We start from the raw sequence: 118,801 nt of genomic DNA on the forward strand, positions 1-118,801 counted from the left end.
CCAAATCCTGAGATCTGCTAGCTCCAAGAGTGTCCATCCGTCGGCCGCAAAATGAGAACTAATGAGCGCCATGGAATGAGTCCTAGGCAGACGGTGTTGGGTTTTAGCAATACAATCTTGAGAGCAAGATCCAATCAAAACTGGCTTCCAAGAAGACCTGCTGGGCCAGCTAAATTCAAGGTGGAGTGAGGAGGAGGGGCGGGTGAGAAAGATGAGTTATGAATAAACTCAAGGCAGAGATCAACTCAGAAGGTTGTGGCACCGTTCTTTGGGGAATTCCGAAAGGATAGTCTTAGATTTTCTAGGAGGAAAAAGGATGTTCCTGGGCTTAGGAAGTTTGAAGAAAATGGAACCGTTGGTGAGAGAAGAATTGGCAATGACAGCAAGCAAAGGTGTATCCTTTGTGACAATGCCGGCGCCTCCTTAGGGTCAGCTACCGCCCGGGTCGTGTCGGAAGGAAGCCGTGCCCTCCAGTCCTGGGCCAGCCCTTTCAGGTGGCTTCTCCCGGAATTCATTTGAGGAACTTTGTCAATGAGCAGGTTCTGTTTGGGTTTCCCAACGCGGCTGTTTTCACAAGGTGTCAAATTCGAGCTCAGTTCTTAGGGGGAGAGTGGAAGCAATGGAAATCCCACTTTCAGAAGGTGTGCAGGCCTTCAACAGAGGGTGCACTGAGAAAGCAGTAACTTCGCATTTGGTTCTTTTTAATAAATGGTGTCTATGACTAGCAATGCTTTTTGACTTGTACATAGTGGAAAGAAAATAACCCATCCTCCCCAGCTCTTGGAGATGACCATTGTTGTCAGGTATATATTTCTGTTATTATTCTAGTTAGATACTTCAGATAGGACCCCCTCCCCCACCGTGGCATAGTGGTTCTGTGTTGGGCTGCTAACTGCAAGGTCAGCAGTTCAAACTCACCAGCCATTCCTCGGGAGAAAGACATCGCTTTCAACTCCTATAAAGAGTTAGAGTCTTGGAAACCTGAAGGGGAAGTTTTTACTCTCTCTCAGAGTTGCTATGAGTCAGAATGGGCCCAGTGGCAGTAAGTCTGGTTTGGGGTTTATATTGAAACGGAATCCTGTGAAATGTACTCTCTGCAATTTCCTTTTTGCAGTTAACATCTCTTTGAAAGTAACCATTAAAGGGGGGGGGGGCACTGCTAAACCAGACTAGAGAAACTGCCCCTCCCCCAAGCCCTCCAGAATTGACAAAACTTCTAGCCTGGTTCCACTGTCCCCACCGCCATAGAGAACAGCTTACCTCTCTCCACTCACGCCCCCTTTCCCCCAAGAAACGTGCAGCACGGACAAACACTGCCAGAAACACCTCTGACTGACCACGCGCTTCATTTTGAATTAACCTGGTCATTGCACATTCTGAAACCTTGGACTCTTGCCAATATCCTCCCAACCCCCCAGATTGCTGTGCGACCCCCTATGGGCGCTCAGCCTGGAGGTGGAAGCTCAACCCCCCTTCTGTGCCCCCGACACCCATCCTCAGGCCCCCTGGGGAAGGCCTCCATCGTGCCAACAGACGTTAGGAACAAGTGGCCAGCAGGCAAGGCTTCACCCGGGATGCTTGTTAAACTCCTGAGATCTATAGGCACGGCCTGCTGTAGAGGCAGTACTTAGCCTGAGCTGAGTCACGGCTGCCTCTGGAGATGGGGCTGAGTTCTCCAGGCTGTCACGGTCTCCTTTCTAAGGTCCCAAAGTGGGCATCGGTCAGCCCTCAGGCTACTTCCTTGTCTCTCCCCCCCACCCCCACCCCCGCAGTGAGCATTTACGTGTGGGGCTCTCAAATGCAGGTCCAGCCTCTCCTAGAGCCTCCCAGACTGGGTCGCCTCCGAGGTGTGCTGCTCCGCCTGCCTGTCTCCATCACTGAGGGGGAAACTGCCAGGAAGTCAGACGCTTCCCTTGACCCCGCCCGCTTACCTCACTGCTGCTCTTCCATCACACAGGGCACGGGGTGCACACGTCATCGAGACCAAGCCCAGCTCTCCTGTGCGTTCTACCAAGAGACAAGCAACAAACATGACTGCACAGTGGGGGTGGGGAGGCGAGGGCAGGTGAGAATTAGGGAAATCCCAAAGCCTGGCTTTTTAGGGACTGCCCTCTCAACCACTATCCACCCCACTGCTGTTGAGTTGATTCTGGCTCCGAGACCCAGTCTTTAGCCTCTTCTGTCTCCCTCAGAGTGGCTGGTGGTCTTGAACCGCTGACCTTGAGGTTAGCCGTCCAACACTTACCCCCGACAGCGCTCCTTCGCACCCACTACACACCCTTGACTTATCTCACCTCATCTGGTGCTGGCTCCGGACAGCTCCTCCAGCAGTGGTCCAGGAGCCATTCCCAGCATTTCAGGAAGGAGAAGGAAAACCAACCAACATTCTCCACAGTGAGGTTACTGTGGGGAAGACTTTGCTTTGGGAGAGCTGGGCTTAGGGGTCCCATTGTAAGCAGCGCACTTGCCATTTCTACGCCGTGGCCTATTTGTAAAGTGGAGGGTTTGGTTTGGTCTTTAGAAGAACTTTACTGAGAGAATCCGCCCGGGCTCTGTGACGGGCCTCCTCGTGGTTTTAATCCCATGGATCAGCACTCCACTCTTTTTAAATTTTTAATAGTGTTCTATTGCATAGGTCTGCCACACTTTGTTTAAGCGTTTACAGTGCAGGGAATTACTTCATGGCCTCTACCAGAGACCCTGCAACTTCCACTCAGTTAGTACTGAGTGGAACTATGCAAATCATATGCTCATGGTCCACCAGGGAGATAACACAGTTGACTAATAGTCCAAATAAGGTTCGTGGTACCACGTGGGGCCACGTAAATCAGGTGCGTGGAATCCCTGTGGGGTGAGACCAGGCAAATAGATATGCGACCCTATTGAGGGGATTGGTCAGCTTGCCGTCCTGGCCAGCAGATGCCATCCCGAGGCAGAAGGCGGCTGGGTGCCAAGGAGACCTCACTACCACAAAAAGACATGGGAGACGAGTTTATCCCTTGGACCTGGAGTCCCTGTGCTGAAAGCCTTCTAGACCCCGGAAGCAGACCCGCCCTCCACCTCCCAAAAAACAAGCTCACCACCACCAAGTCAATGCTAGCTCACAGGAACCCTACAGGACAGGGTAGGCCTGCTCAGGTGCCTTTCTGAGACTGCAGCTCTTTACAGGAGTAGAAAGCCCCGTCTTCCTCTCGTAGAGGGGTGGTACTTTCAAACTGATGACCTTGCAGCTAACAGTCTAAGGCAGCGGTTCTCAACCTGTGGGGCGAGACCCCTTTAGGGGGTCAAACAACCCTTTCACAGCGGTCGCCCAATTCATCCCAGTAGCAAAATGACAGTGAGGAAGTAGCAGCGAAAATCATTTTATGGTTGGGGGGGTGGTCACCACCACATGAGGAACTGTATGACAGGGCTGTGGCATCAGGAAGGTTGGTCTAAAGCTTAACCACTATGCCACCCGGTCTCCTAGGAGACCGACCAGGCTGTAAGACTGGGGGGGTGGGGTGGGGGAACAACACAAGATTGCAAAAAAGCAGCCGTAGAGACAAGGCAGCAGCAGAACCTGGAGACACTGCAGTGAAACGTCCTGGCCCACCGAGGCAAGTGGGCAGGTGTGGCAACCCACTGAGTGAGAGAGCCCAGCGTCTTTGGACAGAGGCTTCCAGGAGGAGTGAGATGCCCTAAGGCGAGGCTAAAGAGCTCCGTAACACTTGCCTGAGCAGAGCAGAGGCTGGTCTGGCCCCGGGCAAAAGGATCAAGGGCTGGGAGACCAAGGGTCAAAGAGAAGCCTGACTGGGAGCACAGTGGGAAACTGTCCTGAGAGAAGCACTTCATCTTGAGTTATCTTGAGCCTTCTCTGATCCTAAAGGATAACCTGTTACCTTCCTCCAATGTGAGTGTGGTCTGAAAGGTCTGTTGAACAAATTACTGGGACCCAGAAGAAAGTGCAGCAAGGGATGGCTGCTGTCAGAACCAGTTCAAAGGCTGGCCCAGGGGTGTTCTGCTTCACAGCCATGGCCTCTGGCTGTTGATGCTCACAAAGATCCTCCTCTGTGAAGCTAGATAAGGAGGCTTGGGGGGGGGGGGCACGCAATTATCAAGCCATTTTTACGCCATTCACCCTTACTTAATGGGTATGCATTGTTTCCAGCCTCTGGGCTATTCTGAATAATGCTGGGTGGGCCTGGGTTGTCAAGTTTGGGAAGGAACCTGCCCTTGTAGTGGGTTACACGTGGGCTACTAACCACTAGATAGGTCCAGCAGTTCAAGACCCCCAGCCAATCCAATGGAGATAGATACAGTGCCCGCTCCTATAAAGGTGTATAACCCAGGGATCTCTCAGGAGCAGTTCGAACACGAGTTGGAATTAGCATTGACCCGACGGCAGTGGGCATGGAGAACCAGGCGGCCATCTGCTCCCATCCAGATATGGAGTCTTGGGAACCCAGTGCAGGGTCCCTCTCCGTTGGAATCAATTCACTGGCTCCGTGTTTTTTGAGGAACTGAACTCCCCTCCCCCCACCCTAAGCGCCTGTACCATTTTGCATTCCCACCTGCAACATGCAAGGGTCTCAAATGACGTGTGAAGTGGCTTCTCTGACCATCACTGTCATGAATGCAATGTGCCTGGCAGAGCCTAAGGGGCAGCATCACCCTACAAGGACAGAAAGAAGAAGAAGGAGATTGTACAAGTCTTCTTGGTGTGAATGAACTATTGTATGATATGTGAATTACCTGCCAATAAAACTGTTGGGAGGTGTGTGGGAGGGGGGGTACACAGAAGAAAAAGGCGCCTCCATCAGGGCGCAGTGACAGCAAAGCCGCTAGGACATGGGACAGAGCAGGCCTCTCCCGCTGAATCTGCCCCCCCCCCTTTACCAGAGCTGTGACCTTGGTCTGGTTGTCAGACAACCAGGGACATGACAATCCCAGCCCACAGGTTCATGGTGATGTCACAGGATGACGCATGTCAAGGATGCTTAGCACAGAGCTTGGTCCACTCATTCAGTGGGGGTGTGTTGGTGTTATCAACCGTAACTGAGCCGCTAAGAAACAAAGCCCCTGCTCCTTCTGAGAAGTCATAGGATGAGTCAGAATTGAAGGGGAGACATATGTGGGGGGTGGGGGGAGTGGGTCACAGATATGAATTTTATTTTTTAGGACAGTTTAAGATTTCCAGGGAAAAATATGGACTTAGTATAGAGAGGTCCCGGAGATCCAGGTTCCCATTTTATTAGCATCTTACATGGCTGTGTGGTTGGGTGTGGTCAAGGCAGTTTTATCTCAGGAGCCTGAATAGAATAGAGCTCAGCCCCCCACCTCAGGGGTTCTGCCCCGTCCTCACAACTGGGGGCACGTTTGAGCTCTTGTTGCAACCACTGTGTCTATCCGTCTTCTCGGTGGTCTTCCCCTTTTGGGGGGCTGACCCTCTATTTAATCAAACACTGGTCCAAAGCATGTGAGAGAAAATCTTGCGAGCCTGCCCTTTTGGCTGTATTTCTTTCCAGACAGATTTGCTTGTTCTGGTCGACCTGGGTGTTTGCAATCATCTTGGCCGATGGCATTGTGTTAGACAGGGTTCTCTAGAGAGACAAACCAGATTGCTAGTAATTATGTCTAACACATTTCGTGCACCAGTATCCCACACCCTTAGAAACCATTCCCAGGGATATTCTCCAGGCTTTTGCTTGTACGTATTTGAGAACTCGAGCAGGTCTTTATGTGTGTGGCGCGCTTCTTCTTGGATAATCCTCTCAACCTCACCTTTAGGAGGTTTCTGAGACTTCATTTTAGTGACAGGTCTAGCAGAAATAATGGGTGGTGAGGGTGTTTCCTGGGTGCTCTCAGCAATATCTTGCGAGGCATCTTCCTCAGGTAATGCTACTGATGCAGCCCCACCTGGCATATCAACTTGAATCGTTTGACTAATCTGCTCAGGTGTTTGTAAGGGCTCAATATCCTCTTCTTCTGGATCATCAGCCCATATGTTCCCATGCCATGTTTCAGGGTCCCAACTTTTCCCAATGAATGCCCTTACTTTGGTTTCAGACACTACTCTAGATCTGCAATTCAGCTGCCGTTGTAATTCAGCCACTCGTATAATGAGACTCTGGACCTGGTTCTCAGCAATGTCAGCTCATTTACTAGAGGAGAGAAGGCTCTCCTTTGTAGCACAGATGGAAGTTTTCAAATCTGTTAGTCTGCACCCGAGGCGTGCTTTTGAGGCTCTGAGATCATCCCTCTCCTTAATCACACTTTCCATTGTGTGAAGGACCAGCCACCAGCTTCCCTGTACTTGTCATCATCAGCCATCATTCAGACGCTTCAATTCCTCATTCATGTTCCAGCTTCGATATGCATATGAGGCCATTGAAAATACCATAGCGTTTAAGAACTAGAGGAAAGCTGCGTGTTTCATCGATGCTACACTGCACCCTGACTGACTCGTCTCCTCCCCGCTACCCCTCTGCAAAGGGATGTCCAGTAGCCTGCATGCTCCCAGTTCTACCTTACAAACCTGGCTAGACCGGAGGATGCACATTGGAACAGATAGGAACTAGAAACACAGGGAATCCAGGACAGATGACCCCCTCAGGACCAGTGGTGAGAGTGGTGATAGCAGAAGGGTGAAGGGAAGGTGGGGTAGAAAGAGGGAACTGATTACAAGGATCTACATATAACCCCCTCCCTGGGGGATGGACAACAGAAAAGTGGGTGAAGGGAGACATTGGACAGTGTAAGATATGACAAAATAATAATAATTTATGAATTATGAAGGGTTCATGAGGGAGAGGGAGCAGGTAGGGAGGGGGAAAATGAGGAGCTGATGCCAGGAGCTTAAGTGGAGAGCAGATGTTTTGAGAATGATGAGGGCACAAATGTACAAAAGTGCTTATTTTTGACACAGTGGATAAATGTGTGGATTGTGATAGTTGCTGTATGAGCCCCCGTAAAATTATTTTTAAAAAATAAGAAAATACCATAGCTTGGAGCAAGCACACCTTGGTCCTTAAAGAGACTTCTTTGCTTTCTAATACTTTACAGAAGTCTTCTTCCAAAGACTTACCCCATGCAAGATGCCATTTGATGCCATCGTACATTCCTCGATGCATTTTTTAGAATCAGTAAACCAATAGTCACTCGCTATTATTGACTAAATTCCCTCTTTTCTTCAGATTCCCTTCGTTTTTACCTATGGTTGCGTTTGGTCCCTGAACCCCATCAAGGATGGTACGCAAGGGGAACCGATCAAGAGACTCTACCCATAAACTGCCCCCCCACTCCCCAGGGGGACGAACAACAGAATCTTCAGGGAAAGGAGACCGCAGTCGTGTCAGCTACGAAAATAATTATAATTTATCTAGAGGCCACGAGGGTTGGTGGAGGAGGGAAGAGGGGGGAAAAAGAGGAGCTGATACCAAGGGCTCAATAGAAAATAAAAGTCTAGAAAATAATGATGGTCACATATGTACAAATGTGCTTGATACAGTAGATGTATGGATTGATACAAGAGCTGTAAGAGCCCTGAACAAAATGTTTGTGTGTGTGTTTTTTAAAGATGACATGTAGATGTAATTGTCACGTTTCCTTAGGCTCTTCTTGACCGGGTTTCTTGGGCCTCCTTTGACTTTGACTTGACAGTCCTGAGGCAGACGGGCCATTTCTTTATTAGGTGAATGTGGTTGTCTTAGTGTAAGGCGTGCTTCCCGTCTCTTGAAATAAGAAGGACCACGGAAGGGAGGAAAAGGAGGTGAGGAAGAGAGATGACAAGACACAGGAAGCTCTCCAAGGAACCAAGACTTTGTCAGACACAACAGGACAATGTCATCTTGTAGCCAGTGCCCTGAACTGAGGTTTCCAGCCTCCTGACCCGTGAGAAGATAATGTGTGGTGTTTTTGTTCATAACAGCACTACTTGCTAAGACATCCATCAGTAGACATTCGCTTACACCCTTCCAGTCTTTGACTAGAACCTGAAGTGTCCCGGGAAATACCCACAGTTTGCGCACGTGTATGTATGTTGTTGTTGCTGTTAGGTAGCATGGAGTCAGCCCATAGCAGCCTTGCGCCCAACAGAGCAGAGCCTGGAACCGCAGGTACCTTCCTCACAATTGTTCCCCTGCTGGAGCCCATTGCTGCAGCCACAGTCCAGCGCCCTGAGGGCTTTCCTCTCCCTTGCTGCCCCTTTTCTTTATAAAGCATGACATCCTTCTCCAGGGACTGGTCTCCCTGACAACACGTCCACAGGGCATGAGATGAAGTCTCGCCATCTTTGCCTCTAAGGAGCCCTCTGGCCCTCCTTCCTCCAAGACCAAACAGCTTGTCCTTTCAATATTCTTTTCCAGCACCCCAATTTAAATGCACCTGTTCTCCCATGGTCTTCCTTAGTCGAGGTCCAGCATTCCCGTGCATCTGAAGCTTGGGTCAGGTGCACCTTCGTCCTCAAAGTAGCATCCTTGCTTTTCAAGACTCTAAAGAGGTTTCCCCAATGCCACATGTCGTGATCTCTTGACTGCTGATTCCATGAGCATTGATTGTTGCGAGACCAAGCAAGACAAAAATCCTCGACAGCATCAACCTTTTCTCCAGGCATCATGAAGTGACCTGTCGGTCCAGTGGTGAGGATTTGGGTCTTCTTTCCATTGAGTCGCCATCCACGGCCAAGGCTGCAACCCGCAATCTTCCTCAGCAAGATCTGCCTGTCCTCCTCCCTTTCATCCGGCAAGGTGGTTTCATCTGCATATCGCAGGTTGCTCATAAGCCTTCCTCCATTCCTGAAGCCACATTCTTCTCCTGCAGATAAGCCGGTTTCTCTACTCATGTGCCCAGCACACGGATCGAACAACTATGGTCACCCTTGCTGATTGGAACCCGGCAGGATTCCCTTGTTTCCTGCATGCAAATGCCTCTTGGTCCCTGGACCACGACTGCGTGCGCGCAATGACGTGCTCTGGAATTCCCATTCTTCCCAAGGTGAGCCATCGTTTGTTATGATCGACACAGTCGAATGCCTTGGCATCGCCCATGACACACAAGGAAGGGCCTTTCTGGCCTTCTGTGCTGTCAGCCAAGTTCCATCTGACCTTGGCGGTGGTACCCCTTCCACACCTGTATAACTCTAGGATCCATCGCCAGGTATGCAACTGCTGAGCCAAAGAAGACGTGAGCTTGAAAAATAGATAGATGCTGCCGAATTGCCTTTTACAAATCTTTTACCGATTTTCACTCTCACCATCAGTCTGCGTCCTCACGCCCTTGCTGAGACTGAGAGTTGATGGACTTTCTGATCTTTGCCAATCTGACAGGTGCAACCCACGGTGACTGTGTTCTCCTTTGCGCTTTTCTTTAATTGTGTTGCGAGAGAATGGGCAGCTTTGCTTACGTTTGAAGCGTGTTTTCTGTCTCTGTGACTTGGCCCGACAGGTCATCTGCCCTTTTTTTGTTTTGTGGTTGTTTGTAGTTGTTGTTTTTTAAACCACCCCATCCACCCCCCTTTGGATTGTTTGTAACCTTTTTTTTTTTTAATGTCATAGGTAGCCATGTCGGAAGTTACTCATTCATTTCACCCATCCCCAAACGCGTGCTGCTCCGCTGTGGTGTGGTCAGACTGTTTCAGCAAGATGGCAGCGCAGCGCGCCAAACAGAGGGGTTTTCTCCCGGAGATTCCGTTTTACAGCCGGGAGAGTCAAGAAGTGAGTACAGGTCACTTGGCAGTAGCGGTGAAGGAAAGGTGGTGTGTGGGGGGGTGGTAGAACATCCTCAACTATTATTTTGTATGGAGGGGGTCAGAGAAACTGTCTCTGAAAAGATGTCCACTTGAGCAGAAGTAAGAATGAAGGGAGGGGAATAACATGGAATCTCCAGGAATGCCTTGGGCAGAAGAAGCAATAGTGCAAAGTCCCTGAGGTGGAATGCGCCCAGGGGCTGCAGAACGGCCTCCAGGAGGTCCGTGCTGACCCAGCAGAGGGGGAGCTGGGAGTTGGCTGTGAGGTGAAGTCCCAGAGCCAGAGAAGGTCGGATCCAGCCTTGGTGGCCTTTGTAAAGTCTTGTGTTTCTACTCTGAGCGAGATGCTAGTCATTGCAGGGTCAGTGTATTGATTCTCTCTCTCTCTCTCTCTCTCTCTCTCTCTCTCTCTCTCTCTCTCTCTCTCTCTCTCTCAGAGTTTTGGGATAGAGGTCAGTTGTAAAAGGATCAGGTTGCAAGACAGTCCGTGACTTGAGGTATATAATGATATATGCAAGAGTACGACGCCTTCACCATGAATCTGGTCTAACTGGAAAATGTAGGTGACTGGCTGACCTGCTGTAAGCAAATCCTATGAGCGACGGAAGACGACTCCATGTGTTTGGATTACAGTGCTGGCGAAGAATATTGACAGTCCCTCAGACTGTGGAGGGGGGTGGGGTGGAAAGGGGGGAACCGATTACAGGGACCTACATCTAATCTCCTCCCTGGGGAACGGACAACAGAAAAGTGGGTGAAGGGAGACATTGGACAGTCTAAGACAAAACAAAATAATAATTTATAAATTATCAGGGGCTCATGAGAGAGGGGGAGCGGGGAGGGAGGGGGGAAATGAGGAGCTGATGTCAGGGGCTTAAGTGGAGAGCAAATGTTTTGAGAATGATGAGGGCAATGAATGCACAAAGGAGCTTTACACAATTGATGTCTGTATGGACTATGATAATTGTTGTATGAGCCCCCAATAAACGGATTTAAAGAAAACGAAGTCCCACAGATGGCAGAAAAACAGACTAATCTGGTGAGAAGGACAGCCAGAATGTTCCTTAGAGGTAAGGACGGCGAGCCTTTATCTCACGCACACTTTGGACACGTTGTGAAGACTTTATCTCGCATACTTTGGGGGGACATCTTGTCAGGAGGGACCAGCCCCTGGACATCTTGGCAGGAAGGATGCCATGCTCAGTAAAGGAGAAAAAACAAAAACCAAACTCACTGACCTGGAGTCCATGCCGACTGAGAGCGACCCTAGAGGACAGGGTCAAGGATGACCCTGGTGAATTTCCAAGACTGAAACGGCTTATGGGCAGAGAGAAACGGCCCTGGCTTTCTCCCTGGCAGAGGGATGGCCACAGGGGCTGCAACAATGGCTCAAACATCACAGCAATTGTGAGACTGACAAAGGGCCGGGCCGTGTTTTCTTCTGTCGCCCACGGAGCTGGTACCAACTGACGGCCTCGCAGGACACCCACCTGTGACGCTCCAGCTGGACCAAGGTCCTCACGGTCATGGCCGGATGCTCAAGGTGACCCCTGCACCTCTTGGGTGGGGACTTGCATTGGTGCATCCCCTCGTTTATCCGAAGGGATCATCCCACCCAGCTCCACCTCTAGAAAGACCTGCTGTGAACACACCCAACAAACCCAAACCAGGCTCCCTGCCCTCGAGTAGCTGCTGACTCAGCAACCCTGTGGGGCAGCGGGGAACTGCCCTCTGAGTTCCCGGGATGGCCATTCTTTGTGGGAGTCCAATGCCCGGTCTTTCTCCCGGCACATTTATGCAAAGCCATGAAAGAATGTGTCCAAGAATATTCCCAAGGAGAGGGGTGAGAGTAGAGGGGGACAGGGAACCCGAGTGGGTGGAAACACAGCAGCCAGAGGAGAAATCATGAGTGTGCCACGCCTGATGGACAAGGGCCCCAGTGGTCCTAAGAGCTGGTGTGGAAATGGTTGAATGAGGCCCTCAATGGCCCTGGATACCCTCACCAAAAGCACCAGTTAGTTTTTTTTTTCTTTTTTAATCATTGTATTGGGGACTCATACAACTCTTATCACAATCCATCCATCCATCCATTGTGTCAAGCACAGCTGTGTGTACATGTGTTGCCGTCATCCTCAAAGCATTTGCTCTCCACTTAAGTCCTTGGTCTCAGCTCCTCATTTCCCCCCTCCCTCATGAACCCTTGATAATTTATAAATTATTATTTTGTCATTTTTACACTGATATCTCCCTTCACCCACTTTTCTGTTGTCCGTCCCCCAGGGAGGAGGTTATATGTAGATTCCTGTAATCAGTTCCCCCTTTCCAACCCACCCTCCTGGTATCGCCACTCACATCACTGGTCCTGAAGGGATCATCCGACCTGGATTCCCTGTGTTTCCAGTTCCTATCTGTACCAGTGTACATCCTCTGGTCTAGCCAGATTTGTAAAGTAGAATTGGGATCATGATAGTGGGGGGTGGGAGTGGACGAAGCATTTAGGAACTAGAGTTGTATGTTTCATCATTGCTACACTGCACCCTGACTGACTCGTCTCCTCCCCGCAACCCTTCCATAAAGGGATGTCCAGGTGCCTACAGATGGGCTTTGGGTCTCCACTCTGCACTCCCCCTCATTCACAATGATAGGATTTTTTGTTCTTTTATGCCTGATACTTAATCCTATGGACACCTCTTGATCACACAAGCCGACGTGCTTCTTCCATGTGGGCTTTGTTGCTTCTCAGCTAGGTGGCCACTTGTTTACCCACTTAATTTTTTCCCGAAAGAATGCCCCTAACATTAGACAGTGGTGGTGGTTGTACAACGTGTGGATAGACTGAAAACCACTGACTTGTATACTCTCAAAGGCTGTACGCTGTGGTAGGTGAATTTCACCTCAAGAGTAATATTTAAAAAGAAAAAGAACCACCCTCGTGGCCAAAGACTGGAAACAACCCACATGTCTGCCCACGGGGCTCTGGTTCGGCCCACTTGGTGCAAGCCATGCAGGGAGAAGCACCAGGAAGCCATCGGAAAGAATGAGCTGTGCCTGCCTTTGCTGATGTGGAAGATAGGCAGCGCTGTTGTGGTGTCCTGTTGAAAGCAATTTAAGGTGAAGGATTTTAAGTGCCATTTGTTTCCATTTGTCTTTATAAAGATATTTTTAAAAATTAAAAAATTAAAAAACAAACAAACAAACCCCAACGCCCTGGCAAGGAGTCCATGCTGATAGACTGACCGTGACCCGCTGCGGGTTTCAGAGACTGGAACTACTGTGTAGGGGAGGGAAAGCCCGGTCTTTCTCCCTCGGAACTGCTGGCCATTCAGAGCACAGCCCGACGCGTGACCAGTCCACTGCCAGGGCTCCTGGTACAGACACATGCCTGCAGGGGATCTCCTAAGAGGCATTTTGATGGAGTGGCGAAAGGGGAGTTTCTCTTTTGCTAAAACCTTCTTTACTTCATTTCGGTGTTTTTTTACATATAAAACTTTCCAAATGAAAATGCAGTTTTTTCACCAAGCAAGCAACGTCTTCAAGGATAGAAATGAAGCTCTGAAGGGAGTCCTGCAGCCACCTGGCCCCGTCACGTGTCCTCTCTCCCCTGAGGCCAGCTAGGTGTCGACGTCTGAATGGCCACCAGGTGAGGACTGCAGGGACCCTCTTGCTGCCGTCTCAGCCAGACGGGGACCCGTGGTTCTGGTGCCGACAGCGTCTTCGTGGCTGAGGGCTGTGATTGACCAGGATGGGAACTCAATGACGTCAGACGAGAGGACACCCAGGCCACTCTTTGGGAGCGTGTGCAGCGAGATGGGACACTGTCAGCCTTCCCGGGAGCTGATGGTGCGGAAGCAGTGTGGGGCTGTTGGTGAGGACTCTGGAAGCCCTGGGCAGTGTGGTGAGCCTCTCGGGGCACCAGGCTGTGTGCCTGCCCCTCACGGAGGGTATCCAGGTGACCAGGCTGTAACCAGGGATGAGAAGATGTTTGACGAAGCCACGAAGCTGGGAGGACTGAGCTTCATGAGCAACTGGGAGGGACAGAAGCTTCTAGCACATGTCAGGCCCCGTGTCTCCCACGTTTTCCCACGCCATGGCCCCACTGAGCACAGGGACCCTGCTGGAGGCAAGGACTCAGCCTTCTGCTCCATTGCCAGCCTGTCCTCAGCCAGGTCAACATCATGCTGATCGGTCTTCCAAGGCCTGGTCCGGCAGGAGCTATGCTGACTGTGCAAGGTAATTCCAAACTTGCGAGTAAAAGTCCCTTCCCCAAGGAGAGGCAGGTAGGAGCCCTGGTGGCGTAGTGTGTTATACAGGGCATAGATACCGCCGCTCCGCAGGAGAAAGAGGAGGCGTTCGACCCCCATAAAGATGTTCAGCCTGGCAGACTCACAGGGGCCCTTCTGCTCTGTCCTAGAGGGTCCGTAAGGGTGCTTGGCACCTTAGGGAGGTTTAGCATTCAGAGCCTTGTCATCCCTGGGGCTGTGAGGTTCACCCCTGGGGCCTGGAAGGCTGGAAGCTGCTTGGCAAGTTTTGCAGCTCCTTTGGGGTCTTTCCCGTGCAGGTGTTCAATGACGTCCCTGGCTCGGACGTCACCTCTGGGGCCCACACAGCACTCAGGACCATCTGCACAAGCCGCCGTGACACCCAGCAGTCAGCAGCAGGCCCAAAAAGCTCGCCACCGAACTCTGCCCCCCAGTCAATTGAAACCCACTGCGATGGGATGGAGCGTGGAGGAGGACGGGGTAGACCGGCCCCTGCGACTTCCAAGACTGTCACCATTGACAGCAAGCCTCCTCTTTCTCCCAAGCAGCGTCGGAGGGATCCAAACTGCTGACCTGGAAGTTAGTAGCCCGACACGCCGGCCACCAGGGCTCTCCAGGGAGGCTGGCCTTTATCATGGAGACAGCGGGGGGGGGGCGGGGGGGGCTGCCCTGGCTGCAGGCAGAACTGACAGCTGGGCACAGCTGACTCTCCTCCTCGGAGCCCTCACCCTCGGCTGGCATCCCGTGCAAACACCTGCGGACAGGGGCCTGGAGTTCAGGAGCGGGAAGGGCAGTGAGAAGGATACCACCTGTCCTGGGAGGGGTGGGGCGAAGAGCCGGGCACCTTCCCTAACTGGGGGCATGTGTGTGGCCGCCTGCAGCACGCCAACTCCCTCTGTCAGGCAGTGTGCCGCTCAGGTGGGAGTCAAGGCTGGGAAGCAGATGTCCAGGAAAATCCAGCAGGGTCGTCTTCCCTGGGCGGGCGAGGTCTTGGCTAACATTCCAGACTCAGGCTGAGCCTGAGAAGGCGTAGGAGGGCCCTGGTCCTTCGACCAGTCGCAGGGCTGGAGGCCCACTGGGACAGGGGCCACTGCAGCCTCGAGGAACCGCGGTGGCTGAACATCTTCGCCAGCTTGACGGGTGGGGGGGTAGAGGAGCTCAAGGCTCACCCCGCTGTCCAGGGCTTATCAGTGGGAAGCAGTCGGGGTGGCGCTCTTAGAATGGAAAGGGGTGGGTGATGTAATGACGTCGGTTCACCCTGGGTGGATGCTAGTCTGTGATGGCTCATCATGTTGTCCCTTCTTTCTGTCGCCGCAGCCAGCTGTGGTCAGCTCTGGCCCTGGCGCAGGGGCAGAGGGCGGGGAGCAGGAGCTTCCTTGAGGTAGAATGTCTGTGCCTCCTACCCCACCCCGGCTTTGACTGTCAGGAGACTGATCTCTCGTGTCACGGCTAGAGTTCAGTTACTTGGTGAGAATGTTCCTTAAAAAAAACAAAACACAAGCTTCCTCTAGGACCAATAACGAGAGTAGCGATTCCAGGAGGGTAAGGAGAAGTCGGGGGCAGGGGAGAGTAAAGGGGAACCGATGGCAACGATCAGCAGATAACTCCTTCCCAGGGGGACGAACAACAGAAGAGCGGATGAAGGGAGACAGCGGTCGGTATAAGACATGAAAAAAAAACCGATAAATTATCAAGGGTTCATGGGGAGCGGGGGTCGGGGGAATGAGATGATCCCAAGGGCTCAAGTAGAAAGGACATGTTTTGAAAATGACAATGACAACAAATGTACAAATGTGCTTGACACAATGGATGGATGGTGGAAAGAGCGCTCAAGAAAATGGCTTTTTAAGTGAGATAAAGAGAAACCTTCTTAACAATCAGGTAATATTTAATTGCACCCGGTGATGAGAGGCAGCAGAGAACGAGCTTGTGTTCATGAGGACCTGCCAGTCCACTGCTTCTCTCCTCATAGGAAACTAGATAGCTCTGTCCTGCTCCCTCTGAGAGCCTCTCGGTGTGGTAACCCCCACAATTCACCCCATGTAACCATAATGTAGCAGTTCACGCAGAAGTAGCCATTTTAACAAGATAACCCCCTGGTATGAATTAGCCCGAGTGTAGCCATTTTGTATTGACCACGCTGGCCACTTTGTAACTGCGGTAATTCCTTTTGTAACTTCTGTACCGGTTGACCCCTTGCCTTTATTTTTGAAATTGCTGATGTTGCTTGTAAACCCTGTTTTATTTTTATAAGTTCTCATTTTTCCATATAGCATGACGCCACCTGCCCTTGTGCCTCATTTACTCCACAGAATAAAAACTCCCCTCGTTAAACACCCGGGATCAAGGGAGAATTAGGCTCTAGCCACCTCTTGACCACCGACTAATAAAGGCTTATCAACTTTTTAAAAAATGATTTTTAATTTTGTCAATAATGTTTTACTGTGATTTAATTTTTCCAAAAGAATAAAATTATATGCATAAAAATTTAGGTATCAGAAAAGACTCAGAAGGCTGTTTTTCACTCTGTTCAAATTTTGTTTCCAGGCATTAAGTGAAAAATGATTAAAAAAATAAGCTTACTCAATCAATGTCGAGGGGGTGGGTGTAGGAGGCCTGATAGGGCTTGATCAAGGGCAATGTAATGGAGAGGAATTACTGAAACCCAAATGAAGACTGAGCATGACAGTGGGACAAGAGGAAAGTCAAAGGAAATAGAGGAAAGAGCTAGGAGGCAAAGGGCATTTATAGAGGTCTAAATAAAGGCATGCACATATGTAAATATATTTATATATGATGGTGGAAATAGATCTATGTGCATATCTTTATAGGTTTAGTATTAAGGTAGCAGATGGACATTGGGTCTCCACTCAAGTACTCCCTCAATGCAAGAGCACTTTCTTCTGTTAAACATTCCATGATGCTCACCTTCCAGACATGATCACTGAAGACAAAGCGGGTGCATAAGCAAGTGTGGTGAAGAAAGTTGATGGTGCCCAGCTAGCAAAAGATATAGTGTCTGGGGTCTTAAAGGATTGAAGGTAAACAAGTGGCCAGCTAGCTCAGAAGCAAAAAGCTCACATGGAAGAAGCACACCAGCCTGTGTGATCATGAAGTACTGAAGGGATCAGGTATCAGGCATCCAAGAACAAAAAATCATATCATTGTGAATGAGGGGGAGTGCGGAGTGGGGACCCAAAGCCCATCTGTAGACAACTGGACATCCCCTTACGGAAGGGTCGTGGGAGGAGACGAGCCAGTCAGGGTACAGTGTAGTAACGATCAAACATACAACTTTCCTCTAGTTCTTAAATGCTTCCTCCCCTTGACCCGCCCCCCACTATCATGATCCCAATTCTACCTTACAAATCCAGTTATACCAGAGCGTGTACACTGGTGCAGATAAGAGCTGGAAACACAGGGAATCCAAGACTGATAAACCCCTCAGGACCATTAATGAGATTATCAATACCAGGAGGGGAAGGAAAAGGTGGGGAAGAAAGGGAGAACTGATCATAATGATCTACCTATAATGATCCACCTGGTGAATGGACAACAGAAAAGTGGACAGTAAAATACATGACAAAATAATAATAATTTATAAATTATCAAGGACTCATGAGGGAGGGGGAGCAGGGAGGGGGGAAATGAGGAGCTGATACCAAGGGCTCAAGTAGAAAAAATATTTTGAAAATGATAATGGCAAAAAATGTACAAATGTGCTTGACACAATGGATGGATGGATGGATGGACTGTGATAAGAGTTATATCAGCCACCAATAAAATGATTTTAAAAATAAGCTTAATAAAAAATAAATAAATAAAAAATAAAAAGAAGCTTCCTCTATTTATTTGTGAGAACAAAGTTGTTCTGCTGCCTTTCCTCCAGTGGCTGACTGAAACCACACTAAGAAATGCCAGCATGGAGAGAGGCAGTCTCCGGCCAAGGAAAGCATGTGCAAAGGCCCTGAGGTGAGCGCCCAAGGCAGGACCAGTCTGGAGCGGGCTATCCATCAGAGGATAGGTTGTGAGGGGGTTCATTGAGTCCTTCCTAGGACCAAGCATTTGGGGAGGCTCGGAGGGTGGAGTGGGCATAAGACCAAGGACTGTCTTCATTAGGGCACCACATGGGCCTTGCAGAATGTCCTCTCTCACCCACCTCTCCCGCTGCTGGCAGCCCCTTCTAAACTCCATTGCAGCCTCTTTTTTTTTTTTTTTGGTAAAGCATTCTTTTTTTAAAATTCATTTTATTGGGGGCTCGTACAACTCCTATCACAATCCATCCATTGATCCATCATGTCAAGCACATTTGGACATTTGTTGCCATCATCATTTTCAAAACATTTTCTTTCTACTTGAGCCCTTGGTATCAACTCCTCATTTTTTCCTCCCTTCCCTACCCTCCCTCCCTCACGAACCCTTTATAATCTATATATTTTTTTCATGTCTTACACTGTCTGATGTCTCTTTTTATCCACTTTTCTGTTGTCTGTCCCCCAGGAAAAGGGTTCTATATAGATCATTGTATTCGGTTCCCCCTTTCTCCCCCACCTTCCCCTTCCCCTCCTGATATCCCTACTACTCTCATTAGTGGTCCTGGGGGGTTTATCTGTCCTGAATTCCCTGTGTTTCCAGTTCCTATCTGTACCAGTGTACATCCTCTAGTGTAGCCGGATTTGTAAGGTGGAATTGGGACCATGATAGTGGTGGGAAGGAAGCATTAAAGAACTAGACACAGGCATCCTCAAATCACGGCCCGCGGGCCACATGTGGCCCGGATTTATCTGGCCCGTCGGGGTGTTTTTGCCCCATTGTTTTTTTACTTCAAAATAAGATATGTCCAGTGTGCATAGGAATTTGTTCATAGTTTGTTTAAAAAAACAAACAAACCTATAGTCCAGCCCTTCAACGGGTCTGAGGGACAGTGAACTGGCTTCCTGTTTAAACAGTTTGAGGACCCCTGAACTAGAGGAAAGTTGTATGTTTCATTGGTGCTCCACTGCACCCTGACTGGTTCCTCTCCTCCCCACAACCCTTCTGTAAGGGGATGTCCAGTTGCTTACAGATGGGCTTTGAGTCCCCACTCTGTACTTCCCCTCATGCACCCCCCATTGCAGTCTTTGAGGTAAATCCCTGAGGAGTAAGAGAATCGCTGGGTCAGAGCAGATGTGCATTTAAGACTTTGATGCCCATCAGGGGCACTGCCATGGGATCCAACACATAGCCACCTTAGAGGAAAAGTCGAGCTGCCCCCGGAGGACTGCCAAGGCTGCCGTCTGCACCGAAGCTGCCTGTCACATCCTTCTCCCCATGATGGTTGGTGGCTAACTGTTACCCTCTCTTTAGCGGTTAGCCAAGTGCTTGACTTGTGTTCCCAAAGCTCAGCTGTCTGTCACAGAGTCTGTCCCGACACTTGGTGACCCTATAGGACAGGGCAGACTGCCCCTCTGGGTTTCTGAGACTGTCCATCATTCCCAGTGGAGACAGCCTGCTCTTTCTCTGGGCATCACCGCTCCAGGAACCATCAAACCCAGAGCAGGCACAGACCTTGACCCTAGGCAGCTGCCGAGTGATTGGCCTTACCCAAATGATATCACCTCTTTGAGCCTGTTTCCTCATTTGAATACTAGTCATAACCCGCCCCCCTAAATGGAGTTGTTGAGGATGACTGGTGTTTCATAAAGGGGAACAATTATTACTGATATTAGTCTAGCCCAGTGGTTCTCAACCTTCCTCAGGCCGAGACCCTTTAAGATAGTTCCTCATGCTGTGGTGGTCACCCAAACATAAAATTATTTTCATTGCTACTTCATAACTGTCATTTTGCTACTGTTATGAATCATCATGTATTTTCTTTGTAAAAAATGTTTCTTTCAAATCATTTTATTGGGGGCTCATACAACTCTTATCACAATCCATCCATCCATCCATTGTGTCAAGCACATCTGTACATTAATTGCCCTCACCATTTTCAAAACATTTGCTCTCCACTTAAGCCCTTGGCATCAACTCAATTCTCCCTCCCTCCCTGCTCCCCTCCTTCATGAGCCCTTGATAATTAATAAATTATTGTTTTGTCATATCGTGCACTGTCCGATGTCTCCCTTCACCCACTTTTCTGTTGTCTGTCCCCCAGGGAGGAGGTTATATGTAGATCCTTGTAATCGGTTCCCATTTTCCACCCCACCCTCCCTCCACCCTCCCAGTATCACCACTCTCACCACTCTATGTCTAATGACAAATACATGACATTTTGTCTGGAAGCATGGTGCAGCCTGGGGAACAGTCTTCATGCCGGGTGCTCATAGGTGGGCATGTCTGCATGTGGGCAGACCTGCCTGGAGATGGATAGAGGAGCGGTGTCTCGGCTCCTAAGACCATGGGAAAGATGTGTTTTCCTATGGTATTAGGTGACCCCTGTGAAAGGGGTCATGACCCGCAGGTTGAGAACCGCTGGTCTAGCCCAAGCACAGACGTCTTTGGGTTTATTTAATGGGAAGACTAGAAGGCTCACAATTCTTCGATGAGGAAGACAGACTTGACAGGCTCATCTCCATTTCATCTATGAGTATCCTGGAACCCAGACTGAAAAATGCTTCCCATCTGTGAGAAGATTTGGGGGTAGAGAGCGGGACCTCGAGATGGGCAGAGTTTGGGGGTGGGGGGGACGGGACCAATAGAGGCTTCTGTCATCTGCTTTTGCTCTGTGAGTTTCAGTTAGTCTCTGAGCCTGAGAGTTAACCTGAGAGGGATGGACGAGGCCTTGGACCTTACAGACCTGGGAAGAATGGTCTGTGCGTAGTAGTTGTTGAGCAGAGTAGGTATTCGGGTGATTGATTATGCAGCAAATGCTCTGAGTGACAGCAACCAGTAACATTTATGAAACTATGTGTCCGACCCTAAGTTAGATGCCCAGCTAGGATGAACAAAAGAGACCCGGTCTTCTGGTCTCTAACTCTGCCTCTCAGAGCAGCTTCCGCTGCCCAAAACCCTACCCCAAAGGAGCAGGAGGGGGCTTCCGTGATGCAAATGAATGTTAACTTTCTATTAACAAAACAATAAGGTCGTTGCTGTGTGGGATGGGAACTTTGAAAGGAAGAGAGACTAGTTAACCAGCCTTTAAGGTGGCCTCGCCCTGCAACTCCATTTGGTTTAAAGCATTATGATGTTAATGATCCTAAGCATTATCATTTAAAATCAATCCACATTATAATTGGAAGGTAGACTCACACTGCTCTATTTGATAATAAACGTTTCCCAAGGCCTGCTGGGTCACCGGGAGTCACACTGGATGATCCTGAGGAGTTGACTTTGGTTTTGGGTTTTGGAGGTCTGCTGGGCTAGCCCCAGGTTGGAACCCAGTCTCACTTTCTAACCTGCGGTGTGAACTGGGGCGCGGGACTCTGCCTTGGCTGAACACAGTCGCGAGGCTGACCTCCCTGTGGGTGGGAAGCTTCAGTGAAATGTGTCTGGGTCAGGACACTCACCAGACCAGGAGCAACTCTTCCGATCTGGGAAACGCTCCTGAGAGGTCAAGTTGGCCAGAATTCAGCTCTCCTAGGTGGGACGTGTTATCCGGGGAGACCGGGTCCCGCAAAATGACCTCATGCTCTCCGGAAATTCGAGGGGCAACCAAAGAGAACACCTTTGAAGGGATCAATGGGCACTGTGGCGGCAACAATGGGCTCAGACAGGAATGACTGAGCCTGGCACGAGGTTGGGCGGTGTGCTGTTCTGTTGCGCACAGGGTCGGAAGTCAGAACCGACTCCACGGAACCTAACAGTCATGTAAATCCGTGTGCTTCTCTCCAGCCCACCATCCTAGGGAAGGAGGAGCCACTAGCGATTCCTCTAGAATAGATCCTTAGCCTCAATCCTGGGAGCGCAGAACTGGGATAAGGACTGAAGGCGGCCCAGAGCAATCTTGCTGGGGCATAAGAAATGAATTAAGGAAGCAACAGAGTTTGGGTTTTGTTATTTTAAATATCTTTCATAACAAAACCATACTGCCTTCAGGTCAAGTCCAACTCATAGGGGCCCTATTCTGATTCCCAAGAATACAAATATTTACAGAGCACACAGCCTCCTCTTTCTCCCAGACAGCGGCTGGCAGTTTTGACCTGCTGACCTTGCCATTGGCAGCCCAGTGCCTAACTGATGGCACCACACACAGGGGCTCCTTTTGCTTACAAGGGGGCTTACAATATTCACAACAAGGATATCCACTAAAGACTCCATTATTTGCCCAAAGATTGGATGTTCGAACCTGCCCAGAGGCACCTTGAAGACCAGCCTGTCTATTTGCTCAGGAAAACCCTATGGTGCAGTTCAACTCCGCACACAACAATAGTGAGTGGAAACAGCGGAAATGTTCAGAATGGAGAATCCTTTAAATAAATCACTTGGCAATGGATTTTGCAGAAGTGCAGATTTCCAGAACAAGAAATCGATCCCAACGTGCAGACCTGGCAGAATCTTCAAGACACAGTCTCAATAAATTGAGACATAGCCTGTTCATGGATAGAAAACTTTTTTATATTTAGGAAAATTTGATTGCTCAAAATATCCACTTGGTTGGACTTGCTCATGCATCTTCATGGGCTGCTGGGGCGTCTCGGCCCCTGGTGGTCCTGGTGTCCATGATCTGTGCTCTGTGTTGTGAAACCAGCTTGCGACTTCCTTTAATGAGCAGCTCCTACAGGGCTGACCTGCCCAGGAAACCGGGAGTCTGCAGTCGCTCAGAGAGGACAGCTGGAGTGATAAGCTTATAGTTGAGAACTTCTTTCTTTTAAAAAAATCATTTTATTGGGGGCTCATACAGCTCTCATCACAATCCATCCATCCATCCATGGTGTCAAGCACATCTGTACAGATGTTGCCATCATCATTTTCAAAACATTTGCTTTCTATTGAGCCCTTGGTATCAGCTCCTTGTCCCCCCTCCCCCTCCCCCTCCCTCCCTCATGAACCCTTGATAATTTATTTAAAAATTTTTTTCATGTCTTACACTGACTGCTGTCTCCTTTTACTCACTTTTCTATTGTCCATCCCCCTGGGAAGGTTTTTTTTGTGGATCATTGTGGTCGGTTCCCCCTTCCTCTCCCACCTTCCCCTTCCCCTCCTAGGAGAACTTCTTTACAGAGCTTGCTGTGTGTGGCTTTGTCAGACTTGTCCTGAACTTTGCCTTTGGGCCACTTCTTTTCCTTGCTCCCAGGTGGGCTCCCTGGGTCTTTGTCTTTGTTGGCCAACTTTCTCACACCTTCCTGCTTGTCCTCAGGCGCTGTCTGGAAGCTCAGAGATCAGCTGTTGCTGCAGGAGTCTGACAAAGAGCAGATCTGGGGACATCACACTTACAGGGCTGCTCCTTTGGAAACAAGCCTTTAAGACCCCAGACACGATTTTATCTGACAGCCAGACACCACCTAAATTCTTCACCACATTTTGCTGCAGCACCCGCATCTTCTGGAAGAAGCACGCCATCACCAGTGACTGGAGGATTGGAATCCGTAGAATCCAAAGTCAAAGGCGGGACCAGCGTCAGAGCCTAACTTGTGAGAACCTGGTGTGCAGAAGGCGATGGGTGACAGTGGGAGCCCAGGATTCATGGGAGGATCCACCCAGGGAATAAGCCTCCGGAGAACTCCCCCCGCCCCCGTCTGAAATCGAGGGGTGGGAGGGAAGCGGTCACTAAACAGAGTGCTTGGGAGAGAGGAGATAGAAGATCAAAGCATAAATCTGACCTGAGCAGTTAAAACTTTGTTAGTAGACTCCCCTATGATGTGGGCTGGACCTGATCTGGTTTCCATTTTTCCCTGCATTGTTACCTTCAGTCTTTGTGCGATCATAGTAGAGTGTACCTCAGAAGTGTCATGCCAGTGGAGGTCACCCTCCTGAAGCTGTGTTACACGCTTTTCCATTTTTCGGTAGATAAACTCAGGACGGATGAACCTGTAGGGACAGCTAGGAGAAGAAGGGGTTCAGGGAGAGGGGGCTCCAGTGAGGGGGGGATAAAAGGGAGATGATGCCAAGGAGTCCATGTAGAAAAACAATGTTTGGAAACTGATTGTAGGAGCAACCCTACAATTCTATTTGACGTGATTGAAATATGGAATGATATTAAATCCCAACTAATAAACAAAATAGATGGGAAACTTTATTGTCGCAGGTATCAATCCTGCCAATGATCAGAGCCAAACGATGATTAGTAAACATCACCACTTTTCCACGGAAGTTAACAGGCTAATTAAAAGTGTGGGAAGGAAGAAGATCTAAGGACACGTAATGAGGAGAGCGCTGGTCACTGGACTCGCTCAAGGTCACACAGTGATGGCAATGAAGACACTGTGGTGTTGACCACCCAGGAGGAAAAACAAACACACCCTTTGCCTTCCAGTCGATTGATAATTGCAGTGTCCTCATAGGCGAGGACAGAACTGCTCCACAGGGTTTGAGATCCTTGTAATGTCAATGTTATGGGAGCCACGTCTTTCTCCTGTGGGGCAGCTGGTGGATTTGAGTTACTGGCCTTTTGGTTAGCGGCCAAGTACTTCATCAGTGTGCTCCCAGTGGTCCCAGTAGTGTCGACCCCAAACTTGCTGCCATCGAGTTGATTCCAACTCGCATTGACCCATAGGGAAGAACTACCTCTGTGGGTAGTTTTTTTTTTTAAGTGGGGGAAAAGAAAACCTTTTAAAAAATAATAAAATTATTTTATCTGAAAAAAAAAAAAAGTAGACAGCCTCTTCTTTCTCCCGTGGAGCAGCTGGTGGGTTCGAAGGGCTGACCATGTGGTCAGTAACCCAACATGTACTCACTCCACCACTGGTGGTCTCTGGTAATGTTGAGAGGGAAAGGAAATTCACCACAATAAACTCTTGAATATATGAAACATCGATAAATGGGCAGAGGACAGACTACTTCATTGGCAGAGCTGGAAAAGAACGTTATCCATAAGGGGGGTGCGGGGAATGAAGCGCGGTCATTGCCTCTCACCATACACACACACCCACACACACACACAAATCAAGTCCAGATTTAAGTATCAACAGCAAAGCTTTAAAACTTTTAGTAGAAAATGTAAGGGACAAGCAGCCATGCAGTGCAGAGTCAACTAAGTCCACACAGACGAAGCACGCCAGCTTGTGTGACCCAAAGACGACAATAACAAAACTCAAGTATGACGAAGGGAAAGTATCAGAGCTAAAGTGAGAACACCCAATTGGTAGAAGACAATGGAGGGCAAAACCCATCTGCAGAGTAAGTTCGGCCGTTAGATGTAAGCCACTGGCAGTCCCCACTGGCTACAGGCAAGGGTCTCGGACAGCCTTCCTATCAGACAGAGCACGTTGTAATCTTGATGATGCTGGATCGGACTTGATACTTGCTCAGCTCACCTGCCTATTGACCAACCCGACTTTGTGCTAGGTGCAAGTGTTCCGTGTGGCGAAAATGTCTTCCCCGGCTTTTTAAATATTGAAGATGGCCTTTTCTTGCTTGCTCGACAGTTGTATTTTTATCTTTATATCATTGTTATTTCTATTTTGTTTGTTTTTCCATTGGATTTCTCAGTTTGCGAAGCACAGAAGGAGTGGATGCATGGATGTAGGAGATGTAGGGGTGGAAGGTGGGATAGGGCAGGTGAGGGGATTTCTTCGGGAGTCCGCAATGAAGGTAGTGTGGGAGGGAGTACCAGAACTGACTGTTGTTCCCCAACTCATTATAAAGGTGATAGAACCACGGGCTGGAAGTTCTAAAACCCATTGTGGAGAAGATTATACAATTCTTCTTAATGTGATTGAACTATTGAATTGTACCGATAAAAATGGAAAACAGCAAAACAAAAGGAAAATATAGGGACTCTCTTCCTGCCCTTGGAGCCAGGAAGAATTTCTTATGTCTTAGGCAAAACATAAAAGGTTAGTTTATCCAAGAAATTGTTAATATAAATCTAAAAACTATCCTGTAACATCAACAGCTAAAATCAAGAACTTCCGTTCATGGAAAGATACCTTACATGAAATTACATTATCAACTACATGTTTGAAGGAACCAAAGCCCAAACCCATTATCTTTGAGCCCATTACAACTGATAGCAACCCTGTACAAGGTTCTGACATTTGACAAAGTCTGGCTGGGGCAGAGAACCTCACCTTTCCCCTTAGAGTGGGAGGGTTGAACTTCCTAGTTTGCAGTTAGCAGGTCAACCCTTACCCAACAAGGCCCCTGGGGTATCTTTATGTGCCAAGCACATATTATGAGCTCTGGTAGAATTGGGCTACTCATGCTCCAAAGAGTTATAGCAAGATGATCAAAATACTTTCTACAAACCAATAAAGAACAACAGCCCCAGAGGACAGCGGACAAGAGACTTAAGCATGTATTTCAAGGATGAGGAAGCATAACTAACGCAAAACTTAAGAAGAAGCCTCACTCTCATGAGTAATGAGGGAAATGCAAATCAAGGTCTGTCATGAGATCTCATTTTTGACTCGGTCTTTTTTTAAAAAACATTTTACTAGGGGCTCATACAACTCTTATCACAATCCATGCATATACATACATCAATTGTATAAAGCACATCCGTACATTCTTTGCCCTAATCACTCTCAAAGCATTTGCTCTCCACTTAAGCCCTCTGCATCAGGTCCTCTTTTTTTTTCCCTCCCTCCCCTCTCCCCCCATCCCTCGTGAGCCCTTGATAATCCACAGATTGTTATTTTGTCATATCTTGCCCTATCCGGAGTCTCCCTTCCCCCCCTTCTCTGCCGTCCATCTCCCAGGGAGGAGGTCACATGTGGATCCTTGTAATCGGTTCCCCCTTTCCAACCCACTCACCCTCCACTCTCCCAACATCGCCCCTCACACCCCAGGTCCTGAAGGTATCGTCCACCCTGGATTCCCTGTGCCTCCAGCTCCCATATGCACCAGTGTACAATCTCTACCCTATCCAGTCCTGCAAGGTAGAATTTGGATCATGGTAGTTGGGGGGAGGAATCATCCAGGATCTGGGGGAAAGCTGTGTTCTTCATCGGTACTACCTCGCACCCTAATTAACCCATCTCCTCTCCTAAACCCCTCTATGAGGGGATCTCCATTGGCCAACACTTGGGCCTTGGGTCTCCACTCTGCACTTCCCCCTTCATTTAATATGGTATGTATGTATGTGTATATATATCGGTCTTAATAAAGAAGTCAGATAATGCCAAACCTTCGAGAAGATCCATCGGTCCCCTCCCCATTGCTGGTAGGAGACCTGGGGGCATCATGGGTCTGTGTTGGGCTGCTCACGACAAGGTCAGCAGTTTGAAACCACAGGCAGCTCCATGGGATAAGACACAAGGCATTCTACTCCCACCAAGTGCTCACCATCTGGAAAGCCCACAGGAGCAGTCCCTCCTGTCCTGCGGGGCCACTGTGAACGTCATGGCCGTGGGCTTGTTTTTGTTGTTTTGTTTTGTTTGGGGACACGGATGGTGGGAGAGTGTAGCTCAGTATGGTTTTGGGAATTTTTTTTTCCTTCTCATACAATTGAACACAGGCTTTTCTTAAAGCCCGGCAGTTCTGCTCTTGGGCAAATCCAGAAGCAAGCCTTGTACGCGTGCTCCTGAAGATTGGCACAGAAGGTTTCACAGCAGCAGTGGGCACAGGGCAAGAAGCCGACAGAATCCCAAATGCCTTTGCGCGGGACGATGAATAAATAAATCAAGGTATCTTGACAAACTGAAATCTCACTTAGGGACAAAATTTGAAATGATTACAGCCCCTCATACAATACGAATGATCCTTATGAATATAATATTGAGGTGGAGAAAATGCAAACCCTGAAGACTGCATACGCCATGATGGCTTTTTAATGAAGTTCAAACACGAGTGAAACTGCACAAAAAGATGCCTAGTCGTCAAATTGACTACACAACTGAAGACCAAGAAACCACACTCCCTGCCGTCGAGTCCACGCCAACTCATAGCAAGCCTGTAGACAGGTGGTGCTGCCCCTGTGGGCTTCCCAGCCTACAACTCTTCACGGGAGCAGACAGTCTCGTCTTTCTCCCAAACTAAAGACAAGGAGTTAATAAACATAGAGTCCAAGACAGGGGTCTCTTCTTACGGAGAAGCTCGAGGGGGATAGAAGTAGAGCTCATGGGAAGATGTTAATTACTGCTAGCATGATGGGAATGTAAACAACGAAATGGATATACATTAACAAATAAACCCATCAAAAGCTAATTTAAAAACCAATGAATCAAAGAGAGTCACATACTGAACATGAAATGTGTACCACGAATAAAAGATATTCATAAATCCAAGTGTTTGTACCGAAGTAGTGGACTTTGTTTTCCTTTTAAAAAGAGTGGGCACAAGATGCTAATATTTTTGTAGAAGAAGGCATCTGTGGGGGCGTGAGGGAGGAAGATGGCTGCAGTTTGAACCCACCAGCCACTCCACGGGAGCAACTCGTGGCATTCTGCTTCTGTCAAGAGTACAAGTTTGGGAGATGGCAGGGAGCAGCGCTGCTCTGTCCTGTGGGGCTGTTACCTGTAAAACTTCACTCTGTGGCAATGGGCTTGGGGCTCCATAAGATAAAAATCTTACATGCATATACTCTTTGACCCAGAGATTCTGTTTCCCTTTAGGACGTCAACTCATAGACTTTCTTGCATAACACAAGATATAAGTTTACACAACCATTCAGCATAGAGTAGCACAAAGTCAGCCACAAGCATAGGACAACAACACCATGGACAATTGGGGAGCTATTTAAAAGGATGAGGTAAAAACAAACAAACAAAAAATAAAAGGATGAGGGATGGATGGATGGATGGATGGTGATAAGAGTTGTATGAGGAAGAAGCACACCAGCCTGTGCGATCACGAGGTGCCAAAGGGACCAGGTATAAGGCATCGTGCAAAAAAAAGAATATATATGTGTGTGTGTGTGTGTGTGTGTGTGTGTATATATATATATATATATATATATATATATATATATATATATATATATATACCATAGTGAATGAGGGGGGAAGTGCAGAGTGGAGACCCGAGGTCCAAGTGTCGACCACTGGAGATCCCCTCACAGAGGGGTTTAGGAGAGGAGACGGGTCAGTCAGGGTGCAATGTAGTACCGACGAAGAACACAGCTTTCCCCCAGATCCTGGATGCTTCCTCCCCCCAACTACCATGATCCGAATTCTACCTTGCAGGACTGGATAGGGTAGAGATTGTACACTGGTGCATATGGGAGCTGGAGGCACAGGGAATCCAGGGTGGACGATACCTTCAGGACCAGGGGTGTGAGGGGCGATGCTGGGAGAGTGTAGGGTGAGTGGGTTGGAAAGGGGGAACTGATTACAAGGATCCACATGTGACCTCCTCCCTGGGAGATGGACGGCAGAGAAGGGGGTAAGGGAGACTCCAGATAGGGCAAGATATGACAAAATAACAATCTGTGGATTATCAAGGGCTCACGAGGGATGGGGGGAGAGGGGAGGGAGGGAAAAAAAAAAGAGGACCTGATGCAGAGGGCTTAAGTGGAGAGCAAATGCTTTGAGAGTGATTAGGGCAAAGAATGTACGGATGTGCTTTATACAATTGATGTATGTATATGTGTGGATTGTGATAAGAGTTGTATGGGCCCCTAATAAAATGTTTTGAAAAAAAAGTTGTATGAGCCCCCAATAAAATGATTTATAAAAAATAGGAGGTAAGTCTATTATATGCATTGACCTAGAAAAACCATAAATTATATATATATATAATATGGGACAAAAAATAAGATGCAGGATAATATCTAAATAGTTTGATACCATTGGGTCAATCTGCTGCACAAGACCTCGTTGGTGTTGAAAACGGGCATGTTACTTTGAGGACTAAGGTGTGTCTGACCCAAGCCATGGTATGTCCAGTCACCTCCTATGCCTGTGAAAGTTGGACATTGAATAAGCAAGACAGAAGCAGAATCGCTGCAGAGAAAGACTATGGCAAAGTACCACAGCCCGCTAAAAGGACAAACCCATCTCGGATGAAGTCTTGGAAGCCTTGCCAGAAGTCTGGCCTGCGTGCTCCTGAGCGGCAGGGAGGGCGAGACTCTGTCTTACCTAGTTTGGAGCCCTGTCCCTGGAGAAGGACATCCTGCTGCGTAAAGCAGACGGGCAGCCAAAAATAAGTAGGGCCTGGAGGAGATGGCGTGACATCAGATGGCGAGGCATCGTGGCGGCCACAATGGGCTCCAACAGAGACACAGTCGGGACGGTGACGCAGACCTGGCAGGGTTTCGGTCTGTCTTGGCACAGGGTCGCTATGAATTGGAAGCGACTTGGCCCCATCGCGTCGCAACAACAAAACAACATGACGCCATTTTTAAAGATACTTATTCCTGGAAATGTTCCCAGAGGAAGCACAAGCCACTGCTGGCACTGGTTACTTCTGAGGAGGGAGGGGAAGGGGAAGGAAGGATAGATACTTTGGGGTGGCTAACTCATAAGGTTAGATTCTACTTTTTTATACAGAGCGAGTGCTTAGGACCGCTACAATGAACAAACCTCAATTTTCAAAATCCAAACATTGAAAAAAAAATGCAGGCTCGCTTCCGAGTTTTATTTTTCATGTGAGAACACAAAGGAAACAAAATCCCATGTTTTGCCTCCGCACCTTTAACATTGAACTGTTTGGGAGCTGGTGTTTTCAATGGCCTCACGCACACACTAAAGCTGGGTGGTAAACAAGGCAGGCCAGAGAATCCGTTCCTTTGAAGTACGGTGCTGGTGTCAGGTATGGGAAACAACACGGACTGCCAGAATGGAAAGGTCTGTCCTGGAAGAAGTGGCTATAGCTCGAATGTTCCTTGGAAGTGAGGACAGTGAGACTCAACTCGAGAAGATGGTCACCTCCACGCGAGGTCAGGGAAGTGTAGGGATGCTGGCGCGGTCATGTCACAAATTCCCATAAAGTTCCTTAAGCATTCTGTACCCTCATGATGCATGTCAGTGTCCAGATTCTCGTGGCTGGGGGTCATGGGATCAGGAAGGACGAGGCCCTGGAGGACAGGATGGTTGATGAAGGGTCAGTAGAACAGAGACAGACCCACAAAGAGATGGGTTGACCCAGTGGCTGCAACAACGGACTCAAGTAAAGCTCCACAAGGCAGCGCTGGACACGGTCTCATTCTATTGTCCGCGGGTCACTATGAGTTGGAACTGAGTGGATGGCCCCTCACCCCAACCGTTTAAACTTTAAACGGTTCCATCCATGTGTTCCATCCACTAAGACTGGTAAACAGAACATTGCCCGGCCTCTGGAAACATTAGTAGTAGTAGCATTACGATGCTGGAAACATGTTTTAGTTGTTTACAGGTTTACAAAACTAGGAGAGTGTGGCAAACATCTGCGTTCCACTCTCCAAGATTGAACACATTCACATTCTGACTGTTTTTGGGGGACTTTGGTTCGCATTTTGTTGTTGCTCTTTGCTCACAAGATTCAAGAAAATAAAACCTAGCTTGGTGTATTCACCTTCTTTCGAATACAACACTTTTCTAGCCCCTCGTCTGTGAATCATTTAGTGGATTGAACTCAGCCAACGTCCCCCACGCCCACCCCGAGGCTTACATGGCTTTCAGTTTTAGGTGCCTGTATCCTGCAGACAAAACTTCCTTCATCTTTGAATGCTTCCTGGCTTTCCAGCTCAAGGCTTTTAAAACTCATCCTGTATGGGAGCTTAGCCCCTTCTAAAGTGTCTATGCTTCAGAAGCTAGAATCTGGGCCCCGCAGGATGAGGGCACAGGAATCCTGAAGGAAATTAATATAAGCTGACAGATAAAGGAAAACCCTGTTGGCCCTGTAAAATGACCATGTCATCATCATCATCCCCGCACGTCCTTGTTCTCTCGTGGTGATGGCCAGCTTAGTGCTGGTCATTCGCGTTCTCCTGTGTCCCAGCGACTTCATCATACCCTGTCCATGTTCCTGTCGTGTCATTTTAAAAACTTTATAAACAGTGCTGTGATCCAGATCTTTCTACATACATATTGTCTCAATTATCTGATTCATTCCTTAAGACCGTTTTGTAAAAGGGGACTCTCTGGGGTCAGGGACATGCATTTTAAATTTGGAGTGGACCAAGGGCTCAAGTAGAAAGCAAATGTTTTGAGAATGATGAGGGCAACAAATGTACAAACGTGCTTGACATACAATAGATGGATGGATGGATTGTGATAAGAGTTGTAGGAGTCCCCAATAAAATGATTTAAAAATTTTTTTGGAGTGGAGGGTGTGTCTTTATCAGAAGCAATCTTTAAAGATCCAAACTTGAAGAAAAAAGTACAACAGCACAAAGACGCATAACCCAATCACAAAATGAGTCAAGGAGAACCGATATTTCACCAAAGACAGTATTCAAATGACCACCAGATACATGCAAAGCTGCTCAATGTCATTAGCCATCAGGGAGGCGAAAGTCAAAGCCACGGTCACTCCCACGAGGATGGCTAGGAGCCCTGGTGGGTGTCGTGGTTAGGGTGGGGCTGCTAACCACAAGGTCAGCAGGTCAAAGCCTCCACCTGCTCCTCTACTCTCAGCAAGACGAGGCTTTCTACTCTCAGGAAGAGTGAGTTCCACTTGCCTTATAGGTTCATTATGAGGCACAGAGTTGACTCGATGGCAGTGAGTTTGGAGTTTGACGATGGCTAAGATGAAAGCCAATGCAAACACAACCCACGCCGTCACGTGTTGGCAAGGATTGTGGGGAAACCCCACGGCTGCTAGTGGGAATGCAGAGTGGTACAGTTCTTGTGGGAAATGGTGCGGCAGTTCCTCAAAAAAACCTAAAAATAACACCATCCTATGACCTAGCGCTTCTACTCCTAGGTACACACCAGGAAGACTGCAATCAGTGTTCGTTGTAGCACTGTTCACAATACACAAACGCCCACAACGGAATTCCCATCCACAGATGAATGTCCAAACAGAATGTTGTACATACATCCAAAGGTCCGCTGCTCGACCAGCAGTAACAAAGTCTGGCTGCATGCTACAAGATGGATGGAGCCTGTAGACATAATGCTGAGTGAAATAAGTTAACCACAAAAGAACAAATATTGTATGACTTCGCTTACATCAAAAGACAAGAAAAGATGGATGTATAAAGACCAAAGCTTATTAGTGGTTACAGGGGGAAAGGGGAGGGTAAGAGTGATGAGAAAATCGCATACATTAAGGGTGGGCCCACACAGCTGGGTATTGTAATTGCTGTCAACCACTTGTCCGCCTATAAAAAGTTGAACTGATGATAGCGTTTGGGTGATACCCCACCACCCCAACCAAAAAAGTAGTTACTGAGGTTGCTTGTGTACAACCAGAGACCCCAAGGGATCTGGTTCCTTGGTTTGGAGTCTGAGGGTCATTCATGGTTTCATGGGACATCCAGGCATTATTTAAAGACATGCTCTATGACAGCGGGTTTTGTTTCAATCTTTCTGTTCTACTTTCTAGATTGTTGAGTAATGGCTAGTGTCTTACAGGCTTGCCAGAGGCCATCAAAGGCATAACCATTGGCCTCTATTTGCCTGAAGGCGCATGAGGACTAGGAGGACGATGTGGATGTGGGATGAATGAACAACTGCCTCCTTTGCCACGAGACCAGAACTGTCTAGTCTCCAGCAACCAGCACTGAACATCTGGGTGAAAACTTCTATAACACGATCTAGATCAACAGAGAGAGCTTGCAGAACATAATCTCAAATTATCCTAGACTTCGGACTTTCTGGAGCTCAGGGGACTGGATACAGACAGCTCTGTAACAATTGCCCTGGGAGCATCGTGAAACTTTAAACCCAAAATATCCCTGAAGTCTGAAAACCAAACAACAGTTTAGCAGAACTGGTTAAAAAAACAAAACAAACAGATCTGCCTCAAGCATGAGCATTATGTTCTTTTCAGAACTGCCTACGTGCGATCAAATGGACAGACAGCGAGCGAGCGGAGAGATGAGATAAGGGCCTCTGTGAGGTTTTGTGACTGGGGTGGAGTAGAGGGTGGGGCCCCAGAGGCGATTCAGAAAAGGAGGCGGAGAATGGTTTCACAACTGGACTGTCATTGGTGTCACTGGGCTGTGCATGGAGACAATTGAATTGGGGCATATTCAGCAGCTGTGTATCATTGAGGACACGCCCCCCCATGTGAGTTCCTGTCTTCCAACACCCTTCCTGGACTGGGGTGTCATCATTTTGGGTTCCTTCATTGAGGGCTTGATTTGTGTGCATTTGCCCTGTGAACTCCACATTGGACTATGCTCTAAAAATTCCTCCATTCTCCCAGAGGAGAATAAGAGCAATTCACCCTCTTTTTCTCTGCTCCCCCCACCCCCCAGGGCCTTCAGTCACGCTATGGTTGCCTTCTGTGGCCTTCTCCTAGAGGTCCCAGGAAGAGGAAGAGTGAGTTGCTCAACCTGGCTGCTCTATTCCCAGGATCCCATTCTTCTTAAGATCGCAGTCCCCAGGGCCTTTCACCTGGAACTGTACTAATCGCTTTCTCATCTCTCCCTCCTACAGGCTGTATTGTGAAGCAGTTAAAGGGCCACAAAACAAAACAAAAACAAACAGGTCACTGCCACCGAGTTCATGCTGACTCATAGCAACCTTACAGGACAGGGTAGGACGGCCCTGGTGACTTTTGGAGACTGTAACTCTTTACAGAAGTTGAAAGTCTGGTCTTTCTCCCAAGGAGTGGCTGGTGGTTTTGAATTGGAGTCCTGTGGTTAGCAGCTCAATGTGTCTCCAGCACGCCACCAGAGGGCCTTGAAGGGCACACATGCAGGTTCAAATCCCCGTGTCTCTGAGGATGAGTTACTGAACGATCCTCTTGACCGTGTTCAATGGGGATGATCATCTACTTCAGAGGGTTCTTGTGAGAAGCGAGTGAGTGGATTCCTGCAGAACCATAGGGCGAGCCTCGGTGCCTGTCATTATGAAGGTTTTGGAATGAATTGAACACATATGGGCTAGGACTCTCAGCATGCATGCAGACTTCAGAGACTATAGACATTTACGTCGTGCCTGCTAAGCAATTGCTCAGACCATGGGTACAGACACGAGCACTCACCTACAAGAGGGGGACCAGGCATGAGAAAGTCCAGAAAGCCAATGAAGAGACACCAGGGGGAAGACCAGGATGGAGGACTGGGAGGGGAAAGGAGTCTGGAGACTTGGGCAGGGGCTCACCTCGCAGGGCTCTGTGGACCTCAGAAAGAAGTTTCAGGGGGGACCTGAAAGGACTTGATTCAGGGGAGGGACTGTCAGAAATGGCTTTCCAGACTATTCTGTGGAGAAACCTCCAGTCACCTCACCAGAGACCACCTTGTCTACAGTCCCCCCTGAGCCTCACCTCTAAGCTCATCTACCTGCTGCACTACCTTCTTAGGTCTTATCCGTCCCTGACGTTCTGTCACACCCTCACGTGTTGGTGCGCTGTCTCTCGCACAAGAGCTGCAGGAGGAGCAGCGAGGAGGCTGGAGGAGACTGCCAAGGCTCCAGAAGTTCACTCAAGTGGAGGGCTCGGGGAATCTTACGGGAGGCTTCATTTGCATAGCCTTTCCAGGCATGCCTCATTTTATTTCATTTGGCTTTAAAGCACTTTGCAGATAATTTTTTTTACTTTTTTTGTCATTGTGTTTCTGTGTCGTGTTTGGATGATTCTTTACAATAGTGGTTCTCCACCTTCCTCATGCCACCACCCTTCCATACAGTTCCTCATGTGGTGGTGAGCCTCCAACCATAACATGATTTTCGTTGCTACTTCATCACTGTCATTTTGCTACTGTAATGAATCGGGCGACCCCTGTGAAAGGGTCGTTCGACCCTCAAAGGGGTTTCAACCCACAGGTTGAGAACCACTGCTTCACAACATTTCCATTTTTTTTCCCATAATGCTATTGCACATTTAACAGACTGCAGGATGATGTATGTGTAACTTTTATGATGCACTGGGAAACCAAACCCAAAAAATCCACAACAGTGTGACATGCTTCACTACCATCGAGTCATGCCAGCTCAGAGCCACCTAGGGGGTAGGGCAGGACAGCCCTGTGACTGGGACTGTCGTGGGCAACAGGAGTAGAAAGCCCCATCTTTCTCCTTTGGAGGAGTGTGGTTGGTAGTTTCGAACTGCTGACCTTTTGCATCCCAGGTGACTCATCATTCCCACCCCACCAGCACTCCCCGGCAAGTGCAAGACTTCCTTGGTTGTCACGGTCTCGAACCAAACCTGCTCGATCTCTGAGGTAGGCCTGCCTGTCCGTAAGACCCAGACAACGTTAAGCACCCAGATCCAAGAATGGGAAGGGGAGGCTGTGGGAAGTAGTATGTGGAGGGGGTGGGGCTCTGAGGTCCCACCCAGCCACCTCTTGATGCTGTCACATGAATGGCAACATGTGGAGTTACTAGGGGTACAAAGCTCAGGGCAAGGGTTGGGTGTGGGGCTGCAGAGAAACGAGGATGCAGTGGATGAAACCTGGTGGCAGACTGGGATACAGAACGGAGAGGGCACCTGACGCCTATAGTTTTAGCTGGAGCGACTGGGTGGGTGGCGATGTCAGCTCTCGGCACAGTGGGGAGGAAGAGCAGGTTTGGGGGCTCAGATCATGTGTTCAGGTTTGAGCAGACCAGTTACCTGAGGGCCACCATCGTGGGTGGGGAATCAAAGAGTTAAATAAGTAAAGGGGAGCCCAAGTTCTAAGCCAGGGGTAGTCCTTGAGAGTTCTTGGCCGAAGATAAAATGGCTACTTACAAACGTGCTCGACACCACGGATGCATGGATGGCTTGTGGTAAGAGTTGCACGAGCCACCCCCCCCCCGAAATGATTTTTTTAAAAGGAGATGGATTGAGAAAAAGAGCACACACAGACACTATTTTGTATTATTAGTAGTAAAACTAAATCATGTCATTTTAAAAAGAGAGATGCTGGCTACTGTAAATCTATAGAGACAGTGTCTGGGTGGATGGCTTCTTGTAGGTCTGTCAGGGGAAGTGGGGGGAGGGGGAATGGGGAGCTAAGGACAAAGAATGTAACAAAGAAGTGATGTCCTAAACTTGATTGTGGTGATGAGTGTACAATTCTTTTTGTTTATTTCTACATTTTAGATTCTTTTTGTGTGTGTGTGAGATGACCTTTAAAAATTGGTTAACAGTTTTATGATGACGTAATCCACATCTACAAGTCAAGAATTCAGGCCTGTGGAGAAGAGTGGTACAAGGGACATCTTCCTCTGTCTTGAGCTCCTTGTTAGTAGCTCCCTGGACAACGCTACTTGACCTGATTGAACCACTGAGTTGTATTGCATGTTAGTTATATGCCAATAAAACTATGAAAAAAGATCAAGAATATAGGTGAGATGCATGGCAAAATGGTAATCACAGAGATCTTTCTTCTGAGCTCTCCGGAGGCAAACTACCAGAGAGCAAGCTACCATCCCTACCGGATCTGGATAGTTCTAGAACCCCTAGCACTTTCCAGCGACCCCAGGGGTCCAAACAAGGCAAAGCTTCTGAAGCTTAAGCTTCATTGGCTCCGGGGTATCTGCTCTGTCTGTCTGAGAGAAGGCAGCTGAGGGGAGAATCCTGAGGCGCCCCAACATTTGGAGACTGTCAAGCGTTAGGGCAGTTAGGGGGCAAAGAAGACTTGAGGAAGGCTGACCTCCCAGAAGGCAAGAGGAACTGGCGTTTGAAAGATTATCGTCATTAGCAGTCAACTGTCAAGTTCTGCTAATTCTTTTTGTGTCTCTCCTCCCCTCTCCACTGCCACCTTCTGGGCAGTGGCCCCCATTACACCTGTGCTTTGTAAAGCGGAGTCCAGCTCACGCCAGTCCCTGCTTATCAACTTTCAATAGCTCCCTGTCACCTCGGAAGGAATGCCCTACCACCTCGTGTGGCATGCTGGGCATTTGGCCACCTGGCTGTCCTAGAGAGGTGATCTCTCCAACCTTGTCTCAACCTGCTCCCTCAAAAGGAAGTCAATCAAACGAGTCACTGTCCGTCAATGCTCAGCCTTGCTCAGACCATGCCATCTGCTTGGAATGTTTTAAATGTGCCCAAACCGGGCTCAAATAGCACCTTCTTTAGGAAGCCCACCCTAATATCCTGCTGCATTTGACCTGATCCTTGGTAAATTACTCGGTCACCGTTCTCCAGACACAGCAAAGCATTCTGCGGTGATGGTTTCTACCAAGCTCATGGTTCATTCCTCAAACCCAAATCATAGCCATACAAAGTGGCTGCCGGGAAGTCCATCCGACACATAACAAGCCTGCAGGGCAGGGTAGAACTGCCCCGGGGAGGTTCCCAGACTGTAACTCTTTCTAGGGGTAGAAAGCCGCCTCTTCCTAGGTGCAAGCCGACCTTGTGGGTAGCAGACATTTAAGCCACTCAGGGTTCCTTGGCCATTCCTCCCAGGGAGGCAGATGAACTTCTTAAAATATTATGTCATCTTCCCTCTTCTTTCCCACTGTACCCGGCACACCTCCCGGCAAAGGACATGCAGGCCAGGTGGAAGGACTCGCTGCCATCTGTGTGTCTGCACAAGCAATCACAATCTCAGCGGGCTACAGGAGCCAGAAAGCCAGGACACATGTGTGAAGTCACTCAATGCAGGACAACAGAAAGCGGAGGGCCTGTGGCAAGTTGGAAACTTCATTCTCCTTACTAAAAGCACTTTGAAGAAAATCCTACAAACCACAACACTCTACAGAGGACATCTGACAGGTAAACTTGACCTCAAGATCACGCATTTGAGATTCGGAAATATGGGACCCAAATATATCCTTGAAATATTGGTTCCCAGATACATCCCTGTTTAAATGTATTTTAAAACTCACTGAAGCAATTTTATATCAGCAACTCTGTCCCCATCTTACAGATGAGGAAGTTGAGGCCCAGAGAGGTGAAATGAATTACTCAAGGTCACACCAAACCCAAACCAAACTCCCTGGCATGGAGTCAATGCGGACTCATAATGACCCTTTAGAAGCCGGGTAGCACTACCCCTGTGTGTTTCTGAGACTGCAACTTTGTCTTATTCCCACAAACTGCTGACCTTGCAGTCAGCAGCCCAATCGTAACCAGGCGCTCCTGTCAAGGTCACACGGCAAGGTAGTAATAGTGTAAGGTGAGGTTCAATCCATTCAGACGGTGGCCTGGAAATGACAGATCGCACTCAGTTTCATTTGAACTAGAACTTCATTTGTAGAGTAGGAAAAAGCACCCCCTTTTGACAAGGTTCTTTGAGAACATGTTTATTTGTTCAACGGCGATCAAGAGAATCATGTGACAATCCCGATGTCAAGGAGTCTGCCTTTTCACAGGAAGCGGGCAATGCACACACACACCATTCATATACTACCATCACTGCAGTTAACTCTTTTATTTTTTCTTAACAAAGGCCAAGAGAAAGTTCTTTAAGCAACTTTATAAGTTTACACCTTGTGATTATTGATACATTTGGGTCTCCATACATTATCTTTTTTTCATCATTAAAAGAAATCATTTTATTGGGGGCTTGTACAACTCTTAGCACAAGCCACACATTCATCCATTGTGTGTCAAGCACATTTGTACATTTGTTGCCATCATCATTCTCAAAACACCTGCCCTCTCCCCGAGCCCTTGGCATCAGCTCCCCATCCTTTCCCCTTCCTCCCTGCTGCCCACTCACACAGGTAAGTCTTGTGAAGACAATGTGCTAGAGAATGCTGGGCAGAGATCCATCAGGGAACTTCTAGGAGGAGGCAATGTTTAAGCTGGGATTTCCTTGGGAAGAGGGAGCCAGCAAGAAGACAAGAACTCCAGACAGAAGGAGTCACAGGAGATGAAGACTCTCGAAGCAGAAACAAACTTGATGGACGGTCTGGAGACTAGAAAGGATCTGATGGCTGAAGCAGTGAGCCAGCCATCGATGCAGCAGGAAACCAGGTGGGCAGGGAGGTTACGCTGGAGGGGTGGGAGGGGGGAAGTGTTCAATTGTGATAAAACATATACAACACCAAATCGTCCTTGGGATCACTTTCAAGTGTACAATTCCATGGCATTCACTTACACTCATCATTTACATTCACCACACACAGTTGTGTAACCATCACCATTTTGTTCAAAACTTTCTCATCACCCTGTACAGAAACTTTGTATCCATTAAGCTTTGTATCCATAAAGCGACCCTTTCCTGTCTCTCTCTCTGTTTGCCCTAGTAACGGCCAATATACTCGGGGGTCCCAATTTGCCTAGAGGCTGCATTGAAGCAGAGTCAAACAATAGATGTCCTTCAATGCTTTTTATTTGTTGCTTATTTCATTCAGCATTGTTTTGAAGTCCACGGGCGGCCCAGCATGCATCGGAAGTTCATGCCTGTGCTAGGCCTGAGTCCGACCCCACGGTTTGGGTACCCACATTTTGTATATTCATTCCTCTGTGGATGGACCTTCCCGCAAACCCTACCCCACCCCTTGGGGGCTGTAGTGAACCAGTGGGCGTATCCAGTCCCTGCTTTCAATTCTCTTGGAGGGAAACCTCAGCGTGGATGGGTGGGTCATGTATTTTCTTTCCCTTGGCTTAGAGTAATTGTGTCTAATTTGATGAGGAACCACGTAACTGTTTTCCACGATGGCAGTACCATTGGACATGCCATCGGCAATGCGCAGGCGCCTCGATTCTTCCACGGTCCTCCCTTTTGAAAAACAGACAGGACTTTTTTGCCTTTCAAATGTTGCTCTGGAGTCAGCTCCAACGCCTAGTGACCCCACGCGTCTCAGCTAGCGCTCTGCGCCCAGGCTGCTCTTTCTTTACTGTATTATTAATTGGGGGTTAATCCCTATATCGTATCTTTCCATCGTTTGCTCTTTCTTTTGATGAGAAAAAAAGCTTTATTGGCACATAATCCACATATCACACAATTCCATAGTTCAATCATATTGGGAAGAGCTGTACAATCAGCTTCAGAACATTCCTTCCTTCTTGTCCTCCTTGCTAGTAGAGCCCCACTTCCCCTCCACTTCCCTGCCGTACCTCCAAGTAACCACGTACCCAGTTATCCTCTATCAATTTACCTATCCTGGATTTCATAAACAGATAACAAAGTAAGACAGAGAAAAACTTGAATAGAAGAGAAAGTAGGAAATACGAAAAACTAGAATCTTGGGGATTATTTCTTCTACGTATAGGCAGCAAAGCATGCATCGACTCAACAATTTTTACAGGTACAATTTAGTGACATCCATATTTTTCCAGTTGTACAATCGTTCTCAGCCTCCTTCCCAAAATGAGTCTGCTTCCATTTCTCCTGGGCTAACCAGGCCCTCAGCTTCCTAGATGAGCTATTTTTCAACGTAATCCCATACAGGGGTTCTTCGAAATAGCACGGTGCTGTTCTTGTCGTTGCAGAATTCATTTCATTGTCATTGCTGCGAACATTCACAGCAAACCAGTCCACACTTGAAATTCATGACACTGATGACCCTTCTCACTGCCCCTCTCTGAGTTGCCTCTCCCCCATGAACGTCCACTCACCGACTCCTAAAACCCCTATCTAAACGTTCAGGTTGTCGTCCATGACATCTTAAAACAGCATCATGCTCAAGGCAGACACTTGTCACAAGGAAAGTTCAACACTTGGTTTTTCAGGAGTCTTCAGGAGAATTGTCTGGTTTAAGGCTTTAAGATGATTTCCTGGCAATAGCTTTGGGAGGGAGGTCATCTAAACTCCGTGGCTTCAAAAGTCTGGATTCTATTAAAATGTTAAGTTCGGGTCTATGTTTTGGCCCTCCTGATAAGTATTCCTCTACAGAATCTTTTATCAAAATCTCCAGTCCCGGTAACTTGGCGCCATCTAGCTTCCTTGGTTTCATGGAGACCTTTATGTACATACTTCCTCCTCCGAGAGTTCTCACTCTTCATTCTCTGCTGCTCCAGGTGCAGACAGAACAATTGTTGTGCCTTGTGGGGTTGCTGACAATCTTCTGAGATGGGGGCGTATGGAATAAGCTATGTGGTATAAGTACTTCCTATATTGGATGCCCCTACATGGGCTTTTCAAAGGCTAATTTTTGGGAAGTAGGTTGTCAGGCCTTTCTTCTGAGATGTATCTAGGTCTCATGCATCTCACCTTTCGGTTAGTCATCAGGCACATGGACTACTTGCATCACCCAGAGGCTCCAACAGCCATCCTAGTGTATGGAAAGTTGTATCTCCATATAAATATATACATGAGTGTAAGACTTACATGAACAGTTGTATATTTTTACATCTGAATATACTTATGGACGTGACCTTATTCAAACCCAGATGCAAGAACAGGAGTTGAAAATTTTGTTTTGTAAAGCCAACAGAAACGAGTTTAGAATTTATGGACCATGTGGTGTCTGTTACAACAAATTGGTTTTGCTGTTATTGTACAAAACCAGCCATAGACAATATATAACAGATGGATATGGTTGTGTTCCAGTGACACTGTTGTGAAACTTGAATTACAAATTATTTTCACATATTACAAAACTTCTTTTTCTCTTAGTATTTTTTTCCTCTCGACCATCTGAAGCTGTAAAAAACATTCTTAGCTTTTGGGCAACATAGCAACACGAGGTGGGTAGGATTTGGCCTGCAGCTTCCCAATCTCTGATCAAGAACATGTCTAATATTCTAGAAGATTCTCTTCTGCCTCTTTGGAGTTGCAGTTCCTCTTTGTCATTAGTGTTTTGATATTTATCTCCCTCAATTAATTTTACTCTTGCTCTTGAACTTTGTAAGAAATGGAATCCTCTAGGTTGGACTCTTCTGGGTCTGGCTTCTTAAATTCAGCCTGTCAGTCCTATAGAGATTTAGTCGTTTTATTGTAATACATCATTTGAGTTTCTTTGCGTTTTTTAAGAGAATGATGACATGTTCTGATGTATAGGAAAGTGGTACACCTGTTGCTGTGTGAAAAATGGGTTAACAGCAAGCAGAAGTGGAGGACAAAGTACACTGCAATTTAGAGTGAAGGAAACAAGACGTGAGGGTGGGAGAGTGCGGGCACCCTTCTTTTACTCTCTGTTTTAGGGAGGTAGTGTGGCTCAGATTACTTGCATGAGTCTTGGCTTTGGGCTCTGCCACCTTGGTTGGCCTCTCATCTGCAAAATGGGTCAAACGAGATTAACAACGGAGCACCCAGTAGAATGTTGCTGTCCTTATCTTCCATTTGGGGTACGATTTCTAAAGGGGCTCCTAACCTAGAAATTTGTGAACAGGATGGGGAGGGGGGTTCTATTAAAACGACACAGCTTTATCTATGGGGGCTGCCCTGGGGAGAAGGAGGTCCAGGCTCCTCATCGTGCTTAAAGTACCTGACAAATCGTTTCAGCTAATCAGGTGAGCCATTTAAGAGGAAAACAAAAACAAAAAAACTGGCCCGACCAGACGCGCCGCAATGCAGCCTCGGCGGTACCTTGCACGATGGTGGGTGGGCGGGCGGTTAGCGGCTCCGGGACAAGCGCGGGGCCTCTGGGCTGACTACACTTCCCAGCAGGCCTTGCGCGCCGGGCGGCGCCCTCGGCCAGCACACGGGCCTGGCTCGCTCCTGCTCCCGCCCCCTCCCCTCTCCGCCTTAGGTTCTGCGTCTCGCGAGAGGACGGGCCGCGCCGGCGCTAGCGATAGAGAGCTGTGGCGGCGGTGGCGGCGGTCGAGGCGGCGGCGGCCATTTTGGCAAGGCCTCGGGAGCGGTTCGCTGGGAGTAGCGTCTCCCTTTTTCCCCACCCACTCCCCGCATCTGTGCCGTGAGCGGAGGCGGTGGCGGCAAGGCAGCGGCAGCCACCGCGGCCCTCAGGGGGATTAAAAGGCCACGAAAGCAGCGGCCACGAAGGGACCCTCCCCCCTCCTGGTCGGGAGGGGGGTGGTGTGCACGCCCCCGAGGACGCAGGTAAGGAGAGGGAAGACAAGATGGCGGACGCCCCATGCTCCCCCCCCTCCCCTAACGGGTGCCTGCGCGCGCATCCTTCCCCCGCCGCCTCCCCTCCCACCTTCCCGGGGTGCTGCGCGCGCACCTCAGGCCGGGGCCCCGGGGCCGGTGCGCAGGGCTGTCGGCGCGCGCCCCCAGACACACAGAGCAGGGCCAGGCCGGCCGTCGCTGGGCCCCGGCGCGCCTCCCCTTCCCTCCCGCCCTTGCGCGCACGCGTGCCCGAGCCAGCGAGCGAGCCAGCCCAGGGAGGACGGACCCAGGTGCGCTCCTGCCCGCCCACCACCCCAGCCCTCCCCCTCAGGGGCGCGCGGGAAGAGGCAGGGGGGCGTGTGGCGAGCCGGGGGCGCGCGCCCAGCGTGTCCAGTCAGGGATCCGGAGCCGGTGGCCCGCGCCCTCCCGGTTCCCAGCTCGTCTGCGGCCTGGTGAGGCGGGGGGCGCCCCGGGGCAGGGGGCGCGGCTTCCCCTCCCCGCGACCCCTGCGTGCGTGGGTCTGGGTTCTGGCGGGAGCCCACCGGCCGGCCGTGCGCGCTGCCGGCTCGCCCCGCCTCCGGCCGCGCACGCGCGGGCCCTGCGCCTCCCCCTCCCCCCGGCCGGCCGGCCGGCGCGCGCGAGGGGTGGGGTGGGAATCTAGGAAGGGGCGGGCTCGGGGGCGGGCTGGCGGCGACTTAGGGCAAGGGGCAGGGGTCACACCGGGTCAGCCAGCTGGGGAGGGGTCGGTAGCCGGCCCCGCTGACGGAGGTCAAGAGTTGAAGCTTCTCGGGGCGCGGATTCGCTCCGGTCCTGGGAATTCCGAGAAGGGAGTGACTCCAAGGCGGCACCTGGCGAAGGAGTTTCCTTAAACACTGGGAAGCACTTCCGGGCCCTCGGGAGGTTAATGACCCCCGCTTCCGGTGCCCGGTTGTGTGCTTTGGGGCCGCGCTCACGGCTGAGGAGGGCCCCGCTGACCGCTGTCCGCCGCCGCCGTCCTGGAGATGGGAGCAGGGGCGCGGTTCCCAGGGCCCCGCCGAGGAAGGGTGGCCTTGGACTTGGCGGTGACCCACAGGCGTGGTGTCGCCGGCCGCCTTGCGCCTCGTCCTGACGGCTGAAGAGGAGCTTTTGGAGATGGATAAGGCCGTGTGGCTGTTAGGCTCTGACGCTAAGGACGCTGGCCCTGAGGCTTTCAAGACTTTTTTTGCCCCACTTCTTGGTCCCGTCTCCACAGCTTCCATCCTTGGGGGATTCTGTTTTCACGCAACATGATTTCTCTGCACGTTTTCTCCCCCACCCCCGCCGGAGCCTCCTTTCCAGGCTTTGAACAGTTTACGAAACAAACACCACAACACTTCCAACCGAGAATTCATTTGTCATTGAGTTGCTTCCTACTCACGGCTCCCTGGAGAGAGAGAACAGACCTGAGACTCCGAGCGCTTCCGGAGCGCTTCTCCCAGGGAGTGGCTGGTGGGCTGGAAGCACCCACCCGACCCTCGCGTTAACCACTGTATCACCAGGGCTGAACCGAGCTAGAAATATGTAAACAATTCTAAAACCTGAGGTAGAAACTGGGCTCAGTGCAAATCTGTCTCAAAGCTGCCTTCCTGCCCTGTTTGTTGTAGGCGAGATTCCTCCAATTCCCCTCAGTACGGCGGCACCGTGGAAGTTCAGACTTTCACAGGGAGTGTGGTCTCAGCTCACACAGGTGAGGGTTCAGGTATCTGAGGGTGTGTGTGTCTGTCCTCGAGTGCTAGTGGGAGAAATGGATGAGGGTGCTTCTGGATACTTGCCATGGAGAACTACGGGAATATCTGTCATCTCTGGAGAATTTGATGGTAGCTGTGACAGTAGAACTGGGGCTGGGGCTAGAAGACCTGGTCACCCTGGCTCTATCAAGAAGAATTACAACAGGTTTGGGGATCAGACCACCTGGGTTTGAGCCATGCTTTCACCACTTTCCAACTGTGTGGTCTTGTGGAAGTAATTTGATCATCCTGTGCACTGATTTTGTGCTCCGAAAACTAGCGCAGGGATCTTTTCTATGATTCTTATCAGGGTTAAGCTTTGGATTTTTTCCCATCTCATCACAAAGGTAGCCCTTAGAAACGGGCAGCATAATTGGACATAGAGATTGTGATTGGAAGAAAAAATAATTAAAAACTCAGAATCCTAAGAACCTATGGACAGTGGAACTGCCCCCAGGGGTTTCTAGGCTGTAATGTTCACAGTGGCAGATTGCCAGGTCTGGCATGTGATAGAAACTAGATAAACATTTGCAATGGAATGAAAAGCCCTAGGATCCTAGAAATGTCGCCCAAGTGTTGAATGACATGTAAGAAGTGCTCAAAACATGTAAACTTTCATCATTGTTTTTGCCGTTAGTTTGAACATTTCTGGTTTTCCTTAATTTTAAATATTCTTTAATCCTATTTTTACCTCTTTTTTTTTAAACCTTACCTTAGGTGCTCCAGAGACCGGTGAACCTGAGCGGAGGCTGGGACGCCCTGGTGGGCCCCGGGCCCTGGAAGGTGGGTCCCGGTGGCCGGTGGCCCAGAATGAGGCCAGTTCCCAGCATGCCCTGCAGCCGGACGCCAGCCCCTCGGCCAGCAGCAGTGGTGACGACCCAGTCAGTCTTCAGGCATCCACAGAGGAGCCTGAGAGTGGGACCATGCAGAGCAGCCCCTCCTCTGCCCACCCTCAGCTCCCAATCCTGCAGACACAGGTTTGCAAGTGGGCATGGGCAACAGAAATGGTCCAGGTGCTAGCCAGTGTCCACAGCTCCAGCTGCCCAAGTAGCTGAGGCAGGAGAGTCTTTTGTGCTCTGTGTACATCAGCAAGTTGGAGATTAGATATTTCTGATCTCCAAGAGTGTGTGGAAGCCCCAACTACCTGAAGACGGTTAAATTAGGCTAGGTCAGAGAGACGTGTTGGGGAGGTGTGTTTCTCAGACTATGCTCTTTGATGATAGTAGTATCACTCCTTTTGGAATTGGAACAGGATAAATCTTCTGAATGGTGTATTGTTTTGGAATTGGCTAGGCTAGGCTTATGGATTTGATATTTATAATTTTCTTGAACGGCGGGGAATTCTGTAACATGCATACTTCTGTCATGGTAGGACTTTGAGAGGCACAGGTATGTTGTGAGCGTGGCAGGAATTTTGAGTCCCCTCTGTTCATGTTTCAGTAGGACTCTGCTCTGTTTCTTGCATGTGTAAGGTGAAGTGCAGGTGTTTAGTTTACAAATAGGGACTTTTCCTTCCTGTGTAAATGAAACTGCCAAGATTGGTGAGAAAAAATGGTTTTGTGGTCTTGGTATTATTATTGGCCTATTCAATTTGGTGGTTAAAATGGGTGTTGCCTTTGAGTTGATTGTGACTCATGGCGACTCCATTTGCGTTAGAGGAGAACTAGACTCCATAGGATTTTTAGGGGCTGGTTCTTCTGAAGTAGCTCTCTAGGCTGTTTTTCCAAAGCCCCTCTGGGTCTACTCTGATCCTCAGTCTTCCACTTAGGAGTGAATAGGTTACCGTTTGCATTACCAGGGACCCCTGAATTTGGTGGTAGGGCCAGTAGATGACATGATCAACAGAACAGATTGATGATGCTGAGGATTTAATTTTGTTTGGAATCACATTGCATTGGGAGGTCCACTGCACAAGGTCACTTTAAAGTGTAGAAGAACACGGTTGTCATTTTGAGGACTGAGGTGTGCTTGACCCCAGCCATGAGTAAGTAGCACCTCGTGTGTGTGTAAAACATGAAGGAAGAACCAGCGCATTTGAATTACGGTGCTGGCAAAGAATATTGAAAGTACCATGGACTGCCAGAAGAACAATTAAGTTTGTCCTGGAAGAAGTTCAGCCAGAATGTGTCTTAGAAGCAAGGCTAACGAGACTTCCATCTTTGACAAGACTTTAATCATGCTCTCAGGAGAGACCGGTCTCTAAAAGGACGTCACGCTTGGTGAAGAAGAGGGGCAGTGAAAAAGAAGGAGACCCTTGACAAGATGGACTGACACAGTGGCTGCCACTCTGGGCCCAAGTACAAGAATTGTCAGGCTGATGCACGTGCAGGCGGTGTTTCATTCTGTTGAGTATTAGGGTCGGTGTGAGTCAGAAGTGAAGCAACAACAGAATGCTTACTTTGTAGGCAAGTCTGTTACCCTTGGTGTGAAAACGAGGGGACAGCGGGACATTGCTTGTCAGAGAGAAGTCATTGAGGCTTCGAAAAGTGGAATACAATTTAAAGTCATAGGCTATAGAGGTGGTCTGAATTCGGGAGATGGAAATCTCCAGACATAATTTGCTTGTATGTCAACTATAAACTTGACTTTGCCATGTTGAGCACTTTAGTAAAACTTTTCATCCCAGATGTCTGTGTTTGTGACAATAGGATTGATTCTTTATTCCAATGTGTTAGGAAGATGAAGTAAAGCACTCAGAAACCACTGGGCTGCGCTAAGCACGCGTCTTCTCCATTTCTAGATGGTGTCGGACGGCATGACAGGCAGCAACCCAGTGTCCCCTGCTTCATCTAGTTCCGCAGCCTCTAGTGGGGCAGGCGGCATCTCTCCCCAGCACTCAGCTCAAGATTCTTCTCTGGATGGACCTCCAGGCCCCCCAGATGGCCCCACGGTCTCCCTGGAGGGGTTCAACTTACCCCAAGCTGCTGACCTGGCTAACAAGGGCCCAAAGTGGGAGAAGAGCCATGCTGAAATCGCTGAGCAGGCTAAGCATGTATGTTTTGGGAAGCTTATGTTGGGAACCTCCCCCGAATGTCCATTTCCCATGGGTATTTTATATACATACATATATTGGCCATGGATTTGGGGGCGTAGTCTTTGCCTTGGTTTGTATGGTTTTGAGCATGTTACATGAACTCTTGATTCTCATTTTCCTTTTCCTTGTAACCCACTGTAGAGTCCAGTTCAGCTGAAAGACAGCCCTGTGTAGGGTTTCTGAGTCTTTGTAGCACTGTCTGGAAGCAGATCGCCTCCGCTTTTCCCCTCAGTATAGCCGGTGGGTTTGAACCCAGGCCTTGGACTTAACGGTCCAACACTTATCTCACAGAACCACCAACACTTTTTCACTATAACAATGACATACAATCTAGGCTGTTAGAGCTTTAAACTGAATTTGATAATGGACATGAAAATGCTTTTCCTTAACCATTTTTTAAAATTATAAATGAGAAAAAAATTATAAATGAGGTGGAAGTTTACATTTTCAGATAATCAGTTTTGCATCCAACAGTCCCAGCTCTTATGAAAATGTACACTGAGACTTAAGACTGGTTTCCACTTCTGATTTCTCTCCTGCCTCTGTTAGACGCAGGTAACGCAGGAGTATGTGTGTTGGAGTAGTAGTGTAAGCATGGCTGTTAGTTGGCTGGAAGTGGCCATGCAGAAACTTGAAGTGGGCCCAGCAGTCTGTTCTAAGGAGCCTTCCGTAGGATTCAGGCAGACTTAATGCTGGAAAGCCACTGGATTGCTCCTTGCATTTTCCTGGTGTTGCCTTCACTGTCAGCTCACGTGCTTCCCTGTCTCATCTCAGGCTGTCATTGCCTCTGTCTTAGAGTACTCATGCTGAATTTTTAAGTTGGTTGTTTAAAAGAAATTCAAGTGCTTTAGTGTTTTCTTAATGTAAAAGTGATCAGATGAAAGTGTTGTTGATGGACTGTCTAGGCTCACGTCAAGCCCCTGTATAGAGAGTAAAACTTCCACAGGGCTTGGGAGGCTGTGACTTTTAAGAAGCAGGTTGCCTGACCAAGAAAGACGTCTTCTCAGGCTAACAGTTCATCTCTTGGCTTGTAGTCAGGGGCCCAACTGTTAGTGCCCAGTTAGGGACTCCTACAATCAAAATAGAATTTTGTTTAATTTTTTTTTGCTATAGCTAAGCATCGACACTTAGAAGTCTAACTTCAGTGCATTCCTTAAAAGAATATGTTTTAATAAAAGTAGCATTTCCCTGAACATCTTTGTCAATTGAGCTTTATCGCGTGTTTCTCTGCTTCATGTGCCATGCACATCCTCTGGGTCATGGGAACTCTGTGGTGATAGCACCTCGTGCCCTGATGTAGGGTCGAGACAGAAACAGATGCCCTGTTCTCCCCACCTCCTGACGGCATCCGTCATGCCTGCACATTGTTAGCCTAAAGAATACAAAATTGGTATCAAGAGTTAATAGACGTACTTTGGATTCCCAGCTTGTATCATTTCCTCTGAACTTTCTCAAGTCACTTAATTTTTGTAACCTTCCCCCCCCCCCCCGCATTTGAAGAATGCATTATTCCTACTGATAGGACTGGTATTGAGCACTAACCAAGGCCATAAGCTTAAGAGAGCCTAGGTGGTGGCTGACGTGGCCCTTGCTCAGTAGTTCAGCTGCTAAAGTGGAGTTGGTGTCCAGGAACTCTTCACCTACCCAGCCTTCCCCTATTAGGAGGCTGAGATTGAGACCCGGATTGCTGAGCTCCGGAGGGAGGGTTTCTGGTCACTGAGGAGGCTGCCTAAGGTGCCAGAGCCCCCCCGCCCCAAAGGCCATTGGGACTATCTGTGTGAGGAAATGCAGTGGCTCTCTGCTGACTTTGCTCAGGAGCGTCGGTGGAAACGGGGTGTGGCCCGTAAGGTACGTCCTCAGCTAGACCCACCTTCTTCCCTCTCTGTTTGCCTTCCCTGGGTGGGAGGGGTTGGGTAGGAGGGAACTGCGTTGTCTCAGAGAAGCAAGCCCTGTCCTCGCAGGTCTTGTGACTTTGACTTAGAGGGGTTCTGCCCTGTAAGTGTTTCAGCTTGGGGGGCCTCGTTCCCACAGGTGGTGCGCATGGTGATCCGGCACCACGAAGAGCAACGACAGAAGGAAGAGCGAGCCCGGAGGGAGGAGCAGGCCAAGCTGCGCCGAATTGCCTCTGCCATGGCCAAGGATGTCAGGCAGTTCTGGAGCAACGTGGAGAAGGTAGGCGGCTGGGGCTGAGAAAGGGCAAGGGCCTTGGTGTAGGTTGGTGGGTGGCAGGGATAGCCTCTCGCAGCTCTAAGCGTACGTCGTCTGTTGGATCATAACATTGAATACCTGGAGGAGGAGAAAAGGCTGTAGGAGAAGTGTGGGCCCTGCCTCCAGGGTCAATTGGTGCTCTTCTGGAGCTCTTGAAGGCCACTGTCCTTTCTGCACGTCTTCTAACACTGGTCTGTATGTCTGCCAGCTGCTTACATGCCGTAATTGCCTCCGTTGCACTTATGGCTGGTGCCTCTTCTTTCACTCCACACACACTCCTTCCTTACATCCCTGTCCATTTACAAATGTCCGTACTGCTCCTGGCATGACGTCCTCCTCTCTGCCACTTAGGGAACATCTGCTCCCTGAGACCTGGCCCCGGATACATTTGCAAATGTTTCCCTGCTGCTTGGTTGGGTGGGTGGGGCAGCTGGTTCTTCGCTCCTTGTGCGCTTGTGTGTTCCCCAGGAAAACCCCAACACTTTTAAAATGAGGGGCCTATTAAGTTCACTTAGTGCATCCCTCTGGAAAGGCCAGTACAAGCCTTTGTGAAAGCACATGTATCTAAATTTTGTGGTGCTGCTGTAACAATGCTGGAAGGGGTGCCTTTGTCAAGCAAATTTTCAGAAAGCTTAAGTCTGGAATCCGGGTACTAATTCTAGGGGAAGGCTTCCTGTAAACTTTGAGGGAGTGCACTGTTCGTAACCTGTTATCCGATTTACTGCTGACGGGTTCCATTCCAGTGCTACAGAAAGTCCCAGAGTAATACAAGACTGACAAAACTTGTCTGTCTGATTTTATATTTGGGAGACAAGGGGGAAAAAAGAAAGAAAGAAAAAACTTTGAGGGGAGTCTTGGCTGGTCCCCTGGAGAGGCCATACGAATGGACATCTGTCTGCCCCACCTCTAGTTTCATTTCCTCATCTCAAGGCACACCCTGTGTTAATCATGCCTCAGTAACAAAAAGTCAAGTCCCTTTCCTTACAAGATGATGACCACAAACATAGAAATTGGGATTTATAATGTGTATTTTGGAGGGGCATAATCCAGTCCATAAGAGTATATAAATTAGTCGGTATCTAGCATCCTTTCTCGTTTTGACAGGTGGTACAATTCAAGCAACAGTCGCGGCTCGAAGAAAAACGCAAAAAAGCTCTGGATCTGCACCTGGACTTCATTGTGGGGCAGACTGAGAAGTACTCGGACCTTCTGTCACAGAGCCTCAATCAGCCACTTGCCTGCAGCAAAGCTGGCTCCTCCCCTTGCCTTGGCTCTTCCCACACGGGCTCAGCTGCCTCCAGCCCTCCACCTGTTGCTTCCAGGGTAGATGATGAAGGTGTGCATTCTTTTTGGCGTTTTATTCTTTTCTCTCTGCCCTTCCCAGAGCTGAAAACCCACCCTGTGGCTTGCAGGGCCCCGTGGACTTTGTGACCTTGTTCTCCTGCTATAGATGGGGACTTCCAGCCCCAAGAGGAGGAAGAGGATGATGAGGAGACGATTGAGGTTGAAGAGCAGCAGGAAGGCAATGATGCGGAGACGCAGAGGCGCGAGATTGAACTGCTTCAGCGTGAGGGAGAACTGCCCCTGGAAGAGCTGCTCCGCTCTCTGCCCCCTCAGCTGCTAGAAGGGCCTGCCAGCCCCGCGCACACGCTGGGGTCTCACGGGAGTGACACCCGAGATGAGCCTGAAGACGGTGCTGAAGAAGAACCTGCCCAGGTGTTGAAGGTACAGGCAGGGCTCAGTGTGGGAACAGAGAGAGAGGTTCAGGGCCTGGCTTCTGGGCTCTGAGCTTCATTTGGAGTTTTTGGCAGTTCTCTGTGATTAAGGGTTTGGGACAAGTTGCCGTTGTGGATAGGCAGAGGTTCCAGTGCTGGGGCGGAAGAGTATGCTCTGCTCTGCTCTGCTCTTAGCATTGATGTGTGATCTCTCTGGTCCTGACGGCCACTTAGGTGAAACCGTCCTGTTTCCTCATGAACTCGTGGGTGGGAGCTGGAACGGTAACTCACCTTGAAGTCTCTTCAGAGCATAAGCTGAAAGAGTGTCCTCCCCAGGCTGTGGGGCAGGGTCTAGTAGCTGCATCCTTCCCTTGGGACTGTGCCAGTGGCAGTGGTCAGCTAATGGGACAGAGACAGTTCTGTGACATTTTATTCAACCCCGGGGCCGCCTTTCCTGCGATTCTAACCTCAGAGCCTTTCCCTCCTTTACCTTATAGAGGAAGCCCCCTCTCTCTTCAGCCGCACAGCACAACAGCCAGCCTTGGCATCCAGATGAAGATGATGAAGAGTTTACTGCCAATGAGGATGAAGGTCAGGCCTGTTCATTTCATCCTCTTACTCCTGACCTCTTGAGTTGTCTGGCTTCAGCTTTTCAGACTGCCTCACCTCCTCTTGTGGGCTCGTGTCCGTGCTCCTAGGCCCACTAATCCTGCTTCATTCTCTTTCCTAGCGGAGGATGAGGAGGACACCATCGCAGCAGAGGAACAGTTGGCAGGGGAAGTGGATCACGCCATGGAGCTGAGCGAGTTGGCTCGAGAAGGTGACATTCACCAGCCATTTGCTGAGCTTCTGCATGGTGTCTGTCCTGGGCCGAGCCGAGCACTGAGACTGGAGGGGTGAATGACATTGCTAAACAACGAGGGGAGATTGCTGAGTGAGCAGTTAGAAGTCGGATGTGATGGATGTTTACGGTGGGGATTTAGTTGATCATAAATTGGCTGCTCAGTGGCAAATGGTGGTATTGGCCACCCTTGACCTGATGAACTCTGACCGTGAAGTTCATTTGTTAGACGGTGTTCTTCAGAGCTGGGCCAGGCTGTGGGCTTGCTTTTGGTAGCTGGTGCTGGAAGTTAGCACTTTGTCTCCCCTCAGATAAGGATCTAGTTTAATGTCTGCAAAGCTTCACTAAAATGAGACCTACATGTCCACCTTCCTCTTCTCCTTGAAGTAACTAAAGCCTAGCCTTCATTTTCTACCAGGTGAGCTGTCTGTGGAGGAGCTACTCCAGCAGTATCCTGGGGCGTATGGTTCTGACACCTCAGCGCCAGGCTCCGCGAGCAGTGAGGAGGAGGAGGAGGAGGTCGAGGCTAACAGCTCTGAGTCGGAACCGGAGGAGGGCACAGAAGCTGAAGAAGCTGCTCAGGAGGATAGTAGCAGCCAGTCAGGTGAGTAGTCGTCAGGAAGGGCGGACACTGAAGAAGACGTATGGTCCACTGCAAACCCCCGTCTCCTGCTTCAGACTCGCCTGAGGAGCAGAGTGAGGATGAGGAAGATGAACATTCAGAGGAGGAGGGAACAAGTGGAAGCTCGGACTCGCAGGCCTCGGAGTCCGAGGAGTCTGAGGTGGCCCAGTCACAGAGCCAAGAGGAGGATGAGGACGAGGAAGATGAGGACTTTGGAGTGGAGTACTTGCTCGCCCGAGATGAAGAACACAGTGAGCCAGATGGGGGCAGTGGGCCCCCCACACCAGGCCCTAAGAAGGAAATTACCGACATTGCTGCGGCTGCTGAAAGCCTCCAGCCCAAGGGTTACACCTTGGCCACTACCCAGGTACCCCAGGCAGGCCCCGCTTCCTGTTCTTCGCGGTTCACTAGCCTATCTGCCAATGGCAGAAACCTCCGGTCCCTCGTGACACCGCTTTTCATTCCCACCAGGTGAAGACGCCGATCCCTCTGCTGCTTCGGGGCCAGCTCCGGGAGTATCAACATATCGGCCTGGACTGGCTGGTTACCATGTACGAGAAGAAGCTTAATGGCATTCTTGCCGATGAGATGGGCCTGGGCAAGACGATCCAGACCATCTCCCTGCTGGCCCACTTGGCCTGTGAGAAAGGTAACTCACCAGGGCATGTCCTTGTGAGCCCCTGGCTACCTCCCTGGGGCGCTTGTGTAGCAGGATGGTGAACTACTCACTCTTTCCTGCCCTCCTAGCTAGCAGCTTCCCTGACTGAGCAGGAGCCAGCCAGTATAGGTGTTAGGATTCTGGAGAAGGCCATTAGGAGGTCAGGGTTGGGTTATAGGTCAGGAACCAGATCGCAAAATGTCTCTTACTTTTTCTCATTCTTTTGCTGAACAGGTAACTGGGGGCCCCACTTGATCATTGTCCCCACCAGTGTGATGTTGAATTGGGAGATGGAGTTAAAACGCTGGTGCCCCAGCTTTAAAATCCTCACCTACTACGGAGCCCAGAAAGAGAGGAAACTCAAGCGGCAGGTTTGGTCTTTCATATGGTCACTCCCCCCCAGTAACCCTTCCTCTTCTTTTTCAAAGGGGTCCTGGTGGCCCTGTGAGTAGGCGTTGGGCTGCTAACCTCAAGGGGGGATTTCACACCCACCAGGCCACTCCACTGGAGAAAGAGACTGGTTGTCCCTTAAAGATCGCCAGTTGTGGAAACCCTGTGTGGCAGGAGTGGGTGCCTGGACCTTCCTGGCATTCACAGTCCACCTAGCTACCAGCTGGAAAAGGAGCCAGCTGTATTTAATCACGGATTCTTTCAACTCACCCCAATACGATGGCTGCCGTGGCTTCTCTTTGGGGTGGGGGTGGATGTCAGCTGGTATTGATGACGATGTGGCCCTTGTGTGGCCCCTGGACCAGACGTTCCCCACCCCTGCTGTCTAGGGTCTCTGTGAGTCAAAATTGACTCAATGGCTGTGGTTTGGTTGTGGGGTTTGATACCTCTTAGGCCCTCAGATGAGTTCCTTTCCCTCTTTCTGTTGCTTCATTCTCCTGGGACTTCGTCCTTTCTCCTAAGGCGATTCCTGTCTCTTGAGGACCTTGGAGTGATTTCTGTGCTCTTGTTTTTGACCCTACAATCTGCTGCTTTCTCTGTGGTCTCAGGGGTGGACCAAACCCAACGCCTTCCATGTGTGTATCACATCTTACAAGCTGGTGCTGCAGGACCACCAGGCCTTCCGCCGCAAGAACTGGCGCTATCTCATTCTGGATGAGGCGCAGAACATCAAGAACTTCAAGTCACAGCGCTGGCAGTCACTGCTCAATTTCAACAGGTGGGCATGGGAATTTGTGGGAGGGTTGCCTTGGCCTAAGCAGTAGGCTGCCTGGGCGAGTGGCGAGTATCAGGGATGGTGAGCAGATTGGAATGTTGCTGTCTTTCCACTAATTCGCTGCTGTCTCTTTGCAGCCAGAGACGCCTGCTCCTGACGGGGACGCCCTTGCAGAACAGCCTCATGGAGCTGTGGTCCTTGATGCACTTTTTGATGCCTCATGTCTTCCAGTCTCACCGCGAGTTCAAGGAGTGGTTCTCTAACCCCCTAACTGGCATGATTGAGGGCAGCCAAGAATATAACGAAGGACTAGTCAAGCGGCTCCATAAGGTAGGCGCTGTCCTGACGAGGCCAGCCCTTGGACTGGAGGCTACAGAGCAGCACATACCCGGACTCAGAAAACCCCCTTCCTCTAAGCTCTGCCCCACGCTTCTTAGCGAATCTTCCGAGTCCCTGTCCTTAATTCAGGCTTATTGGTCCAAACCAGAGCTAAGGGCAGTATTCAGAAGGCCTTTGGGGACGGGACAGGGAAGCAACCCCAGGCTGAACTCAGCCTGCTGTCAAGCGCATTTCCAGATGGAGTGCCCTCATCGTATTCGTCCTCATAGCGCGCTCTTTCCTGGTGACATTTAGAGGACTATCACCCATCAGCCCCTGGTGGGGTTTTCTGTACTTGGGTTTCCTCGCCCTCATTCCCTTGACGGTCTGGTTCTGTGTGTGTCCGCTGTGGTGTGATAACCTCCAGCTCCTCCTGCCCGCTCCGCTTTAAATGACAATGTCTCTTAGGACTCTGCTTATGTCTGATTGTGCTCCCCCTCGGCACGCCTTCCACCTCCAATTCTGACCTGATTACGTCAATCATTTCTTTTAAACCTACCATCTCTGGCCTTCTGAACTGTGATTTCAGCCCCACCTTGGTCAGTCAAATTGTTACTCTGGTCAGCCCAGCTAGACAACAGCCCTTCTTATTCTTAACTGTTCCCCTCCCCCCTCGATGTTCTCCGCATTCTCTCCCTTTTTCCACTGTGTTCACAGATTGTACCTCTTAAGGCTTCAAATTTGCCCTTGGTTTTCCACTCCATCCCTGCCCCAACTGTTGTCCTCCACTCCTTCTGGACACTCCTCTGCTCTTTTAACCTTCTCGTGCTCCGAAGCGCAGTTCCGCTCGGGCCTCTGGTGGGGCGTGCCTGTTCACAGGGCCTTGCCCAGCCTGCCCTCTCATTCCTGTGTGTGTGTGGCTGGGCTGACGGACGACATGAGCGTGGCTGCCGGCTCGGCCAGCGCTCCTCTCACTCGCTCAGATTGCGTTGCGTCTAGGTTCTGCGGCCCTTCCTGCTGCGCCGAGTGAAGGTGGATGTTGAGAAGCAGATGCCCAAGAAGTACGAGCACGTGATCCGCTGCCGGCTCTCCAAGCGCCAACGCTGTCTCTATGATGACTTCATGGCCCAGACCACGTAAGGGGGGCTTAGCGTGTGCCCGGGGCCCAGGTGGGGGGGTGGGGCTGCTTGTCCGAAAGGCTGATTTGTTTCTCCTCTTTCTGTAGAACTAAGGAGACCCTGGCTACTGGCCATTTCATGAGCGTCATCAACATTTTGATGCAGCTTCGGAAAGTCTGCAATCACCCGAACTTGTTTGACCCTCGGCCCGTTACCTCCCCTTTCATCACCCCGGGCATCTGCTTCAGCACTGCCTCCCTGGTGCTGCGGGCCACAGATGTCCACCCTCTCCAGGTAAGTGTTGCCCTCCAGGTCATCGGTACTTCTCTTTCTTCTCTTTTCAGGCCAAAAACTGACCTCTTCCCCTTATCTCAAGCCCTCGGCACCACTCGCTCAGCTTCATCCTTTCCTAGTCTCGAGACTTTGTGCTAGGTGATGACTAACCACTGACCTTAGATTTCCTTGCCTTTAAAAATGAGTGTGAGGCCTGTTTCTGCAGTGTGCTTGTGATAACTCATACTTGGGTATGCCGAGGTCTGTACCTGGCTTGTTGTCAGGTCTTAACGGTGACTTTGTTTACAACTGTGTTTGATCCCCTTTCTCTGTGTTCCTTCTGTGGCAGCGGATAGATATGGGTCGGTTTGACCTTATTGGCCTGGAGGGTCGTGTGTCTCGATATGAGGCTGACACCTTTCTGCCCCGGCACCGTCTCTCCCACCGGATACTGCTAGAAGTGGCTACTGCTCCGGATCCCCCACCCCGGCCCAAGCCAGTCAAAATGAAGGTCAACAGGTACCAGGGCCGAAGAAGAAGGGGATGGGGGGACTGAGTTAGCCTGCCCGGCAGGGGTTGACATAGAAAAAGTTGGAGGCTAGGCTTAAGTGGTGCACAGAGAGAGTGCACATATTGCAGTAGGATGGGAGGGAGCGAGGGGCTAGAAGAGGGTCCTGGGCCCTTGACTTTCTGAAAGCTGCCTTTGGCGTCTCTTTCTCTTTCTCCTTTTGTTTTTCCAGTTGCTCTCTGCTTCATCTGGCCTTTTCTCTTCTCTCTTTCTCTTTCCTGTTCTGCTTTTTCCTTCCATCTTTCATTGACTTGTTTTTCCCCTTACAGGATGCTGCAGCCGGTGCCCAAGCAAGAAGGCCGGACAGTGGTGGTGGTGAACAGCCCACGGACTCCCGTGGGTCCTGTCCCAGTGCGACCTCCAGGCCCTGAACTCTCAGCCCCACTTCCCCCTGGCTCAGTCCCTCCAGCACTGCCAGCACCACTGGTGGTGTCAGCCTCGACCTCTGGGCCCCCACTTCTTCCAGCATCCCGGCCCCCTGGCCCTGTTCTTTTGCCCCCGATGCAGCCAAACAGTGGTCCTCTCCCCCAAGGTGAGTTGCAAGGGAGCTAAGAGGCTGGGATAGTTGAGGGACCTTATTCAGGTCGCAGAGAGGAGTAATGAGGGGAGGAGAGGGTTTAAGGAGCTGGCTTGGGGTGGGGGGCGCAGCTGTGGTGGGTGAGAGCAGGGAAGATTGTAGGCGGGCTGTGTGCGTCTCACAGGTACTCTTTGTGTCTGCAGCGTTGCCATCATCCCCCTTGGGAGTCCTCGGTGGGACCACACGGCCTCCCATGCCAACCCTCTCCCTGAAACCAGCTCCACCCGCCCCAGTTCGGCTCAGCCCCGCCCCACCCCCAGGCTCCTCCAGTCTGTTGAAGCCCCTGACAGTGCCACCAGGCTACACCTTCCCTCCCGCTGCTGCTGCCCCCACAGCCACCTCTGCCACTGCAGCCCCTGTCGCCACCACTGCAGTGTCAGCTCCAACACCTGCTCCACAGCGCCTCATCCTGACCCCTGACATGCAGGCTCGCCTGCCCTGTAAGTCCTGGGACCTCGCTGTCAGGAGCTTGGGCTGGCACGCTTAACTGCCAGGGAGCCTGAGAGCAAACGCCTAGTAGCATTGAGTATCAGATGTTAAGCAGCTAGCAGTTATTTTGCCAGAAAGGAGCAATTCATCAAGTCAGGGGCCTCAAAGAGCAGGGAGGTGAAAACGTCAGTGTAGTGGTATGGTGGTTGCAAATGATTTGGGCTCTTGATGGGGGGCTGTGCTGGTCATTGGGTTATTCTGGTCATTGGCCACTAGAGGGTGTGGAGGAGTTGGAAAGCAGTGCTGTGTGGATGGAAGGGCTGGAGGAGGTTCCGGGGAGAGGAGGGTGTGTGCTTTGTGAGGACTTGAGAAGTGGTGTTGAAGAGCGCCGTGCACAAAATGCCCTTTCTCTGTTTACAGCAGGAGAAGTGGTCAGCATCGGACAGTTGGCCTCCCTGGCACAGCGTCCAATGGCTAGCGCAGGGGGAAGCAAACCTCTCACCTTCCAGATCCAGGGCAACAAGCTGACTTTGACTGGTGCCCAGGTGCGCCAGCTTGCTGTGGGGCAGCCCCGCCCGCTGCAAAGTAGGTAAAACCCACCCCCTGTCCTGCCTTCTTGCTCCTCGCCCCTGTTCCCTTGTTTCTGTGGCTCTTCCTCCTTAGATGTCAGCCTCTATGTTTACTTCACCAGCGTGGGCCGGGTGGTTGGAGAGGGGTCTTTTGTCCTTCTGGAGGAGAAGTGCGTCCCTCTGTTCGCCTTTCCCTCTCCCCGTCCCTGGCTGATAGCTGCTTCTCTCTCTCTTTCTCTCTCCCCTTGACCCAGGGAATGTGGTGCACCTGGTGTCGGCAGGGGGGCAGCACCACCTCATCAGCCAGCCTGCCCATGTGGCCCTCATCCAGGCCGTGGCCCCGACCCCTGGCCCTTCCCCTGTCTCTGTGCTGCCTTCTTCGACCCCCAGCACCACCCCTGCCCCCACTGGTCTCAGCCTTCCACTTGCTGCTAACCAGGGTGAGGCTCTCAGCCTTCTTCCTCCTCAGCCCTTGCTGGCCTTGGTTCTTTCCAGGCATTTCCTGGGCTGTCTGTCCTGCCTTCCTTCAGTGTTGCTTCCTCCTGCCAGTATCACTGATGTCTGTCTGTCTGGCCCCCATTCCTGCCCCTGGACTTCTTCCATCCTTTGGGTCTCCTGTTTCTTTTCTGCCTTTCCCTCAATGTAGCTTCCTCTTGCAGTGCCACCAACCATGGTGAATAACACGGGCGTGGTGAAGATTGTAGTGAGACAGGCCCCCCGGGATGGACTGACTGCTGTGCCTCCGCTGGCCCCAGCGCCCCGGCCCCCAAGCTCTGGGCTGCCAGCTGTGTTGTCTCCACGCCCCACGTTGACCCCTGGCCGGTTACCCACACCTACTTTGGGTCCTTCCCGGGCTCCTCTACCCACGCCCACTCTGGTGAGGCCCCTTCTCAAGCTGGTCCACAGTCCTTCGCCCGAAGTCAGTGGTAAGTCCAGGTGGCTGAGGCCAGACGTTTCTGTTACGAGTGGAGGTGCAGTGGCCTTGAGGCTTTACTCTTATCCCAGTAGATCCCTTACGGACATACTGCCTTGATTGGCAGTGGGCCCCAAGTACCGGTCTAATTCCAGGATACGTTTACTGGGATTGCCTTGTGGCTTTGATGTCATGGGGGGTGGGGGGAGAGGTGGGACGTTGTCTGGGAAACAGATGGAGCTTGGGGCTAGGGAAGAGGGCAGGGAGGGGCAGGGTACCAAGTAGAAAGAGCAGGGAAAGAAGTCTTGGGCTAATGCATCCTCTGTTTCCACAGCTTCGGCACCTGGAGCTGCTCCCTTGACCATCTCTTCTCCTATTCCTGGGCCAGCCTCACTCCCTGGACCAGCCTCCTCTCCGATGTCAGTGCCCAACTCCTCTCCCCTGGCTAGTCCTGTGTCCTCTGCAGTCCCATCCTCGGTCTCCTCTTCACTCCCCATTTCCATCTCTACCACATTTTCTGCCCCAGCCTCGGCTCCACTCACCATTCCTATCTCGGCCCCCTTACCTGTTTCTGCTCCGGGCCCAGCCCTCTTGACCACTGTGACTCCTGCATTGGCACCAGTTGGCTCGGCAGTTCCTGGACCTCCCTCTTTGGCACCAGCTGGGGCTTCTGCAGCAGCATCAGCTTTGACTCTGGGTTTGGCAACAACTCCATCGCTGTCCTCATCTCAGGCACCTGGGCATCCTCTGTTGTTGGCTCCTGCTTCTTCACATGTTCCAGGGTTGAACTCGGCCATGGCTTCAGCATGCTCACCCGTCCTGGTGCCAGCTTCAGCTCTGGCCAGTCCTTTCCCGGCAACGCCAAGTCCAGCTCCAGCTCAGCCTTCCCTTCTGGCTCCAGCATCTTCTGCATCTCAGGCTCTGGCCACCTCTCTGGCTCCCATGGTGGCTCCACAGACAGCAGTCCTGGCTCCTTCCCCAGCTCCCTCTCTGGCTCCTCTTCCTGTCCTGGCTCCGTCACCGACTGCAGTTCCCATCCTGGCTCCGTCGCCGACTTCAGGATCCCCTATAGTTCCCACTGCTTCTCTGGCTCCAGTCCCATCGCCTGCATTGGCTCCACCGTCGACTCTGACTGTGGTCCCAGCACCGGTGCCGTCACCTCTCCCGAGCCTGGCTTCCACACCGACACTGGCCCCGGCTGTAGCACCCGCTCTCGGCAGCTCGTCTTCATCACAGACACTCTCCCTAGGAACAGGGAACCCCCAGGGCTCCTTCCCAGCTCAGACATTATCATTGACTCCAGCATCGTCCCTTGTACCAGCTCCAGCCCAGACACTCTCTTTGGCACCAGGGCCACCACTGGGTCCAACTCAGACACTGTCCTTGGCTCCAGCACCCCCTCTGACTCCAGCTTCTCCGATGGGCCCATCCTCGTCACACACACTGACTCTGGCTCCAGCAGCAGCATCTTCACTCCTGGCCCCAGCTTCTGTGCAAACGCTCACCTTGAGCCCCACCCCGCTTCCCGTGCCGACCTTGGACCCTGCTGCAGCCTCAACACAGGCACCGGCTTTCCAGCCATCTCCCCTTGTGGCGCCGGCATCTGGCTCTGCTCCCTTGCCTGTTACCATGGCATCCCGGCTGTCTGTCCCTAAGGATGAGCCTGAGGCGCTGACTCTGCGATCTGGTCCCCCCAGCCCGCCCTCCACCACTACCTCCTTCAGTGGCCCTCGACCTCGACGCCAGCCTCCACCACCACCGCGTTCCCCTTTCTATCTGGTAAGGTGTCCTTTTTCAGGGAACAGCAACGGGGCTTTATGTTTTGTTGAGTAGGGGTCAGAATCGGGTCACTTAGAATCTTTCAAAGTCTAGTTTTGTGAGCTTACATATTTGAATGACGCTGGGCAAGTCCTTTCTCTTCCCTCGACCTTTCGTCTCTACATTAGCCCTTTCTCAGAGGGCTAACTCCGGACCATGGCTGGTCTGTACGCGATCCTCTCCTGACCGGTGGCTGCTGTTTTGAGTCAGCATGACATGTCATGGCCTTCTCACTGCCGTCAGGGCAGGACTGACTCGAGCCCTGTGCAGCTTGAGGATGGTTGCTAACTGTTGGCGGGAGTAGAAAGCACCCAGTCTTTCTCCTGCGGAGCAGCTGGCTGGTGGTTTGAAACTGCCAACCATGAGGTTCCAGCTTAACGCGTAACCATTACACCACCAGAGCTCCTTGTAATTGCCTTATTAACTGATCAGCGGCATCACACAATCAGGACGCAGCCATTGCTTTTTCCTCCTCCCCACTAGAGAGAATGACTTTCTTGGGTTGCTAAAACCATCCCCCTCACTGAGCAGTAGACTCTACAAGGAAACATTAATGCCCCAGGAGAAAAGCAAGAGCAAGCATTGCCCTCCAGCTGTTGGTAGAGCTTCCCCTCCCCCCATGGGGTTGTCACCTGCCTACGAAAGCAGGCTGCCACTCTCAAAAGTCACAGGTTCAACTCTCCAGGCTTCTGCTAAACCTGCCATGGTGCTCCCCCATCACAGGGTCCAGTCCCCTAGAGAGCATGGGCCTCTCCTACTACCTACTATCTCACCTCTGGTGATCCAGAGCAAAATGAGAAACTGCCCCCATCCCTTGGCAAGTTTTTGACAACCCGTGGGCCCCCCCCCCCAATTCTTTTATTTTGGTCCATTTCTTTTCAGTCCAGATTGCAATAAATAATCCCAGAACTGGTGAAGGCCTGTCTGATGAATCTCTCTGGAACTTGCCTTCTTTCTTGTTATCAAGACGGTGCCTCCCATCCCTGACCCTCGACACACACGCATCATAAATTCCGGTCTCTGTCCTGGTTTGCTGAAAGTAGCAGCAGCCTAAAGCCTAACCCTGGAACCAGGGATCAGTACGCCATGCCCATTGATCTGCAGGCCAAGTGAATTTTTTTGTCACAGATTTTTTTTCTTTCCATTTTTGAGATGTCTGTTAAGCAACATTTAAAAGCGTACATCTCACAGTTGTGCAGTTGCTGGCTGGCATCGTGTTGGCCCCTCAGCCCCTGATGAGTCCATGCACAGTGGGATTAGACCATTACAATTCATAATTTTCATGGACTTTTGGAAGTAGACCTGTGCGAGACTGTTCCGCATCATAGCAACATGCAAGCCTCCACTGACAGGTGCTAGCTGTGTATGAGGTGCATTGGCCAGGTATGGAATCTGGGTGTCCTTCACGAATGGCCAGAATTTTGCTACTGAGCCACCACCGGCCTCTGCAATCGGCGCCACGAACATCTTTAAGGGCATCTTTGTCATCCCATCAGCAGTCATCTTTGTCTACCTTACCCTGGAGGCGGCCACCAGTCCACTCGGAGCCCCTGCATGTAGGCTTGCCGATCCAGGCATCATCGACTTAGGGTGGTCGCATGTGACGTGATCTTTTCTTCCAGCAGTAGCTGTGGGGCTGCCACAAGTCAGCATGAACACAGCAGTAACTCCTAACAGCCCGCCGTGTTTTAGCTTGTTTCTGTACTTTGTTCCTTATCAAGACCCAGTAGTATTCCCGCGTTCTGTTGATCTAGTCATCAGCGGACACAGACGTTTGTATTTTTGTTGTTTGCACGTCTTGATTCATGGTTAGTGTGGCTGTGAGCACTCCAGTGTGAGTTTCGGGCTGGATCTGCGATTTCAGGTTCTCTTGGGGTCTGTCCCAGGGTCAGGTAGCGATCTGTGTTTAACCACTTGAGGGACTGAACTCCAAAGTAGGCTTTACATCCCACATCCTCGCCAGCACTCGGTGTTGTCCTACAGATAGGTGTGTCACTGTGGCTGTTGTACCGTCAGATCAGGTGTGGCGCTCCCAGTGCGCTGGGGCGGTCTTTCCTCAAGTCGTCACACAAATGTAAAACTGCATGGGTCACAGGAGCCATGGGACTATAGAGGCGCAGATGTGGGAAAGGATTGACTCAGCACCATACAGGCTTCCTGACAGCCGAGTGCTCCCCCTCTTCTCTAGGGGGCGAGCCCCCATGTCCGGCTAGCTGTGCCTGTCCCAACCCACCCCTTTCTGGCCTTGGCAGAAATCTGCGCAGTCTGATGGACCCCTCTGTTGGTGGTTCAGTTATTTGGGCGACTCTTCCAGTAATTACTGTGGACCCATCCCAACAAGGGGAATTACCTTTGATGCTCTGGAGCCGAAGGGTTGCGTAGGATGATTCTGGCAGATGGTCCGTTTTCCAAGCTCGTTGCAGATACAGGCCTGAACCTTAGTTTCAGCACTGTGAGACGGAGGACGATACTCACTGTAGATAGCTTGGACAGTCGAGAGTGCGCTTACTGTAAAATTGTCATGGTTTTCAAAGTTGCCTGTCTGAGGAATTGTCTGGTTTTTTCCTCAGCCGTAGGTGTGGGCCTTGTGGGGATTGATGGTTTTCTCGGTGTTTTTTCCTCTAATCCCCAGGATTCTCTGGAGGAGAAGCGGAAGCGGCAGCGATCTGAACGTCTGGAGCGGATTTTCCAACTTAGCGAGGCTCATGGGGCCCTGGCGCCTGTGTATGGAACAGAAGTCCTGGATTTCTGTACCCTGCCCCCGCCTGTTGCCAGCCCCACCGGCCCTCGTGCTCCTGGCCCCAGCCACCCCACCTTTTGGACTTTTACCGAGGCTGCCCGCAGGGCTGTACTGTTGCCCCAGCAACGACTAGACCAGCTGTCAGCAATCATTGAGAGGTTGGCAGGGCTAAGTGCTCATGGAAAGTGGGTCTTGGGGCCTCACAGTGGATGTCGTGGTTGAGTCTGGTGAAGGTGGTAGTTTTTGGGACCTACCAGAGTTCCATCTTTTATACCACTTACCTTCTTCCTTCCACAGGTTCATCTTTGTCATGCCTCCTGTGGAGGCGCCTGCCCCTTCCCTACATGCCTGCCACCCACCTCCTTGGCTAGCCCCACGCCAGGCAGCCTTCCGGGAGCAATTGGCCTGTGAGCTCTGGCCCCGGGCCCGTCCTTTACACCGCATTGTGTGTAACATGCGCACCCAGTTTCCTGACTTGAGGCTCATCCAGTATGATTGTGGTGAGTTCACTGGCCAGTAGTAAGACTGTGATAGGAGGTGCTCTCATTACATGGGTTTCAGGTTCGGTTGATGGGTAAGAATGAGATAAGGCTTTATGAAGGATTCTTGGCATTTTGTGGGCTTAACTTTAGTGACAGTTGAAGATGTGTGTGGCTCATTCACTTACCCATCGTGTGATTACTTTGTGACCGACCATGTTAGGTTCTTGTTAACGATCAGGATACAGTGACGGCAAGACGGCACAGCATAGTGTTTTCACATCGATGAGGCCAGTTGTAAACAATCTTTCATTTGGGGAGAAGCAAGGATCTGTGTATCAATTCGGATGCATTTGGTTGCAAACAAAAATCCCCAACTAGCATTGACTTTAAACCAAAAGGCTACCTTTTATCTATGAGAAGGCTGGGCTGCTTCAGCAGCTTGTTGGGGTCTTTGTTCCCGGCTGATACTTATTTTCCCTTCATCTTCAAGATGACTGCTGTGGCTCACCCCACCCTACGGTCCCCAGCAGGAAGTGAGAGGTTGTGAGGATTCTCCTGACCCCAGCAAGTGTCTTTCTGTCTGGGAAGGAGCATCCTCTCGGCACACTTGGCTGCAGGCTCATCAGATGGGGGTGTGGCAAGGAGGCACTGAGCTGCGTTACGACCATCTTGATTCTCTTCTGGGACTTGGATAGGGTCTACCGTCTCCGTAACCAGTGACCTTCACCAGCTACCCTGTGGGACAGGGACGCGTAGTTTATGCCACAAATCCTGCCCAGCATTTCTATAGGAGCATGTGTTAGGATTGCCTAAAGGGATTTAAGAAAAATAAGAATTTAGATACATATTTTCATTTAAAATCTTATTAGAAACTTTTCAAAGTATGACGAGCTACCTGGTATAGCATTGAGCATACAATGGAGCACCCCACTAAAAATCCAGAATTGCGCTGGGCGGGACGAAGCTTCTTCTTAGGTATCTGCCCCCAGGCCAGCAACGCCCTCTGAGTGAGGGCACCCAGTGGCGCCACCTGGGAAGGTTCTCTCTGGTCTCAGTGAAGATTTTCATAAAAGCAGTTTAGCTTGAACCTTGCGTTTCGTGATGGCTGACTTAGGGAACAGCGTGCCTGTGACATTTTGTTTCGGGCTTTTGGGGGTGGGGAGGTGGGGGCGGTGCCGCAGAAACTTTTGATGTTGAACACATCTTACAAGGACAACACCGTAAGAAAAACTCAAGTGTGTATGAGTGGTTGTCTTGTTTCAAAAAATGCTGATTGATGACAAACCTCATTGTGGTGTCTGTCAACTTCCCGAATGGATGGGTGACATTGTCGACTCGTAGTGCAGTTGGCATTCGTTCCACCAGGTCAGACTATTAATCAAGCTTTCAATGTAGAGGTTCTGAAAAGATTGTACAACAGCGAGCAACAAAAAAGGCCTCATTTGTGGCAGACTGGACTGGGTTTGCCACCATGACAGTGCACCTGCGCGTGCAGCCCTCTCAGTGCACCAGTTGTTGGCAAAAAACTGTTTGGGGCTTGTCTCTCTTTGCCCATGCACTTTACTCACCTGCGCTTGCTCCATGGGACTTCTCTTTGTTTCCGTGAATAAAGAGGGACGTGAAAGGACAGCAATTTGACGTTGTAAAAGAGGTGAAGAAAAAAAAGGGGGGGGCTGCTGTCAGCCATTCAAATAGATGAGTTTGAACAATATTCCCAAGAATGGAATCGCAGAGTTGACAAATGTATGAAGTGTAATGGAGGGTGGGTACTCTGAAGGTGATAAGGTTGTTTAGTTAAAAAATAAAAAATTAATACATAGCTTCAGGAATGGGGGGTTCTGTTTTTGGGGGGTATTACTCCCTCGTGTGTTAAAGACATCCAAACCCATCCATCAGATCATGAAGTTGTCTCTGTTTGGTGGCAAGCTTGAGCTCTATAACCTCCTAGAATCTGGCTGACTGGATCTGGTCTGTGACGGGGTCTCTGTGACTCTGTGACTCTCCCTCCATCAGCTCTGGACACAATTCCGCTCTCCGTTTCTGCGACTCGCAGTGCGTGAAGATCGCTGTGCAGACAGCACTGAGGACCCGTTGCCCCCACTCCCTCGCTTCCCCAGGGCTGCTAGGAGCTGGAATGACCTTGATGGCAACGCGTTTTGAGTTGGAGGGTCACTATTCCCTCCCCCTAGTTCCACTCCGAGAACTCTCCCCAGCCAGGAGCACGCTGAAAGAGGGGAGCCGTTAAGGGAAGAGACCACATGGAATTATGTAGTTTTGGTCCTCTAGACTCGCTGAAGGAGGCCTGGTGGTGCAGTAGTGGGTTGAACATTGGGCCTTGCTGCCTACAAGGTTGGTGGTTTCAGTCCACCAGCTGCTCCATGGGAGAAAGATGAGGCTGTGTGCTTCTGTGAGTCTTTAGTCTCAGAAGTCCTCCGGAGCAGTCCCGTAGAGTTGCTGTGATCTGGAGTCAACTTGATAGCTGTAGATATTTGGGGGGCCGGGACGGGTAGAATGGGGCAGTAGGGAGGAGACTTAACTGAAACTCTGGCCCAAAGTCTTGGTTACCTTTCAGTCATAGCCATCAGTGCTGAGAGTTCTCCGTGTCCCCTCCTCTCCTCAGGCAAGTTGCAAACCTTGGCGGTGCTGCTGAGACAGCTCAAGGCAGAGGGCCACCGGGTGCTCATTTTCACTCAGATGACCCGAATGCTTGATGTGTTGGAGCAGTTTCTCACCTACCATGGCCACCTCTACTCACGCCTGGATGGCTCTACCCGAGTTGAACAGAGACAGGTAACCCGGGCATCCAAAGCCCTTGATGTCCACCCCACCTCCTGCTTTCTCTTTCTGGACCGCAAGTACCCAGAAGGGGCCCCCTCCGCTTTTTCTGTAAGGGTCTGTTGCTGGGCCTCTATCTTCCACTACCTGGTTTTCTCCCTTTCCCTCTAGGCCCTGATGGAACGGTTCAATGCAGATAAACGCATATTCTGCTTCATCCTTTCTACTCGGAGTGGTGGTGTGGGTGTAAATCTGACAGGAGCAGACACTGTTGTCTTTTATGACAGCGACTGGAATCCCACCATGGATGCTCAGGCCCAAGATCGCTGTCACCGAATTGGGCAGACCCGAGACGTCCACATCTATAGGTATTGCCTCGTCCCTGGTCTCCCTTCACCTGACTTCATTGCTGGGGGAGGAGGGAGCTTCCTGGGTGGCTGTGGCTGTGTGCACATGTACAGGGGCCTCTGTCACTCCCTAGGCTTATCAGTGAAAGGACGGTGGAGGAGAACATCCTTAAGAAGGCAAATCAGAAGAGAATGTTGGGAGATATGGCCATTGAGGGCGGCAACTTCACGACCGCCTATTTTAAACAGGTACTGAGAGCCTTTGGGGGGCCACATGACCTCGCTGGTTCTGTGGGCTGCTGACCAAAGGGCCAGTCAGCAGTTTGAACCCATCGCCGTGCCTTGAAGAGCAGTGCGGCCGTCTGTCTCCGTGCAGGTCACCGCTTTGAACTGCTTTATGGCAGGGAGTTTGGTCTTGTTTTACCACAAACTTCCCGCCTCTGCAGAAGAGAACCACTCTGCCGATAGTGTTGCTTCTGCTTACTAAACAGTTGCTGCGCTGGCCCCCGTGGACCAGCCGTGTCACTGTTGGCACCTGTGATGCCTCCAAGAGTGGTCATTTTCCTAGAAGTAGACGTGGGCCCTGGGTCTGAAGCTCTTCCCTCTGATCTTTCCAATAGCAAACCATCCGAGAGCTGTTTGATATGCCCTTGGAGGAGCCGTCTAACGCCCCTGACGACGAGGAAGAGGCCATGGCTAGCAAGCCGACTCATCTCCTGGAGCAGGTGAAAGAAGGGTGGGCCTGTCCTTAGTGGTCAGCCTGTGGAGGAGAACGCAGCTGCTCCTGCTGCTAACCAGATTATCGTAGATTGATTGCTCATGGGTTCACAGGATTTAGTAGGGGTAAGAAAAGTTCTAGGTTTTCATTTTAACCATCTAAATTCTGTTAAGTTCATGCCTCTTCCACCTCTTTCACGTGCTCGTGAGAAAGAGGTAGCTGAGGAGGAAGTGGTGAAACGGGAAAGCACGGCATTTCTGAAACTTGGATGCTAGAAGTACTTGGGAAGCTTTTCAGAATAGTGCCTCCTGGACTCCACCTCAGAAGGTGCTTCACCCTAAGGTCTGGGTGGCTTCCCCCACAAGCTCCCTCTTGTATGAAGCGCATGGGGATTTTTTCCCTGCCTCCTGCTTGGGGCTGGCCTTGCCTGAGGCCACTGGCCTTGGTGACGTCAGTGCACGCTAGGGTGTCACCGCAAGGGGGAGAGCAGACAGGCTGTGTTGGATGAAGAGAGTTGTGCCCATTAGGTACACGAGAGGATTGTTGGCTTTTTGATTGATATTCAGGATTTTCTGTGATGGCTCTTTTTCTAGAGCATGAGAGGTGGCTCAAAGGAAAGGAAGGTTTTTTTCCTTTTCGGGGATCCTGGTCAAGTCAGTTCCATCGTCAGTGTGAACCACAGGGTTGGGTTAGTAATTCTCAGGACCCTTAAGGGAGTGGCTTTATATTTTTGCCAAAATCAAATCCTAGGATGTAAAGTTCTTGTGGACAGGTGTAATGTTTCTCACCCTGCCCCCCACCAGGCATTGTGTCGGGCAGAGGATGAAGAGGATATCCGTGCAGCCACTCAGGCCAAGGCTGAGCAGGTGGCTGAGCTTGCAGAATTCAATGAGAATGAAGGGTTTCCTGCTGGCGAGGGGGAAGAGGCCAGCCGGCCCGGGGCGGAGGATGAGGAGATGTCTCGGGCAGAGCAGGAAATTGCTGCCCTGGTAGAGCAGGTCAGTACTGGGCCCTCTAGTTCTCACCCTACCCAGCTCCCATCCTCAGACTCTGTGGCCCTCCTGCTTTGCTTGAAAATCACAGAGGAGACGGGCCCTGCGTACCTGGTCTCCGTAGTCATCATACCTCCTCCCCACAGCTGACCCCCATTGAGCGCTATGCCATGAAATTCCTGGAGGCCTCGCTGGAAGAAGTGAGCCGGGAGGAGCTCAAGCAGGCGGAAGTGAGTGTGTCTCGGTTGGGGGAGCCACAGGGGGGAGGCTGCTGATCTGTGCCCATGCCTCCTCCATAGACGCCTCCTCCCACTGATCTTCCCTTGGACTCGGTTGTTGGTAGGAGCAAGTGGAAGCTGCCCGAAAGGACCTGGACCAAGCCAAGGAAGAGGTGTTCCGCCTGCCCCAAGAGGAGGAGGGGCCGGGGGCTGGCGATGAGGTTTCCTGTGGAACCGGTGGAGGCAGCCACCGGCGCAGTAAGAAAGTCAAGGCTCCCGAGAGGCCAGGGACTCGAGTCAGTGAGCGTCTTCGTGGAGCCCGTGCCGAAACTCAAGGCGCAAACCACACTCCCGTGATACCTATCCAACATCCTCGCAGTACTGCCACGCCCCCCCGCTGCAACCCTGCCAGGGAGCGAGCTCCCCGGCCAGCACCCAGACCTCGGCCCACTCCAGCTCCTCCTCCCCCAGTCTCTGCCCCGATCCCCATTTCACCCCCAAGTCCAATAGCCATTCTTCCTGTCCAAGTCCTACCACCACCGCCTCTTCCTTCTCAGATCCTCCCCCACTCTTGTTCTTCTCCTGCCTGTACCCCTCCTCCTGCTAGTACCCCCCCACCAGCTCAGCCTCCCCCAGCTGCTCAGACCCCCCCACCAGCTCAGACCCCTTTTCCTCTCACTCCCTCTCCCTCTCTGCTCCTTGGTCCAGCTCCTGTGCCTCTGTCCCCTGTAGGCACCAATCTCCCCTTGGGCTTGGGCCCTGAGGTGGAGCTGTGCGCACCAATGGTGGCATCTCCGGAGCCCCTGGAGCTCACTGGCATGGACAGTTCTGAGACTTGCCCGCTCGCTTGTAGGTCCCCTAAGGACCTGTTGCCAGTTGCTGTGGAAGTCCGGTCTGTACCAGAGAAGGGCCCGTCTCTCACTCCGACACTAAGCCCAACCCCAGAGGCTAGTGGCCACCTCCACGGTCAAGAGCAGGAGGTGCCAGCACCTGCCCAGGAGGCAGTTGTCAGACTGCTGCCCGATGGTGAGGCGGTGCCCATGTGTCTGAATGAGCACAGTGGGGTGATGCGCCCAGCCTCGGCAGCCTCCGACAAGCCACTGCAGGAGCCAGTGGAGGGTGCCAGGACCTCTGAAGAGCTGCTGGAGGCCCGGACTCCAACCTCTAGTCCAGAGAAATTACCAGAACCTGTTCCAGCGCCGTCAGCATCGTCCTCTGCCTCCTCCTCACCCGAAAGCCCTTCACCTGCCCGCCCCCCTCGGCGTCGCACCAGCGCCGATGTAGAAATTCGCGGTCAGGGAACTGGTCAGCCGGGGCAGCCTCCAGGCCCAAAAGTGCTTCGCAAGTTGCCTGGACGGCTTGTGACCGTGGTAGAAGAGAAGGAGTTGGTGAGACGACGACGACAGCAGCGAGCAAGTGCAGCTGCCAACACGGCAGCACCCGAGGGCTCTGAGATGGGTGCCAGCCTGGGGAGTCCATCCAGCCACAGCACGACCGGGCAAGAGTCTCCTAGTGGGCACTGCGAAGCTGCTCCCCTCTCCACGCTGCCCACCCAAACCCAGCAGCCTTTCATTGCCCGCCGTCACATCGAGTTGGGGGTGACCAGTGGAGGCAGCCCAGAGAATGGAGAGGAGGCACTGCTTGCCATCACCCCACCTGCTGTGAAGCGCCGGCGAGGACGGCCCCCTAAAAAGACCAGGTCTCCGGCCGATGCTGGGCCGGGAGTGGATGAGGCCCCCTCCGCCACCTCTAAAGGAAAGCCCAATGGGGCCACCCCAGTGCCCGAGGCTGAGCGCCTTACGGCCACAGACCCTGCTGGAGGACCCCCATCAGTTCCCACACCCGCACCCATCGTCTTGTCACCTGTGGAGAAAAGGCGGCGTGGGCGGCCACCCAAAGCGCGAGATTTGCCCATCCCTGGGACTGTTTCTTCTCCAGGGGATGGCAATTTAGAGAGCCGGACACCGCCACCCCCGCTACCACTGCCCCTGCCATCCTTCCCACCTCTTGTAGCCTCTCCCACCGTTACTGTCGCCAACACTGTCACCACCGTCACCATTTCCACATCCCCTCCCAAGCGCAAGCGGGGTCGACCTCCCAAGAACCCACCATCACCTCGTCCCAGCCAGCTCCCTGCCCTGGACCATGAAAGCTCGTCCGTCCTTGAGAGCTGCGGGCCCCAGGGCCAGGACGACGGTGAGGGCAGCTCTGATGAAGATGGAGGCCGGCCCCTTACCCGCTTGGCCCGCCTGCGACTGGAAGCGGAGGGAACGCGGGGCCGTAAGAGCGAAGGGTCCATGGTGGTGGCTGTCGTTCAGGAGGACTTGGATTTAGTGGAGAGGGGGCCAGGTGGCGGGCTGGAGTTGTCAGCCCCCATGGTCTCCTTAGCCCCAAAACTGCGCTCAACCCGGTTGCGTCCGGGATCTCTAGTCCCTCCACTAGAGACAGAGAAGGTGCCCCGCAAACGGGCAGGGCCACCAGCTGGTGGGGGGTCCGGCACTTCAAAGCGGGGCCGCCTTCAGCCTCCAAGCCCCCTGGGGCCTGAGGGTTCTGTAGAAGAGTCTGAGGCCGAAGCCTCAGGTGAAGAGCAGGAAGGGGACGGGACCCCCCGCCGCAAGCCTGGCCCCCGCCGCCCTGGGGGTGCCGACCACGGGGACCAACGCATCCTTCGCAGCACTGCCCCGCCCTACCTGGTTGGCCCCACCATTAGTCACAGAGGCCGCAAGGCTAAGACGTGAGTGGGCTGCCCCTCCACCTAGGTCCCACCGTGGCCCCTCTCCCCTTCCTCCCACCCCACAACCAGGCCTGACTCTTAACCACTACTTGAAGCCTTTGGGTGGGTGGCAGGGAAGCCTCCAGGGGACATAAGGGCCTTCCTCCTTTCCACCAAAGTTAGGGGGTAGGCAGTTGGTCGTCGTAGAAATGTGGCTCTTCACCCTCCCCTCCCACCCCACATGGCTGGGCAGTGTTAAGGGTGGCGAGTTAGTCTGTCCCCACCCCTTGTACCTGATTTTCCAGCTGTCTTTCACGGCCCACCGCCGGAAGGGGAAGGGGGAGGGGCATCTCCACCATGAGGTGGGGTGGTTTTTGTTTTTATTTTTTTTTGTTTTGTTTTTTTAAAAAAAATAATAAACTTAGTTTCTGTACAAGCATCCGAGTAAGGAGGCTTCTGATTTTCTGCCTTGATGGTGGGTTGGGTGGGGACTTGGGCATTGTTGCTCTGAGCCCTGTAATTCTTAGCAAGACGTTCCCCAGCCTGATCTCTAACCCTGGATTACATACGCTTTTGAATCAAAAGTCTCCACCCGAGAAGGAAGGCTGGCAAACCCAGTCTGGGAGGGTACCGATTGTCATTCGAGCTGTGCACCTTTCGCTGCCTTCTTGTCCGGGGTTCTTGGGCTTTCCCCTGGGACTGCCCATGCCGCCTCCCCCAAAGGCTGGCATCCTGCCTCCAGTTGCTCCATCATTGCTTTCCCCTTCCTCCCTCCCTCCCTCCATCCAGCTGAACTGGTTTGAGTCAGCCACACTACCTTCCCGGCTCTTAGGGCTCCCACGTTGTGGGGTAGCCACTGTAACCCCACCCCTGGGCTTGGCTTAAGAGACCTTGAGTCAGCCCATCCTGCACCCCAGCCAAATCGAATCTGAAGCAGGAGCTGAGCAAAACTCCGTTCCTCAGGGCCAGTCGCCAGGTAAGAGCCCCGTTTGTTCTGACTCCAGCTCCCTGGTCCTTGCCTTCTGGCTGAGTGTGTGTGTCTGACCCAAGTCCCTGGTCCTGTGGCTGTGTGTATCTTACCCAATTTCTCTCTCTACCCTACAGCTTAGTGCCCCATGTCATCTGTTCTCTGCGTACTGTGCCCTTTGCACACTTATCCGTGGTCACGTTTGGGGGGGGGGGGGAGGCGGGTACACACGGTCATGGTTGGAGATTCGAGGGCAAAGGACCTACCTCGAGCCCTCGGAGGTTTCTGGGTGGGCCCTGCTGGTCTAATTGGAGAGGAGGTGGGAGACACCACGGCAGAGGAGGTTGCCACTGAGTCATTCTGGTCAGAGTTGTGGTTTCTCGGCAGTACATCTAACGGCACAAGAGGGAACCCGGGTCCTCCGCCTGCTCCAGCCATGTTTTCACTTGGAGCGCCGTAGAGGACCTAGGGCCCCGTGCTCTGGTGCGGCCCCTGGGGAACTTGAGGGAACCCTGCGACCCATAGATGGTCTCAGATTCCTAAGCTGGTGTGGAATCCTGTGCTTCCCTCCTCAGGCGCACCTGTCACTGTCCCTCGTGCTCGTCACCAAGTGGCCCAGAGAGTGCTTTCCTACTGGCTTGTCCTCTTAAAACGGAGGGCAGATTGCAACCACTCCGGCTACATGAGTCAATAGAGGAATTCCTGAGAACTGAGCTAGGCAGCATTCCTAGGAGCGGGGGGGCCAGGGCAGTGGGAGAGGGGTGAAGTCTGAGCAAGCCCGGCCAGCAGCTCCCCTCGGGGCTCACATGGACCTTGACGTTCTCCACAGGTGATGGAGGACGCAGAGAAGGCGATGGAGACCTTGGTGAGCCCCGGGGAGCCTGCTCCTACTCCTCCCCCCCTCCGCTGCTGCTGGCTCCGCCTCCGGTACTGGGCGGCCACAAGCATTCTCTGTGGTTGTTCGTGCCTGGGAGTGGTGGCCCTTGTGTTTGCCGTCAAGGTGAGAAATGCCCTCCTACTGGCAGCAGGTGGGTGGGTGGGTGGATGTAAGGCAATGGTTTCTTATCTGGTCTAGCTATATCGATCAAAGTCCTAGACCCGCCAGGGCCAGGAAAAAGTGAATAAAAACTGGTTCCTGCTATCGGAGAGTACACTTTAATGAAGGAGATGGCAGGAGAGCGGATCAAGTAAATAGAATGCAGTTCATCAGTGTCCTAACAGGGACCACAGCCTTATGGAAGCCAGGGAGGATAGGCGGAGACTGAATGATGGGTAGAGACCAAGGTGGGTGGGCGGAGGGGAGGCAGCGAGAAAATCTCTTTACAGGGTGAGTAAGGAAAGGGGAAGAAGTTAAAGAGAAAATCTCTTTACAGGGGGAGTAAGTAAAGGGGGAGAGGTTAAAGAGAAGAGACTTAGTTCGGCGTGGCCAGATGAAAGGTGGGGCATAGTGAGAGAGGACCCAGATTCTCCAGGGTGTCAGATGCTGCACTTGGGCCTTTGGCTCGACCTTGAATGTACTGTTGGAGGCTTTCATGGGGGAAGGGGGCCTTGGTCAGAGACCCACACCCCAGGCCTGCCCAGAGGGTGAATTGGAGACGCTGAGCAGTGATGAGAGCAATCTCTAGGACAGCGGTTCGCACCCTTCCTGATGCTGCCACCCTTTCATGCAGTTCCTCATGCTGGGTGACCCCAACCAGAACATTATTTTCTTTGCTACTTCATAACTCATTTTGCTACTCTTATGAATCATAATGCAAATATCTGATAAGCAGAATGTATTCTCATTGTTACAAATTGAACAGAGGCAATTAAATATAGTTACAGCACAGTGATGAATCACAAAACAATATGTAATTACATATTGTGAAATGTTTGCGTTTTCTGATGGTCTTAGACAACCCCTGTGAAAGGGTCGTTCAACCCCACCCCGAGGGGTCAAGACCCACAGGTTGAGAACCGCTGCTCTGGGATCTGGTGAGTAACACCAGGATCATGGAGAGGATTCACCTTCACCGCTCCACAAGCCTCACAGAAGCTGCGTGTGGGGTTTGCATTACTTAAGCCTTTTCCTGACCATTCTGGGATTTTCTCAATGCGTTCTGGCAACCCTAGTTTGCATTTTTACCCAGTAGACCTTGTTTCTATAATCGTACGGATTTGGGGGTTTCAATGGGATAAAATCAAGAGACCCCCTTAATGGTGGAAAGCATAGAGCCTTTGGGGGACGTAAGAACGGGATCTGTTTAGAGTGGAGACAGATGAAACTCCACACCAGCGCTTCTCAACCTGTGGGCCTTGACCCTTTATGGGTTGTCTGATTCATGACAGTAGCAATGACAATAATGTCATGGTTGGGGGGTTACCACCACATGAGGAACTGCATGAAAGGGTCGCGACATTAGGAAGGTGGAGAACCACTGCTCTACATCAAGCTCCACGGGTTCCTGCCAAGAATTCCAACTTGGGAATGACTGTGGGGTGGGTGGGAAAACCTGGGCAATCAGGATTTACAATCTCAGGCGCTGTCCTTGGCCCCCTTGGAGCCAGCCAGGCAGTGGGACAAGGCACCCAGACAAGCTGGAGCTGGAGGGTTATTGAATTGTGGGAGCACTTTGAGGGGGCGTGGCTGAGGGGTGGAGAGCAATGGGGCAACAGGCACCTCGAGCAGAAGCAGGGGGAGAATCTAACCAAAGACCCGCCCCCACAGGCAGAAGAGCGACATAAAGCAGGCCGGTCTGAGGAGGCGGTGCACTGGAGGGCCCGGGCGCGGAGGCTCATCCTGGCCAGCTTCATTGTCTGGCTCACGGTCCTTGCTTTGGGTCCCCTGCTACTGTGGCTGCTCTCCTACGCCATCGCCCAGGCTGAGTGACCCTGGGGGCCCCTGCGGAGGACCAGCTGAGACTTCGTGGACGCTGCAGTGCCCTGTGCTTGGGACCCGGTCCAACAGCAGGTCCCATCTGGCTGGAAGGACGGTGTCTGCCTCGGGTAGCTTGGAGAAGAACTCAGAGGAGGCAACAGTGGAGACTGAGGAGAGGGGCTTAGCCCGCTCTATCCTTCCAGCCCCACCGCCCCATCTGCAGGGCCTCCACCTGGACATGGGGCTGGAGACCAAGCCTGACCTTCGGTGCCAGTTGTGTTATAATAAAACTCTGGTGAAAAGCTCTGGGCTCAGTACACCTCCCCCTCAGGGAGAGCCTGGTCACGCCTCCCCCAGAGCTCTTTCTGGGAAGTTCCTGCCCTTGGGAAGACCCTCCCCTTTTACACAGCGACAAAGACCCTCAGGCCAGGGAGGCCGAGCAGCCCCAGATCCAGACTCTGCTTTCAGTTCATAGATAGGAACAGCCCGCCGGGCGGGGTCTCCAAGGCTGCTCACTAGTTAGAGGAGCTGCCGGCCTTGCGTTTGGCCTCTCTTTGTTACCATCTTCCAGACTGCGTTGCATGCACTTGATATCTCTTAACTGCTTCAGTTCTCACAGTCACAACGTTCAGTCAGGAAACTGAGCACCACCAGCCCCCCAAACACCCCTCGTGTCCCGTGTCCCTTCCAGTCACGACGGCTACCTTTCTTCCCATGGGGCCCTGCCATTCTGACTTCCAACCACATTGTATCATTCCGCCTACATGTCAAGTCTATAACTGGAACCAGGCGTGTTCTGGTGGTGTGGTTTCTTTCCTGAAACATGGTCTGGACTGACTTACTCTGTGTGGCTGGGGTTCCCAGGGCTGCAATCACAGGCCATGTTATGAATTCACGTACGTTAGATTGGCCCCTTGGCGGGGCTGGTCTTTTGAGGTGTTTTCTATTTGGGGTTCTTATGACTCATGTGGCTGTAGGTGTTCTTGTAATGCCTGTTGGTGCACTTAGACCTCGGGGATGGAGTTTCCGGGTTCCCTCACCTGGTCCAGAGTCCACAGAGCACCTGAAGAAATGGGAGGAGAAACAGAGGCAGTCTTCCCTGTGTGGGACGGCAGAGGGTGACTCCAGCGATTTAAATTATGACAATGAGGAGAAGCCATTTATAGAACGGTGCTGCTTTTGACTACCCGAGGAGCCTCTGGAATACTCGGGCTTGGGCTTGCCGGGAGCGGGGTGTGCTGCCGGGACAACTGGATTTTTCTCTTACCGATGCTAGTGCTCCATTGTCCGTGAGCCAGTACTCTCCACATAAGACTTGGTTGTGTTCACTACTAATTCCTGAATCGGGCATACTAATTCCTAAGGAAAGGAAGCAAATTACAAACCTCAGGCTAGGTGTATGTCGGTTTACCAGCAGAAACTATTCCATTCGTTCCCCTAAACACCGATGAGCTTGAACCGGCTGTGAGTGCCTGTGCATGGGGACCTAATTCTGACACGCCACCATATGAGGGAGCATTCAAAAATGGAGCTAAAGGGCAGTGGGATTTCCCCACAAGCTTTTTGAAGCCCCCCTCACCCCCATACTTGCTTTGCATTTCTCTAGCTGCATATGTCAGTGCTGAGCTGTGAAGTGAAGGGGGGCTCTGGAGGTGTGGAAACCCAGGCTGCAACCCACATGGTCAGTATTTCGAACCCCCTGTCGTGCCTGGGGAGGAAAACAGGCTTTCTGCTCCCCTAAAGAGGGACAGTCTCAGAAGCCCACAGGGGCAGCTGTGAGAGCATGGACTCGTTGGCAGGGAGTCTTTGAGTTTCACTTAAATCATCGCTGCTTGTTTCGTGCCTGCCCAGTGGCGTGGCCTATCTGCCTTCCTCTCACTTCGGCACGGCGGAGAATCAGCCTCAGCATCGACAGCACCAGCTGTTGCTCCTCTCCGCACTTGGTCCGTCTCCCCGGGCCCAGTCGTTCATCGTCGGTACACAGAACTCTCAGACCATACTCGTGAATTTGTAAAGAAGGCGGGATCAGGAGCATGTCGGGATTCAGTTCTTTGATCAGGACAGTTTCTCGGCCATGCCACCATCAGGCCTCGCTCTGACACGTGGCCTGGCAACTGCCTGCTCTGGCAACTGTTACCGAGGCGCTCTAACTCTGCCCTGTCAGTGCCTAGCGGGACTCCACTTTGCCAGGAAGCCTCTCCATGGTCGCCGCCCATCACTGCTACCGCTCACAGGCCACCTTGTTCTGCTACCTCCACTTGCTATCAGGTACCATCTTCAGTGTTTAGCTTTGTCTTTGTCTCTGGGTTTAGGAGTCTCAGTACAGGGACCCCAGGTCCAAAAGGCACACTCTAATCCTGTCTCTGGTGGTAGCTAGCTCCCCTGTCCACCTCTGAGATTACTCCTTCAAAGCCAGCAGACGGAAAAAGGGACCAATCCCTTCTCTAGGGCTCTGCACACGTTTTCTTGGCCCATGCATTTTATTTGTGTTATTCATAAGTTATCTATTCTTGGGGGGCCATAAATACCTTATTTGCATACCACCCCACCCCCTAGTTATTTGCTAAGAGTTACAAGACCTGCGTGAGAAAGGCCATATGAAAGTGATTTGGGGGGGCCCCGGCCAGCGCTCTGTGTGGCCATGGCCACTAAGCCTCAGCCGCCCGGCTAGGTCCGGGGTGGCTGTAGCCCAGGGCAGCCCGCGGAGGGCTGGGCCCAGCTCTTGGCTCCGTTCTCAGGCCGGAGGGCGGCCGCTCACCATGCCCGGCAGCACCAGCACTTCCAGGAACCCGAGGTAGGTCGGCTGCTGCAGGAGATACTTCCTGTTTGGCTTCAACATTGTCTTGGGTGCTGGGATCCCTGTTCCTGGCCATTGGCCTCTGGGCCTGGGGGAGAAGGGCGTGCTCTCCGACATCTCAGCGCTGACGGGTCTCGGGGGCTTGGACCCCATGTGGCTGTTCGTGGTGGTCGGAGGCGTCATGTCGGTGCTGGGCTTTGCCGGCTGCATCGGGCCCTGCTGCGAAAGAACACCTTCCCGCTCAAGTTTTTCTCTGGGTTCCTTGGCCTCATATTCTTCCTGGAGCTGGCCACACGCATCTTCGCCTTCGTCTTCAAGGACGGGATTCGAGACCAGCTCAACCTCTTCATCAACAACAACGTCAAGGCCTACCGGGATGACGTGGACCTCCAGAACCTCACTGACTTTGCTCAGGAATACTGGTCTTGCTGCGGAGCCCGAGGGCCCAACAACTGGAACCTCAATATCTACTACAACGGCACTGACTTGAACCCGAGCCGGGAGCGCTGTGGGGTGCCCTCCTGCTGCGTCAGAGACCCTGCGGAGGATGTTCTCAACACCCAGTGTGGATGTGACGTCCGGCTCAAACGAGCTGGGGCAGCAGGGATCCATCCACACCAGAGGCTGCGTGAGCCAGTTTGAGAAGTGGCTGCAGGACAACCTGATCGTTGGCCGGCGTCTTTGTGGACATTGCCCTTCTCCAGATCTTTGGCATCTACCTGGCCCAGAACCTTGTGAGCGACATCAAGGCAGTGAAGGCCAACTGGTGAGGCCGCCACACTGGCCATAACCACTCTGCCTCGCCCGGGCCTAGGGTGGGGACTCTCCAGGTCCCCAATACTGTGCCTGGATGGGCAAGGCTGCAAGAGATGTTTCTGCTGCCACTCGGACTCCCCGTGGGGCCTGTGGCTGCAGGGCGCTGATGGCCCTCAGAGGAAGCTGCCTTGGCTGCACCCGATGGGTGGCCTGCAGCTGTGTGTGCATGAGCGGTGGGGGCAGGTGTGCACAGGGGAGCCCCCCATGGGATGGGCTCTCCGGGTCTAGGTAGGGCACAACTATGAGGGCTCAGGCCTGGTGAGTAGAGGTCTTCCTGGGTCCCCCCAACCTGAGCAGGACCGCCTCTTGTGCATGGCTATGGGGGGTCGGCTTGAGGGGTGGGTGGGTGCTGTTGCCAGGGGACCAGCCTCATGCTCTTCTCTCCTGGCTGTGACCTGGGGCCAGCCAATGCCCGCTGTAGCTTCACTGTCCCAGACTCTAAAATCGGTCCAAGAGACTTCTCTCCCTTGCTTGCCTCTCAGGATCAAACGCGATGCTGGCTACAAACTGCTCAAATAAAACTTTGAAAACCAAAAGAAAAAAGAGAGAAAGTGATTTGTCAGCTTGGCGGCAGTGGCAATATTGTGGCCAGTGAGGTTTTTCAATTATTGGTAACTGAAAAACAGATTTGTCACTCGGAATTCAGAACAAGGGTATGTTCTCACATACCTGCCATTGTTCTTAAGTCCCGCTCAACCCGCAGCAACCCTCTGGGAGGCACAATGGAACACGCTGGTCCTGTGTCCCCACACCGTTCTGCCTGCGTTTGAGCCTAACATTCTAGCCACCGAGTTAGCTCATCTTAAGAAGGCTGGTCCCCCGGATCCGCTAAGGAGCCTACTCCAGGAATTGGTTCCTTTGGATAACGTTCAGAAGATGCACGGCACAGTCGGGACCGTCCTTGCTTCTGAAGAACACTTGGGCTGCGCTTCTTCCCAGCAGCCCATGGTGTATTTCTTGTTCTTCACCAACACCACCATCAAAGGCATCTTTGAAACAATTCCGAGAAGTTACCACTGATGTGACGTTGTCTACTGGTATCCTTTGTGGTGATGTCTTGTCCGTTTTAGGGCCGGGTGCAGAAACTCTTTTGGCCTGTCATTGTCGTCTCTCGTGAGTCTCCTTCCGTTTAGAAGCGTGTTCCATCCCTTGTCTCGTGGCATTTTGGAAGTGAGGGCAGTAGCGATGGGATGTTACTCAATGAGATTCATAGGCAATTTTTGGCAGGCACACCATATCAGGGATGTGTTAGCACAACAGAGGGTGTTAGTGGTGGAGGTAACACGGACAACTTGGCTGAAGGAGTGCCTTTTCAAAATAATGTGTATCTATAAAAGATAATTTGCATAAATTCCATAGTGCCCGGCACATTTCTTGTTTAAACAGTTCTATGGGCATCTCATTCACATATCGTACAATTCAATAGTTCAATTGCATCATCACCTCAGGTAGCTGTAGAACATTTCTTCATTCTTGCACTTATCATTGGTTATTAGCTCCCCATCCCCCCAACCTCCCCTGCCGTGTCCCTAAGGAACCATTAATCCAGTGACTGTCCCCATAGATTTCTCTCCCCTGGATCTCATACACACAAAAAACATAAAAATTAAACAATAAAAATTAACAATAACAGAGTAAAACATTCAAAACCCCAATTGAAAAGAAAGCAGAAAATACTAAAAAGGGGTCAGATGGAGATTTGAACCTTAACTTGTTAACCTAAATTTTAACCTTAACTGCATCTGCAGTGATCCACTTTCCAGTGCCCTGTGCATGATCGCAGGGCTGTCCACATGCCTGGTCCACGGTCGCACGGGATTCACCAGAAACTTCATCCATGTGGATCTCCCTTCGCTCTTTTTTTAAAAGCAGAAACAACAAAACTAGGTCCAAAGAAAATCAAAAGATCAAACCTGTGTCTGCGATAATCGACTTTATGACGCTCTCAGCTTGATAACAGGCTCCTCACACTCAACTGTGATCAGAGGTGAGTCACTGGAAGCTTGATTCGTGTGTGGATCCTGAAAATGGATTTGGGGCTTCTACTGTCCAACAGAGCCTCCTGCAAGCCAGGTGTTCACAATTTAAGCTCTGAAACCATTCCCTCTCTTGGATCTGGATTGTACTATTTATAATCCTTGCACCACCCAAGCTGGTTTGCTTCTTCCATGTGGACTTAGTTGATGCTAACAGTCTAATTCTTTTACCCTATATACTCGTGTGTAAGCCAAGTATTTCAGCACATTTTTATTGTAGTTTTTGTGGTAAAATTAGGTGCCTCAGCTGATATCCGGATCGGCATATACTCGAGTATATATGGTAAGTTTTGGGATGTTGTTCCCCATGTATGGTTGTGATTCCCGAGTGACATTTCTTAAATGGCTGTAGGATGATTAAATGTACTTACCCTACAAACACCACAAAGTAGGTGTGGTAGTATCATAATCTGCTGTCAATTTGAGGATTCAGAGTGTTGGGGCGGACCTAGCCTGTCAATCAGGATATAGCTAATGGGGTCTCTGTGTGGGCATGGCCTTCTGAGGATTCTGGGAACTCCTGTATTCCTCCCTGGAAGTGGGACCCACTCTCTCTCTGGACTGACTCCCTGCAAGACATCCCTATGGAGAAGACACATGGAGAAAGGCTGGAGACACCGCCACGTGGAGAGCCCTGCCAGCGCTGAGATGTTTATGCCACTGGATCCATGAGACTTCCCACCCACTGGCCTGTGATCATCCTGCATTCGGCGTCATTGCATGTGTTTCATGAGTCTGAAGAGGATTTTATAGATTGGTAGTGGACATATGAGCTAATATCAGACTTATGGACTTGATCTGGATTGGACTGGGATGTTTTCTCAATATTCAATTGCTGTTTTATATAAACGTCTTTCCTATACACATGACACATGAGTGTCTACTCATTTGTTTCTCTAGTCAGCCCAGACTCACACATTATGGTACCTTGGGTGTTGGGTACTCGAGAAGCAAGTCATGGGAGAGTAGATGGCTGACCACTCCCTCATGGTACTTTTTCTTCGGCTAGCCCGACATCAAATATGTCCATATGATCTCCTGGGTGGTTTTCTGGAAAGAAAATGAGAAGTTAAAGCTTTGATTATTTTGTTTGGTTGTAGTCTTTTTTAAAATTCCTGTGTGAAATGGCAAAAATGAATGTTGTGAATGTATATTTTGAGCTCAGGGGTAGAAATCAACCCCTTGAAATTTTCAGACCATGCTGCTTAGAGAAAACGGCTGACAGGTCAAAATGGCTGACAGCCTGGTTCTGGTTTGATGCTCTGAGGCCTAATCCCATATTTTGAATCAATATAATAGTTTAGATAAGGATTAAGATAAACTAAACAGATTGAATTTAACTGTTTTAAGAATTGAGCTAGGGAAAAAATTTAGAAAAATTGAGGTAGGATCTAATTCTACTTTGTTTATACTGATTACTTCTGCCTATTGTTTTTTTTTTTTTTACTTCTGCCTATTGTTGACATAAGGATTTATAGAACTGATTATTGGGAAGTATGAAAATATGGAGTTTGTAAGCCCAGTTGCTTTGAGTCATTAAAATTCCATCTTTTTTCATATTGTAACCTTTTCTGTTTATTGATCTAAAAATGGCCTGCCAAATCATGCCAGAAAATTCGCAAATCCTAAAGTAGCATGTACATGCAGAATTCACAGATGCCGTTTGACGTAGTGGCGGCCGGGTGCTGACATACTGGGTGTTCCCAAAGCTGCGGAAGAGTTTGGTCAACCGCTCTTGTTGCTCTGCCTTGGTGTGTGCTGCCTCTTGATGAGACTTTGGCGGGACACTATTTCGCTTATGTCCTCTTTTTTAAAAAAATATTTTATTAGGGGCTCATACAACTCTTATCACAATCCATACATATGTCAATTGTATAAAGCACATCTGTACATTCTTTTCCCTGATCATTTTCTTTTTTTTTTCTTTTCTTTTTTTATATTTTATTAGGGGCTCATACAACTCTTATCACAATCCACACATATACATACATCAATTGTATAAAGCACATCCGCACATTCCCTGCCCCAGTCATTCTCAAAGCATTTGCTCTCCACTTAAGCCCTTTGCATCAGGTCCTCTTTTTTTTCCCCCTCCCTCCCCTTTCCCCCCTCCCTCATGTGCCTTTGATAACCCACAGATTGTTATTTTGTCATATCTTGCCCTATCCGGAGTCTCCCTTCCCCCCTTCTCTGCCGTCCGTCTCCCAGGGAGGAGGTCACATGTGGATCCTTGTAATCAGTTCCCCCTTTCCAACCCACTCACCCAGCCTCGCCCCTCACACCCCTGGTCCTGAAGGTATCGTCCACCCTGGATTCCCTGTGCCTCCAGCTCCCATATGCACCAGTGTACAACCTCTGCCCTATCCAGTCCTGCAAGGTAGAATTCGGATCATGGTAGTTGGGGGGAGGAAGCATCCAGGATCTGGGGGAAAGCTGTGTTCTTCATCGGTACTACATCGCACCCTGACTGACCCATCTCCTCTCCTAAACCCCTCTCTGAGGGGATCTCCAGTGGTCGACACTTGGGCCTCGGGTCTCCACTCTGCACTTCCCCCTTCATTCACTATGGTATATATATATATATATACCACAGTGAATATATATTTTTTCTTTTTTTGCATGATGCCTTTTATCTGGTCCCTTTGGCACCTCGTGATCGCACCGGCTGGTGTGCTTCTTCCATGTGGGCTTTGTTGCTTTTGAGCTAGATGGCCGCTTGTTCACCTTCAAACCTTTAAGACCCCAGACACCATCTCTTTCCATAGCTGGGCACCATCAGCTTTCTTCACCACATTTGCTTATGCACCCATTTGTCTTCGGCGATCGTATCATGGAGGTGTACAGCCAATGATATGATTTTTTATTCTTTGATGCCTGATAACTGATCCCTTCAGGACTACGCGATCACACAGGTTGGTGTTTTCTTCCATGTGGGCTTTGTTGCTTCTGAACTACATGGCCGCTTGTTTATCTTCAAGCCTTTAAGACCCTGGTCAATATCTCTTTTGATAGCCGGGCACCATCAGCTTTCTTCACCACATTTACTTGTTCACCCACTTTGACTTCAGCAGTTGTGTCGGGAGAGTGAGCATCATAGAGTGCAAATTTAATAAAAGAAAGTATTCATGCATTGAGGGAGTGCTTGAGTAGAGGCCCAAGGTCCTTCCGCCACCTTAATACTAAACCTATAAATATAGACACAGATCTATTTCCCCATCCTCATATATATATATATATATATATATTTGCATGTACATGTCTTTGTCTAGGCCTCCATAAATGCCCCTTGACTCCTAGCTCTTTCCTCCATCTCCCTTGACTTTCCTCCTGCCCCACCACCATGCTCCGTTCCCACCTGGGCTACAGCTATACCTCTTCTCTACGCAACCTTACCCTTGATCATTCCCCACCAGGCCTGCCACTCCCCCCTCACTACCATTTTGGGTCCCATGTTGTTCCCTTGTCCCTGTGTTTGTTAACACCACTTCCTTACTCCCCTACCCCCCCACCCCCCAAAATTCCATCTTTAAATGAATTTAGACATGCCTGCAAAGAAGCCTCTGAAAAGATAAGCCCACCCAGTGCTTTGGAGTACTCAGGATGTTTGTATTCAGAGTCTCACCTAAGGGGCTGTTGTTGACAGATTGAAGAGAAAAAAGGAACTCTTTGGAATTTGTGGGTTTTGTCAGAAGCTGGAAAAAAATCTAGAACCATGAAGAAAACACCTAGGACTGAAGGTCAAACAAAGGAGCTTGTAGCAGCCTGAAATGCTTGCTAGGTGGCCACCCGGATCCACTTGTTGAGTGGAAGTGGGAGAACGCAGGGAGAGACAGGTTGTCTGGCCACTGACGCCCGTGGACCTGGTTTACAGGAACTGGAGGAGAGTGGGTGGACTGGTCTGAAGGGAAGGAGGGTAGAGGCTTGGGAGGCTTTGCAGGGGCGTGGCTAATCCAAGTGTACACTAAGTGGGGTCCAGACAGAGTGTGTGCTGGTGTTTTTAAGACTACAGTCTGTCCATCAAGGCGGGCGCTTTGGATCAGACCGCCAATGTTGCTAGGTGCCATGGGGTCGACCTACAGCGACCCTATCTATGCACAACAGAACAAAATACTGCCCAGTCTGGCATCAGGCTCCCAGTTGTTCTTATATTTGAGCGCATGGTTACAGCCACTGGGTCAATCCACCTCATCAAGGACCTTCTTTTTGCAGCTCCTTCACTTTACCAAACACGATGTCCTTTTCCGGGGCCTGGTCTCTCCTGACAACATGCCCAAGTATTTGCGAAGAAGTCTTGCTACCCGTGCTCTAAGGAGCATTGGGCCCATTCTTCCTCCAAGACAGATCGGCTTGTTCTTTTGGCAGTGCACGGTACTTTAAGTACGCTTCTCCAGCCAACTGAGAGTCAAATTCAGACAGGAATGTGGGGAGGAGACTGCGGAGCGCTGGCCCGAGACCAGGACCTGGAGGCGCAGCAGCAAAGCCTGCGTCGGGAGAACCGAGAGGTCACGCTTCCCGGGAAACCCAACTTCCGGGTGCAAGCCCGGGCCTCCAGCTCCGCTCATTGGCTGGATCCGGAGACCCGCCCACGCGTCGCAGTGCTAGGTAACGTCAAGCTCTGCGCTCGCACCAGCGCCGGCATTCCCGGCTCCCTATTGGGCGGCCAGCGTCCAATCAGGAGGGTCTCTGAGCCTCGGTCTTCGGGCGGCGCTGGCCATTGGCGGAGAGGGTGGGGGCGGGCCCAGGGTGTTTGCCGGTGGCGCCTGTGGTTTAAGGTAAGTGACTGCCAGGGAGTTGGGCGACCCTGCGGCCTTTCGGCGACCCCGGGCTTTCTCCCTGCGCTCGCGATGAGCCCGCTCGAGACCCCGCTCCCCATCCCCTCGCCTGACAAAGTGCGCCTGCGCGGCAACAGCCGCCAGCCCTGGTGCCCCTGCCCCTCCTTCCTCCATCTCTCCTTCCTTCCCCTCCCCCGACCCTTTCCCTCCTCCCCCAAGACCCTTCGACGGGGTCTCCCCGCCCCGATCCTTCCCCAGTCCCGTCCCCAACCCCACCCCCCCGCACACCCCAGGATCCTGGCGCCCCACCCACTAGGGTTGCGCAGGGAACTGCGATGGGCGTCCTCCCAGAGCCTCTCCGTTTCTTCCACCCAGACGCCCGCCTCCTTCAGAATGACGCGGGACGTGGGGCCAGAGGATGAGCTGCCCGACTGGGCAGCCGCCAAAGAGTTTTACCAGAAGTACGATCCTAAGGACGTCATTGGCAGGTGAGGCCGCGGCCGGCATCGGGTGTGAAGCGAGACTGGGTCTTGGCCGGGATATACAATTCCTTCTAGGGGCTGCACAGGGTCTCTTCTGTGGGGCTGCTGATGACTTTGAATTCCAGAGATTTCGGTTCTGCAACCGAGTGCTTTAAGCCCCGCAGGCCCCCTGCTCCAGGGGTCTCCAAACACCCAATCACTGCCCTCAGGTCAGTGCTGATTCAGAACGTCCCTACAGGTCAAGGGAAGAACTGCCCCTCTGGGTGCCCAAGGCCCTAAGTCTCTATGGGAGCAGACCGCTTCATCTTGCTCTGAACAGTGGCTTCTGGTTTTTAACTGCTGACCTTGTGATCAGCAGACCAAGGGGTAACCCACGATGCCACCAGGGCTTATTCTAGATAGCTCTACATGGGAAGGGTCAAGGTCAGCGGGGACCATTTGGTGACTGGACTTATTCTGGGACAACTTGTACTTTGTCACAAATTCATTCATTCATGCTTTGAACTAACCTGTGCCAGACAGGACACTAAACAGAGTCAATCACAGGCTTTCACTGGGGATGGAAAAGTGGTCAATACCTTGGAGTCCTCCAGGTTAAGGACTGACAAGAGTCTTGGGAACTGACAAGAGACATGTCTCAGCCAGTCAGGAGTTGTTGCACACAGGCCCCTGTCTTCCTCTGACAGGTGTTAACAACGCTCCTTAATTCTGCCAGAAAGTGCTGGAAGGTGCCCCATTCCACCTGCCAGCCTTGGCCCCAAAGACTCGCAGCTCTTGCCAGCAGGTTCCTACAGTCCCCCCATTCCACCAGGAAGCCTTTTGCCCGAAGGTCTCAGCTCCCTTGTTCCGAGGCTTGGCATACCCCCTAGACCTGTCTTCCTCTGCGGTGTGGGACGCCTGCTGCACCATCTGGCACCAGGCTCCTGGCTCCACTATCACCATCTCTCATTACATCTCCCTATCTTGAGCCACCTCTGGTCTTACAGCTCTGTCTATCTTCTGGGCCTAGGGGGTTCTCAGCACAGGGAACCTGGGTCCAAAGGACATGCTCTGCTCCTGTCTTTATTGGTGGGAGTGAGGACCCCCCTTTCTGCTTCCGGGATGACTTATTTAAATTTAGCAGGATGACACAAACGGACTGATCCCCTCATCTGGGTTTTACATACCCTTTTGGCATGGTCCCACTCCATGCACCTTATTTGCATTATCAGCAGGAGCCTGGTGGTGCACTTGGGCTGTTAACCATAAGGTCAGCCATTTGAAACTACCAGTCGCTCCGCTGGGAAAGATGGGCCTTTCTACTCCCATAGAGGGTTGGCAGCTCGGAAACCCCCAGGCACAGGGGTCTCCTGCCCTCTGGGGTTGCCCTGAGTCAGAATTCACTCAGTGGCAAAGGGTTTTCCGATCCCCTTAGGGCCTCCAGCACTTGATCTGAATCATCCTCCCCAGACCTGTAGTGGGAGTTACAAGACCATGGGCCCCAAAAGGCCGTCTGAAAGCGACCCGTCGCAGTCCTAGCTGTGTTACCAGGAAAAGTGCAAGACTGTCCTCTGGGAAGTTGACGCGGCCTAGTCTGCTGGACGCTGTGCACACCAGGAAGGCCACTGGGGCATGGCTGTTGTGTCGGCCCCTTCCCATTTAGGTATCATAGGTGTTCTCTGAGTAGACAACCCCCAGCACAGCCCACTGCCATCAGCCCGGTTGACTCATCAGGACTGAATATAGGGTTTCCAAGGCCGCATCTCCTTCCTGGAGCTCAGCGCTCCATCTTTCTCCTGCAGAGCTGCTGGTGGGTTCCAACCGCAGCCCAGCACAGACCCCGACCAGGCCAGCAAAGGTCCTTAAGTTGGCATTTAACAGCCCCAGGGCTGAATGGAGGCCACAAAGGAGGAAAAGAGGCAGGCCCAAGCCTGCAGTACTGCAAGGGTTTAGAAGCAGCGGTTCCCAACCTTCCTCATGCTGCCACCCTTTTCATTGAGTGCCTCTTGTGGTGGTGACCCCCAACCGGAGTGAGCTCCCTAGGGGTGTGGCCCTGACTGGTTCTCTTGTCCCGTTCTGGCAGAGGAGTGAGCTCCGTAGTCCGCCGGTGTGTCCATCGAGCTACGGGCCATGAGTTTGCCGTGAAGATCATGGAAGTGACCGCCGAGCGGCTGAGTCCGGAGCAGCTGGAAGAGGTGCGGGAAGCCACCCGAAGAGAGACGCACATCCTGCGCCAGGTCGCTGGCCACCCCCACATCAGTGAGGCCACCCCCACTGTTCCCGCCCACAGCCCTCCCCCGACCCCACCTCCCCCCTCTGCTCCTCCCCCCGGGGACCCATAGCGCCCCCCTGGCACCTGCCTCTCTGCCTCTTTCCCTAGTCACTCTCATCGATTCCTACGAGTCTTCTAGCTTCATGTTCCTGGTGTTTGACCTGTGAGTACCTCCCTCCCGGCACCCCTCAGGGCCCCAGTGTGACCGCAGTCCTCCACCCAAGCCAGGGCCCCCTGCAGAGCCCCGGCGGGCTCTCCCCTGCTCCCAGGGCCATGGCTGAAGCGTGGTCCTCAAGCCACAGTGGCTCATCACGTTCAGAGGGGCCTTAGGACCTCAGGGGACACTGGCTCCGCCCACCCCCTGTGGTCCGAAGTGAAGGGAGAGCAGGCTGTTTGAAGCCAGGAATTGGCTGCTTCTACAATGGCGCCCACGCCCCCACCTGGAAAAAAAAATCACAAAGCTTTCTGGGCAGTGGCTGAGGTGACCCTCAGCAGACGGTAGAGGGTCCATCACACCATGGTGGAACTTCACCAGTGTTCCTCCCCCAGCAACATCCACTCTGCTCTTAGGTCAAGGATGGGGCTCTAGCTCGTAATGACGACCCTAGCTTTTAATGTCTGGGGGGGGCTGTCACATCAACCTAATTTCCACACACCCTATTCCTCATCCCACCCCCCACAATTAACGGTGTTTATTTGGCCTATAAATTATGATCGGTGTCAGAGACCTTTCACAGAGGGGCCAGTCGTTCATCTAAATTATGGTCCCAGAAGGCATTTCTTCTTGCCACCTGGCCTCACACTGGCATAATGCAGCTGTTTCAGCCCCCAGGTCCCCGAGCATCCGGCTCCCTCACGGAGCCTCTGCCTTTGGCTTCCCTCCAAAGGGATCTCTTCACCAACCCTTTGCTGGGTGGGAGGGGGGTCTTCCCCGCGGGCACTGGCTTCCACTGCAGCCTCCCTGCAGGGTGCACCCCACACACACACTTCCTCTCTCCTAGGATGCGGAAGGGAGAGCTGTTTGACTACCTCACAGAGAAGGTGGCCCTCTCTGAAAAGGAGACCAGGTAACAGCTGGGCCTGCAGCCCGGGGTGGGCGGCAGGCAGGGGCAGCGAGGAGAAAGGCGGAGACTGCACGCCCCCTTCCCCAGGTCCATCATGAGGTCTCTGCTGGAAGCCGTGAGCTTCCTCCACGCCAACAACATCGTGCACCGAGACCTGAAGCCCGAGAACATCCTCCTGGATGACCACATGCAGGTCCGGCTTTCCGACTTTGGATTCTCCTGCCACCTGGAACCTGGGGAGCGCCTGCGAGGTACAGACGCCCAGCGCCCCGAGAGGCTTGGCAGAGTTGGGTGCTGAGCCCCAGGGGTGATAAATGGGGAGAAGTCAGCAAGTGAGTGCTTAATTGCCCTGTACCATGTGTGTGTGAACCTCAGGGGGCAAAACTGTGTGGACTTCCCAAGCCTGCCAGCCAAGCTGACCATGTAGTGAGCAGCCCAGGGCAGAGCCCACTGCACCACCACGAACACAGCTTGGAAATTGCTGGGCTGATGAGAGTTGCTGTGTGGGAGGCGAGAAACGGAGATAAAAGCTTGGACTAGTGATGGAGGGCTTGGTGTGGACACAGCCTAGACCTGACCCTGGTGCATCGGGGAGCTGGGGAGGGGTTGTGAGCAGGACACAGAACCAGGGTGCACAGAAGTTCCTGCTGGCTGCCCTTGGGCTGAGTGGGGCTCTGGCGATCCAAAGTGGAAGTGGTGGGAGAAGAAATAAGTGGGCAGAAAGGGACATGAACAGACGTCGGTTGTCCTGGCTGTGTAAGAATGTGGTCGTAAGCAAGTCTGGTGTGGAGTGGGTCGGGGCAGTTAGAGGTTGGCTCAGCTGCATGGTGGAGGAGGGAGTTCCCAACAGGCGGGTAGGAACTTGGTAGCCACCAGTAAAACAGGTTTGCCTAGAAGGGCCCAGGCACCCTGGCAGAGGCTCAGGGGTTTGAGACGCTGCAGGAGACAAAGTGGAGACACCTGAGGCTGGGGCAGGTGATCGCCACTCAGCTCAGCCTTCTCTCTCCAGAGTTGTGCGGGACCCCAGGCTATCTGGCTCCAGAGATCCTCAAATGCTCGATGGACGAAACCCACCCAGGCTATGGCAAGGAAGTCGACCTGTGAGTCTGGTCCCCGTCCCTGTGCAGTCCTTCAACATACTGGGTCTCCATGTCCCCTTCCGCCCCGCCTGACGCTGCTCTCGCCCCCAGCTGGGCCTGTGGGGTCATCTTGTTCACACTCCTGGCCGGCTCGCCACCGTTCTGGCACCGGCGCCAGATCCTGATGCTGCGGATGATCATGGAGGGCCATTACCAGTTCACGTCGCCCGAGTGGGACGACCGTTCTGGCACCGTCAAAGACCTGGTGAGCTGGAGCCAGGGGAGGGCGAGAGGGGAGGGCCAGGAGCCGCCCACTGAGTGCCGGCTGCTGCCCCTAGATCGCAAGGTTGCTGCAGGTGGATCCGGAGGCCCGACTGACGGCCGAGCAGGCTCTGCGCCACCCATTCTTTGAGCGCTGTGAAGGCAGCCAGCCCTGGACCCTCAGCCCCCGCCAGCGCTTCCGGGTAAGCCTGCGAGCTTTCCCCCAGCCTCCGGCAGGGCTGGTCTCGCTGCCTTGTGAGCCTCCTGGAGTTGGAGCCTGCACTGACGCTCACACCTCACACACACGCCCCCTTCTCAGGTGGCAGTGTGGACAGTGCTAGCTGCGGGGCGCGTGGCCTTAAGTGCCCACCGCATCCAGCCCCTGACCAAGAGTGCCCTGTTGAGGGATCCGTATGCGCTGCGCCCAGTCCGGCGCCTCATCGACAGCTGTGCCTTCCGGCTCTACGGGCACTGGGTGAAGAAGGGGGAGCAGCAGAACCGGGCAGCCCTCTTCCAGCACCGGCCCCCAGGGCCGGTCCCCCTCTCGGGCCCGGAAGAGGAGGCGGACTCGGCCGCTGTCCTGGAGGATGAGGGGCTGCTGGCGTTGGGCTAGGAGCTCAGGATGCAGAACTCACGAGGACTTGCCGCAGTCCAGCCCGTGGGCCCTGGGCTCCAGCCCCCATGCCTGGCTAGGCCTACTACTGCTCATGCCATTGCCATGAAGATCTACTGTATACCTACCGCGCTCACAGCAGGACTGAGACGGCTGGAAGAGGGGCAGGGAGCAGCGGGGCCGCCATGCCTGACCTTGTCAGTGCTGCCCATCCTCCACAGCAAATAAAATCTGCTCCGTGCCAGGGAGAGTGGGTCCCATGTGTCTGGTGTCTGCCTTGGGCAGAGAAGCTCAGGAGGGGCAGGGTGGGGAAGGCCCAGGCCTTTATTGGGTGGGAGGCGGGGGAACCGGGGGTCACTTGGCCTTGGGCTTGCCTCTGCCCGGGGGCAGTTGGGAAGGCCGCTCCAGCGTGGCCAGCTTGCTGCTGAGCCGCTCCTCGCTGGCCAGGAGCCGCTGCTCCACCATCTGCCGCAGCTGCTCCAGCTCCTTGCTCAGCTGGGTGCTGATGAAGGCTCGCAAGAGGGAGGCCTGGTCTGCAGAGGCAGGTGAGGAGGGACAGGTCAGGAGAGAGCCGTCAGGGCTGGGGGACTGCCTGTAGCTCGGGCCACACAGCTCCCAAGGGGGCCACAGGGCTCTACTTCCGGACAGTCAAGCAGCCCGTCAGTGAGAGTGGCTCTGCTGTCCTGTTGATGTGTGACCTTAGGCTACTTAGCCCCCCCACGCCTGCCTCAGTGTCCTCATCTCTAACACACACTTCAAACTCACAGTCACCAAGTCCAGGCCAACTCATAGCAACCCTAACGGCCAGAGTGGAACTGCCCCTGTGGGTGTCCACGGCTGTAGATCTGTACCAGGGTAGAAAGCCTCATCTTTCTCCCGTGGAGTGGCTAATTGGTTTTGAACTGCTGACCTGGCTAGCGGCGAGCTGCCCAACCTTAACCCACGATGGCACCAGAACTCCTCTGGGTAGACAGAGTATAATAAGACTGAAGGCATTCGTGGGTAAGCTTTGGGCTGCTCACCGAAAGGCCGGAGGCTCAAACCCACCAGCTGCTCCTTGGGGGAAAGGTGAGGCTGTCTGGTCCCGTAAAGATGAGCCAAGTCTCCGATATCCTAACACAGGGTCACTTGGAGCCGGAAGTGCCTCAATGGCAGTGAGCTGGCTTTCATCTGGCAAGGGCCTGAAACAGCCTGCTAGGCGCCAAAAAAGCTGGTCTCCAGAGCCGACCCCTGCATGTCACACGTTTGTCCCGGTCACCTTCACCCGCCACACAAGCAGGCCTTCCCTGGCGCGGCAGTGAAGACCGCTTAGACACGCGGGCTCCGGTTTCATCTGGAAATTGGGGACAGCCTGCAGTGACAGCTCTTCTTGTTATTAAAAATGTGTTGTCCTCTCTGGCACTCCCGCTTCCCGCCCCCAGCACACACACGTGTCTCTGTCACACTGGACTTCTGTGTAAGGGATCCTCTGGGAGAAAAGGCCCGTGACTGAGGGGGAGGGGGAGCCTGGTTAAAGCCCCAGCCCTGCCCCCATACTCACTCGGCTCTTCCTCTGGCTGGGCCAGAGTCTCTGGTTCCTGCTCCTGAGGGGCGATCTCCGGCTCCTCTGCGGTTTCATCTTTTCTTCCCATCTCTGTAGGCCAGAAGCAGGAAGAGACCTCAGCCTCAGCTTCACCCCCAGCCACAGCCCCTCTGTCCAGCCTCCTACCTTCTGGCGAGGGCATGGGGAGCTGGAGCCCCACATACGTCAAAGACAGGTCCAGCCGCACCTGGGAAAAGAGGGGGTCATGGCTTCTGGGTGGAGGCTGTCTAACCAGAGGGGAAGAGACTATGAGGATGACCTCTTAGCACCCCTAGCCCGGTACCTGGGGCGTGAAAACATATTTGTAGAGCTTGAAGTGGCGGAAGTAGGTGTTGACCACGTAGTCCAACAGGGCCAGCAGCTGCTCCTCATTAAAAATGTTGATGCTGAAGGGAGGCCGCTATGGAGATGACCGGACATGGGGGCCTGACCCACCTCTGGACTCCCCAGTCCCCTTCAACACCTGCCCAAGCCCTGGCCTCCCGAAGAGTTGAGAAGTCTAGGTGCAGGGAGACCGCAGGTGCCCGAGCCAGAGCTCAGGCTAGACCGTGTCTCGGGAAGGGTGAGGTCCCACTCCGGGCACTGACCCGGACTCCGTGGCAAAAGAGCACACTGGTGAAGTAGCGGTAGCACTCCTCCACGTTGCCCAAGGGGGTTGCTGGGAAGGGAAGCAAGAGGTGACGGTGAGTGCCCCCTCCGATACGGAGTCATTCATGCCACCAAATACCAAGTCAGCAGCTGCTCAAGTCCTGGCCGATTTCGTGAATCCACTCACCAAGAACTGAGCAGCCACCCTGTACTGTTGTAGGCACTGAGCCAAATGGGCCGGGTCCTGCTCCTGACGCTAATGTTCTAGTGGAGGGGAGGACAAGCCAGAGCACAGGTAGCTTCGCGGGAAACAGAATCTGAACGGAGGGTGTCAGCAGAGCCTGGCTGTTTCAGGGGGCACCGTGCATCTGTTTATGTCCAAGGGCTTGAGAAACGTTGGGGCAACTTTTCCTTCTGTTTTGTCCCGAACTTTTTGAAGCCCCCTGGTACATTCTCAGAACAAGCCCATTAAGGTAATGCTCTCCCCGCATGACAGAAAAGTGGAAATGGGCTTGCTATGTGTGATACTCCTGCTAACTATCTCAGCTACACGCACACTCATTCACATGGAGTCGATGCGGGCTCACCGGGAGAACTCACGGTGACCCCAGAGGTCAGGGTAAGACTACCCTGAGGTCTTTCATGACTAATTGGTTCTGGGACTAGAGAACCTCATCTTTTCTCCCAAGGAGTTGTCTGGTGGTTTCAAACTACTGACCTTGGAGTTTGCAACCCCATGCATCAACACTATGCCACCAGGGCTCCTTCTGTAGCTCCCGGCGATGGGCGTAGAAAGGCCTGCCTTTCTCCTACACTGTTAGCTAGAGACGGGAATTCCCGGTGCTAATCTTCACCCACTTCCTGCTGCCTCTTGTGCCCCTTAGCCTTTGCCTCCCTCTCACCAACACAGGCCTTGTGGAGATCTTGGAGCAGGGCACAAGCTGTGGACGTCTGCTCCATGGAGAAGCCTTGCTGGCGGCAGAAGATGAGGGCATGGGAGAAGAGGTCCAGGGTGATGGCCTCACGGAGGTTCTGCTCAGGACAGCTCAGTCCCATCAGCTCGGCCAGCACTCTTGAGAGTGAGAGAGAGATGGGTGAGAGAGGGAGTGTGGGCCGATGCCTAGTCTCCCTTCACCACCCTACACTCCCACCCTTCCCCTCTGCCCACCCTGCTCAGCCCCATACTCCCTCATCTCCTCGGTATTGGTTGTCTTTTCGAGTTGGTGCATCGCATGGATGTCCAGGTACTTCCTGTCACGGGAGAAGGAGGAGGAAGTGTTGGAAGCTGTGTGAGCCATGGAGGTTCTGACTGAGAATCCGGAGACCTGAGTTTGAGGCCTGGCTCGCTTTTTTCCGAACTTGTGCTGTCGCGTTGGGCAAGTCACTGCCCCTCACGGGACCTAAGTCTCCCCGTCAATAAAGAAGGGGATGCCCTAGAAGATCTCTTGGGTCCCTCTTCATTTGTAAAGACCCCGGTTAGCACACGTGAGTTTTCCTCTCTCCTCGGCCACTGCTCTGCTGTAGACCTTGGCAATCTCTCCTGTAAGTCTCCAGGCCTCCTCTGCACAGCAAATCGGCCGCAGACGGTCCACTCCATTCTCCACCCTTGGCTTCTTCCTTCCCACACTCCCTCGGTGGGCTGGGAAAGCAAAAGCGCTGACTTCCAGTCACCTGGGGTGACTGCACCTCTCCCTCCTCTTCTGCAAAATGGGGGTGCCCTGGCTACTTGAGAGGCCTGTGGGGAGGCGGGGTGCACTGAAAGAACAGCAAGTGGGTGACGTGTAACCTTTTCCCGTGGCTCCTCACTCACCACATGCAGATCCCAGGCGGGGGCAACGGCGGCTGCAGAGAGAAAGCGGGCTGGAGAAGGCAGTGCTCCCCCTTCGCGACTCCATCTCAAGGACCGCGTACGACAGTGCGGGTCCTCAGTGCTACACCGAAGCACAGCGCATCCTCGGGGTTGTTCCCAAAGCAGCTTCAGTGGCGGGTGACACCCTGCCGGGGACCCCCCGCTTACACACGTCCCAGAGCAGACCGCTCCCCTCACTCACTGGGAACAAGTTGGCTCCCGGATCGTCATTGGCTGCCTCGGAGGCAGCAGTCCCCGAATCGGTCCGCACACCCGTTCCCATCTTCGTGCCCGATTCACACCCTGAGCCGAAATCCTTCTCCAGTTCCCCTTTCAGTTCAGAGGACGAGCCAAGCTCCGACTTCTGGCGGATCATTCTGGTCGCTCTTTGGGTGCTGCGCGTCCCCACGGTCCCTGACTCGCTTCCGCCTCCGCTCAGCGGGTTCTGGGGCAGGGACCGCCCAGGGCTGGCCCTCCAGCGACGCCTCAGCCAATCTGCGTCGCAGAGAGACTCCGGGCAGCCAATCCGCGGGAGGTGTCCTGCTCCGCCTCAACAGTGACTGTTGCTAAGGAGACGGTGGAGGACACTGACCAATCCGTGGGAAGACGGAGCGCAGGCGTCGTAAGTCCCAACGTTGCCGGAGTGAGCGCCGGAAAGCAAGGGCAAGCGTTGCTGTCGGTTACCATGGGAACCGACGACTGGCCAATCACCGTGAGAAGGAGGCGTTCAGGAAGCACCCAAACAGGAAGTAAAAGGAGGAACCACGTGCGACCGAGAGAAACGGGAACTAAAGCCTTTTCGTCACATCCGGCATGCTTCTGGCGCCTGCGCGGTGGGCGGGGGAGCCGGTGACGTCCGGTGGAATCCAAGATGGCGGCGCTAGGTTGAGGCTGCGGTCGGCGAGGGCCCCGTGCCGGCGGGGCCAGCCTCCAGCGGGTGCGTGCGCGGGGCCGGGGGCCGGGGGCCGGGGGCCGGGGGTGTCCCGGCGCTCGAGCCCCGGCCGCCGCCACTCCTCCGCTCTGTCTCCCGCAGGTGAAGCAAGGACCGCCTCCGCCCTCGGGGGGACCCCGCGCCGCTCCTCCCGGCCGCAGCCATGTCTGGGCCCGGTAACAAACGCGCCGCCGGCGATGGGGGCTCGGGGCCTCCAGAGAAGAAGCTCAGCCGCGAGGAGAAGACCACGACCACCCTATTCGAGCCCATCCGCCTGGGGGGTATCTCTTCCACGGTTCGTAGGGCGGGATCCCAGTGCTTCCCAGACCCCCCTCTCTGCTGCTCTCTGCCCAGAACCATAACGGGTAGCACCTCGTGCTTAGCAAGATCCGCATTCCAGAATCCTCCGTGGAAGGGAATCAGGGCACAACGGCCTGCCTTTCCTGGTGAGGGACGTTGGAGCTGTCAGACCCCAGGGTTAGAGACTCGCAGAGGCAGAAGCCCACCCTCCCGCTGCCCAGACGTGTTCCCTGTGGGTGTGGCGGCCGCTTGAGGTCCTCTGTTAGCAGCCACTTGGGGCGGACCCTCTCTTCTCGGCAGGTTTGCCCTCCGAGCCCTGCTTGATCATCTCCTGGGGCTCGTTGTTTCTCTCCCCTGGTAGGAGGAGATGGACCTCAAGGTGCTGCAGTTCAAGAACAAGAAGCTAGCAGAGCGGCTGGAACAGCGGCAGGCCTGCGAAGACGAGCTGCGAGAAAGGATCGAGAAGCTAGAGAAACGGCAGGCCACGGATGACGCCACCCTCCTCATTGTCAACCGCTATTGGGCCCAGGTGGCTGCCCCTCTGCTTCCCTTGACCCGGTCTTTATGGGGCAACTGCCTCTCGACTTCTCTGCGCTGTGCTGGGAAGCACCTGCTGGGCCGTGACATGTCCGCTGCTCTCTTCCCTCAGCTGGATGAAACTGTGAAAGTCCTCCTTCGACGTCATGAGAGCCAAGGGGACCTTTCTTCGGGGACAGAGGCGCCTGGAGCCCAGGAGGGGCCGACACATGACGGAACCCCCCTCACAGAGCCAGGGACGTCCGAGTTGAGGGGTAGGGCCAGAACCCTGGGGTCTGGGCAGCTTAGTTTGTTTCTGGGAAGGTCTTGAATTTCCTCCCCACCCCCACTGCAAACAAAAGTGCAGAGTTTGGCATCTGTCTGGCTTCATTTCCTGTTGCCAGATGTGCTTTTGAGCCTGATTTAGTTTTGGGGGAAAATAGGCTATTGAGTGTTGTGAATGTTGTAGACTTGGGAGGGACAAGTGCAGTATGCCCTTTGCCAATGAGGCACCTCTTGCTTCCAGAAGTAGACTAGCTCTCAAGGAAACGGGCACTTTGGCGTGTGCAAGCAATTGATCTCAGAGTAGCCACGAGTGGTGGTTACGTGTTGGACTGTGATCACATGGTTGACATTCGAAACCACCAGAAGCTCCATAGGAGAGGATGGGGCTTTCTACTCCTGTGAATATGAACAGTCTCATGGGAAACTAGGGTCGCTATGTGAGTGCACATGGCCGCAGCGGCAGTGAGTTTGGTTTGGTTCGTTAATGCTTATGACCTCAGAGCGAGTGAGGAGGTCAGGAGTTCCTGAGAGAGAATGGCGCGTATATGGCTGTAATCCGGATTGGGAAAGCAGGGGAGGCTTCCCTGAGGAAGGGGATAGGGACTGCTGTGACTTAAGGAATTAGTTCTCTGACACTCAGCTGTCTCACCCTCAAGGTGGAGACAGCAAGGTTTGACAGGGAGCAGATGTGTCAACTCTGCGGGCTGTGGCGGGTTCGGTAGGGGACTTGGTGGTGGCAACTGCCTTGCTCATCCTCACACTGGGGTCTTTGCATCGTTCTCAGAGCCTCTGCCGATGGAGCTGCGGCCCCCTCTTAGTGAGCCGGCCTTGGCCTTCGTGGTGGCCCTGGGCGCCAGCAGCTGTGAGGAGGTGGAGCTGCAGCTGCAGGGCCGGATGGAGTTCTCCAAGGCTGCCGTGTCCCGGGTTGTGGAGGCCTCAGACCGCCTGCAGCGCCAGGTGGAGGGACTCTGCCAGCGAGTCCACAGCCGAGGTGAGTTCTTGGCACCCCCCCCACCCCCTGCAGAGCTGTCCACCCTCCACCATGATGGCTCCCTCTTCCCAGGCCCCATCAGGCTGGAGGAACTTGTGTTTTCAGGGGAAAGGGGTGGGGCTGCTTGGTGGTTCCGTTGATCCCCTGGGAGATGTGGGTGGAGGAGCTGTAGCCACGCCTTCGGCTGGAGACCTCCTGGGATGTGGGAGGGAGCACTGCACAGCCATCTCGTTGGCAGTTAGTTACTGGCTCTCCAGGGCCAGGCTGTAGGGGCTGATGGCTTCTTGCAGCTCTAGTTCTGCCACCCTAGCCTGGGTGTCCTGGGCAGCTGGCTCCGAGTGGGTTTCCTGTTCTGCCCAGGGTCGAGAAGAGCCTCCTGGCTTTGTCGTGAGAAGGCTAGTGACGTGGAGCAGACTCTGGTGAGTGAGTTCTTGGCCACGTTGCCCTGGAACTGACTCATTTACACCCTGTTTTCTCAGGGGACACTGAGCCCCCCAGCGAGGTGGCCCAGGCACGCACTCGGGAACTGGGCCGGGAGAACCGGCGACTGCAGGACTTGGCCACCCAGCTGCAGGAGAAACATCACCGCATCTCCTTGGAGGTGGGTCGGGTCCTTGGGGAGGCACTAGAACCGGAGCCAGGTTTGGCTTCCAGTGAGATGTGTCTGCAGTCTCAGGCCACTCAGTCCCCCGCCCAGGCGTCTGACCCCTTGGTGGCCCCCAGTACTCAGAGCTCCAGGATAAAGTGACCTCAGCAGAGACCAAGGTGCTGGAGATGGAGACGACCGTGGAGGACCTGCAGTGGGACATTGAGAAGCTGCGCAAGCGAGAGCAGAAGCTCAACAAGCACCTGGCCGAGGCCTTGGAGCAGGTGTGCCTGCGCGGTGGGTCCGTGGAGCCGGGGCTGGGCGTGAGGACCCTTGCTCTAGTGTTACCTCTCTGCTATGCTTCTCTCCGCAGCTCAACTCGGGCTACTACGTGTCTGGGAGCTCCTCGGGCTTCCAGGGCGGCCAGATCACGCTCAGCATGCAGAAGGTGAGGGGCACTGTCCTTCCTGTCCAACTGGAGGACCCTCTAGCCAAGTCCCTGAGGCCACGCCTTTGCTCTGTAAACCTAAGCACCCACCACTCCCCTTGGTGCCGGGAATGTTGGAGGGAGAAGGCAGTGCCTAGCTTCTAGTGGGGGAAGCAGACAGGCAGCAGATAGACCATACAGTGCCTCGGGACACCAGTACAGACTCCCAGCTGCCCTCTGGAAGTATGCTGGCATTCACAGCTGAAGTTCTCCTTCCCTGCAGTGGGTGTGGGTTCCTATTTCAGTGCTCGCCTGGCCCCACCCTCACAGTGTGGTCATTGCATGTTTCCTGGGTGCCGTGCGGCCATGTACTGTTCACTCATTCCAGCCGGCCCCCAGGTCCTCCAGGACCCTGTCAGTGTGGAGCCTGGCTTCTGCTGGTTGGACCCACGTAATGCATTTCTGCAAACAACCTGTGGGAGCCCTGGGGAATGGACTTCCAGTTCTGAGAGAGCAGACAGGCAGCCCGCCCGCCTCCCACGGCCCCTTCCACTCCTAGTTTGAGATGCTGAATGCTGAGTTGGAGGAAAACCAGGAGCTGGCCAACAGCCGGATGGCCGAGCTGGAGAAGCTGCAGGCGGAACTGCAGGGGGCTGTGCGGACCAACGAGCGCCTCAAGGTGGGCTGGGGCTGGGGCCTGGGAGGGCCCGGGCTCCCCGACTCCTGCGTGCTGATGACACGTCTGGCCCAGGTGGCCCTGCGGAGCCTCCCTGAGGAGGTGGTGCGGGAGACGGGCGAGTACCGCCTGCTGCAGGCCCAGTTCTCCCTGCTCTACAACGAGTCCCTGCAAGTGAAGACCCAGCTGGACGAGGCGCGGGGGCTGCTGCTGGCCACCAAGAACTCCCACCTGCGCCACATCGAGCACATGGAGGTGCGTGGGGGCTGCAGTCTTCCCGAGCGGGCCTGGGGCGCGAGGACGGGGACCCGGGTGGGGCAGGAGGGTCACGAGGCCCCTTGGGTCCCACCTGCAGAGCGACGAGCTGGGACTGCAGAAGAAGCTGCGCACCGAGGTGATCCAGCTGGAGGACACGCTGGCCCAGGTGCGCAAGGAGTACGAGATGCTGCGCATCGAGTTTGAGCAGAACCTGGCGGCCAACGAGCAGGCGGGTGCGTGCTGAGGACGGTGGGGGCCGGGGTCACTTGGGAGTGCCGGGCCTGGGCTGCACCGGCAAGTGCAAGAGGCCGGGCCCCTTTCCCGCCTCACTCCTCGTCCGTCCGCTCAGCCTGAGCACACACATCTTGGGAAGACCAGAGGCGTGTCACACTCCCTCTTGTGAGCCGGCTTTGCCCGGGCCTTGAACACAGCACACTGAAGCCCTGTCCCAGCGGAGCACTGAAGAAGAAACTTAGCCGGTCTGTTAAGAAAGACCAAACCCACGGTCACCGAGGCCATTTCCCGTCCTAGCAACCAGAGACTGTAGGAAGAGCCCCGTCTTTCTCTGAATAGCTGGTGGTTTCAAACTGCTGACCACCTGGTCAGCACCACTGGGTGGCGGTCAGGTCCATTGTGGAGGGCTGTCAAGGCTGTGACTTCATGGAAGGCAATCGCAAGGCTTCTCTTCTGAAGCACCTTTTGGGTTGGGGGGTGTCAGGCAAGGGAGGGAGGAGTGCTTCACCCAGCGTGCCACCTGTCAGTCTGGCCAGCAGAGGGGCAGAGAGGAAAGTAACTGCAGCAACTCACTCAAAACACAAGGGCAGCTGATCAGCGTGAGGGTGTTTCGTGGGTGTGTTCCGTTCTCGGCAGGAGCTCCCATGCCACTGTCGACGTAAGCGTTGAACTAGTTCTAACCCACCGGCACTTAGGGGGTGCGGGGGGAGATGAGATTCTCCACCTCCTAAAAGATTTCCAGGATCCCCCATCAAGAGAGTGTTTTCCATGAAAGGGAATGTGGGGAGGGTTTCTGAACCTGTAATGGCTGATACCTAAAAAAGTCTGAGTGTAAAATGAGCTGTCGGAGTTCAAGGGCACTCACTGTGCTGAAGCCTCCCTTTGCCTCTTCTGCACCGGGGTGAGGGCTGGCTCTGGCTCGGGGTGAGCCTCTGCCGAGGGAATCAGCTTGCCTTCTTCCGTCCTGACCCCTGCCTCCCAGGGCCCATCAACCGGGAGATGCGACATCTCATCAGCAGCCTCCAGAACCACAACCACCAGCTGAAGGGGGATGCCCAGCGCTACAAGCGGAAGCTGCGCGAGGTGCAGGCGGAGATCGGCAAGGTGTGTGCGTGTGTGCGTGTGGGATTGCCTGGGAAAAACCTCTCCTGGACCCCAGTGAGCAGGCCCTCACCTCATCCTGGGATCCTGTCTCTTCTCAGCTCCGGGCCCAGGCCAGTGGCTCAGCCCACTCCATCCCTAACCTGGGCCACTCAGAGGACACAGGCCTCAGTGCCTCCACCCCAGGCAAAGAAGAAGGTGGGCCAGGACCTGGTGGTGCCCCAGAGGCCAGGAAGGAGATGACATCAGTGCCTGGTGCCAGTGTAACCACCTCATCAGTGCGGAAGGAGGAACTGCTCCCTCCTGAAGAGGATACCCAGGCCCTAACCCCTGCGGCCCAGGGCCCCTCTTCACGGGGCCGAGAGCCTGAGAGCAGGCCGAAGCGGGAGCTTCGTGAACGGGAAGGGCCTGGAGTAGGGCCCCCTTCGGCAGCCTTCGCTCTGTCCAGGGTTGACAGGGAGAAGGGCAAGGTGGAAGAGGCCAAGAGGAAAGAATCTGAGCTTCTCAAGGGTCTCCGAGCCGAGCTCAAGTGAGGCCTGTTCTTGTCTCTCGCCCTTCCCACCCTTGTCGAGCTGACCACCTCCAGCTCTTCTCACTGAGCAAATCTGGCGTGTCCCCTAGGAAGGCCCAGGAGAGCCAAAAGGAGATGAAGCTGCTCCTGGACATGTACAAGTCAGCACCGAAGGAGCAGCGGGACAAGGTGCAGCTCATGGCTGCAGAGCGCAAGGCCAAGGCTGAGGTGAGGGCCGGTGGAGCCCGGGGCCTGCAGAGAGGCTGGGAGGGCATTGGTTTTGACACGGTCGGCAAGATGCCGTGACCAGCACGCTCCATTCTCTTGGCATGACTGTAGGTGGACGAGTTGCGGGGCCGGATCCGGGAGCTGGAGGAGCGGGATCGGCGGGAGAGCAAGAAGATGGCTGATGAGGATGCGCTGAGGCGCATTCGGCAGGCCGAGGAGCAGATCGAGCACCTGCAGCGCAAGCTGGGGGCCACAAAGCAGGTACCCTCCCCGTGGTCCCCTTGCTTCTTCCCCGGGGGGTGGCTGTCCGCCTCCACCACGGCCCTGCCTGCTTGCAGGAGGAGGAGGCCCTGCTGTCAGAGATGGACGTGACTGGCCAGGCTTTTGAGGACATGCAGGAGCAGAATGGGCGGCTGCTCCAGCAGCTGCGGGAAAAGGACGACGCCAACTTCAAGCTCATGTCCGAACGAATCAAGGCCAACCAGATTCACAAGCTCCTGCGCGAGGAGAAGGATGAGCTGGGCGAGCAAGTCCTTGGTCTCAAGTCCCAGGTGAGGCTGCCTCGCTTGGTGGGGCAGAGCTAGGGAGGCGAGGGCTTCCCCACACTGAGTCCGCACCCTTGCCTGCAGGTGGATGCCCAGCTGCTGACCGTGCAGAAGCTAGAGGAGAAGGAGCGGGCCTTGCAGGGCAGCCTGGGCGGCGTGGAGAAGGAGCTGGCGCTGCGGAGCCAGGCCCTAGAACTCAACAAGAGGAAGGTGAGCCTGCACCCGGGCAGCAGCCCGACAGGTGGTTTCTCATCAGTCCTGCTGGAGAAGGAGACACCGGGGAAACGGGAGGGTGATTCCCTCACTCTATGGCTCCAGAGCCCCCCACCCCCCGACCACTGCCGCATCGGTAGCTGTCAAATGAAGGGGATGGCCCCTGGCACACAGCGGTGTTGAAGCAATGATGCCTACGCAGTGCCTGGCTTGGCGGCAGCCACCGCTTGTCCTGTGCTGTGCTGTGCTCTATTGGCGTGGGTGCAAGTGTGTTGCTGGTGTCTCCGGTGAGAAGCAGAGCACCAAGAAGGTTGTCCGGTTCTGTAGAAGGACTGGCGTCCTGTGACCAGCGGCAGAGCCGCAGCAGAGATGGTGCCAACAGTGGAGCCCGTCGGGTTGAAGGCACTCCGAATCCGACTGAGGAAGAAATGACGGGGTGGGGATAAGCACTGGGGACCTCCATTTGCTGGCGGGGCGTGACTGAAGGTGATAACAGCTACAAATGCTGTTCATAATTGGAACTGGGAAAATGGAAATCAAAACTGAAATGGACTGCGTCAGAATCATAGGTTTTGGTGAGCTAAAGTGGATGGTATTGGCCAATTGTTGTTTACCTTACTGAAAACGACAGATTCGAGGGGAAGGAACGGCATCGCATTCACAGACAAAAGTCTCTCGAAGCACAATGCTGTCTGTGACGGGTTAAGACCCATCTACACACAAAGAAATCCAGTCAGTACAACTATTACTCAACTTTATGCACCAACCACCAAAACTAGCAATGAAGAAATTGAAGAATTCTACCAACATCTTCCGTCTGAAGTTGATCACGCAATATGATCTTGACTGGCAAGTGGAATGCAAAAGTTGGAAACGGAGGAATGACCGTAGTTGGAAAAGTCTACCTCAGTGACTGAAAGGACGCTGGAGATCACATCACGGAACGCTGCAAGATCAACGACTGCATCACCAATAGCCTTTCCACAACACAACCGCCACTGTACACCGGGACTTCACTGGATGGAGGACAAAGAAACAGATGACATCTGTGGGAAGAAACCATGGAGAAACTAAACAGCAGACAAATGAGCCCAAGGGCTGACTGAAACAGACCCATCAACTGCTGAGATGAGTTCAGGTTGGAGCTGAAGAGACTTCACAAGATCCCAAGTGTGACTTTGAGGAGATCCCACCTGAATTTCGAGACCATCTCAGGAACAGATTGGACGTGTGGAACGCTAATGAAGCCTCATTCCTGAGGAAAGCAAAGGGGAAACATGGAGAGTGTAGTCAAGGGCACTGGATGATACATGTAGAAATGGTTGGAGAATGTTGTGTGTATTTTTGCCACAAATAATATCACAAATAACACACGGAAGAAAAACTTCTAAAATCGACTGGTGGGGATTGGACTGAACTCTGTTGGATCGTATGGTAATAAAAGTTTTTAAACGGGATTAGAGAAGGCCTAAATGAGCTAAGTGGCTGTCAGGAGACTGAAACTTGTTCTTATTTGTGGAGTTGACGGAGCCAACGGGAGAAACGATGAAGTCACAGCTGAAGAGAACGGCACAGGCAGCCCCGGAAGATGTCTCCTGTTACAATGGGGAACGGGCAGGGACCTGGACATTTAGAACACGGAACCGGAAGAACACGCCCAGCCTATTTCAAACCGAAAGGAAGAAAGAATAACTTCACGCCTTCCCGCTGCAGTACTGAAAGATGCCTGGGCAACATAAGAAGGCGTCTTCTTCAAGGGCACGCGCTCCCCAAGAGAACTCTGCGTGCAGCCGTTTCGGGAGCAGCCCATGAGCGCACGCCACAGCTGCAGGGCGGACGATGCCCGCCCCCACCAGGCGAGGACGGTGCAGGGCCGAGCAGCGCGTCATCCTCTGGGCATCGGGCTGCCCTCCGTTGGAACCAGCTCGACACTGAACGACAGCGTCTCATGGCAGCGGCTTAAGATGAACACAGATTTTCGTTTTTCCCCTGCCGGGCTTTCTTTGGGCTGTCAACCCATTCGTATCTGTGGGATATCCTGACTTGTCCTGTGTGCCGGGCCGGTGCTGAGTGCTGGGGAGCCATCGGGAGCAGGAACAACGACCCTGCTTGAGGGACTGCCATCGAGTCAGCCAGGCCTCAGATGAGCGGTGAACTACGAGCCATTTTGCCGGAGTGTGAGATGTGTCAGGAAGGGCCATAGGAGCTGAGACCTGAGGTGGTTTCAGGGGAAGGTTTCCACGGGAGTCATGGAGGGCAACAAAGGGAAGAGCTGGGGAGGCTCCTACAGCAGAGTATCAGGAAAGAGCCGGGCGTGTCGGTAAGGAGGGAGGAGTCCAGGACTGAGGGGTCCGGAGGCAAAGCCAGCTCTAGTGCAGAACTTCTGGAAGGTTATACACAGATAAGGTGGATCCTGGCCTGAAACCTTGGCTCAGGCCAACCTTGTTCCCCTCCTCCCTATGCCCCCCGTCAGGCTGTGGAAGCAGCCCAGCTGGCTGAGGACCTGAAGGTGCAGCTGGAGCACGTGCAGACCCGACTCCGAGAGATCCAACCCTGTTTGGCAGAGAGCCGCGCTGCTCGCGAGAAAGAGAGCTTCAACCTCAAGAGAGCTCAGGTGAGGGGGGCTGGTGGGCCCCTGGAACCCTGTCTGGGCACAGGTCCTTCAGACTGCAGGCCCTTGCGCTTCATTGAGTCTCTCCCACCCCAGGAGGACATCTCCCGTCTGCGGCGCAAGTTGGAGAAGCAGAGGAAGGTGGAGGTCTATGCAGATGCTGACGAAATCCTCCAGGAGGAGATCAAGGAGTACAAGGTGGGGTTATCAGCCTGGGAGTGGGGATGAGAAGTTGCCCTGGGTCGGCTAAGCACCAGGGGGATCAGGCAAAGGAGCCTTGATGGCATCCTTCATCAACCGCTGACCTGAAAGTCTGTCGTTCAAACCCCCCACCCTGCTCTGAGGGAGGAAAGCCATGAAACCCAAAGCCAAACTCACTGCCACCAAGTCCCTTCTGACTCAGGGCGACCCTCTAGGGCAGGGTAGAACTGCCCCTGTGGGCTGCTGAGCCTGTGACTGCTGGTGGAAGAATGCCCCCTCTTCCCCCTGCAGAGCTGGCTGGTGGTTTTGAACTGCTGACCGTGTGTTCAGGGGCCCAGTGCATAACCACTCTGCCCCCAGGACTCCTTTCTCATGAATACAACTTCAGAGCCCCAGTGAGGCCATTCTAGCCTGTCTGACAGGGCCCCGCTGTGAGATGGAATTTACTCCATGACAGCAGAAGGTCGTAGAAAGGTGTGGGGCAGGACCTCGGGTGTGGAGTGAAGCCAGCTACCTAGCCATTGCTCCAACACCTAGTGCCAGAGCCACTTCTAGGTAGCTGTGTGCTTAGATGGAGGAGGCAGCCACGGGATTCTAACGGCCATCGGGTGCAAAGGTCTGAGAGGGGCATGGGAGCCTAGGGGAGGCCCTTAGACCCGCCCTGGGGGTTAGCTGGCTTCCCTCAGGAGAGGCACCAGAGGCAGATGGTTCGAGGGGCGGGGTTGGCTGTCAGGCATGGGGTTCCCAGGCAAAGTGGAGAACCCCTGGGGGAGGAGGAACTGGCATAATTGAGGCAAAAAGTGGGGTTTGCAGAGAGGCCAGGCAGTGTCCTATCCGCCTAGGCCAGGCCAAGCAGCCTGCCCTGTTCCCAGGGCTCCCACCTAGCCTGGAATGGCATGGTCAGGTGTGTTGGTGACATAAGCTGGAGACGGTCAGGCTTGAGCACCAAATTCTGTTGCTGAAGCAAAAACGACAGCGAACCAGCATGAAGCATTGGGAACAAAAAAGTGATATTTTAGGAGGTCATACTGCCTAGACTTGGAAGGTGGGGGGGTGAGGGGAAGTATTCTGGAGGGTTCCTGGTGGGAGCATCTGCATAATGACAGGGCCCAGCAGGTTTCGGTGGGCTATGCTTGGATGTGCTGAGGGGTGGGAGCTGTGGGAACCCCACAATTTAAGTGGTGGGCTCTGTGCTGGGAAGGAGAGTGATACTGAGGGAATGGGGGTTGAGGTTGAGCTTAAGGTGGGGGGGTGGGGGGGAACCGTAAGCTGGATCTGAGCTGCCAAGAAAGCAAAGGATCTTGGCGGGAATGTTTGAGGTGGAGCTCAGCTGGGCTGCCTTCTCAGGTGGGAGGGAAAGGGGGTGGGGGAAGACTGTTGGAACTCCCCTTGGAAGTGGTTTGGTCTGGAAGGGGCAGACAGCTAGAGGCTGCTGGGGAGGGGGAGGGGTTTCCAATGAGGCGGCTTTGGAGCCTGGTCATGCTGATTGGCAGGGTCCTAAGTGAGGGCCAAGCAGGACTGGGGAGGCTGCTCAGGTGGCTGGCGGAGGAAGTGTGATGGGGCTCGCTGGGTGTAGGCCCCCTCTCTGGATTTGCAAGACAAGACCTCCTGCTGGCAGGCAGGGCGAGGTTATTTCAGGAGAAGAGAGGCATAGCATTCTCCTGCCCGACTGAGGGATGGAAGATCCCACATACGGCCCAGGGTTCTTGGCCCATTAGAATCTCAGCTCCTCTGCTTTCTAGTTTTCACGCTTGGCCGCAGAGCGGGGCTCCTGGTTGGTAGAGTGCTCACCCCAGGGGCGGAGGGAGGGTGGCTCCAGGCTGCCTTGTGCTGGGCTGCGCACCATTGAGGCTGTCCCACCCTAATGCCTTCGCCCTGCCCAGGCGCGGTTGACCTGTCCCTGCTGCAACACCCGCAAGAAGGATGCCGTGCTTACCAAGTGCTTCCACGTGTTCTGCTTCGAGTGTGTGCGGGGCCGCTACGAGGCGCGCCAGCGGAAGTGCCCCAAGTGCAACGCAGCCTTTGGGGCCCATGATTTCCACCGTGTCTACATCAGCTGAGCTCACAGCTCGGGACTTGGAGTACCCAGAGCCCATGGGGGCTGGGCCCCTGGACCCTCAGCCCCCTTCCATCCTCTCTTGGGGCCCCTACTCTGCATTCCAGACCCTATGGGCCCAGTTCCCGCCCATCTGGTTGTTTGGGGGGTCCCAGCGCATGTTGGCAGGATCAGTGAAGGGAAGCCCCTTTGCCTGAAGATCAGGGGCCGCCCAGGTGGCGCCCGCCCTGCAGTGTCTGCCACTCACCTGAGCTTCTCAGAAGCTGCCCTTCTACCTGTTCTGCCCTAGTTCCAAGGAGGCAGTTCCCAGGCTGCGACCTCACCAGAGGCTCCCCACCTGGCTTTACACCCAGAAGTACAGGCTACAGGTGGGCTAGGCCCCTTCACCCCTTTTGGGGAGACTAGGTGCTGGGAGATTTTTCACCCTGGAAGTGTTTGACATCGGTTTCTAGCTTCACAGGACTCCCTGGGTCCCACCTATCTCCCAGCCCCCTCCCCTCCTCCCCTTCCCTCAGGCTCCCCGGCCCCTTTCCAGCCTGGCTTTCATCCTGGTGGCCTATCTGTGGTGGCAGCAGCACTTGCCCTGGGAAGGGACAGACCAGCCATTGGGCCAACTTCCTATCATTCCAGGCAGAAGCACCTCCTTGCCCAGCCACCCTGTGAGTGAGTCTGTACCTCCCCCCCAACACTTCCCATGATGCCTGTGGGCAGGGAGGTGGGGCTGCAGAGGGATGCCCGGAATTTGGACCTACAGAGATGTCTTGTGTAGGTTGGGAGTTGTTACAAATAAATGTCCAACCTCGGCTTGCTGTCGACCAGCCAGGGCGCCTTAACTCTCACCTTTCCCCAACGGACCGCCAGGTTTTAGCTGCTACACGTGCTAGGGAGACCCTGCCCCAGTCACTTCACCATCCTCTGGGATGCGGTTACGGGCCTTCGAGATTCCGCCCCCCAAGGGCGGGAGCAGGGTGCCACACTGCCCCAAACCTTGCTTCCAGGGGAAGGTTTTGGACCCTGGGAGCAGGGGCCTTCGAAGTGCATCCCGGGAGGTGTAGTCCCTGTTCGTACCTGGTGTATTCCAAGGTGCTGACGCTCGACTGACCCTTAGGAGCCAGCGCCCTTCCCGGCCCACCCACGGACAGACCAGGACACTTCAGGGGAGAGACTGTCTTCATTGCCACCCTCACTGGCTACCGCCCGGGGGCCGGGCCGCGGGCAGAGCCGGCGCCGCGGGGGTCGGGGCCGGGCTCGGGGTCATGGCGGCGGGCTTCAGAGCGGCCACGCTCGGCGCCGAGGCTGCGCCCTCCTGAGGGCTCGCGGCCGCGTCCGCCTTCTGCACGGGCTGCGTGGCCAGCGCCTCGGCCGGGCGGCAGCTGGACCAGGCCGGGGCCGAGGCGGAGGAGCAGAGCCCGGCGGGCGCGGGGCTGGCGGCCAAGGGCACGCTGGCCGAGACGCGGACCGCCGCGGGGGACGGCATGGGGCCGCCGGGCGTCTGGGCGCCGGGGCGGGGCCGCCGGATGTGACGTCACAGAGGCGCCCGCCGCGCCCTCTGCCGGCCAGGCTCTGCCGGTCCAGGGCAGCACCCACGCTGCCTGCTGGGGGTGCGGTGGGGCATCTTCTTACCCAATAATAGATTAGGTGGCAGAAGTCAGAGCCCAGGACGCCAGTCAGGGACCCAGGACGGACAGACTACGTTCTCAAAGGAAGGTTCGCGCAGCATGCGCACTGTTGGGAGATGGATTCTGACTCGTCACCCCGGTAGTGTCCCAGTGGCTGATTCCCGGGCCTTTAGGGTGGAGAGCCAAGAACCCCCGCCTGGACCAATCCTGTTCCCAACTAGGAACTCTGGCCGGTTGCGGGACCTCTGGGCACTCTCAGGTTCTGGGGCACTTCCCTCTGGAGTTTTCCCTCCTATGCCCCCGCTGCCAGCATGTCCTCACCAACTGAGCTGGACTTTTTCCTCAGTTCCGAGACCAGGGCCTCTTCGTCACTTGCCCTGGCTGTGTTTACCCCTAGCAATGGCTGTATCCCAAGAGGCAGATGAGGCTTTCGGCTCCCGTAAAGAAGCACTGTAAAACACCCAGGGACAGTTCTACTCTGCCCCACAGGGTGGCTAGGAGTCAGAAGTGATGTTCCCATCTGCTTATCTCTGTATGGCTACAGCTAAACTCCACGACTGCCTGTCAGGTTGTCGTACTGTGGTGGCTTGTGTGTGGCTGGGGTTCTGAAGGCTATGTCACTGGTATTTCACATGCCAGCTGGGTCCCCCAAAGTGAACGGATTCAGCAGAGCTTCCAGACTAAGAACAACTGGAAGAAGGAGCAGGCTGTCCACTTACGAGGAACTAGCTGAAAACCACATGAATAGCATCCAGACGTCTTCAGTGGCTGAACCTCATGAATAGAAGGTCAGAGGTTGTAGCAGAAGATAAGCCCGCAGGGCAGCAGACACTAAAAAATATGCTTGAGGAAGAGCTACCTTCTCAAAGTTGGGTCAACCTTACTGACTGAACGAAAGCCTGTGGAAGTACCACCTTTGGACCTTCCTTTGCTGATGGGCCACGACTCAAATTAGAGGAAACAGCCACAAACGTCCATTACTACGTGGAACTTGGGATGTATGAAGCATTAATCTTAGAAACTTGGAAGCAGTTAAAAATGAAATGGTAATACCAGGGGCTCAAGTAGAAAGCAAGTGTTTTGAGAATGATGATGGCAACAAATGTAAAAATGTGCTTGACACAATATATGTATGCATGGATTGTGATAAGAGATGTAGGAGCCCCCAATAGAATGATTAAAAAATTTTTTAATGAAATGGAACACATCAAGATCAACATTCTAGGTAAGCTGAAATGGGCTGATACTTGCCGTTTTGAATCAGAAAATCAAGGTTTAATATGCCAGGAATTCTACAATCATGAAGAATGAGGTTGTGTTCACCCTCAAAAAGGACAATTAACAGATGTTTATTGCTGCATTCCTACCCCCCAGTGTATCCTTGTTTTACTGCCCTTGTAGTACTGGAATTATAGTTGAAAGAATAAAAGTTTACTTCTAAAAAAAAAAAAAAGGACAATTAAAAATCCAGCTTGAAGTCTAATGCTGTCTGTGATAGGATAATATCTATCTGCATACGGGAAATCCAATCAGTACAACTAGTATTCAAATTTATGCACCAGCCACCAAAGTTAGTGATGAAGAAATTGAAGAATTTGAGAACGATAATGCAACAAATGTACAGATGTGCTGGACACGACGGATGGCTGGATTGTGATAAGAGTTGTACAAGCCCCCAATAAAATGGTTTAACAAAAAAGAATTTGAAGAGTTCTACCAACCTCTTCAGTCTGAATTTGATCAAACATGCAATCAAAATGCCTGGATAATTTGTGGTGAGTGGAACGCAAACGTCGCGATGGTTTCAGTGCTAGAAACGAAGCTAGAGATCTCATGATAGAATTTTGCAAGATGGAGGATAGTAAATAGGTCATAGGAGTGGGGAGTGAGGGAGAGGGAAAATGAGCTGATATTAAGGGCTCAAGTAGAAGGCAAATGTTTTGAGAATGATGATGGCAACAAATGTACAAATGTGCTTGACACAATGGATGGATTGTGATAAGAATTGTACGAGCCCCCAATAAAATGATTTTTTTTAAAACCAAAAATAGTTCATAGTAAGTATTTTTCCCAACAAAACAAAAGGAGAGTATACACATGAACTTCTCCAGATGGAATAATCAGAAGTCAGATTGACCACATCTGTGGGAAGAGACAATGGAAAAGTTCCAATATCAGCAGGTCAAACCAGGCCAGCAGCTGACTGTAGAACAGATCAATTACTCATAGGTAAGTTCAAGTTAAAGCTGGAGAAAATGAAAACATCCAGGAGAGCCAAAATATGACCTTGAGTCTATCCCACCTGAACTTCCAGAGCCTCTCCAGAACAGATTTGATGCATTAAACTCTAGACAGAAGACCTGATGAGCTGTGGGGTGACGTCAAAAACATCACACATGAAGAAAGAAACAGGCCATTAGGAAGGAAAGGAGAGATCAAGGTGGAAGTCAGAGGAGACTCTGAAACTTACTCTGAATCGTAAGGTGGCCCATGGAAGAAATGATGAAGTCAAGTTGCTGAACAGAACATTACAAAGGGCAGCTCAAGAAGACAAAGCCCCCCAACTACCATGATCCGAATTCTACCTTGCAGGGCTGGATAGGACAGAGGCTGTACACTGGTACATATGAGGGCTGGAGGTACAGGGAATCCAGGGTGGATGATACCTTCAGGACCAAGGGTGTGAGGGACGATGGTGGGAGAGTGGAGGGTGAGTGGGTTGGAAAGGGGGAACTGATTACAAGGATCCACATGTGACCTCTTCCCTGGGAGAGGGACAGCAGAGAAGGGGGGAAGGGAGACTCCGGATAGGGCAAGATATGACAAAATAACGAGGTATAAATTACCAAGGGCACATGAGGGAGGGGGGAAAGAGGAGGGAGAGGAAAAAAAAAAGGACCTGATGCAAGGGGCTTAAGTGGAGAGCAAATGCCTTGAGAATGATTGGGGCAGGGAATGTATGGATGTGCTTTATACAATTGATGTATGTATATGTATGGATTGTGATAAGAGTTGTATGAGCCCCTAATAAAATGTAAAAAAAGAAAAGAGAAAAAAATGATTAGGGCAAAGACTGTACAGATGTGCTTTATACAATTGATGTATGTATATGTATGAACTGTGATAAGAATTGTATGAGCCCCAATAAATTGTTAAAAAAAAAAAAAAGACAAAGCCAAATATTATAGTGAGATGCACAAAGCCCTACAGTTAAAAAGCACGCTCGGCATATCTTAAACGGAACTGAATAAGAAAACGTCAAGCCTCGAGTTGCAATACTGAATGATCCAATGGGCAAAATGCTGGATGATCCAGGAAGCATGAAAGAAGGTGGAACGAATAGAGCCACGATACTAAAAAGAATGAGCCCAAACACAACTGTTTCAAGAGGTACCATGATCAAGAACCAACGATACTGAAGGAAGAAGTTCAAGCTGCACTGGAAACAACCAAAAGCAACGTTCCAGGAAATGGGTGGAATACCAATAAAAATGCTTCAACAGCACTGGAAGCACCCAAGAAACTTGGGAGACAGCTACTTGAACAACTGAGTGGAAGAGATACATATTTGGACCCATCCAAAGGAAGGTGACCCGACAGAATGCTCAAATTAGAGAGCAATACCTGTGATGTCACATGCAAGTACAATGTTGCTGAAGCTCATCCAACAAGGGTTGTAGCAGTGAATTCAGGAGAGGACATGGAGCGAGGGTTATCATTGCTCATGTCAAATGGATCTTGGCTGAAAGCAGAGACTACCAGAAAGATGTTTGTATTTACTGGACGATGCAAAAGTGTATCACAACAAACTGCGGATAGCCTAAGCATTCCAAACAGTTCCCTGTGCTCATACCGAACCTGTATGTGGATCAAGAGGCAGCTGTGCAAAGAGAACAAGAGAATACTAACTGGCTTCAAGTCAGAGAAGGTGTCTGTCGGTTGGTATCCCCTCACCATACTTATTCATTCTGTATGTGGAGGGCCGAAGAGAGTTCCCCTGAAGGATCTTCAAGACTATCCATCTTTACCAGAGTAGAAAGCCTCACCTCTCTCCCAGGGAGCAGTTAGTGGATTCGAATCTCTGACCTTGTGTTTAGCAGTCTAACTCGTAATCCACTATGCCACCAGGGGTCCTTCTTTCTGAGCATTCTGCAGCACCCTGTCTCCCCCCTCCCCCCAAAAAATCACTGTCAATACTGGCTCATTTGGAGTCTACATTACAGAGCTGAGCTAATCCCTGGGGATTCCTAAAATTGGAACTCTTACTGGGAATGGGAAGCCTGCACCTTCTCCATGGAGAGGCTGGGCTCTCAAACTGCTAACCTTCCTGTTAGCAGCCCAACACGTATCCAGGACACCACCAGGGCTCCCAAGCACTAGACCAAGAAAATAAGCACCACCTGTGGAGAGAAAGAAGCACAAAACCTTAAAAAATGAGACTCTCCATCCTCTCTGGATTCACACCCTCTGCACACAGCCATCTATGATGCCCAATCCACCGAGCCCTGCCCCTCCACCTTCCCTGTCCCTGCAGACCGCATCCCTCAGGTCACTTCCTCCAGCGGGCTTCCCCAGCCCCCTGCTGTGGCGGGCACCATCGTGGGGATGGGGGTGGGGGGGGTTGTTCTAGGGTCCCTTTTAAGTCTCTGCTCCTGTGCCTACTCCGAAGTCCTCACTGGACCGGGTTCTGTGGTACCTCACTGTCCCTAGAACTGGGGACCCAGTGAATATGAAATGGCAGTGAGTGGACCTGCACCCCCTTCTCCCACACCCTCCCTCCCCTCCTCTCACTGTCCAGATGAGGAAGTGGGAGGTGGGACAGGGAGGGTCTCCCCAGGCACTTGGGTTGGGTGTGAGGGGGTGTGTTTCCTGGCTAGAGCCGGAAGCCCTTGGCAGACAGAAGCAGAGGCCGGGCGGCAGGCCACAGTGAGCTTTGATTTCAGACAGCCACCTATAGACACATGGCCAGGCCTAGGCCCGTGGCAGATCACCATGGCAGGCCTGGCATGGAGGGTTCTTTGGCCCAACAGTGTGAAGCTGGGGCAGACCCAGGCAAACCTGGGCTGGGGGTGGGAGGAGGGAGGCTGCTTTCCCTCCATGACTTGCCGTGGCTCCTCTTCTCCAGCTGAGCCTCTCTGCAGGGGTGAGGCCCAGACTAGCATGCTGAGAGGGAGATCTCTCCTCAAGGTCTGAGGCTCGAGTTCAGGGAAGGGGCTGAGTCAGGTGGGTGTAGATACCAGGACAGGCTTTCTGGGGGGACCTCGCTGGACGGCACGACTGCTCTGGAGCCGGCAGGCCCCATCACCCGGCAGCCTGCTGGAGTAGAAGCCAAGCACAGCCCGTTCCTTGGCTCTGCCACCCTTTCCTAAGGTTTCCCCTGGTGCCCACCCTAACCTGCCCCCAGCCTCCCCTCCAGAGGGAGCAGGTGAGCATTTGAGGTCCCCCGGGGGCCCTGGTTCTGAGAAAGAGGGCACGCTCTTCCCAATTGCTCTCGGCTGAAAGACAAGGCAGAAACCGACTGGAACGTCTTATCCCCTTTATTCTCTTCAACGAATCGACATGACCACCAGCAACACAACACGGTTATTGACACACAACACTCAAGGGTGGGGGCCTCTCCTCGGTCCAGTGGGGGGGGCAACTCAAGCCAGTGGGGCTTCCCTGGTGGGGGCAGTGGGGTCTGTGTGTGGAACCCCGCTTCTCAGGAGGGGTTCAAGTCCCCCCACAATTCAGGAGTTCTTTAGCGTTCCCATCTGACCCCCCAGAGCCAAGTGGTTTCAAGTGTCACCCGAAGCTCAGGTCACGTTCTCCTCCCCCAGTGATTCCTTAACCCTGTTGGGTGGGCACTTCAGAGAGGTCTGGGTCCTTCATGGAGCTGAGTGACGGGACGGTGTGCCAAGCCTCTCAGACTCAGCTCTGGTGGCCAGGGCTGAGGCCACTCCCTGAGCTGGTCAGAGGGACACTCCACTTGGTGGGCCACCTCTCCCAACCAGCTCTCACCTTGGTTTTTCCCAAGAAACAGCGGCTGGCTGGGGGAGGAGGGGAGCACCTGGTTGATATGGGGGCAGGTGGCCCAGTGAGAACAAGGTCTCCCAAGAACACCTTTTCCCCACCGCGCTGAAGGCCCAGACCCCATGAGTTGTGTCCACACCTTCCCTTCAGTACCGGAGCTGAGACCCTCAGCCCTCACCTGTTCCTACAACATGCGAGCATCCTACAATGTGCTACACCCTAGTCTCTGACTACGGAGACCATCTGTCCGGGACTGGCCCTGGGGCCCCGAAGGCTGTTCCTCTGGGTTCCTTAGGCTGGTTTCCAAGGAGGTCTGCTTCTAGCTTTACAAGGGACTTGTCTCTACAACTTAGTTTCTTTCTGTTCTTATTTGAAGAGGGTGGGGGGAATCTTAGACTTGGAGCATTTAACTCCTTTTCCTCCTGAATGGGAGGTCCCCTTGGTTAAGTTTTTCACCAGAGGTCTAGAGGCAGGCTCCCCTGCCCCCTCAGCAGGGTTTTCTATCAGGCATTTGGGCGGGGCTGGAGGGCTGCCGATGTGAACAAGGTTTTCCCTGCAGTCATCCACAGCTTGCTCCCCCACCCCCACCCCCACCCCGCCTGGAAGCTTTCTCCTGTAACATTCTGCATTCTGATCCTTCCCAACCTGAGGACCATTCTTCAGGGGCAGGGGATGAAGGGTGAAAGAACTTGTAGAGTGTTGCCGGAGGCCTCTCCCATAGCTGTGCACGCATCCGGGTCCCCCTCTCTGGGGACAGAGCCACGGAAGGGCCACCCCATCCCGTCTGTGTGGTATGTCAGCACAGCCCTGCCTTTCAGCTCCAGCATGAACCAAACTTGTCCTCTGGCTGAAGAGATGTGTGTCCTTGATAACAGATGTTTCTCTCAAGGGTTCTCTCTCTCCTTCCACCCAGCCATTTGACGGCCACACACACACACACACACACACACACACACACACACACACACACACACACAGTCACTCGTGACTGTGGCTGTAAGTGTGGTAATGG

The 118,801-nt window shown here is 52.6% G+C and overlaps 6 protein-coding genes, 1 non-coding gene and 1 pseudogene across 12 annotated transcripts in view; 6 read left to right on the forward strand and 2 right to left on the reverse strand.

Annotated features, from left to right (window-relative positions):
- Window positions 1-43,631: 43,631 nt before the first annotated feature.
- Window positions 43,632-73,913, forward strand: SRCAP (Snf2 related CREBBP activator protein). Of its 3 annotated transcripts, none has more exons than XM_075564770.1 (34): window positions 43,632-43,909; window positions 45,541-45,623; window positions 46,381-46,640; window positions 48,404-48,655; window positions 50,360-50,545; window positions 50,729-50,869; window positions 52,010-52,241; window positions 52,356-52,630; window positions 53,118-53,211; window positions 53,351-53,440; window positions 53,880-54,065; window positions 54,140-54,450; window positions 54,555-54,732; window positions 54,976-55,112; window positions 55,740-55,909; window positions 56,044-56,236; window positions 57,224-57,360; window positions 57,450-57,636; window positions 57,965-58,134; window positions 58,453-58,715; window positions 58,904-59,200; window positions 59,610-59,774; window positions 60,013-60,198; window positions 60,418-60,684; window positions 61,006-62,450; window positions 65,122-65,387; window positions 65,527-65,729; window positions 68,332-68,501; window positions 68,658-68,854; window positions 68,968-69,082; window positions 69,454-69,558; window positions 70,355-70,549; window positions 70,690-70,773; window positions 70,887-73,913. In XM_075564770.1, the coding sequence occupies exons 3-34, from the start codon at window positions 46,587-46,589 to the stop codon at window positions 73,497-73,499; spliced, it is 9,564 nt and encodes a 3,187-aa protein (XP_075420885.1). In that variant the 5' UTR covers window positions 43,632-43,909; window positions 45,541-45,623; window positions 46,381-46,586; the 3' UTR covers window positions 73,500-73,913. The 3 variants fall into 3 exon arrangements, with proteins under 3 accessions (XP_075420885.1, XP_075420888.1, XP_075420886.1); XM_075564771.1 differs by lacking the exon at window positions 43,632-43,909 and adding an exon at window positions 44,036-44,208; XM_075564773.1 differs by lacking the exon at window positions 60,013-60,198.
- Window positions 51,596-51,721, forward strand: LOC142423678 (small nucleolar RNA SNORA54). The gene has a single exon (XR_012779282.1). It is a non-coding gene; the product is annotated as a small nucleolar RNA SNORA54 (small nucleolar RNA).
- Window positions 73,914-73,989: 76 nt separating the features above from the next.
- Window positions 73,990-77,600, forward strand: TMEM265 (transmembrane protein 265). Of its 2 annotated transcripts, XM_075564775.1 has the most exons (3): window positions 73,990-74,450; window positions 75,271-75,441; window positions 77,149-77,600. In XM_075564775.1, the coding sequence occupies exons 2-3, from the start codon at window positions 75,274-75,276 to the stop codon at window positions 77,308-77,310; spliced, it is 330 nt and encodes a 109-aa protein (XP_075420890.1). In that variant the 5' UTR covers window positions 73,990-74,450; window positions 75,271-75,273; the 3' UTR covers window positions 77,311-77,600. The 2 variants fall into 2 exon arrangements, with proteins under 2 accessions (XP_075420890.1, XP_075420889.1); XM_075564774.1 differs by lacking the exon at window positions 73,990-74,450 and having other exon boundaries at window positions 74,969-75,441.
- A 1,310-nt stretch (window positions 77,601-78,910) lies between these two features.
- LOC142422919 (tetraspanin-17 pseudogene) lies at window positions 78,911-84,455 on the forward strand (annotated as a pseudogene).
- Window positions 84,456-87,733: 3,278 nt separating this feature from the next.
- On the forward strand, window positions 87,734-93,717 carry PHKG2 (phosphorylase kinase catalytic subunit gamma 2). The gene is made up of 10 exons (XM_075564777.1): window positions 87,734-87,836; window positions 88,095-88,207; window positions 90,264-90,439; window positions 90,561-90,615; window positions 91,454-91,519; window positions 91,604-91,767; window positions 92,526-92,616; window positions 92,707-92,860; window positions 92,934-93,059; window positions 93,176-93,717. Exons 1-10 carry the CDS (start codon window positions 87,792-87,794, stop codon window positions 93,467-93,469), a joined length of 1,284 nt encoding a protein of 427 aa, XP_075420892.1. The 5' UTR covers window positions 87,734-87,791; the 3' UTR covers window positions 93,470-93,717.
- A 58-nt stretch (window positions 93,718-93,775) lies between these two features.
- Window positions 93,776-97,944, reverse strand: CFAP119 (cilia and flagella associated protein 119). Of its 2 annotated transcripts, XM_075564778.1 has the most exons (9): window positions 97,691-97,944; window positions 97,450-97,481; window positions 96,825-96,890; window positions 96,542-96,711; window positions 95,639-95,709; window positions 95,335-95,451; window positions 95,178-95,238; window positions 95,010-95,102; window positions 93,776-94,002 (listed from the first exon to the last, which is right to left on the reverse strand). In XM_075564778.1, the coding sequence occupies exons 1-9, from the start codon at window positions 97,862-97,864 to the stop codon at window positions 93,824-93,826; spliced, it is 963 nt and encodes a 320-aa protein (XP_075420893.1). In that variant the 5' UTR covers window positions 97,865-97,944; the 3' UTR covers window positions 93,776-93,823. The 2 variants fall into 2 exon arrangements, with proteins under 2 accessions (XP_075420893.1, XP_075420894.1); XM_075564779.1 differs by lacking the exon at window positions 97,450-97,481 and having other exon boundaries at window positions 97,691-97,861.
- Window positions 97,945-98,286: 342 nt separating this feature from the next.
- Window positions 98,287-110,980, forward strand: RNF40 (ring finger protein 40). Its single transcript, XM_075564776.1, has 20 exons — window positions 98,287-98,425; window positions 98,522-98,714; window positions 99,081-99,248; window positions 99,369-99,510; window positions 100,305-100,511; window positions 100,991-101,112; window positions 101,235-101,381; window positions 101,471-101,545; window positions 102,084-102,203; window positions 102,276-102,455; window positions 102,556-102,691; window positions 103,675-103,796; window positions 103,895-104,322; window positions 104,415-104,532; window positions 104,644-104,793; window positions 104,871-105,083; window positions 105,162-105,287; window positions 107,764-107,904; window positions 107,998-108,099; window positions 109,986-110,980. Exons 2-20 carry the CDS (start codon window positions 98,583-98,585, stop codon window positions 110,160-110,162), a joined length of 3,006 nt encoding a protein of 1,001 aa, XP_075420891.1. The 5' UTR covers window positions 98,287-98,425; window positions 98,522-98,582; the 3' UTR covers window positions 110,163-110,980.
- Window positions 110,981-117,302: 6,322 nt separating this feature from the next.
- Window positions 117,303-118,801, reverse strand: part of ZNF629 (zinc finger protein 629) — a 9,043-nt gene continuing 7,544 nt past the window's right edge. For both annotated transcript variants that reach the window (XM_075564804.1, XM_075564805.1), the window contains one exon: window positions 117,303-118,801. This exon is cut by the window's right edge and continues 4,080 nt beyond it. The gene's annotated coding sequence lies outside the window, so the exon portion shown is untranslated.

The sequence above is a fragment of the Tenrec ecaudatus genome, chromosome 12, assembly GCF_050624435.1.
Source record: "Tenrec ecaudatus isolate mTenEca1 chromosome 12, mTenEca1.hap1, whole genome shotgun sequence".
NCBI classification, from domain to species: Eukaryota; Metazoa; Chordata; class Mammalia; order Afrosoricida; family Tenrecidae; genus Tenrec; species Tenrec ecaudatus.

Coding starts and splice junctions, on each gene's coding strand:
- SRCAP (XM_075564770.1), top strand. CDS start 46,587: ATGCAGAGCAGCCCCTCCTCTGCCCACCCTCAGCTCCCAATCCTGCAG. Junction 55,113..55,739: donor AGAGGAAACTCAAGCGGCAG/GTTTGGTCTTTC, acceptor CTGTGGTCTCAG/GGGTGGACCAAACCCAACGC. Junction 68,502..68,657: donor CCCGAGTTGAACAGAGACAG/GTAACCCGGGCA, acceptor CTTTCCCTCTAG/GCCCTGATGGAACGGTTCAA.
- TMEM265 (XM_075564775.1), top strand. CDS start 75,274: ATGGAGGACGCAGAGAAGGCGATGGAGACCTTGGTGAGCCCCGGGGAG. Junction 75,442..77,148: donor CCCTTGTGTTTGCCGTCAAG/GTGAGAAATGCC, acceptor CCGCCCCCACAG/GCAGAAGAGCGACATAAAGC.
- PHKG2 (XM_075564777.1), top strand. CDS start 87,792: ATGAGCCCGCTCGAGACCCCGCTCCCCATCCCCTCGCCTGACAAA. Junction 87,837..88,094: donor CCATCCCCTCGCCTGACAAA/GTGCGCCTGCGC, acceptor TCTTCCACCCAG/ACGCCCGCCTCCTTCAGAAT. Junction 93,060..93,175: donor GCCCCCGCCAGCGCTTCCGG/GTAAGCCTGCGA, acceptor CCCCCTTCTCAG/GTGGCAGTGTGGACAGTGCT.
- CFAP119 (XM_075564778.1), bottom strand. CDS start 97,864: ATGATCCGCCAGAAGTCGGAGCTTGGCTCGTCCTCTGAACTGAAAGGG. Junction 96,891..97,449: donor CCGCCTGGGATCTGCATGTG/GTGAGTGAGGAG, acceptor CTCCCGTGACAG/GAAGTACCTGGACATCCATG. Junction 96,712..96,824: donor AATACCGAGGAGATGAGGGA/GTATGGGGCTGA, acceptor CTCACTCTCAAG/AGTGCTGGCCGAGCTGATGG.
- RNF40 (XM_075564776.1), top strand. CDS start 98,583: ATGTCTGGGCCCGGTAACAAACGCGCCGCCGGCGATGGGGGCTCGGGG. Junction 102,692..103,674: donor GGCGGCCAACGAGCAGGCGG/GTGCGTGCTGAG, acceptor CCTGCCTCCCAG/GGCCCATCAACCGGGAGATG. Junction 104,533..104,643: donor AGCGCAAGGCCAAGGCTGAG/GTGAGGGCCGGT, acceptor GCATGACTGTAG/GTGGACGAGTTGCGGGGCCG.